General features: G+C 40.6%; 13 protein-coding genes and 1 pseudogene across 24 annotated transcripts; 10 read left to right on the forward strand and 4 right to left on the reverse strand.

Annotated features, from left to right (window-relative positions):
* Positions 1-1,798: 1,798 nt before the first annotated feature.
* On the forward strand, positions 1,799-18,244 carry LOC127372944 (proline-rich protein 12). The gene is made up of 15 exons (XM_051416871.1): positions 1,799-3,216; positions 5,121-5,278; positions 5,747-5,908; positions 6,182-10,914; positions 11,212-11,439; positions 11,600-12,293; positions 12,550-13,034; positions 13,337-13,453; positions 13,648-13,781; positions 14,075-14,550; positions 14,721-14,840; positions 15,290-15,387; positions 15,950-16,081; positions 16,555-16,650; positions 16,853-18,244. Exons 1-15 carry the CDS (start codon positions 3,134-3,136, stop codon positions 16,985-16,987), a joined length of 7,851 nt encoding a protein of 2,616 aa, XP_051272831.1. The 5' UTR covers positions 1,799-3,133; the 3' UTR covers positions 16,988-18,244.
* An 825-nt stretch (positions 18,245-19,069) lies between these two features.
* On the forward strand, positions 19,070-25,636 carry irf3 (interferon regulatory factor 3). 2 transcript variants are annotated; one of them, XM_051418781.1, is made up of 11 exons: positions 19,070-19,288; positions 20,491-20,657; positions 20,755-20,926; positions 21,481-21,554; positions 21,657-21,711; positions 21,841-21,909; positions 22,018-22,263; positions 22,475-22,565; positions 23,401-23,693; positions 23,798-23,916; positions 24,404-25,636. In XM_051418781.1, exons 2-11 carry the CDS (start codon positions 20,493-20,495, stop codon positions 24,515-24,517), a joined length of 1,398 nt encoding a protein of 465 aa, XP_051274741.1. In that variant the 5' UTR covers positions 19,070-19,288; positions 20,491-20,492; the 3' UTR covers positions 24,518-25,636. The 2 variants fall into 2 exon arrangements, with proteins under 2 accessions (XP_051274741.1, XP_051274742.1); XM_051418782.1 differs by having other exon boundaries at positions 19,071-19,288; positions 21,844-21,909.
* si:dkey-94f20.4 (synembryn-A) lies at positions 25,278-35,919 on the reverse strand. Of its 5 annotated transcripts, none has more exons than XM_051418775.1 (14): positions 35,770-35,919; positions 31,560-31,650; positions 31,428-31,475; positions 30,260-30,277; positions 30,085-30,174; positions 29,387-29,994; positions 28,796-28,931; positions 28,382-28,570; positions 28,140-28,234; positions 27,178-27,328; positions 26,966-27,061; positions 26,689-26,833; positions 26,111-26,390; positions 25,278-25,894 (listed from the first exon to the last, which is right to left on the reverse strand). In XM_051418775.1, the coding sequence occupies exons 2-14, from the start codon at positions 31,647-31,649 to the stop codon at positions 25,753-25,755; spliced, it is 2,088 nt and encodes a 695-aa protein (XP_051274735.1). In that variant the 5' UTR covers position 31,650; positions 35,770-35,919; the 3' UTR covers positions 25,278-25,752. The 5 variants fall into 5 exon arrangements, with proteins under 5 accessions (XP_051274735.1, XP_051274736.1, XP_051274737.1 ...); XM_051418776.1 differs by having other exon boundaries at positions 31,560-31,653; positions 35,769-35,858; XM_051418777.1 differs by lacking the exon at positions 35,770-35,919 and adding an exon at positions 32,066-34,208.
* Positions 35,920-37,168: 1,249 nt separating this feature from the next.
* LOC127373893 (transient receptor potential cation channel subfamily M member 4) lies at positions 37,169-51,483 on the forward strand. Its single transcript, XM_051418774.1, has 28 exons — positions 37,169-37,434; positions 38,684-38,745; positions 38,858-39,035; positions 39,428-39,608; positions 41,109-41,278; positions 41,563-41,740; positions 42,238-42,302; positions 42,434-42,667; positions 44,857-44,959; positions 45,067-45,188; positions 45,403-45,690; positions 45,808-45,909; positions 46,013-46,141; positions 46,301-46,430; positions 46,703-46,848; positions 47,138-47,250; positions 47,343-47,459; positions 47,547-47,596; positions 47,718-47,956; positions 48,152-48,267; positions 48,661-48,793; positions 48,886-49,060; positions 49,275-49,440; positions 49,536-49,717; positions 49,994-50,126; positions 50,221-50,293; positions 50,628-50,721; positions 50,906-51,483. Exons 1-28 carry the CDS (start codon positions 37,372-37,374, stop codon positions 50,935-50,937), a joined length of 3,774 nt encoding a protein of 1,257 aa, XP_051274734.1. The 5' UTR covers positions 37,169-37,371; the 3' UTR covers positions 50,938-51,483.
* Positions 51,484-53,369: 1,886 nt separating this feature from the next.
* Positions 53,370-57,969, forward strand: LOC127373899 (cilia- and flagella-associated protein 251). Its single transcript, XM_051418786.1, has 6 exons — positions 53,370-54,661; positions 56,292-56,410; positions 56,587-56,649; positions 56,765-56,819; positions 56,917-56,953; positions 57,090-57,969. The coding sequence occupies exons 1-6, from the start codon at positions 53,731-53,733 to the stop codon at positions 57,109-57,111; spliced, it is 1,227 nt and encodes a 408-aa protein (XP_051274746.1). The 5' UTR covers positions 53,370-53,730; the 3' UTR covers positions 57,112-57,969.
* A 181-nt stretch (positions 57,970-58,150) lies between these two features.
* LOC127373897 (uncharacterized) lies at positions 58,151-69,942 on the forward strand. The gene is given in 18 exon segments (XM_051418783.1): positions 58,151-59,555; positions 60,696-60,718; positions 61,006-61,060; positions 62,328-62,360; positions 62,464-62,640; positions 62,830-62,981; positions 63,088-63,177; positions 63,407-63,640; positions 65,024-65,129; positions 65,215-65,244; positions 65,345-65,518; positions 65,850-65,998; positions 66,110-66,199; positions 67,146-67,187; positions 67,275-67,344; positions 67,443-67,606; positions 69,143-69,283; positions 69,285-69,942. Coding segments are annotated over 18 exon segments (1,839 nt in total). The 5' UTR covers positions 58,151-59,470; the 3' UTR covers positions 69,309-69,942.
* Positions 69,943-73,671: 3,729 nt separating this feature from the next.
* LOC127373900 (carbonic anhydrase 4) lies at positions 73,672-77,015 on the forward strand. 2 transcript variants are annotated; one of them, XM_051418788.1, is made up of 9 exons: positions 73,672-73,818; positions 74,132-74,204; positions 74,350-74,376; positions 74,476-74,646; positions 74,925-75,073; positions 75,179-75,274; positions 75,505-75,583; positions 75,672-75,835; positions 75,924-77,015. In XM_051418788.1, the coding sequence occupies exons 2-9, from the start codon at positions 74,132-74,134 to the stop codon at positions 76,104-76,106; spliced, it is 942 nt and encodes a 313-aa protein (XP_051274748.1). In that variant the 5' UTR covers positions 73,672-73,818; the 3' UTR covers positions 76,107-77,015. The 2 variants fall into 2 exon arrangements, with proteins under 2 accessions (XP_051274748.1, XP_051274749.1); XM_051418789.1 differs by lacking the exon at positions 73,672-73,818 and adding an exon at positions 73,847-73,940.
* Positions 77,016-78,876: 1,861 nt separating this feature from the next.
* On the forward strand, positions 78,877-80,939 carry LOC127373837 (carbonic anhydrase 4-like). Its single transcript, XM_051418679.1, has 8 exons — positions 78,877-78,949; positions 79,090-79,116; positions 79,216-79,386; positions 79,663-79,811; positions 79,905-80,000; positions 80,233-80,311; positions 80,404-80,637; positions 80,797-80,939. Exons 1-8 carry the CDS (start codon positions 78,877-78,879, stop codon positions 80,937-80,939), a joined length of 972 nt encoding a protein of 323 aa, XP_051274639.1.
* Positions 80,940-82,745: 1,806 nt separating this feature from the next.
* Positions 82,746-91,233, reverse strand: mmp25b (matrix metallopeptidase 25b). Of its 2 annotated transcripts, XM_051418785.1 has the most exons (12): positions 91,106-91,154; positions 90,882-90,973; positions 90,136-90,253; positions 89,623-89,755; positions 89,338-89,479; positions 88,320-88,624; positions 87,942-88,121; positions 86,671-86,755; positions 86,303-86,385; positions 85,943-86,095; positions 85,399-85,692; positions 82,746-84,248 (listed from the first exon to the last, which is right to left on the reverse strand). In XM_051418785.1, exons 3-12 carry the CDS (start codon positions 90,181-90,183, stop codon positions 83,989-83,991), a joined length of 1,683 nt encoding a protein of 560 aa, XP_051274745.1. In that variant the 5' UTR covers positions 90,184-90,253; positions 90,882-90,973; positions 91,106-91,154; the 3' UTR covers positions 82,746-83,988. The 2 variants fall into 2 exon arrangements, with proteins under 2 accessions (XP_051274745.1, XP_051274744.1); XM_051418784.1 differs by lacking the exon at positions 90,136-90,253 and having other exon boundaries at positions 91,106-91,233.
* Positions 91,234-95,002: 3,769 nt separating this feature from the next.
* pax10 (paired box 10) lies at positions 95,003-106,559 on the reverse strand. Of its 2 annotated transcripts, XM_051418791.1 has the most exons (9): positions 106,466-106,559; positions 102,802-102,912; positions 101,801-102,025; positions 101,419-101,613; positions 99,616-99,698; positions 99,368-99,524; positions 98,885-98,958; positions 97,262-97,394; positions 95,003-97,151 (listed from the first exon to the last, which is right to left on the reverse strand). In XM_051418791.1, exons 3-9 carry the CDS (start codon positions 101,904-101,906, stop codon positions 97,051-97,053), a joined length of 849 nt encoding a protein of 282 aa, XP_051274751.1. In that variant the 5' UTR covers positions 101,907-102,025; positions 102,802-102,912; positions 106,466-106,559; the 3' UTR covers positions 95,003-97,050. The 2 variants fall into 2 exon arrangements, with proteins under 2 accessions (XP_051274751.1, XP_051274750.1); XM_051418790.1 differs by lacking the exon at positions 106,466-106,559 and having other exon boundaries at positions 102,802-103,006.
* A 1,393-nt stretch (positions 106,560-107,952) lies between these two features.
* Positions 107,953-112,000, forward strand: zgc:92313 (uncharacterized protein LOC436869 homolog). Its single transcript, XM_051417815.1, has 6 exons — positions 107,953-108,277; positions 108,465-108,577; positions 108,762-108,838; positions 109,590-109,861; positions 111,082-111,242; positions 111,448-112,000. Exons 1-6 carry the CDS (start codon positions 108,232-108,234, stop codon positions 111,709-111,711), a joined length of 933 nt encoding a protein of 310 aa, XP_051273775.1. The 5' UTR covers positions 107,953-108,231; the 3' UTR covers positions 111,712-112,000.
* A 365-nt stretch (positions 112,001-112,365) lies between these two features.
* mapk7 (mitogen-activated protein kinase 7) lies at positions 112,366-121,474 on the reverse strand. 4 transcript variants are annotated; one of them, XM_051417813.1, is made up of 7 exons: positions 121,353-121,474; positions 119,557-119,837; positions 119,244-119,409; positions 117,188-118,716; positions 115,985-117,099; positions 115,585-115,715; positions 112,366-112,704 (listed from the first exon to the last, which is right to left on the reverse strand). In XM_051417813.1, the coding sequence occupies exons 2-7, from the start codon at positions 119,831-119,833 to the stop codon at positions 112,557-112,559; spliced, it is 3,366 nt and encodes a 1,121-aa protein (XP_051273773.1). In that variant the 5' UTR covers positions 119,834-119,837; positions 121,353-121,474; the 3' UTR covers positions 112,366-112,556. The 4 variants fall into 4 exon arrangements, with proteins under 4 accessions (XP_051273773.1, XP_051273771.1, XP_051273774.1 ...); XM_051417811.1 differs by having other exon boundaries at positions 121,240-121,466; XM_051417814.1 differs by having other exon boundaries at positions 121,211-121,466.
* A 959-nt stretch (positions 121,475-122,433) lies between these two features.
* vkorc1 (vitamin K epoxide reductase complex, subunit 1) lies at positions 122,434-124,016 on the forward strand. Its single transcript, XM_051418345.1, has 3 exons — positions 122,434-122,745; positions 123,124-123,233; positions 123,578-124,016. The coding sequence occupies exons 1-3, from the start codon at positions 122,576-122,578 to the stop codon at positions 123,787-123,789; spliced, it is 492 nt and encodes a 163-aa protein (XP_051274305.1). The 5' UTR covers positions 122,434-122,575; the 3' UTR covers positions 123,790-124,016.
* An 8,254-nt stretch (positions 124,017-132,270) lies between these two features.
* Positions 132,271-138,283, forward strand: LOC127373838 (transmembrane protease serine 9-like; annotated as a pseudogene).
* The last annotated feature ends 877 nt before the right edge of the window (positions 138,284-139,160 follow it).

Consider the following 139,160-nt stretch of genomic DNA (forward strand, 5'->3'; position numbering starts at 1 on the left):
TTATTACAACTTAAAGTATATGTTTATTTGTATAAATACCTTTTTCAGCATCTAAGTCATTCCTGTCAGAACTCACCATTTGTCAACGTCATCTTTGATAACCTGGCACGGTGCTGGCACAGCTTCATTAGAGTCTGGCATTCTCACAGAAGACAGCTGGGGTTTGTGGCGGTGTGCTGCTGCACGAGCTGCAATCAAGTACGGTTACAGATTAGTTACAGAGCTGGAAGGAAGGAGGGAGGGAGGGAGGGGGCATGACACTGACTCAGTACGATAAACTCCAAAGAATCTGATGCAAATGACTCATATGTAAGAGATTAATCTAAGTTTGATTTGAAATTCTTACATTCATTTATAGTCTTACTATTTATTTGACCTACATTTGTCTCTCATATTCTCTCCCATTCATGTACATCAACCTATATAATCTAGGTATTCTTAAATTCTTTCATTCCTGTCCTTTGTTTTACAGTCTTTCTAATGAATATGCAGATGGATTACCATCTGAGTCAATCATTACGCATTACAAAGGCCACATAATGCATCTAAAACAGTCACTACAGGGGAGGGCCTTTTTCCTGCAAAGAGATTTGGGAGAGTGACTTTTGTTTCACACTGTTGGCTTAAGAGCTTGAGCTGAGAACAGTAGCATTTGTTTAACCAATAAAATGTTGCGTTAGCATTGTACACGCCATTATAAATAGCAACTAATAGTTTGAAAATAATCCAGAATTTTTTATCTTTTTAAGGATGAACGTTTTACATCACACATCTGCTACATTTGAACGTTCAATTGTAGAACTTTCTAGGCATATGCAAGAGATTTTCTCCTTTAAACATAATAATTTTGGCATATAGTGGGAGAAAATCATCCATTGATGATGTTTTCTATATCTGTAGCACAAACGTTAATCCTAGTTTTAGTCTTACTTTGTATTAATGGGTCCTGAAAGTGTAAGAATAATTCATTTACAAGACTTTTTATAAAAATATATAATGACTAGGTAAATGTTACATAAAGTTGACCTATATGGTTTGGATGGTTTTTAAATGTATATATTCATGTAAGGTTTGCCTGAATCAAAGAAAGATGATATACCACTGCATCACTTCATTCTCTACAATTACAGCTCATTCACAATGACACAGAGCAAACTGACCGACTGATCAAGAGATGCTAAAGTCACAAGTGTCACATAATTTTTGTCAGCATAATACAAGAGGTATTGACAAGATGTGTCCACTGTGCAGTTTGACAAAACATAGGAGGTTTGTATCCCAGTTTAAAGTGATAAAATGCTGTGGTCACTGCTGAGTGTTTACAGTATTTTAGTTACAGAATTTAACTTTGACACTAGAGGGCAACAAACACTCAGTGATACGCACAATGATGAATTTCTGCACAAATAAGCCTCTGGAGTGATTATTTTTCATCATGTGACATTATTACCTTCAAACAAAAGACATCACATTTACATTCAGCTGTATTATAGCTAGTTTAGATGCCATCAACACCTTTCTAACACCTTATCTTGGTTGATGTGTGCAATCTGAGATACTAACAGGTTAATATGAGGGTCAGGCCAATTACAGTGCCTCAGAAAACCCTGGTCCAATACCAAAGATATGAAAGAGCAGAGCATCGCTCCGTGTCACCTCCCAGTGATTCCTCCTCCTTTATAATCACCATAAAATCCAGTGTGCCATCTGCTGGCGAACAAATCAAGTGCATATGGGGTCTGGCACAGGTTCTTCAAATACTAAAATTAGCACACACACAAAAAAAGGGGCCTAAAACAGGTTTTGGTATCTTGGGATCTAAGAATGTTGGCTAATCTAAAGGGAGGAAATACCCCATATAGGCATGCCGATTATAGGCTATTATATTTAATTAATTAGGCATCTGATTGGTGGAAATGTCTCCCAAAGAGGCTGCACAATTAGGATGTGCATTTGCAAAGTGGCTGCTAGAGGCCTATCTGGTTATTACTGGAAATATTGTTGCACTCGAAATGCGTTTCAGCCAATGGCAGCGTTCAGTACAAACAGCTGACTATTTTTTTTTGTTTTGTTCGTGTAAAATGTTGCCTAAATTAATAATTAGTCCATCAATGAGATGAAAATCTGGAAGAGCATGCAGGACTGGCTGGCAGACTGTGGACCGGTGAATGGAGGTCACCGCAGACACTGAGCGAGTCTCTCAGCGGTGAGACAGAGTGGGGGAGAGGGAGGACGGACAGCGGCCAGCCGCCTTCAAAAATGGCGTCTCCGGAGGAAAATGAGTAAAAAATAATAAAACGCGGCCTGCTTTCTTTCTCGTTCGGTATATATATGTGTGTAGTAGTCTCGCTGTATTTTTTTCTGGTGTGCGGGAAAAAACTCGTCGTCGCTTTTACTCGAAACGGCTAGAGAAAGCAGAAATATAGGGAGCGAGCATTTGGGGAAATAAAAAGCAGCCCTGTTTTATTTTGATGCGTCGTTACTGACAGCTAGCATCTGCTGCTAGCTTGCACACAGCTCTGCTCCGAAGGGGGGTGGGAACGATTTGCATGCAAAGAAAAGAAAGAAAGAAAAGAAAGAGGAGGAAAAAAAAAGGTTTTTTTTTTTTTTTAAATTGGGGATTTTCTTTGGCTCGTCTGTGAGGAATGATTGGTACCAACGTGGCCCGTCGATGGCAATCTTTTTCTGGTGCTAGCATCGTAGCAAAGACTAGCTTAAAGAAAGGGGAGGAGAGACGGTGAAAAAGGACGCATTCAAATCAAATGTTTATCAGCAATTCGCCCATCGCCGGCGGAATCCGAGGCATCTTCATCATGACCGCGACTGATTTTGGACTAAATCTGCATTCGTGGAAATGATAAATGTGAAAGGCGTAGGAAAAGGAGAAAGACTGGCTTTTTTTGGAGGTGGTTGGATTATAACCCCGTAGACCCCCCTCTTTTTTCATCCAGCTTTCTCCTCCTCCCCTCCATTTCTCTTTCAATATGCTGTTTTCCACTCCTGAGGACTTGCTTATGAAACCGGGGAAAATAGCCTGAAACCGAGAACGGGAAAGACTGGATTTTTTTCCGTAATCTGCTCTGCGACGTTCTCGTTGCTTTCGTCCTCATCGCACACATTGTACACCACATAAATGGATAGAAATTACCCGGGAACAGGATTTGGCGATTTGGGCGCAGGAGCAGGATGGAGTTACGAGAGATCGGCAAAAGCAAGGTATGCATTGGATTCAGACAATGTGCATGCATCACTGGTACTTTGCAGGACACGATGTGGCCCATGTAAACAAATTGTCGCCATCGGGGTTCATATATAGTGCCATGCCTTGCCATTATGTGTAGTGCATTGTCATCCAAACAGTTGCATAGTAATAATATTATAAACAGGAATGGAGCAGTGTGCGTGTCGTGGGGGTGGGCGGGGTGGAGAAAGGGAAAAGGTTTGGGGATATGAATTGTGTGATTGACAGACGTGGGCTTTAGGTGGACCTGGCGGGTTGGAGGTGGGGGTATGTCTGGAGCATCCATAGGAATTATTGTTCCCTGTGTGCAGGCCTGGACACAGACCCTGATAGATAAATTCACTGGATTGATAGGAACTGCGAAGAGTGCAGACGCAGCAAAGCCCCTCACAGCAAAGCCCCCCTGACAGACATCAACAAGAAGAACTGATACATATTTAAACCGGGAAGATACATTTAATGCAACATTTTTATTTTTATTTTATTTTTATAAGCGTTACATTGTAAAGAAAATGTGAAATAAAAAATCACGAGGTGGAGGAGGTGCCATACTCACACAACTGAGATTTCTAATGCATTTTTGCCCAAGCGTGATCTAGATAATTGGTGGTGGGTTTTTTTTTTTTTTTTTTTTTTTTGATGGTTTATGTTAATTTTCATAATTAATTTGTGGACTATTCCTACTGCACCAATCTTGCAATTTACTGTTTGTCTAAGAATGAAAAAATAAATGAGGCCAGGGTGAATTTATAAGATGATGAAAATTGCCTGGACTGTGCAAGATAGCTCTGTTTATTAGCTTTACGTTAGCATGCAAGCTAGCGTCAAGTTGCATGGGAGTCAGTTGAGGCCTGTGCACACAAGCATCTTTGCCTGTTTTTTCAGCTGCACGTATTTTAAGATATTTTGACCAAGAGTTAGCTGCCTCACCCCACTCAGAAGACACCATGTTCCTACGGGAAGTGATATTTGGCTAAACAAACCTGGCTAGTTGCTAGTGTTTGCATGCAGCTTAGCATGCATTTGCGTCGACTTGCACCATCCAGCTGTTAGCTACATCCACATAATCAGTGGTAGCGGACAAATGAATCGTTTGTCTTTTGGTATAAATGAAGGAAGCCGTATTTTTCGCATGGCTTAAATCTGCACTTTGGTTATCAGTGGTTTATTTACACGTAAAACGACTGGCCTTGAAGTTTGGGCCTAGTCTCTGCATTTCTACCATAGCTGCTGTGCATCGCTGCTAGGCGGTGCTACCAACAGCAAGAAAGCTAGCATGTTATCTGGCCAGCCAGCCACGCATTTCATCTGTCTTTGGGAAAGCAAAGTTCTGCAAGTGGAAAATCTTTAGCGTTGAATAATGAGCTTATCCAGTTTGTCAATTTCTAAATGATATAGTAGTTGGGTCTTGTGGGGCCATTATAATAATTGCAAATTAACTACCACATTATTTTTGCATGCCACTTACATTTTTGGTTTGACAGATTTGCATCTACTGTAATACACTTTGTTGTAATGCCCAAGTTTGTAATTCTGTCATGGATCATTAGTTTAGATATTAATTGGAAAATCCCTCCCCTTAACTTCAAATACAAATCAGGCTCATCGGGGATTTTGGTTTTCACGTGTAGGCAACTGTTGAGAAGTTCCATATGGAGACCAAACTAATGAACAGCCTTGAGTTGACAACTAATGTGATTTTTAATTGAAGAACAATTTACTTGCATCTAGTATTTTGCATGTTTATTTTTATAATGACCTGAGCCTAGACAGTCTTTTCTCATGGGTCACATTTTGGGAACAGATTAGGTTTATGTAAATGTACTCTGAAATTAATGACACTTCACAATCCCCCCCCCCCACTCCCCTTCCTCCGTAGTCTTGTATATGGGAGTTCCAGATCATCCCACCCTGAGTCTGAGCTCCTTCACCGACAAGCCTACGCCACCCCACACCCTCTGCAGGGCTATGCCACCAATCACCACCCAGGGAGCTCTGGCCAAGGCGGGGCTTGGGGAGCAGCTGGACGGAGTTTGGGTGAGATAAATGTCATACCTTCCATGTCACTACCATAAGGGGCCCCGGCAATGAATTATTGTGTCTCTCCTTCCAGGCCCTGGTAGATTATTGTCATTGAAAAATGTGCACATTATAGCTGAATTGAGTTGAAGCCCTAGATGTTAAGATTTCATTAAAAGCCTGTAGTCACAGGCAGCCTTCATTTGTTTAGTTTACCAAAATCTTGAGGGTTATTTTGAGCAAAAGAGGTTGCATACTTATAGTTACACTCTACTACTGACGTCCTGATTAAGATTTGCATGCACGACAGCAGGCTTACCAAATAAACTTAATTTTCTTTTGAGAAGATTAAATTAAATCTTAAACCCTCTCTCTTATTTATTCTCATTATGTAGTAAGATTTCATCTGCATCTCTGCTAGTAGCTGTCAAAATTTGCATTCTTAATCAATTAATCAATTTTCATGGTTCTCTTTCCCTCCCAAAGGTCTGTCGGGGCTATTTGACACTGGCTTGCACCATGCCAGCCCCTCTGCCCCTGATGCCTCCGTGATGAATCTGATCTCAGCCCTGGAGTCCCGGGGTCCCCAGCCTCCACCCTCTGCCTCCTCCCTTCTCTCCCAGTTCCGCACACCATCCTGGCAGACAGGTGGGGCTGTGTTAGATCTTCCCTCATGTGTTGACATTCAAACAGGCCCAACAGTCAATATGACATTTAAAGAATGTTTGGCTGCATTATTATTCAGACAGTGTAGCTATTTTAGCATTTTCATATGAAATTTAAGTAGTTAACTTTACTTGTTAATAGTTTTACTCTTCAATACTTTTAAAATACTAATTTCTTGCTTTCATTATTTCATCATTTTAAATGACAGCTTGATTGATAATGAGTAATTTTGTAATGTCTTCCTTTTCCTAACAGCGATGCACACGCCTGCTCCTCCTGAACTATTCATCTCTGGAGCCCTTCCTGGCTCTGGCTCCTTCCCCTCCTCCTCAGCTCTCTCAGCCTATCAGCATCCAGCATCCTTCCCCAGCCGTTCTTTCCCTGCCGCCTCCCTTTCCCTCCAGGACACGCCCACATTCAGTCCTACATCCAATGGCCTACTCTCCCCACATGACCCCCTACTACACATCAAGGCCCCTTCCCAGTCTAGCCTGGGTTTTGATAGACTCCTGTCGTCGCAGGGTGCTGCTGCAGCTGCGTACAGGGGCAGCCAGGATCCCACGAGTGCCACATCAGCCCAGGCGTCCTCTGCCAGGCACCTGCAGTCACACCAGTTCAACCTGCTGTCAACACAGCTCCAGGACCAGTCGTCCCAGCTGTACAATGCATCAGTCTTTTCTTCAGCCCAGCCCCAACCTCAGTCCCAGTCCCAGTCCAATTCGGCTCAGGAAAGGGCCGTGCCCCGGCAGGACAGCGTTATTAAGCACTACCAGCGGCCCACGCCAGCTCAGTCACAGCTCTCATCTTCTGCTGCCCACTCCCTTCAGCACTACCTCAGCTGTGGAGGGGCGGGGTACCAGCAGATTGCCACCCACCACAGGCACGCTGGCCTTTCTTGCAGCCCACTGGGTGACCAGAGCCCCTCATCTGATCACAAGCCCGCCTCTCGCACTGAACAGTATCGGCCAATCATCCAGCCTCCCTATTCCTCTTCATCCTCCTCCTCATCGTCTTCCTCCGCTGGGAAAGGTACCAAAAGCAGCTCCAGCAGTGGATATTCTTCTGCCAGTTCAGCATCATCCTCAAGAACTCCTCACACACCCCCTTCTGCTTCCTCTACCTCCTCTTCCTCCTCCTCCTCTTCTGCCACCTCTGGGGCACATCCTTCCAACTCAATCCCCACTTCTAGCTCTAGCGCAGCCCCTTCGAGGCAACAGCCACCCCCTCAGCCAGCTCCTCCTCCTCCGGCCCCTCAGCAACAGCCCCCTGCCACCTCCACGTCAGCCCCCCAGTCTCTCCCCAAATCTTGCCTCTCAGGCTATGGTTCTCCTGTGCCCCCAGTGAAGACCCCCACCTCTGCTCTTACGGGCCAGACCCCACCCCAACAACAGACACAGTCATATTCCCCTAATCAGCCCCCTACTTCCCACCTGGCTCAGTCCTATGGAGGCTTCAGTTCACCACAAGCCCAAGACCTGAGCTCAGGTACAGGTGGGAAAGGCTATGGGAGTTTAGGAGGGCGAAGCCAGTCATACTCTACTGATATATATGGAGCTGACTCTGCTTATGGATCACTTCCATCCTCTCTGGGTGGAGCTGGAAGCCCATCCCTGGGCTATGGAGCCCCAGGTCACTCCCCCGCCCTTTTAAGGTCAAGTGGTTCATCAGGTAGTGGAGCATCTGGGGGAGGAAGCAGTAGCGGCACAGGAAGTGGGAACTCTGGGTCAGGTGGAGGAGCGGGAAATAGTATGACCAATGAGAGAGGTGGAGGTGGTAGTGGTGGAGGGTCTTACCATATTCCAGACTCTAGCCCCTCTCCATCCGGCAACTCGGGCATCATCCGTCCAGGGTTGCACTCCCCAGTGCCCACCTGCCCCACACAATCTCCAGGGGGTGCAGGCTCTAATAAATACATTTCTTCAGTTCTCTCCCCCACCTTCTTAGCCTCCCCACAGGGCTACCCTGATACCAGAGGCCCGAGCTCCCAACCTCAGTCCTATCATTCCACCTCCTCCAAAACAAAAGCAGACACTTCCATGCTAGGAGTGGGCTCTCAGAGATCCCAAGAGGAAGTAGATGATGATGATGAGTTCTTGATCCAGCACCTACTGCAAGCCCAAGCAAGTCCTGGTCCCCAGGCTGCTCATCACCATCCTCAGCAACAACCCCAACAGACATCCCAACAAACACAGCCTCAGCCCCAGTCAGTGCCCCCAACCACTGATTCAGGAAAAGGGCTGAGCTATGACATGGGTAAGACCTCTGAGGAGAGGTATCACCCTCAGAGTGTCATACGTACCCACAGTGCTACATCTACTGCTGGAGTAGGTAATGCAGGGTCTGGAGGGTCCATCTCAGGGCTGGAAAACCAGCTGGAGATGTCACTAAAGAAACAACAGCAACAACATCAGCAACAACACCATCATCAGCAGCAACAGCAGCAAAGGAATGAGAGGTCTGTTGGAAGCAGCAGGAGCAGTGGAGGGAGAGGCAGTGCTGAACAAGTGCACTCCCATCTCCATCACCATGACAACCTAGGCTCAGTAGTCCACTATGGGCGGGGTGATCCGTACACCCAGCACTCCCTTGCGCCCCAACACTCCTCACATAGTCAGCATGTGTCCTCACACACACAGATACCGTCCCACACCCAAATGGAGCTCCAAAAGAAGCCACAGGAGCGTACTGAAATCCCTTACCCTCGGAAAACACCCGAACTCCAGCAACAGCATTCCCAGTCTCAAGCTGCTGCTTCCCTCATGGACTCTCCCACTGATCAATCTCGTCAGCCACCACACCTGCTCCAGTCAGTTCTGTCCCACACTACCCGCAACAAACTGGAGCCTCATCAACCGCACCACAAGATGGACTCTCATCGGCAACACCAACAGCATCACAAAATGGACTCCCACCAACCACATCAGCAACACCCAAAAATGGACTCACACCCTCAGCATCAACAGCACCAGAAGATGGACTCCCATCAACACCAACAACACCACAAAATTGATTCTCATTCACAACATCAACAGCACCATAAAATGGACTCTCATCCCCAACAACAGCAGCACTCTATTAGCCAACAGCAAGCTGTAATGGAAAGTGCTGGTGGGGCACTTGGCTCAAGTAAACATCAGGCTCAGTCTCAGTCCCAAACCACCCAGCTCCAGCTTCAGCTCCAGTCCCAGGCTTTGGAGGTGGCAGCGGCTCACTACAACCACGGGCCCCCTTCCCATCAGCATGAGCAGAGCCAGGTTAAACAAAGCTCAGTGGTGTCTTCCTTGGACATGCTGGAGCGCTCCCTTTCTCAGACCTCCAGCACAGACGTAGCTGTTGCAGAGGACAGACGCGGTGGAGCAGGCAGCGGAGGAAGGAGCGGCGGTAGCAGCGAACGCCACAGACAGCAGGAGCAGCAGCAGAGGCAGCACCCGTCCCACCACCACTCACAGCAACACTCAGCCTCTGAACTCCACTCCTTCCTCTCTGAGCCAGATATTGGCTTATCCACCCCGTCTCACATGCACCACCTTTCACAGCACCACCCGCAGCAGCAGCAACAACAGCAGCACCCCAGCTCCCAGCACCAACAAACCCACTCTCATCACCCTCACACCCAACCCCACCCTCACCATATACCCCCACAATCTGGCTCAGGCCACTCCCAGTCTCAGTCTGACCCACAGCCACTGTCATCCCAGCTCACCCCTCAGCAGAGCCAGCTGGACCAACAGCGCTCAGAGCAGCACCAGTTTGACACAGTCAGCCCAGTGGAGAAAGCAGACCAGAATCAACAAAGTAACCGCTTTGTTCCCCTCACTTCCATCTGTTTCCCAGACTCCCTCCTTCAGGATGAGGACCGCTCCTTTTTTCCAGGAATGGAAGACATGTTTTGCGCAGAGGACTACAAGTCAAGCTGTGCTGGAGGTGCAGGACCAGGGCAGGAGGAGATGAATGAAAGCCACACTGGGCAAGAGGGAATGGATTCCATGAAAGCTGGACAGAGTGGAGGTGGAGCAGGGGGAAGTGGTGGAGCAAGCTATGACATGATGGGTCACCATGGTGGAGATCAGGGTTATGAACCATACTGTCATGGCCTGGAAGAACCCAGCAATAACACCATGACTCTGGATCTAGACTCTCTAAAAACCCATGAGCTCCCTTCCACTGTCAACACTGAACAGCTAGGATTGATACAGTCCCAGGCCCCAGCTATGGGTATGGGCTCCAATCCTGCTGGTCCAAACAACCCTGGAGCTAAGATGTCCTCCGGGCCTGGAGGAACTAGCGCAGGAGCTGGTTCAGGAGGCCTCCAGTCTCCCATTTTCTGCTCATCTCGTCCCAAGAAGCTTCTCAAGTCCAGCTCTTTTCATCTGTTAAAGGAACGTCGAGACCCCAACACACTGCCTAAGAAAAGTTATGCCCAAGAATATGAGTTTGAAGATGATGAGGATAAAGCTGACCAGCCAGCTGATATTCGGTTAAATAGCCGGAGGCTCCCAGACCTATTGCCAGACTTGGTGTCCAGCTGCAGGAAGGGAGGAGGAGGAGGAAGTGGGTCTCTCAGCCCTTTAATGGGCGATCTCGACTTCTACCACTCCTCTGGCTACTCCTCTATGGGTTCACACTCTCTTCTGCCTCAGGATGCACCCAAGAAGAGGGGCCGAAAGCCCACTAGACCCAAGAGAGAGGGTCCCCCTAGGCCAAGAGGCAGGCCTCGCATCCGACCAATGCCTGAGCCCTACACTCCACGAGGAATGATGGGGGAGATGGGTGGAACAACAGTCGGAGGGGGATTCACCGTGGAGGGCCGAGGTAGGGGTCGGGGTCGCGGAAGCAGAGGTAGAGGAGGAAGGAGGGAGGATATGTACATGGAAATGAGCGGGAAGGAGCAGGATCAGATGCACCACCATCACCTCCATCAGCAGCAGCCACAGCAGCTCCATCACCAACCCCAACAGCAACTACACGAGCCTATTCCACCTCTGAAGGTCAGTGGTCTAGAAATGGCTTGGAAATTCTTAGACAAATTGTCATTTAAGCACAGGTGTGTTGCTCATAAATGTAAAAACAAACCTGTGCATAGCTGCTACTAGCTATGTCTATATAATCTCTTTCATTTTCTCAGTCTCTGTTTCTTACTCCCTTTTTTCTTTTCAGACTAGTCACATTTAGGATTAGGCTCTGTTTTATGATGTCCCATCCTGTTTTCCAGATTTTTGTAATGTATATCTGTACATTGAGGCAAAGTTACTTTGAATCTTACTGTTTTCTTTCTTTTGTTTTAGATCAAGTTACCAATTGGTACCCTGTCGTCCTCCGATGCCTTGCTGAGGACGGACTCTTTGTCTGGCACGGAACCTGCTTTATCAGACGGCTCAGTTGGCTCCGCTCCCTCCCTTGGTTTAAGTCCTGGACCCCCCTGCAGCGCTGACAGCACCAGAAGTCAGGACAAGAATAAGCAGAAAAGCCAGATGATGAGTGAAGGAGTGGATGAAGAGGGGCTGGAGGACAGAGTAAGAGCTATTCTTGCTATGTAAACAAAGAATGCTAAAAAAAGTTTCATAAAGCTCTATCTTAACTGATTTAATTAAAATTAATTTTCTTAATAGTTGCAGAGTTCACTACTTCAGTGGTTGTATTTGAGTTAAAGTCTCTCTTTTGTATTACTTATAGGGCGATGAGAAGGACTCAGAGTCCAAGGCTGGCTTTGTTGCTTCGTTTTTGGACTTCCTCAAGACAGGGAAGAGACCTCCAGGCCTGGACATCTCCCCAGGAATGGAACCTGACAACGGTGAAAATTCACCCTGTAAATCAGGGGGTCTGCGTCCACTGTCTCCCGCACCTCCTCCTCCACCACCACCACCTCCATTCGGGGACAGTGAAGGGAACGGGGGTCTGGCACTGGGCAACTGCTCCAGCCCAAAGCGCTTGGAAGATGAGCTGAAGAGGAACCTGGAGACCTTGCCATCGTTCTCCTCTGATGAGGAGGACTCAGTCGGAAAGAACCAGGACCTCCAGAAGAGCATCTCCTCAGCCATTTCTGCTCTGTATGACACTCCTCAGCTGACCTCTAACATCCAGCCCCAGCTATCTCCTCCACCTCCACAGCATCAGCCTCAGCCTACCCAGTCCCCGCTTACTCCCACACTGCAGCCCCCCACGCTTAGCCCACAGCCTACCATGCATACCCCTCACGCCATGCCCCAGTCCAACGAGCCTGATATCCTCCAGCCGGAAGATGGAGACATGGATGAGAACAAAGAGGAGGAGAATGAGGAAGAGAGGAGCACAGGAGGGGATGGAGAGAGTGATATCACAGAGGATAGAGAACCACAGCTGGAAACCTTGGGTGCCCCTAATCTTGACAGTAAGGCTTGGAATGAGCTTTTTCTTCATCTCGTGTCCCATTTTCTTGCACATTGATTTTTCTGCAGCTCAGCTTAAGAAAATTAATACTTTTTCCCCCTCAGGCTGAGGTATTACTGTATTTTTAGTCTCGTAAAATGCCTCATTACTTATTTGTTATTAAGTATTTGATTAAATTCTTGTGGCTGTTTTGACATTGTGTTAAATTGATCTGTAAAACTGACCTTAACCTTAATCTTGCTCCTCTTTCCTTCCAGCGCCCCTCCCCGAGATTCCTCCAGCACCAGAAACTCCTGAACCACCCTCTGTCCCTCCATCTCCTGCCTCATCATCCTCTTCACCTTCTCACTCCCCCCTCCCTCCCCTCTCGCTGCCCTCACCTCTGCCTCCGCCAGAAGAACAACTGGAGAATTCCCAGCCTCCGAGCCCCGTTGCTCCCACTGCCCCCTCTTCGCCTCCTCCACCACCCGCTACTCTCCCTCAGCCGGCAACTCCCCCTCCAACCTCCCCTCCTCCCCCATCTTCATCTCAGAAGGAATCTCCCATGCCATCTCCAGAGTCCCCCGTCTCTCCCGAAGAGCCACCACCACCGAAGATCACGTCTTTGCACCTTGCCCAGAAGCAAGAAGATGCTGCCATTGCTGGAGAGAGTGAGGACGATGAGAGCGAGAGTGGAGGGGAGGGCATCTTCAGAGAAAGGGACGAGTTTGTGGTGCGGGTGGAAGACATTCGAACTCTCAAGGTATTTGTGAGCATGTGTTTTTTTTTTTGTGTGTGTGCTATTGACAGTTAAAGAATTTCGAAGTGCTTTGTGAGGCCAAAAATGAAAAGAAATTAAAAACAGAATAAATAATTTTAACTAATACATTTCACTGATATGTAGGTGCCAGTACAAACTAAAAATAGAGTGCTTTAATTTATTGTTAAAACTAAGGAAAAAATATTAGGGCCAATAAGTTGGTGCTCCTTTTTAAATGACTTGAAACTTCAGTAACTGCCAAATGACATTTTATACTTACCTGTGTGTCATGTGTTTGGGCACAGCTGGCTCTGCAGATGGGGCGTGAGCCTCCACCCATCTGGAGGGTGCAGAAAGCTCTGCTGCAGAAGTTCAGCCCAGAGATCAAAGATGGACAGAGACAGTTCTGCGCCACAAGCAACGTGAGTTCTCACCAAGCCCTCCGTAATCTAACCACACCTGCAGTCATGTTGGTTTGGTTTCTTTGCACAATCCCAGCTGCATCATAACATGTAATGAAACTACTGGTGTGTGTGTGTGTGTGTGGACCATATTGTCAAAGTAATAACTCTAAAAGTTGTATAATTAAATTTTTATTATAATGTTTCTGACTCAGTACCTTGGCTACTTCGGAGATGCCAAGAGGAGATACCAGCGAATATATGTCAAGTTTCTGGAGAATGTCAACAAGAAGGACTATGTCAGAGTCTGCTCTCGGAGACCTTGGCGCAGAGCCACACCTGCTCTCAGGTACCAGTATTTGCCATATCAAAAATCCCATTCAGATTAAAAGACTTGCTGGATTTGTGATTGGACCCCCTCTTAGAACCAAGCCTGGGGGAAGAGCTCCTGGCCCTATACTCATAGTGCCAGGCACATGGCCTTGGTTGATTGCACCTAGATATGTAAAGGCTATAAATACTTGAAACATCACCATTTTGGTATTTTCTAAAGACCATTTTTAATTGTAGGGTTTTAGCAGTATATATGAATTCTGTTCTCAGAAGTAGTTTAATCTAAAACTATTTCTTCATGTGTCACAGGCGCCAGTCCCTCCCAAAAATGGCTTCCCCCCCTGCCACCCAGGCACCACCGAGAGTTGTTGAGAAAGAGGAACGAGTGGCTCCACCAGTTCAGCGAGAACAGAGGGAGAAAACAAGGACCGCAACGGCGACAACAAAAGAACAACGGGAGAAGAAGGAGACTCCAGCTGCCGTGCTCAAAGCTAAGGAGAAAGAGAAAGAGAGGGATTCGGAAAAGGAGAGGGAGAAGGAGAAACGAGTACAGCTGCAGCAGGACAAAGTGGAGAAACGTGCTGCAGCAGCAGAACGAGGTAGAGCGAAGGAGGAGAAGAAGGCACTGGAGAGGAAGGAGAAGGAAAAGGCTGAGCGCCCACCCAAGTCCAAGCCAGCCAAAGTGAAGGCAGAGCCACCACCCAAGAAGAGGAAGAAGTGGCTGAAGGAAATACCTTCATCATCTGACTCAGACTCATCGGAGGAGGCAGCTAGTGAGAATGAAAGTGAGATGCCATTTTGATTCTTTGTGCTTGCATTTTGCCATCACAAGTCATTGTAATAGAATTTTGTTTGACATTTGAGGCTGTAATACAAATCAGGTGTTATTTATATGATGTGTTACAGTAGAAGGTTGGCATTGTGTAGTTTAAAACTCTGGTTCTCATCCACTCAGTGCCAGTGAAAGGTGGAGTGAACAACCGTGCTATGAGGGAGATGTTCAGGAGCTATGTGGAGATGCTGGTTAGCACAGCCCTGGACCCCGACATGATCCAAGCACTGGAGGACACAGATGGTAAGGACCACAAACAGCACACGCTTTCTGTTTATTTAAAAATCTACTGACGTATAGGGGGACAGAAATAGAGTGGAGAGCTCAGGTATTGTATGAGAGAACATCTCTAACCCAACCTGTCTGGTAGCATGTTTACTGCAGCTCGGATGTCAATATTCATGTGAATAAACATCGCCACTACTCCAAAGTAGCTGCTGCCAAGGTTCACCTGGACAAACTGCCCTTACGATAGGGGATTTGTTAGAGAATTCTTCCGTATATTAAGAGGAATCTTTTAATGGTTTTGAAATCCAAATAAACAAGGTGTGACAGGTTGAAGGGAAGCCCCAGGAATGCTGATAGATCAGGAGCCAGAAAGAGCCGCTTTGAATCTGCCCTTGGTATTAAAATGATTGGCAGCTACATGAATGATGACTAATGAAACTTCCTCTACCTTGATTGGCCACCAGATGAGCTTTACCTCCCACCGATGAGGAAGATTGACAGCATCCTCAGCGAACAGAAGAGGAGGTTGTTAAGGAGAGTCAGCATGAGCTCTCAGCACCAGGTAATCTGTCCTAATTGTACTGCTTCTCTCTCTCTCTCTCTCTCTCTCTCTCTCTCTCTCTCTCTCTCTCTCTCTCTCTCTCTCTCTCTCTCTCTCGTGCCCTTATGACTAAAAATACATCTTCCTTTTCAATTTGTATTTCACATTGTGGTGCTTCCTTAATGAAACTTGCTGGTATGCCAGTGGCACACTATAAGGGCAATACCAAAGTCTGTCAATAAGCTGTATCATTCATGTAATGGATTCTACTAATGAAACAGTAGATTCATTGATTAGTCAATAAACAAAAACTCATTTATAATGCTAAAATGTCCAACATTTACATGAGGATTAGTTGCTTTCTTAATTTCATGTTTAATTTTCATTGTAAATGCACATTGCCTTGGGTTCTGACAATATATATACTAAATATTTATTGGAGACAAGATTTATTGGTGATGAATATAATAACTGACGCAGTCTCAAGTTTTTTTTTCTACATTTCTGTCAAGATATTTACTTGTCTGTCTCTCTGTGTCAGCTTCTGACTTGTAACCTCCTTTTTCTGCCCCTTTCATGACAGGAGGTCCTGCATGCTTACCCACAGATCATTGTAGACCCCCTGGACTCAGGAGTGGTGAGGGTGCGGCTAAGCGGGGATGCTTATAACCGCAAGACCCTCAACAGAGTCAAAAAGACCCTGCCCAAACCACAGGTAAGTGTTTGTGTGTGAGAAAGTCTTTTGAAGGTCAGTAGGCTCTTAATATAATTACATGTATTTTACAAATCTGTGAGGGTTAAAAAAATTGCCCCCACTAAGGATTACCCTTTTTTGCATCATACCTTTTTCTCATTTTATTTGAGTCCTCAAACACCATTGGGACCTCTGTGTACCATTGTGGGAGAATTTTAGCCTATAAACCAGGTGATTCTTTCTGGCTGACACCGAAACCACTGCGTCAACAAAATTAACCATTACTGTAAAAACAGTGGGGGGGGGACAGATGGATCACTGAGGGAAGAGAGGGGTAAAACGGTACCAGCTTCCCCTCTTAACACCTGCTGCGAGTTTCCAAACCTGCTCAACTTTCTCTCTTTCTCACATGAAACTGCAATATTAATATTCATTTATATTTTTGATAAAACTGATTGAATCTTAATCTGATCATTATCTCTCTCTTTTTTAAGGACCTTAAACTGTCAGCCGATTCGTATCGGATCTACAGTCTCTACCACTCCCTGCATCACTATAAATACCACACTTTCTTACAGTGCAAGAAAGAGGTAAGCAAACACGTTTCTAGTATTGTAACATTAATAGTAACATTTTTTAATTACATTTTAAGCCATTTCCCTCAAATATACCGTATGAGATATAGGACAAATGTCATGCTAGACTACACAATGCCAGCTTGTATATGCTTTCTTTTCCCTGGTTTTGAGTCTCACCATCGCAATCGTGTGTGCTTCTGTCCCACTTTTCTAGACCAACACCATTGAGCAGGCAGCTGAGGACCCGGGCCAAGAGGAAGTGGTGCAGCAGTGCATGGCCAACCAGAGCTGGCTGGACACCCTCTTCAGTTCCTTCATCGAGCTGCTCACGCTCAGCACCAAAGCCTGAGGCAACTACATAAAGAGAGACAGAATGAATTAAAGCAAGAGGATTTTTAAAAAAGAAAATACAAAAAACGGAAAGAAATGGATCCTACTGTACAGCCCCCCGACCCTCTTCAAATCTCTGAGATCTGAGGATGAATTTTGAAGGCCCTTGACGAACACAAGGGGGTCTGTTCATGTGACCTCGGACACTGGCCTCTTGTTCTTTTTCTTGTTGTTGATCAATGACTAAAGAAATGTCTTACTTTTGTGAGAGAGGAAGAACCCCACCGGATCAGGGGTCACTGGTGGGTCAAGAGGGAATTGACTGTTGGTGAAAAGGGAGCGACGCAAGGCGGAAGGACAAAGAGGAGGAGCCGTAGCGCCAAGTCAACAGAGGAGTCACTGACATCTTGTTAACTGTGTGTCATAAAGACAATAGTTCAAAGAGAAACTATTACCACTTAGTTTTTACATAAATTATTTTTTTGAAGACTAACATCAGCTGTTGGCTTTTGAAAAGAGTGGAAGAGGGTGAGAATGCTTTTTAAAAACTGCGTGTAGAGTGTGCCGTGAGCAGCGTGAACATGGACTCGTCCACGGATAGAAACATGAAATGTGATAATAAAACACTCTCTCTCTCTCTCTCTCTCTCATCCTGTGCTATGTGAAGGGCAGCACCAGTCAGCTGTGTGATAATATATAAACACATTTTTATTATTTATATGAGGAGGTTTTTAACTTAAACTCTCACAAGCGCTGGGTTGCTGCCCTAACATTTTAAATACCTTTTTATTTCCCGCAGGTTCAGTGTACAATCGTAACCCACATATCCAAGCCGTCTTCCCCTCTATACAAAAGAACAGACACCGAGACAGAAGTATTTGGTGTACCACAGTGGGTGTAAAATAACAACAAAAAAAAGAAAAGAAAGGAAGACAAGAAAAAAAGAAGAGAATGGGAAAATCTATTTGAAACTTAACATTGTTGTGCTTCAGTTCAGTCATCAGTCATGCAGGTGCAAAGAAAAAGAAGTAAACTATCCATTTCCCATGTGGGAAGAAGGAGTATAAATAAGTAATATTTAAAGAGGAAATAGTCATTTCATTTTTATCATTTTGATGTTTGTGCATACTATGACTTATTTTGAAAACAATCTAATTTTCCATAAAAAAGGAAAAAAAGGCGTGTAAATATTGTACAGTTCTTGATGAAATTCTTTGTCCTTCTGTACATTAACTCTCCTGTATTTGAAAAACAAATAAAATCTGCAAAGAACAAATGGTGTTTCATTTCCCTACTGTGAGAGAGTGCGTGTGTGTGTGAGAGTGCGTTGCAGAAGGAAATATTGTTTTTATTCCACTACAATTATCTTTCAGCTTTATTAACTGGCTACTTTATACATTTTTTACAGACAAAGCATATGAAATACTTATTGAATATGATGTTTTGTTATAAATTAAACTATCCAGCAGTATATAAAAGTACAGCTGAAATCATTAATCAACTATTGATGAAACATTTCTACTTCTGTGAGGATTTTCTGATTCCTTTTAATTTAATGTTAATTTGTTTTTAATAATTGTGAGGTTTGGTTTGAAACCATTGTGAAGGTGTCACTGGGTGTAATTGTGACTGAATTTCTCACTATTTTCACACCAAACAATCAAATAATTGATAAATCAACAGATTAATAATTGCATTTCCATACTTTTAATATCTTCATATATGCCATCAACCTGCCAGGGAATACAGATGAAAATGAGCCTGCATGGCTAAATCTGGCACATTTGAACGATGGACTCAAATAAATTCTGATGTTAATTCATGTACACATTACCTCCCCTTAAATAAATAAACAAATAGATAAACGCATGAATGCTAATGACAGATTCTAATAGTACAACAGTCACTGGTACATTTTCTGCATTGATTACCTTTACTTTTAATAATCTAAATACATTTTTATTGAGTATTTTTTTACATGACAGTCCTCACAAGTGTGTGTGTGTGTGTGTGTGTGTGTGTGTGTGTGTGTGTCCCCTAGCGGGCCAGGCTGGCATGAAACCTTCGTGACGTCACATCTGGAAAACGAAACTGACGACTCGGAGTTTCCCGAGAAAACCTCCGCCGGCTACAGAGAGACCGGACTGTCGACGGTACTTAAGGAAGTTGCAGCTGGGATTGAATGACAGTTCCTCACATAGCTCCGGCTACCAGGCCGTTTACTCAGAGCCACTATCCTGCATCGTATGACTTTTGACCCTGAAATATCGACTTGCACTTGAACTCAACACTTAGCTGACTGAGACCCCGTCACTAACAGGTAGGTTTAATGAGACCTGGCACATTTTAAGTGAGTTTTTCTGAGCCTAACAGAGCTGTTGTGAAGCCTTCACCTGTCATATGAATATTATTCGAAGTACATCTGTAGTGGGGGGGGGGTGTTACTATATTTAGGCTACTCTTTATACAAGATATCCTATTTCAGACTTGAATTGTTGTACTTGAGTATTTCCACTTTATGTAACTTTGTGTCATATTTCACTCCCACAGTCTTTAAACGCAACAATTCAAGGAAACAATTGGACCAAACATTAAACTCCTAATACAGACATATTGCAAGGAGGAATTCCTCAAAATGAGTACTTTCTGAGTAATTTCCATGCTTGAATACTTGAATACTTTGCTGTAATACTTAAAAACCCTTTAAGTGAAGCACTGGGCTGTTTTGCCTTGTATTGGAGTATTTTTGGTATTGAGGACTGAAGCAGACCTGGCCTCATATTCGCCTGCTTCCTCTTTCAATTGCAATTCAGAAATTGCGAATGTAAGCTGCTCCCAGCTGCACCATAACACTGCACATTCTCACATACTCTATATTGCTTTTCTTTAATTGCTTTTTGTATAATTTAGTGGGAACAGATAGAGTAATCCCTCATTCTAATGAGTGCATGCATTAGGATCTTTTACAAATGTATATTTTCGACAGTTGAATGAGCAGTTAATTCAAACATGTAAAGCTCAAGCTGGGTTTTATTTTATCTGCCCCCTTTTTACTTATTTATTCATATTATTTCTGGTAGATGACAGTGCATTTGTATGAATCTGGCTGTAAAATGTCTAAATAGCGCCCTCTACAGGCTTTAAAGATGGACCTGAAAATTGTAATAATTAATATAAGCCTATAAATAAACATGAATAATGATGGTGATCATACATCCAGCCTGGCTCAGCTCAGTCCTCCAACCTTTTTCTTTTTCCCTGTTACATTCAGTGCAAAGATCAGCCTGCAGCTATTATCTTATTTTCATTATTGATTAATCTGTTGATCATTTTCTCAATTAATCAATTAGAAAATGGCGAAGAATGTTGATCGCTGTCTTCCCAGAGCTCATGGTGACGTCCTCCAATGTCTAGCTTACAGTTCAGTGAGAAAGGCTCAGAGCTGAAGTATGTGACAGCAAACCAATGCAGTGACCCCCCCCCGCTGACATTGACGGTGACATTTTGTTCTTGCTCTTGCAGGAATGTCTCATTCCAAACCACTGCTCATCCCGTGGCTGCGGTCCCACATTGACAGCGGCAGGTATCCTGGTGTCCAGTGGACAAACCCTGAGCGAACAGAGTTCTCCATCCCGTGGAAACACGCTTTAAGACAGGACTCCTCCGACACTGACATTCTCATCTTTAAGGTAATCGCCAGTCGTCATTAATGACATGGTATTTAAAATAATCAATGGCAGTATAGTATAAAGTAATCATATATATGTTCCTGTTTCCTCCCTGCAGGCCTGGGCAGAGGTGAGTGGCAATGGTCGGGCTCATGGTGACGCCTCAGTCTGGAAGAGGAACTTCCGCAGCGCCCTCCGAGCCAAAGGCTTCAAACTGCTCTCTGACAACAAGAATGACGCTGCTAACCCCCATAAAGTGTTTCGCTGGCCGGATGAGTCAGGATCAGCAGGTGAGGATACATTTGGTCCTTCACTGTAGCTGCTAGTTGTAGTTGTTTCAACTGGAATTAGATGTGTGTATGTGATGTGTATTCACTGGCACGTGGCATTACAAGTGCACAAAATAATACAGAACCGATTGTTCTCCTGCTTGCAAATCAACACACACATTCTCTCGCTAAGTTTTAATCATGCAGAATTATTCTGCTTGTGTATATTAACTAGAATCCCAGGAAGGGGAGGCACATCGGTTGGTTCTTCATATCACTACACTAAGATAATACAGTAAATGCACGACAGATGCTGCTCATTTATGTTCACATGTACAGTACATATCTAATCACCTCCTTACCTCCACATTAGTATCTGTCTTGCATACATTTATGTCCGCATTTCTGTTCCTGTGGTTGAGATTTATCAAGGCAGCGTGCAAATGCAGAGCATGCAAGTCAATACCATTTGTAATGGGGATTATAAGATTAAAGGGGTGTTTCGGAGGAGAATAAATGATTAAAAGATAGTAAGCAGCAGATATTAACAGAGCGCCTTGCCTTCACTCTCAAAGCTAACTCTTCTGCTGGATCCCAGGACCAAGATGACCTGGATTTGTTTGAGGAAATTGGCCTTCCTACACAAGAAGTAAGACTTGTAGGAACACAGGAAGTCAAATGCTATGGAGATTCTGAATAATTAACATATTTGCATATGAACTCATTCAGATGTGCGTCTGTGATATTTTAGACCCAGGGTGTCCCATGCTTTGACCTCTATCTTCCAGAAGAAACTGTGTTTTCAGGTAAGGGAGCCTCTCTCTATCTATTTATTATATCTTGGCATTAGGTTTGTATCAAAGGAATGATTGATAAAAATCGAGGAATGTGGAGTCACTTTGCTGAATATTTCTGAACTGATCAATATTTGCCAGCAGAATCCGCTGCCAACCAGGATATTCTCCAGGAGTGCCTCAAGGGACTGAACATTGGCCCTGAAACAGGTAGACTGGTCATCATTTCATCCTCACTGCTGCAGTATAAGCAGAAAAACAAGTGTCCAAGGTACTTTCTTAGAAAATAGTTTTTCAGTTTCTCCAACTTTTCCACAGAGGGCACTGCAGGCTTTGAGCCTCCTCCCGAGCAACAACAGCTCGAAAACCCAGTTGTGATTGGTGGAGTAACGTTGCCAGGGCAACAGCAGTATCCAGTAACGTTTAAGAGTGCAGTCAGTGAAGCTGGGTTGCCTGAGCAACCGGCACATCCAATGGAGGGAGCTGTGGGAGGGGCCTGTGATGGGCAGTTTGCAGAGCAGTTCCTAGATACCATGAACAAGACCAGAGATGGAGATAATTTCAGTAAGTTGATGGATGTTACTGTACAAAATGAAATGGAAAAATAAAAACGTCATCCCTCATAAAATGTCATAACAAGGCCATTAAAACAGTGTGGGCCTTCAATGTGAATAATACCAGAAATATGAATAAGGTGTTTAAAAGGGAAATACAGTTAGGAGTGGAGCTTTTAAACACCTTTTCTCATACACTTCTCCTCTCTCTGAATCCTTAGAGACTCAATTCAGGATATCCGTGTACTACAGAGGGGTGAAGGTGTTGGAGCAGCTGGTCGAGAATGAAGCTGGAGTCCGTTTAGTTTACAGGTAACATCAAATAAACCTTTCATCAAAAGAAATGACCAATGCTCAATATCTCCAGTTTAGCTCCAATTTGACATGAATAATGAACATAATGAAAGGAACAGTTTGATATTTGGGGGACTATGCTATAGATGAGAGCAGCCCATCCAGGTCGTTATATAGACCGACCTCATTATGTACAAAGAGAGAAAGAAAGAAAGAAAAGCGGGTTAATGAGTGTACAGATTGTCAAACCAAACAGGTATTTTATGGTAGGGACATATTTTTTCACAATAAAAAAACCCTTTTCTGATTCGCTTCAATCTACAGGCACAATCTGCACACATTAACATCATCAACCTGTGATGAAGTGTTTGCTATAGACGTACACATGTGCATATTGACTGTCTGGGTCCCACAGTTTACCATTTTTATCCTCTCTGCAGAGAGTGAAAGACTCACTCATCTGCAGTTAATATGAAGCTGGAGCCAGGAGCCGATTAGTTTAGCTTAGCATAAGGCGGGCTCTGTCCAGAGGTAACAAAATCCACCTTCCAGCACCTCCAAAGCTCACTAATTACATTTGACATCTGGTTTGTTTTAAGGAACAAAATGTTTAAAAAAAGATCAGGCTAATTGTTTCCCCATTTCCAGTCTTTGTGCTAAGCTAAGCTAACTGTGTCCTGGCTGTAGCTTCAGATTCACTGTACATATGAAATAGACATCAATCTTCTCATCTTTCGGAAAAATGTCGAATTTGATTAAAATGTTCATTTTTAATAAACTATTCCTTTCTCAGGGCTCTGCCAGGCATATTACCCTACTACTGAACTTAATATCTATGTTGTCTTCACATCAGCCCTGAACTCGTGGGGACAGCTTTGGTGGATCACGAGTCAGGCCTCTCCCTGGTCTCTCTGCCAAGTCCTGGAGCCATGCTGGATCAAACTCAAGCTAATCTGACCCAACGCATCCTGGACAAGCTGGGCAATGGTTTGGACTTGGGGCTGTCAGGTCACGTGGTCTACGGCCAGCGACGCGGCGAAATCAAAGCATTTTGGAGCGTGTCCAAGTTTGACAGGAGCAGACAACCCCAAGAGATCTCTAAACTGCATCCTCAACCGCTGTACATGTTCAAGGACTTTGTGAGAGGTGGGTGAAAGGAGTAATTATGCACTTTTTGTTAGCATAAGTGGGAATACATGTGCCGTATCTTGTTAGCTTGATACAGTGACTGATTGTCCTTTCCCCTGTAGGAATAATGGACTTCATTAATGGTGGAGATTGCCCTCCCTGCTCCCTGTTCTTCTGCCTCGGGGAGAAGTGGCCTGACCCAGACAACAGGCCTTGGGAGAAGAAACTCATCACAGTGGAGGTGAGAGAACCTTTGAATTATTGAAACACACAGTGTTGCGCTCTCAAACACCTTAAAGGAGTATTTCAGTTTGGCAGAAGTGTTTTTTTCTTTTGGCTGCACATACCTCTATAAAATTTCATGAGTGATCAAACCCCCGAAATTGGCCACTCAAGGGAGCTGTAGTCAGCAGCGCTTTTCAGGAGGCAATTTTGTCTCAGTATTGATTCATAGCAACTGAGGGAACAAAGGCTGAATATACCGGTGCTGACAGCTGATCCCTCTGGCGTGAGAGGTTTCACTGCCCTCGAGCCTCCACAGAGGAGTGCATGCTGAGAAATGAAAAGCTCATACAAAACTTTAAAGAAAACCAACTTGACATGTCTCGTTGCTCCAGGTTTTTAGATTTCGTGGCTTCTGTCAAGCTCAAATATGCCATCTCGCTCTTGTCACTGCTGTCATTGCATCTGACTTCTGCTTCCTGTTTTATTTTTTGTTCCTGTCTCAGGTGGTCCTGACTTCAATGGAGTTACTGAAGAAAATGGCTGTTGCAGGCGGCGCCTCCTCTCTGCAGTCTGTGGAGTTGCAGATGTCGCTCGAAGAGATGATGGAGTTGTACTGACACGTTTTGGTGTGCCTGAAGAAAGTCACTGTTTACCCTTTTTTTTTCATAATCCTTAACCTTGAACAAAAGCATCTCAGAAAATTTTTTTTTTACATGTTTTATGAACATTTTATATCTACACCAAATAATATAGATCAGGTAATAATAATGGTACTAATAATTCCTCTGGTGGTGGATTTGCTGGTTCTACACAAAAAAATGTTTAAGATGCAGTTTTTACCATGGTTAGAGATAAATATATGCTTATTAACTAATTTATACTTTGATATTTTTTTTACATAAAATAATGTGATTTGATAAGATCTTTCTTATATCAGTGGTGTTGTTGGTGCTAGTGTTTCTAAAATAGAAAATAAATATAAATAAAATAATACATATACATATAATGCAAACAAAAGAGCTCTGTCACACAGCATTAGAGGTAAACTGTAACTCTTATTTCCTCTTCATTCTGCTCTTGCAAACCATGTGTTTGTAATGAAATAAGTCCACTCCTGTTTTCTGCTATAAAGCAAAACAGGTGATTTCCCTCAAAACTGACATGATGGTATGTAATGTAAATACTGTAGTAAAGTTAGTAAAGCCTGTTCAGTCAGATTTAACAGTGCAGATGTGATCCGAGAATCTGGAATCAGTTTAAATGTTCTCTTGTATCTTGTATCACAAGACAGTTTTAGCACAATATGCAGAATACACACCTGAGCACAATGGGAGACAGTTATGTACCACAACACACCAGAGACTGTACAGAAAAAAGTGAATATGTGCACATGTTTATTTCATCTTGTTCTGTTTAAGGTTCATGGTTAACCAACAAGAACGTGTATCAGATTCTGCCAACTCTGAATTTACTCTGAAGCAACGCTATATGATTAAACTACACATTAAAATACACATAATATCAGTACAAACAATAAGAGTTCAAGACTTTATTAAAATATTGGAGGATATTATCATGTTATTACCTCATTTTATCAACTGATTTTATTCAGTTCCTTCTCAGGATCTACCATCAATTCACAATTTCATTCTTAACTCAAATCAGTGTGACCTTGTTGCTTCTCTACATTATCAATGAATCCAAGAGGAAGAAATTAAAAAAAAGCTTTTTATGTCCTTTCTTGAGTTCATTCATTGACAACTACATCACTTTGGTTTGATGTCGTTAGACTTTAGAAATGTGATATTTACAAAAGAAAATCAATTAGTTGATTGAGTGGATTTTATATGTTTCAGTTCTTCTCTGCTTCCTCTGCGTCTCCGTCATTGTCTGACCCAGACTCCCTCTCCTCAGTGAGGGAATTTTCCCTCATTCCTGACATTGGGACCAGCTTCCCCTCTGAATCCACTCCCATCGGCTGGATAATGTTATCTCTGTAAAACAAATGAGGGGTAAAAAAAACCTGTACAATTTCTGGATGAGTTTTAACATTGATTTTATTGTTCTTATTTAATCTTTGTCTGCACTGGACACTGAGGAGGGTTTTTTATCTTTTCAAAGTGAAGTGAAGATTTATAAAAAATAAACTTCTAAGTGATCTCTGCATAAAAATGTTGATAAGAGATGTGTGTCTTTGTCATTTCACTGACCTGGACAGCTTGTTGAAGAGCATGATCAACCTCTTAGCCTCCTCCTCCTTCTCCTCCTCTGTCATGCCCTCCATGGGGTCCGGCTGTTCTGCCTCCACCCGCCCAGTGACCGGGTTGATGCGATCTTTAACCTGCCGGTACTCGTCGGTGTCTGAATCAGAGTCGCTAGAGTACTGGCCGTCCGAGCTGGAGGCCTTGGCCCCCTGACCACCCAGCAAACCTCTGGTGGCCAGCAGGCCCGCCGCATTGCCGTAGCCTGTGTACTTCACAAAACGACCCACTGGAACAGAGAGAATTATATACACAAAAATGAATGTTGAGAAAACTATTTATTGTTTGATGTTTATTATTAACATGTGTAAGCTATGTACAGGAAATGAGACAAGAACGTTAGAAAAATACATTTTTCAGTCACTGATTTCTTATACATGTTGTACAGACAGGCATTGCTAAAACAAAATAGGATGGGCTGAATTTCCAAGAAATGTGTATAAAATCATAAATAAAAATGCATTGTATTTGACTGAGAATTGTAATGTAAAGAATCCCTGTTAATCCAGAGAGTGATAACGTTTTACCATTTTCTTTGCAGAGGACAAAGATTAGGTCAGCGGCGCAGTGTTTGACGTCTGTATCCAGATGAGTCATGAGACGGATCAGACGACTCTTCACTGTGGAGCCTTCCTCTGGCCTGTGTGATACATCTCTCAGAGGAGGCAGGATCTAATGATGGGGATAAACTATAATGTCAGTTGCGTTTAACATTTGAGAAAAAACTAGTTTCAACTATAATCCATATACCGTGAGAAGCAAATGTGACATGGGCTTTCTTTAAAATGTTTTTTGGGGTATTACGTGTTTCCTGATGTAATGGCGTGTTTCTCTGTGGGCCCTGCAGCTCTCTGTCAGCAGATTGAGGATTGGTGTCAGCCTCTCTTTGATCTTATCACCCTGAGAAATAAACCAACAAGCAAGACTCACTCAGATTATTTCAGTATTAGTTACAGTAGTTTTAGTTTAGCCACTAAGCACTCAGTGTCCTCTCTGCATATTGCTTTCTCCCTCACCGACTCTAGGCGTCTCTCCATGAACTGCACCAGTGCGTGGACACAGTCCATGTTGACTCCCTGGCACTGCTGCGAGCCTGGCTGCAGAGGCACCATCAGCAGCACATCGAGACACTGGAGAGGCAGCGCTGACAACAGGTTGATTGTGTGACTGTTTGAGTGAAAGAAGATTACACACACAGAGAGTAGATAAAAGAGAGAATGGTGGATTATTATTTACACACACTCACACACACACACACACACACACACACACACACACACACACAGACAGAAAAAAAACAATGTAGTAAAAATACAAACATATTACTAATAAAGCTGTTATCAGAATTACTGAATTCTTTACACAGTATTATGGAATGAGACACAAATGTAATATTGGCCCATTTCTTTATCATGCTTGATACAGAAATCAAATGAAATTGAAAGAAATTTTGGTAAATTTTAAGTATGCAAGAAGAGGATATGTGCTATCAAATCTAGAAGTACTAGTACAGAATAATGTGTATACATTAATGAGTATTATTTTAAATTATATCAAAAACAATGCTTCTTTATAAAAATGACATTTAGGAGGTTTTATTGAACAAACCCAACCAAAAGAGTTGAGGGTATTAATGTAGATTCTAAGACTGGTCATGTAAATTATAAGATCTAAAGCTCTCTTTTCCATTCACAGACTAACAACTAGTTCACTGACAAAATACTAATATTATATATAAAATACATTCATTAAAACTAATTTGTCAGAAAATCTATAACACTAAAGATTACATTTCCCTCTTTACCTTGGTTCTACCTTTACTGCACATGCTGTAAACACACAATTATAAACCATAGTATCCACATCATTTTGACAACATTGTATTTTGCCATTTATGCCATTTAAACTGAAAATTAAAATGTAACTGAGAGATGCTTGATGATGATTTTCTTTCTATCCAACTTTGGCTCATGCTCACCCCTGCAGTTCATCTGTGTCATCCGAAAGCATACACTTCCTCATCAGGCAGACACGCAGGAGCGCCACCAGGTGTCGGTAGAGAGCTGCATCATCCTGAGGGAAGATAAACACAGTGCAGCTCATTTCTCTATGGTAATGTGTGAAGTACAGTTGAGAGAGGATAGAGGTTAGGGAAAGATTTGATTGTTATTTTTTGTAGAGGCCGACATTGTACCTGAAGGCTGACTCAGAGTCACTGACCTCACTTGGCTCCTGCCTGTGGGTGCTGTAGGTGATGTTGAAGAGGATTTTGAGAATCTCTATGACACACTGAGAGGCTTCCAGTGAGATGGGTGGTGCTGCTGGGTCCAGCACACACTCATACTGGTCCTTCCACTTAACATCCAGGCAGCCCTCCAGAGCTGCAGTGAGGATGGACACACCTCCCTCCTGGAGGAGCGCCATAATGTGTGTGAGAGCAGGAAGGAAGCCAGTTTAACAAAAATCTTGGGTCTGTTTGTATCAATATTAGAATAAACTGAAGGTGACACGATAAACAAAAGGAGATGTAGCTCCGGGGATTGTTACATCAGAATGATCTACCATTTATTGCACCTACCATAATACATACTACACTAGATATTTAATACTTTGGAGTAAGTGAGGTTGTGTTACCTGTTGAAGCTGTGTCCTGAGCTCTGGCCGTAGTGCAGTAATGAGGAACAAGAGGCGTAGTTCATAGAACTGAACACTGGAGGGACACGGGCAACTAATACTGGAGGAGAGACGCTCTATGAGACCACATATGAGCCTGACGGAAACAAAAACAGGAGGTTAGCTGTCTGAAAATAATGTTGATTTGTTCAAAAGCCAAACTATGACAAGTCACTGAAATTAGCCATACATCATTTTCTCTCAGTCTGTTAACAGGTTTGAACTTGTTAGTAGTGAAATAGTTTGGGAACACTAGGGCATGCCTCTGCTTTTTCTCATAAAGCTGGTGCAACATTTTGACTTTGACATTTTGACTTTCAGAGAACTGATGCCAAAGATTATTTTACAACAAATGAATAACATGAATTAATTTAAAAATAATTTGCTTCACTGGAAATATCCTAAAGTGATTTACTATAGGACTTTAACCATTATATTCAAGAAAAAGCTAACTGGACCCAGAAATGCAGGTTACAAAGCCAGCAGCTGTGTGTGAGTATTCTGGATTGTTGTGTGGGCATGTTTTTGTCTGTGTCCTGTGTGGAAGCCCACCTGAGACCACTGAACCTCTCCTGTGCCCAGGTGCTGTTGTACACCACATTACATAACACCTTCATGGCCTCTTTTCTCTGCGACTCCTCCCCTGACTCCCCCTCCTCCTCCACTTCCTCCCCTTCCATTTTGCTCTCTCTGCGGTCCTTCCTCCCTCGCTCCAGCACTTTGTGATGGATGCTGCTTCTGTGCATTTCATTGATGCTGGTCCTGTGGCTCCCGAGACAGCTGATGCTGTCCAGATCTCCGCTGTTGGCGTTGCTGATGTCACTCTTGGCGTCGTCATCAAAGGCGGAGCACTCTTCGTATTGCTCGTTGGCTTCAACATAGCCTTCGCCCTCATTGCTGCGAGACTGCAACACTTTGGCCTCAGCGAGAGAAACGATGATGTTATCGTAGAAATCAGAGTCAGGGTCGCTGGCTTCGTCGCTTGCATCACATGTCGTCAGCCCAGCGAGTTTGGCCACAGTCAGGAGAGCGCTGTCGGTCACCAAGGGGCCCAGGACCTTTTTGTCTCTAGAGAGGATTCTCAGGGTGCGTAGAGACACCCTCAACAGACGAGATTTAACTCCTGTTCTTATGAACCTCAAAAGGACAACAGCTAAATTCTGAGGACAGAAAATGAAAAATAGACATTTAAGTTACCACCAAAGAACAACTGATAATACCTCTGAGAAAGCAGAAAGTGAGTCAGTTACTTGTCTGAGGATGAGGCCTCGATCCTCCTGGTCGTACTCGTCACAGTCGGAGTCAGAATCAGTGTAGTCCCTCACTTTATTCTTCTTGAACTGGTACAGCAGGGCAAAGAATAAATAAGGTCAAATGTTTCATAATTTATAGCAATACCATTATTTCTAAACTGTAGCACTGTACCTCTTCTAGTTTTCTTTGCTTTAAGAGGTGAATAGTCCAATTTCGGTGAGCAATGCAGCAGAAGAAAGAAAAAATAGCATCAGTATATATTCTGGTCACCACTATGAATCAGGGTTGTTGTAAGTTCATAGCAAAGAGTTTCTTCTGAAGAGCTGTTCTAAAAGCTTCTAGGTTAAACTAAGAAAAGGGGTGGGTTTGACATTGTGTTTCTAAATTAATTTACTAACTATGTCTCCAGTGATGGGTTGACAGGTGAGCAGTGTCGGTGAGTAAAAAGTATCAATACATAGGAGCATGAAATTTGAACTAGATCCTCCATGGGGTTAATCTGGAAAAGGATTAAAATGTAAAGAAATGAAAATAAGATTATTAATTAAAATAATGAGTCACTAATTAAATTAAAATCTAATTAAATTAAATATCTAGTTTAATTAAAGATCAAATGTATTTATTATTAAATGAAAATGTTAAAAATTACATTTAAATAAGAATTTAATTTAAAGAAAATGTAAATGCTTTTTAATAAAATTAAATAAAATTATTACGTTTAAATAGAAAAATATTTAAAATCTAAATGAAATGAATTCAATATAATTACATTTATTTAAATTAAATTAATACAAATAAATTCAATTAATTTCAATTAAATTCAGTTAATTTTAATTAAATTAGATGAACAGAACACTTATTAACATTTTTTTATGGAGGCATTATTTGTCTGATTGTGATATGTTCTGCTTCTCTCAGACCTACATTAGTATTAAAATGCTTTATGAATTACTTTTAGATCAAGAGCTTATAGGAGCCCTAAACTTTGGACTAACACACCCTGCATTTCTGTATTAATTCAGCCAGTTAGGAGCTACTTTTGGCCTTAGGATGTTCGTGAAGGCCCCTGAACTGCTGTTCAAGGGCTGCAAATGACAGAGCTGAAAGTGTTGAATAGATTAACATGCAGTATGTTTGTTATTCAATCACTCTGCCTGGGTTCAATCTGTCTAAGCATGCAAGGAGAGAGGATCAGGGACAACTGATACAGCAGAATTACTAATCACAGATAGACTGTGGGGTAGAGGTGGGGAGGGGTGGATGAGACAGAGGAGTGTGTGTGTGGGGGGGGGGGATTTTAAAGGTTTAAGGAACACAGGTATGACATAAACCAACTTACTTTCCTTCGGTCCCTCTCCTCAGCATCAAAGAAGAAGCACTGAGCAAACTGTAGGAGAGAGACGACGACAAAATGATGCTCTGCAAATGTCATAAGCAGCACTGTATCATCCACACACACGAATGTGTTTACCTCTTTGTTGAACTCCTGTAGCTGTGTCTGAACACCGTTCTCATTCCCCTGCTTGATGCACTGGATAATCGTCTCTAGGTCCACCTCCATGCTTCTTGTGCACACACACAGGGAGACAAATAATCATTCAGTCCATAACAAAATTAAAGTTACACAACAATAATGATGACGATGGGACATAGGTTAAGCATTATTAAATACAAATGAATTAAATCACATCATGTACAGTATATGTTTGGTCTGTTATTCATACAGAATGCAAAAATAAATCAATGTGAGACATTAAAGGGCAGAAATTATATACTTTCTGTAAAATACTCATCCTACAATCTTACCTTCATGACAACCGCATCAGTTTGATCACCACTAAATACTTCCTGACTGATGAAGGCTGAATCTGAATCTTTTACATTACACTTACACCACATTAAAATGCATTATACACACACATAAAAGACTGCAGGAAGATTACAAGAGTTTAATTCCATATGTTCATCTAAACTTACCTTCTGCAATTCACTTAATCAGCCAGGTGATATACCGCAGGTGTGCCAAAATCACCTTAAATCTGCCAAACCAAAGTACTGTCACAACTAAAACTTTACTCGCTTCCCAGTGTTTCTCTGTCCACGTATCCACAGTATACTATTCTGACTTTGAATTTGCTCAGTTCACTTGCTTTCCAGTTAGTCACTCACATGCGCTCAGGATATCCCTGTATCGCTCTGTCTCGCTGTCTCTCTCTTTAATCCAAGAGAGAGGCAGGAGCCATGGAGTGGTTATGGTTATAATCCACTAATGGACTCTAAGCTTATATCACGCAGTGTTGACCCTCTAACCTACAGGTTTTCCAGTCTTGTGCTGCTGCTCCTCTCTCTCTCTCTCTCTCTCTCTCTCTCTCTGTCTCTATTTTAGTGCTTTAACACTTTTTCCCTCAAATCTCTTAATAGCTTGAGGAATCACTGACATAACCATTTATTTTTTTTAATCACGCGTCTTGCTGTTGCATAAGCACACTGGGGCTATTGATGGGACTGCATCTGCAGAGTCACCTAAAGATAACATGAAATTTTTTAGCTTATGGCTTACAGCTTAAGATGTATTTTTATTGATCAAAATCCTTCCATCATGTAAATGACGAGGTACAGTGAATTACATATTGTGCATACAGTATTATAATTGCTGTTTGTGTCTAGTCCCACAAGATGGAGCTATTTTCATGGTTGAGTCAATCCCACCAGTAAGTCCAAAGAGGATGTTTACCTCTTGCATAATATGTGTGCATTATAAAATGTTGAATTAAATCAAACAATCTGCAGTAAGGCAAAAGCAAACATACTGCTTAAATTAAGATTTCATTCTGGTAAATAAACCATAGCTAACCTACTTTCAGCTGTCATACACAATATACTGTAGATAAAGTTTACACACTTGTTGCAAAGTGTCGCGAGTGCCCTAAAAGGCGTAATCTGTGAGAAGATGATGTGTGAGAGAATGACAGGGTTTCCTGGCAGGATGCTAACTCTTGTGCCCAGTGGGTAGAGGAAACAGGGCTCGGAGGCTGAAGTGGCCGGCAGGTGGCTGCAAGTTTACAACAACAGGATGCACACTACATCAGCGATAGCGGGAGAAAAGTCAGAGGAGTCCTGACAAAGTGCTCTCATGGAAGTAAGCGCACATATTCCTCCAAGATGAATTAAGACTCTTGAGATGTAGGAAATCAACATGTCAGAGGTACAAGAGACTAATGACCCTCAGTAACCTTTATAACAGTGGCAAAAAAAACAACCATTGTTACATACACAATCCAGGACTATTTGCTCCAGTCATCCTCACACAGACTGACATCATGATTAGGTGTCGTAACGGCTGGGACACGCGATATGACATGCAGCCTAAACCCAACTGACCTCTGTTCGACTTTAAGTGTCAATCCACTTTAATGGGAGTATGATCTGACGATTTTGTTTTTATGATGTATATTTTTTTCCATAAGATGAGTCCCTGGGATGGTATGGCTATTTTATGTTATGGTGAATATGTATAAAGTCAGTAAATATAAGTATGAAGTCAGTTAATGAATTACAAATGTACTCACATACATATACACACACACATATATATTCCTTTTTTAATATTGTGTGAATTTATTGCGTTTTTATACTATGCCTATGTACATGAGTTGTCAGTAATCAACACTGAAACAACATTTCAACCAACATTTGTTATTTTCTATCTTTTTCTATCTATCCGTCTTGGATATTTACAAAATAAGACACAAAACACAATATTTTGTATCACTGATTAAATGAAAAACACATTACACATATTCTACATATGGATTTAAAATTATAAATTTAATTGCAGGGAACATTAAAATAAACAAAGTCCTGATACACTCCTGAGACTCGAGAGGAGAGTATTGGGACTTGTTTCACACGTCAACATTAGTGTAAGACTGCCACTAATGATTGTTGTAGTCATCAATTAATCTGCCGATCATTTTCAAAAGCAACAAATGTACGCGCTCCAGAAGCTGGAATGATGATTTGTCTTTTAAAAAATTTTTGCTTCAAATTTACTTAAACAACTAATCCAACAGTTGGTGACTAATTTTATTGATGAAAGCTGATAGCCTAATCCATTAATTGACTCATTATTATAGCCGTTATTAGTGACAAAGTATGTGGATATTTGGATTTGCTGATGTGCTGAAATCCATACACAAGTTACTGGTTTCACATGTGAATCATATGTGAAATCATAAGATATATAACTGCTAGGGCTCTGCTGTGCACGCGCGGCAGTGATGACTCAGTGAACTTCTCTGACAACGGTGCACAGATGGTAGTAACAGGAAAGGGACACAATAGACTCGTGGGGAAGTTGTGATTCACAGAGAAGGAGAAGGGCTGGAAGAAACAGACTGCGCAGGTTGTAAACAATTAAACGCGACCCTGGCTCCCCGTGGATTTACTGTATTATAAAAAGATTAAGAATTATGGGATAATTTCCTAATTTAGAGAGATGTAATTTGGCCATGTGCCAAACCTGAAAAGTTCAGTATTTATAATTTCTTTCTAAGCTATAATTTTATCAGATTATCTCGAAAACCTGATTTATTATCTTTGTGGACAGGTGTAAGATTAAGAAGTTGTTTTTGAAACACTGTATGCGAGGGGCCTGCGGGGGTGGATGTGAGTGAAGGACATTTCAGGAATAAACATGGTGACGGCAAAAGTGACTCAAGGGAAAAAGGCACAGGAAAAATGGGCAGTAAAGAAAAGCCTGAAGGAGAATTGGGGTTATTTTGGGCGCTGCTGGCTTCCTGCAGGTGATGGAGATGAAAGAGTGATTTCTGGAACAATTGCTCAGCAGCAAGTGGAGCGAGGGAGGAGAGGGATGGAGGAGGATGTGGATGGGGGGAGGGTTGGTGGAGCAAAGGCCGAACATAAAAATCAATGTAAACATCAACAAGGTACAAGGTCACCTCAAGTATAAGTACAATGTTGTGTTTGCTCAGAGGCTGTTCTTAAAAGGTTATTTATGCTTACATCACATCTCCTGTAAATAGAGGATAAAACTGCCACCGTAACTGATTAATTACAAGCGTGGGAGTTGGACTGCATGTATGACTACGTTACAGACACACCCCCTCACCCGGCCATCACACTATAAAGGACCAGGAGTGGAAAGGGATGACAGACTTGGACATCCAACAATCAGCAAGAGACCACGAATGGTTTACTCAAAAAGCCACAGCAGGGTTTTGAATTATCTTGGTGGTAAGTTTCTTCCCGGAAACAGGTCTCTAATCCATAATCTTTACTGATTCTCTTCTGTGGCAATGTTATTGTGGCTAATATTGAATTGTACAGATGATGTATTAGTAATAGGTCTGGTCAGGATACGTATTTATATATGTATGTTTTCCTCATCATCACTCATGATTTTTCTGCCACAGGACATAGCGGTATGGAGATAGCTGTTCTGCTGCTGCTTACTCTGCCTCTGACTGCTGCCACGCCACTCAGACCAACTCACAGGTTAGTGAAAAACATCAGTAAATAAACAGATACTGATAGAAGAGAAATGCAGGCAGCAACCATAATGCATTTCTGCCTCAATAGTAATATTGGAATTTAGACGTAATGAAGGAAAAACTGGACTACATATTGGTTTATCTATATATTACAAATGCTTATATTACCTTTTTCTGATGGATCCACAGGTCGGACGCAGACACTCTCCACACAGAAGACGTTGTCCAGGCTACGGGGTTGAAAAGGTCAGAGGACACACAGGAGCAGCATGCTCAAACACTGAAGATCATCCCATTTCATTCAGAAGACAAACATCCAGACCTCGACGCACTGAAACGCAGGTACAAAAGAGCTTATACATTCACAACATAGTGTGGGTGGCTATTAATAGGAAACTACAGAAGTGCTATGAGTACAAGGAATGGTTCAAAACACTTATATTGTATCATATTTATATCCTAAGAAACTGTCTATAGCAGGCTACTAATGCAGGATTAATACTGTAGTGTCTATTTCAGTTTGAGCAATTATGGCAATTAAAACCTAAATTGTAAGATTATCATCTATTTGAAAACTGGAGATGATTTAGTAAATGTATGTGATGTTTTAAAAAGCCTGAACTTGATTCTCTCTCTCTCTCTCTCCTCCTCTTCATCACTTTACAGCATGGCAGCGAAGTTGCGTCCACGGCGCGAATGCCACCTTGGGACATGCCAGGTTCACAACCTGGCCAGCCGTTTATACAACTTCAGCAAGAAAAAGGGAAAAGAGGAGTCAAAAAATGCCGACGACCCGCAGGGATACGGCAGATAGGGCCACGAGAAATGAAAAGCTATGGACTAACAAGGCCGACAGCCTCCATCTATTTACAACCAAATATCTCTGTATGTTCTGACTGACTGGTACTTATGATGGATTTATGCTTAATCATGTTACTTTTTTAAAATATAAATTAATCTATATTTAAATACATTGTACAATAAATATTTAATATAAAGAAATGTGTGGAGTTTTGCATACTTTGATTAACCTGCTAGGGTCTTGAAAACAGTCTCCTACAGGTTGAACGCTACTTACATACATGGATCACTAGCTTCAGAGCCTTTTAAGGTTTTAGGGGCCCTGAAACATTTTTCTCACTAGAAACTCTCCTATAATGACTACATATTAAGTACAGTATATTCCCTTCCTATTTTAATTTCACCTGAATGACCACATACTCTGAATGTGATGCTGAAAATGTTTCTGCATGCAAATAATTCTGGCTTTCATTGGCTTTGATGGTGTGAAGTATGTGCCCCACTCGCCCTGTACGAAATCCAAACATATTTTTAGACAACCATGAGACCAGCAAACTGCTCAACGCATAACGCGGGTATATCTTCAGTTGTCTGTCTGCTACAGTGGTGTCAAAATGTGTGTCATCAGTGGCCAAGAGCATTTTCTTTCCAATCTCAACAACATGTAATATCACTCACCCAGAGAGAGGGAGGGAGGAGGAAGGGTCAGGTGTGAAATGTCTGTGGTTTTGACTGGCCCCTCCTATGTTTTCAGTTTGGAGGACTGTATTTGCCAATTGTCTGCCTCTTGTAAAGAAAACCACACCCACACCTGTGTGTCTGCACTGCATCCCAGTTTCCTGAGCATTGGCATTTACATACTCAAAGCAACCCAGTAAATTAGCCTACTGACTAGAAAATGGTCAGAAAGAAATCCTGAAGTCCCCCCCACCCCCCATCTCTCACTGAGCCAAACAGAGAGGAAAAGACATGAGAGACACAGGAGGAGAAGGAGGCGAAGGAGACAAAGACGGTAAATCTGAGAAGGACCAGGTGGGTAGGCTCTCCAACTCTTTCTGCTCCTGTACTGGTGTTTGGGCAAAGACTAAAGAAGTGACAAGAGTAACAAAAGGAGGAGTGTACAAAGTCACAGTGACGGACGATAAATCAAATGGTACACACATGACTTATACTCACAGTCTTTGTTGGTTAACCAAAGGCACTGTAGCCCCAGCGTTACCTTATTAACGACAGCAAGTTTCTGCTCATGTCATGTTGACACTGTGTTTACTTGTCAAACCGGCGGTAACGTTAGTTGAGCTAGCTCGGCTGCGGAAAATGACACATTCAACAGTGTTTACAACTTACAACTAGTAACGACAAAGGAGCCGGTTAACGTGACCGAGTGTGGAAAACGTTTTCTTTACATTACGTTTAGTTACTTAGCTTAATGACTGTAAAAACAAAGGCGAGAGCACGCCCATTATTGTATGTAGCTTCTGCTCGGCGGTTAGCTTACGTTATACTGAAAGCTAACGATAGCACACTACATTTAAGTAGCACTACACAGCTGTTAGGCTTCAAATGAGATAAAAGATGTCACAAACGCAGCACGCCGTTAAATACCGTGATACGAACAGCCAAAGGATGAATAAAATAAGATGAAAAAAAAAAATTGTCTCTGTCCTCACAGCACAGGTGTAGCTAATAAAACTAACATTAATAATGGCTGCGTTCCGTTTAGGTGTGCCAGCCCTGTGGCTCACTGACTGGGGCTTCCTAGCACAGCTAAATTGAACATGGTGCATGGTCAAAATGTCCTGTGAGGCAGATATATTCCCATTATTGCATAGCTCTTGATGTGACAGTGCATTAAAAAATTGATTTCTTCAAATAAATAAACTCTTTTAAGTGTACAGTCCGGTTTCTAGTTGTAAAGAGACTAGTGGGGCCCCTTAGTTTGACAAGTAGGTTTGGAGTTGTACTGCAGAATGCAGTGAATATATCTTCACACAGTAGAAGCCTCACCGCTCACACACGTTCCCTTTTCTTACACATACACACTTATAAACTGGAGCTGAAACTGCAGCACCACGTCAGAAGTCACAGTCAGGTGTTTAGGCACGGCACATCTCACCAGGTACTTCTCTGAGCCAAAGTCAACATTTCTCATTTGAATGGTTTACTACACCTTGCGGCCACATGATTTCCAGATGTAGAAAAGTAGGGTCTGAATTACACTTTTTAAAATACAGCTTGCATACAAATTCAGTTCATCAACCTGTTGTGATGATGTTTACAGAGCTGGATCCCCAAAATCATCAAGAAAAGAGTGTGCACCACCTTTGTGGAAGATTCCTTCAGGTACGGTGAACTCACACATTCCTCTGAGGCTACTTATGTCTCCCTGTTTACTGTGTGATGCAACAAACGATGATGTGTTTTTAACATGTAATTATCCTCTGACCTCTCGCAGTAATGGCGCGCTGTGCCAGTGTGGGGGTGCAAGAGATGCCCATGCCTCTGTGGCTCTCGGTGACTACTTCAGCACAGCGATTGTCAACCACTGGGACAGCGCCCAGCACTCCTCTGAATACCCGACCGACGCCTTCGGAGAGTTGCAGTTTGCAGGAGCCAGCAAGAGGCATAGCTATGTAGGTGGACTTTCTGATGGCCTGATACATATTCTCTTTATTTCTATAGAGTTTATGATAAAATATGTGTTTTAAAGACCAGTGCCTTTTAAAGTGAGCCACATAATGATTAAAATACACCAAGAACAGTAGTAGTCAATACTTCTGCTTTTCCTAACCTTTAACCTACACCCAGGCACAGTGAACTGACACTAACGTCCCATATCTTTCCTGAGAATCCTTTGCTTTGTCATAACTAATCTGAAACACTTGCATAATTTAACACATTTTGATTATAAAATTCTTTGATTACACAATTCTTAATTTTTTTTAAGTCATAGGTTTTGAACTATATTCCTTTTGTAATCGATCAAATCCATTCAAGTCCATTTTGTCTCTCATGGGGATCTCAGTTCCTGCGTCTGTCATGGGACACGCCCCCGTCTATGGTCTACACACTGATGACAGCCCACTGGGGTCTTCCCGCACCCAACCTGGTGGTTTCTGTAGTGGGCGGAGAAGGCAGGACAAAGGTGAAGACTTGGGTACGGGAGGTCCTCCGGCAGGGACTGGTGAAAGCCTCACAAAGCACAGGTAAACATACCATGAAACTGTAACTTCAAACACTGCTGTAAAGGTGGGTCATAGGTTACACGCCAGTTAAACGTATTGTGAAACTCATATACACAGTTTACAGTATTACTGATACTGATTGGCTCAACTGCTTCAACTTATGAAACAGTTTGTCTATGTTCAGCATATGATGTCATGATTCCCCATGGCATATGACATTTAATATACTTTGACTGGTGTTTCAGGGTGAAACCATTCAGGCTTAAAAAGTCTTAAACAGTACATTTTATTTACTCAAAAAAGACGGTTCATTCATTAATTCTTTCATCCATTTTCTGCCACTTACCCAGGACCTGGTTGCGTGAATATAATTGATCATATCATTAGGAATTATTGTTATATACTGCCAGGACATCAGATAATAAATATGATATAATAATAAGTCATTCTAGTATTGTCCCTACTGCTTTACCAACATATATTGTGAAACAGGCATCAAATTGCCTTCTATGTGGTATTAAAAGGGTCTTAATAAGTAATAATCAACGACTTGGTGAACCCTGCAGAAGCCCTGAGTTTAGCGACAGATGCTTTGGTCTGTTTGAAGCTATGTTAATTGCCTTATATTGATTTACTCACTGTCCTCATTCTTTCTCACTCTTTTACAGCTGATACATTTTACTAACTGGTATTTTAGCTTTGTATACCTTTTGTAGCAAAGCATTGACTAACATCAGATTACATTACTTCCTCAAAATGATTATATTATTTGTGTGTGTATATATACACAAACTATTGTATGTTTAGAGCTCAGAATTGTCATTCAACAGAATCAACTTTTTCATGACTGACATACTTATACATACTAATTCTGTGTATTTTTGTTTGTGTTTGTGCAGATTTTTCACATGAAGTCAAGTCATTTTGTGGTAACTTAAGTAACTTAATACTGTGAAATAATGATTCAACACTTTCTTGGAAGACAGAGACTACTCATGTTGGTTTGAGTTGGGAAAAATCTAGCTGTTACCAAATGTACTACCATTACGCTATATTTTTCCCTTGGGTTTGACCCTAATTTGGTACTACAATGGCCATTTCCTCCTGACTACTGTGCCAAGTGCAGGTGGCACACAGTGATACTGCTCTCCCGTCATCTGAGGTCACTTTAACTTGCTGTTCTCTCGAAGGCCCCTGATTAAAGCAAAGATAAGACCTGTAAAAACATTTGGGCGTACACATGGACATACAAGGGGGAACACATAGACGCAGGTTGCTTGGCCTTAGTGCAACTAGGTGGGGAAGGTAAAGAATACAGCACAGTGCTGTAAGAACAGCTGGCAAAAAACAAAACATAATATGTAAATGATAAAAAACACAAGTAAGCTTATTTACATCTGATCAAATCCAGGAGTTTGGTGGAATATGTTTTAGTGTTTTACTTAATATTACAGAAGTAAAACAAACAGACAAGCGGTTATTCTTTTTTTCTCACATTCCTTGTTTCTTTGTTCCACCCAGGAGCGTGGATCTTGACGGCTGGCATGCGTGAAGGCGTTGGCAGATGTGTCGGAGAGGCGGTCAGGGATCATGCCACTGCAGCCTCTTCGATCTCCCTCAGCAAGGTGGTGGCGCTGGGCATCGCTCCCTGGGGCCTGGTGCACAACCGACAGCAGCTGGTCAACCCTCAGGTTGTACAGACACTCACATACTGTATTTACTAATTTATTTACCCCTTAAAAAATATCTTTATTTTTCTTTGTGTCTCTTTTTTTATAGTTAAGTTTTTAGTTGTCTTTTTTTATTGGGAAAAATTAAGGGTCTCGGTTTAAAGGGGTCAATTCTGTTCTGTATTATAGCACCACCTTTACATTCAGCTAGTTCAGCTGTAGGTGTTAAAAAGTAAGGAAAATATATATATATATTTCGTTGAGGAAACTCTGCTATATCATATCCCTGGATTCTTCTCTTGCAGGGCAGCTTTCCTGCGAAGTACTACGTCCAGAACACGTCCCGAGACTCCTGCTGCCTGGACAACAATTACCAGGCCTTCCTGCTGGTGGACGATGGGAGCGTGGGGCGCAGGGGAGGAGAGAAGGGTTTCAGGGCCAAACTGGAAGACTACATCTCCCACCAGCGCACAGGCATCTGGGGTGAGAGATGAGATGAAATATTATATTTTGCATTGAATCTGAATAGAATAACTTAAAGAAACCGATTCTCCTGTATATATTCCAAGAATGTATTTATTTAAACTGATTGTAAAGAAGATGGAAATGGCACAGTCCTCTTTCAACCATGAACATGCTCTTTCACGTTCATCCCTGATTTCAAGCTATTTGGCCCTCTTGTGGCTAACCTTTACTATTGCATGTGATGATAAGTTGATCCTCTGGTATCTACTGGATAAAAGCCATTGCATGCCACGGCAAGAATTTGGGACACCATTCTTCAACATGTAAAATCAAGCAGGGATTTGTCCAAAATGTAACAGGGTGCTCATTCTGTGTCTGTGCTCTCTCCAAGCTCTTGTGTTATGAGAGAAATATGCAGTTATATTGTTGATCATAATTTTTGCATTAAAGTGAATTCAGTATGAACAAATAATGTACCAATGCACTGTAGGTTAAAAGTGTTTGTATATTTGCAGGCAGTGGCAGCATTGACATCCCTGTCCTGTGTATGCTGGTATCAGGCAAGGCGAGCATGCTGGAGGTACAGTCACTGCTTTTTTATGTTGGTTGATTGTCAAAAAGAAATGGTTAGTTTTAAGATTAAAATTTTATTTTATGTCCCTATATTCTGTAATAAAATGTCTCTCTTTCTCTTTTCCTAATTTCTATCAGAGAGTGGATCTCTCTCTGAAAAACTCCATGCCCTGGCTGGTGCTGGCCGGCTCAGGAGGCCTGGCGGACTTCTTGAGCGACGTCTTGGACAATCTGTCCACGGCACAAGTTGTCCAGTCTTCCAGTGAGGGAGATGGCGAGGCCAGTCCCAGTGTGGATCTGAAAGACAGAGTGGCAGAACGGGTTAAGAAGCACTTCCCTTCTGAAGCAGAGTCAGAAAAACTAGTTGAACGGGTAAGCGGCAGAGACTGAGTGGTTGTGTGATTGTTGTGACAGGAAGAACAGGAAGAAGCTGAACATTCAGCAGCTACTGGTTATTAATAATCTCACCTGTTTTCAAATGTTCTTGATGGCCCTTTGACCTCTCTTTTAATGCCATCAGGTCAAGATTCAAATTTTGCTCACAGAGTAAAAATGTCTTAATATAAAGGATTTCCAATAAATTTGCTGCACATACAGTCCTGCTCACCATTATTGGCACCCGTGAAGTTTAAGTACATAATGTGGAATATCTTCTGAAAAAAATTAATCAAGTGAAACATTTCTGTTCTATAGAGAACTTGTGTTTGATACAAAAGAGCAAATGATAAACAACAATTTAAAACAATAAACAATGGGAGGAAAAAATAGAAAAACTTAAAGCTTGCTGTGTCACTGGTATTGGCACCCTTTGCTGTAGATCAGTATGGAAACACATTGTGACTCACCTGTGGTAAATCACAAATGAAAATCACCTGTGATAAATTGTCTGTGCCCATGTGACATGAATTAGTCAATGAATGATGACTTCCGAGTTTTAAAAAGCCATCTGTTATCCCCTGTTCGTTTGTCACAATGGTGAAGACAAAGGAGCCGCACACTAAACCAAACAGGGCTTCATGGGCGAAGGCCAAGGAAGACACCATTGCTGAAGAAAAGACATAAAAAGGAACGACTAATCTTTGCCAAAGAGTACCTGGACAAACCACAATCCTTCTGGGAAAATGTTCTGTGGACAGATGAAACAAAAATAGAGCTTTTTGGCAATGCACACCAACAGTTTGTTTACAGACGGTGCAATGAAGCCTACAAGGAAAAGAACACCCTACCAACAGTTAAGCATGGTGGAGGAACCATAATGCTGTGGGGCTGCTTTGGTGCATCTGGTACTGGAGGCCTTGACCGTATCACAGGAATCATGAAATCAGAGAATTATCAAAAGATTTTAGAGCGAAATGTCCTACCCAGTGTAAGAAAACTTGGTTTGAGTCGAAGATCACGGGTCCTCCAGCAAGACAAAGACCCAAAGCACACATCCAAAAGCACGCAGGAATGGTTGAAAAGGAAAAATGGACTGTTTTAAAATGGCCAGCAATGAGTCCTGATCTCAATCCGATTGAAAATCTTTGGTATGAGCTGAAATCTGCCATTAGGGAAAAGAAACCTGCAAACGTTCAAGAGCTTGAACAATTTGCAAAGAAAGAGTGGGAGACAATACCAGCTGAGAAGTGCAAGAAGCTTATAGATGGCTACAAGAAACGTTTGGAGGCTGTCGTCACTGTCAACGGGTGTGCAACCAAATATTAAAGAGCGGTGCCATTATTGCTGCACATGCTGTGTTTTCTGTTTCTTCTTTGAAATTACAATATGTAAGTTGAAAAAACAATTTACTCTGTTAAATTACTTTGGACCTCCAATTAAAAGATCCTGATATAAATTTGGTACATTTCTATTTATTTCTGAAGATATTGTAGAGGTTATGCAAAAAGGAAGGGGTGCCAATAATGGTGAGCAGGACTGTATAGTTAAACTCCCAAGTGTTTTGACTTTTATGATTTCTAACATAATCATTTTAGATTCAGATTCCTTAAACTGCCAGCTGTTATTCATGGCCTAATGTGGTTATTTTTATAACACAAAAACATGAAAAACTATTGGCTTTTGACTATTGTATGTAGCCAATAAAGATACATTTAAAAACAAAACAAAAAAAAAACCTTGATTGTCCCTTATACCGACCCTCCAGATCTCTTGAGCACAGCAACACCAATTGCAGCTTTAGAAAAGTATGACGTAACATCGTCAACCCCACAAGCATATTGACTCATTTATAAGTGCCCTAATGTTTAAGTCAATCAGTAACGTAATCAGTGCCCAGAATTCAGTCTGTTCTGTTGATGAACAAGGGATCAATTGCATACACACTCTTTATCTTATTCTTTTTTATTTACTGATCAGTTGTTACTGTTGATGCTTAACTTTAAATGCCCTGATAGAATCTTTAAATGTCAGATATCCTGATCACTCAGCATGCTGATATCAAAGATTGGACAATACCCTTTGTTGCCAAATCTTCACTATCTGTCTGCTTTTTAGTCTGTTTCTCAGTAGCATTCAAAATTGCTCTCTTTCTTGTCTTCTTTCTCCTTGTTCCGGGTCTACAGGCTCTGAGCATCTACCAGAACAGAGACTTTATCACAATCTATCACGGAGAGCATGAGGCCCCCAATGACTTTGATACAGTCCTGCTCAAAGCGTTGGTTGGAGGTACACACAACTCATTCATATTCTGAAAATTGCAAACATTTTAGGTGGCAATACATGTGTTTATATGTTTATGTTGATGTTCTGTGGTGTGATTTTGTGTCTTTCAGCTAGCAAGCAGCGTGTGTCAGTCGATCAGAGCCCTTACAATGAAGAGCTGAAGCTGGCTGTCACATGGAACAGGGTTGACATTGCCAAGAGTGAACTCTTCAATGGAGACATCCACTGGAGGGTGAGGGGGTGAAATACAAATCACATTAGATGTTACGCTCAGAGAAAAACTTCCAATCTAAAGTAGATGCATTATTGTACCACTTTGGCATAATTAAACACTTTAGCCCTGCCTTGCAATGGCATTTGTGGTATCAAATAAGTAATATCTTGCTAAAATGAAGTATTGTATTGAAATCTGTCTAATAAAAGATCACCTTCATCCAATCAAAAAGTATGAAGACCTGGAAGACCCCATGACAGATGCCCTGATCAACGACAAGCCCCAGTTTGTGCGTCTTTTTACCGAGAATGGCCTCAACATCCTGGACTACCTGACTTACCGCAGGCTGGAAAGCCTCTACCGCTCTGTGGCTGATGGGACGGTGCTTTTCCAGCTACTCCAGCGCCGTCTAGTGGAGCGTCTCGGAACTGCAGCCACTGTGCCCACACCAAATCCACAGGACAAAGTGGCATCAGAGAACGTGCTGAGTGGCCCAGGGTCGGAGATCAGCCTTTTTGAGGTGGGTTTTCTGATGAGAAAAACATCCATGTTTCTGGTCTGAGTACAGTTGAAAACAAAGTGAAAGTTTACACACATTTGTTTGTTTCTTACTCTACCCCCTCCCTTTTTTCCTCAGGTTGCAGGAGTCCTGGAACTGTTAATGGGTGATGTCTGCCAGCCATTTTACTATGATGCTTTGGGCTTAGAACAGATCTCATCAAAGAGGAGAGCTCTTAGGGTATTCTTAACTTTTCTGTCAGTGCTAAATAATTATTGGTTCTACAAGAGCGTATGAGTGTGAATGTAATACCCCCTCCCCTTCTTATTTTCATCCATTCCAGCATGTCAGTAAGCTGCTGCGTGGAGACTGTGTGTATCGAGAGAAGCGCTGCCTCTACCCCTGGGCTTCACTCTTCATCTGGGCTGTCCTCCAGAATCGCAGCGACATGGCCACTTTCTTCTGGGAGATGGTAAAACTGTAAAAATGTTCTGCTGCAGTTCAAATGTTCTAAAATAAGGACATGACAATCCTATAAACTCTTGCTGAAATCAGCCCCAGAACTGTGTTTGCAGTAGACCACCAGCTTCAGTGCAAAATACTGAAGGACTTCCCCTATTGTCTCTCCTAGGCAGGGGAGTCGGTGCTGAGTGCCCTGAGTGGCTGCAAGATGCTGAGGGAGCTGTCAAAGCTGGAGGGCGAGACTGAGACCAAACTGTCCATGAAAGAGCTGGCTCAGAGGTTTGAGAACCTGGCACATGGTGAATACATCATCCACTCATGTTCAATTAAACTATAACTGATGACAATGATGATCAACAGTAAATTGCTCACCCTAATTGTTCCGCTCCCTCTTATTTGGCCTCTCCTTATGAGTAAATTATGTATCACAAGAGTGATTTAGCTTTTAGCCTTTTATGAAATCTTTTATGAACAGGCAGGTATTTCAGGAGTTTAAATTCTTTGTCAAATGAAGCGTTGCATGCACGCGTCATGTATGATGATTCATTCACGTGTCTATTCTTCTTCTCAGACGTGTTCAGCTCTTGCTATCGGAGCAATGAGAGTCGCTCTTTCACCCTGCTGATTAGGAAATCTCCAGTTTGGGGTGGCACCACCTGCCTCCAGATGGGCACGGGCGCTGACGCACGACTTTTCTTCAGCCATGATGGAGTACAGGTGTGTCACTGTTTCCACACCTGTGTGACTGACGAAAAGACAACAATGGAACCCAAGTCACTGACTTCCTTCTGACCGTTCTGTTCATCCATAGGCCTTTTTTAATTGTGTTTTATGTTACAGCTCGAGCTAAAGCTTACTTCCGCTGTTATCTTTTCATCTTAATTTACATTGTTACCATAATTGCAAATAACAGCACATAATTAAGTAATAATGATACAATACTACAGATACAACACAACCCACATCCAGCTGGTACAAACAAACACATTTTCTCTTCTTTCTCCAGTCTCTGTTGTCCCAGATATGGTGGGGTGACATGGAGAGGAACACGGAGGTGTGGAAGCTCCTGCTCACCTTCTTCTGCCCAGTCCTCTGCTACACCAACCTCATCTCCTTCAGGTAAAATGCACATTAGTATTATTTCTTTGTTATTAGCATTCAGGAGATTGATATTTCAAAGCTGATACTTTACAACATACTCCACCTCACAGGAAACAAGACGACTATCACCAAGAGCAGGAGGGAAAACCAAACGAGGACTGGCCGGGCAGGGACAGCGACAGCCTTTATGGCACCACCATCTTCTCTTTCTCGGACATTAAGCACATGTAAAACTCTTTAACTCTTTAGCGGTTTAGCATAGAATCAATGTTCTTGTGTGTTGATTCATTAATAATGTGTCATTGTTGTTCCAGTGATGCTGATGAACAAGGATCGCACAGTCCCAGGACGGCAACCATTAAAGGTAAGTCCTCTTTAAATGTAGCACCCCTGGAAAAAGTGTTGATATTGCACAAATGACTCATTTTTAGCAGCTGTTATGACTGTAACCAGCTCTTAATTCATGTCCAACGACTTCCTTACAGGCATACCCCACTCTCGCAGACCGCCAAAGCGTCCATTCATAGTGTCAAGATGGCGTCAGTTCTGGTTTGCCCCTGTCACCTCGTTTTTGGGCAACGTCCTCATGTTCTTCCTCTTCCTCCTGCTTTTTGCCTACGTGCTGTTGGTGGACTTTAAGCCCCCGCCGCCCTCTGGTCCGGCCATCACGGAATATGTGCTGTACTTCTGGGTATTCACCATTGTGTGTGAGGAGATCCGGGAGGTGAGCATGGAGAGACATTTTACTATCTTGCAAAAGTGGATGCAAAATTGAATAATTAATATCAAGTTATTTACAGTCTTTGCAATCAATCACCACCTAAAGAGCTATTCAGCATTTGGCTATATCTGATGTTGTTTTTTATTGCTGTGTATCATTTATGGGTCTGTTAAGTTGGTTGATGTTTTCTTCTCCAAGACATTCTTTTTGGGGACGATGACTTTGCGTCAGAGGATCAGAGTGTACATTCAGGATGTGTGGAACAAGTGTGACCTCATTGCAGTCACGCTGTTCATCATAGGAGTAATCTGCAGGTACAGACAACAATTGCACACAGCGGCAGTCTGCGCTATATATTACTGCTTGGTTATGCAAAATGTCTGAAATCCCATTTTGATCTCAATGGCTCAGGACCCCTTAAAACAGCAGTGTAATGCAACCTGTGTCACAAGGTCACACTCACAGGATGCACAGTTAAAACTTATTGAGTTTCTAGTAGTTTGAATATATTATTTAAGTATCAGAGAATTCAATAGTGGACACGAATCAGACAAAAACATGATGAAAATTATTATGTTAGTGTCCCATAAATCATAAATCTCTGTCCTGAGTCCTGACCATTCAGTCTTCCTTAGTGCAGTTATTCTACAATTTGACCACTGGGTGGTGCTGTTACATCTGTTTATTTGTTTCACTCTGTCTTTTAGGATGTTCAAGTGGTCGCATGGATTTGGGCGAGAGGTCCTGTGTGTGGACTACATGGTCTTCACCCTCCGTCTCATTCACATTTTTGCCATTCACAAACAGCTGGGACCAAAAATCATCATTGTTGGCAAGATGGTGAGAAACTTTCCCATAAGTTGACATTATACCCATGTTACTTAGCAGGATGTTTGGATTATAATGACTGAAGACAACTTTTTCCTGTTCAGATGAAGGATATCTTCTTCTTCCTCTTCTTCCTTGGGGTGTGGCTCATGGCATACGGAGTAGCCAATCAGGCTTTGCTTTACTCTTACGACCCTAGCCTAGATCGCATCTTTCGCCGGGTTTTCTACAGACCGTACTTACACATCTTTGGACAGATCCCTGTGGAAGAGATGGATGGTAAAAGTGCATCATGCATATTAGAAAAATAATTGCAGATCCAAAGCAGTGTTAGAATAATGTATCTTTTGCAACCTGTAGTTAATTTCATTGTAGCTTCACTGTAAAATTCACCACAGTATTTAGAATTCCCTCTTATTATAACCTGATAGCAGATTTATATAATATCAAAAGACAAGGCATATTTTAATCTTTCCTTTTTTGTGTGTCCCAGTGGGGAAGACGTGGGACATGGCTTGTACAGAAAACGTAACATTGATTGAGAACGGCGAGGAGCCGTGCAGAGTTCTGTATAGTAACTGGCTGGTGGTAATTCTGCTGGTTGTTTATCTACTGGTCACAAACATCCTGCTCATCAACCTGCTTATCGCCATGTTTAGGTAAAAAACAAGGACAGTAACGTCTATCAGTCCATCTTATCAGTAGTCTTGCTTTGCAGACGTGCTGACACTCTGCTCTCTTTGCGTCCACCCAGCAATACTTTCTCTGAAGTGCAGGCTAACAGCGACATCTACTGGAAGTTCCAGCGCTACAACCTGATCGTACAGTACCACTCCCGTCCTTCCCTGGCGCCTCCTTTCATCATCCTCTCTCACATCAATCTCTTTATCAAGAGGAACATCCGCAAGGTGCCCTCTATCAAGATTCACCACTTTGGTCAGTATTTGAACAGGATTCTAATCAGTGTAATAAAGTCACTGCCTAATGCACATCAAATGCAGAGTGGGATGTTTAAAACAAAAAACGCTGCACATTTAAAATGCCTCCAGCGTCTTCTCAATGCATTTCCACTGATGGCAGCAAATAACAGCTGAATCAGATCCGATCATCGTTTACTTCCTCATTGGCTTCATCTCAGCCATGGTTGTTTCTGCTTGGTTCAGTAACACCGCAGCCGAGTTGAATGATAATGATAAATACCATTTCTATCAGTGTTGCAGTTAACAGGGAAAGCGGCTAACAGGCTAATGACGTGGGAGACCATTCAGAAGGAGGACTTCTTGACTGCCCAGAACAAAATCCAGAAAAGCAGTGACTCAGAAAGGCTCAAACGGATGTCTGTCAAGTGAGCACGCCTTCCTACACCCACACTGTAGGAGTGAAATTATTTATTTTTTGGTTCAATCATACTGAGGTGAATGTCTCCATTTTCTTTTTAGAGTGGATGGTGTGGTTAAACATCTGACTGAAAGCAGGGACTTTGATCACAGGCTGAGGACTCTGGAGAATGAGGTAAAATGAAAGCGCTCTTTTCAAAACGTTTAACTGAGCATTTCTCTGTTTATCATTCTGTACCATTGTGATGCATACATGCATTGCTGTAAAAGAGCATTTATGTTTATGTGCATTTATGGTATCTTATCCTGTTAGCTTAGCTTAGCATAACGAAAGGGAGAGGCAGAATGGTCTGGGGTTATGTGCCGTGCTATTTCTTTTACAATGAACAATTAACAGGGAATGTCAACATATAGCCCTGGCCTACTGCATTGTTTCCAAAATGACGCATCCCTCCGTCAGATGTCTTGTTACTGTGTGTCAATGTGGTTCTTTTGATCCTCTGTCTCAGATGGAGTATTGCTCAAACGCTCTTAGCTGGATTGTGGATACTTTGGCCCAAAGCAGCACATTCAAACCTCCTCGGCCTCCACCTACGTTAAGAGGTACTTTTTAATATAGAAGATACTATCTTCACAGAAACAAGAAAAACAGTATGCATGTTAGAATGTCACATGAATGTCACATGAATGTTGTTTTCACTTAGCTTGATTGCTTTTTGAGATAGTTTGCCTCGAGTCACATACCTCACTTACCCCCTTACCCTATTTTATGTACTCTTCTACACAGACGTCGTCCCCTGTTCTTCCAGTTCTACCTGATTCAGCCTCGGTGATGCCTTCACTTGCTCAGGGTCTGTAAAAGACAAGAATGAAGCGCTTTTACACTGGCTGTCACCAACTGACCAGTCTTACTCTTTGCCAGCGATGTTTATCACTGAACTCTTGTTTACCAAATAGTTCCAGTTGTTCTGAACTTAAAAAAGTTAAAGAATAGGAATCACTACTTGTTACAGTATCCAGAACATACAAAGCTGATATTTTAAGTGTGCAATCAATTTTATTCAAATGCCAAAATCAAGTGCATGTATTTATGATGTGGCATGATATATATTTTATTTGCTATTATGTCTTTATTGCTGTATGTTTACTGCTGGAATTCTGTTGAAAGGTCTTTATATTTGTTTTTACTGTTATGTTAAAACTATAATGTGTTTTACAGGGATCACATTAAGTGCACATTGTAATACTTTTGTGTTCAGTTACTTTATGGAGTTATGGTTGCTTTTAATAATCTCAAATGTTATGTCATGTATTTGTGTTGCTACATTATTTTATTTTGTTCAATAAATTGTATTTACAGTATAATGTGTTAATTTACTGTAACTGTTAAAGGAATAATGCTAGTTTGACATTTTAATCAGAGTGAGAATGATAGCACTGTAAAGAGTCACTTCGTTTACAGCCAACTTAGCTGCTTCCCTCTGGTTCCAGTCTTTATGCTAAGCTAAGCTAACTGGCTGCTTGTGGTAGCCTCATACTTAACGGGTAGATATGAGAGTGGGAGTCTTCTTATCTGACTTTCGGCAAGAAAGCAAAAAAGTGTATTTCCCAAACTTTTTAGCTATTCATTTGACGATGAATAATCTTTTGCAGCCTGTTAAACACTGCAGGCAAGACAGAAATGATGAATGGAGCTCAAGTGTGGAGAGTCCCTAGAGACAAAAAGACCTTTAAGGGTAAAGCAGGGTGTGGAGACATTAGTGGATGAAATATTTGTGAATGGAGCCAAAGTACAATATGCTTGGTACAAAGGAAGTAAAACTGAACTAGATATGGCATTAAATTATGTAAACGTAACATGAGAATCACTGAAGGAATGTGTGATTAAAACATAGGAGCAAGGTAGTTGGATATGTAGAGAGAACGGTGTATGGATAGTGTGAAAGGTGCACCATGGTGCAGAGTTTCAGTGTGCTCGAGCTCTATTGAAGGTCACATAGTGGAGCAGGGCTATTGAAGGAGCCTTTACTGTAAATAGCCGGCTGGGCCACCTGTCAATCGCAGCAGCGGCTCACACTGAGAGAGGCGGTGTCATCACTTTCTGCCTTGCTGCCCCCTCGCTGCATGACGGCTGCATGTGCAAATATGTACCCATGTAAGTGAGCATGTGTGTCTCACTCCTCATGTCTCAGTATCTGAGGAATATGGATTTAAATGCTCTTCATTTCACACAACCTGCTCTGCTGCTGAAAATGAATCCTCCTGTCTGTCTCATTGGGCTTTGTGATTAAAACTTTGCAATAAAAACCTTCTGTACCATTTCTGTGGAATGTCAGTTCCCTAGGACACATTGCACACGTGCAGACAGCCATCATCTCTATTTCCTTCTATTTACATCCATTCCATATATCATTCTGACATGTTCTCCTCTGCTTTAGGATTGGCCAGCAAATATGACTTTCACTGTTGAGATGGCGTCTGAGAGGTGTTGGTTTAACCCTGTGGTAATTTAATTTACTTTGCCTTGTACTGCAAGCTGTTTCGTAATATTTTCTTTATCTTTATCTCCACTGAGGCCTTTATTCAAATGGTTCTGCTTTCACTTGTGCAGTTGTGCATTCCTGAGTGTATCCAGGTCTAATAGACGCTTCAGTTGAAAGCCAACTAGTCCATTAGTGCACTTGACTACACTTACAATAACTTTACTAAGGTGAGAAGAAAGTTGCCAGTCAGTTATTGCTGTGCATGAATACCATCTGTTTTGTTAAATGTGTCTCATTTAGAATTTCCTGACTGTAGCAATAAATTAGGGTGTCCTGGTAGCTTACCGCAGCAGCCTGGGTTCAATTCCAACCCGTGGCACTTTGATGTCATCCCCCTTCTCTCTACAGCTGCACCTACAAATAAACACAATTAAAGAACATACAAAAAATATTAAATAAATGAAACAAAACAATAATAAAGTAATAAATAACAGACATGAACAGTTAAACACATAAAGGTGCGAACATATATGTGTATATCTGTATCCATATATTAACATACATTAAGTGTCGCTTTCCTCAAATAGTTTAGCACTATGACAAAATTTATATCTGAGTAAAATCACATCAACTTCAATTGGAATTATTTGATGTAAGTAATTGGACTTCTCCCTCCCTCTCATTTCCATATGTTCTTTGACCTCTCTTTTCCCCACCCTCCTGCAGTCCAAAAAGCCCCATGCACACACCCACCTCCCTAATACTCTGGGTTAAGGGCATCAGGAGCATTCTTCCCGGACATGTGCCTCTGTCACTCACGCAGCCACACAACTACCCAGTTGTGTTTCCACTGTGTCCTCTGTGTTCCAGCACAAGGCTGGCACACTGCTCTGACAGTCCTGTGAACTCGGGCCTCCGCTCCCCGTCTCTCTGTAGCTTGGAGCAAAGATCTGAACAATATCCGTGAATCACCTGCAGCTCCATTACGTTTTCTGTGGATTTAATGTTTTATTAGTGTTTCAATACCAATCGATTGTTTTTGGTGAGGTGGAAGAAACAGAATCGAGACATTTATTCAGCGTGGATTTGTAGTTCTAGAAGAGGTCTTTAACTGTGTACGTCTTCCAAAATGGCACCTGTAAAAGGCTGGGTAGTGGGGCTCCTGCTGGTTCTCCTGTGCCCATCCCAGGTCCCGCTCTCTGGTGTCGTGAGTGCCCAGGAACTGGGTGAGGAAGGCCTCCATGCCAGAATTGTTGAGGAGGTTGTGGCCGACGAGGGTGAAGCCGCTGAGGTTGATGATGGAGCAGGTGAAGAAGAGGAACAGGTAGCAGAGGAGGAAGATGGTGAAGACGAGGAAGAGTCAGATGATGATTCAGAGGCTGATGAACAGGAGGCAGAGGAGGAAGAAGGGGAGGCTGAGGCAGAGGAGGAAGAAGATGCTGAGGAAGAGGAAGAGGAGACTGCCGAGGAGGAAGAAGATGCTGAGGAGGAGGAAGAGGAGACTGATGATGAGGAAGAGGAAGTGGATGAGGACAAAGCTGCGGAGGAAGAGGAGGCTGCTGAGGAAGATGAGGTTGAGGAGGAAGAGGCAGCAGAGGAGGATGAAGCTGTGGAGGAGCAAGAGGAAGAGGAGGAGGAGGCAGCAGAAGAAGAAGAAGAGGAAGAGGCTGCTGAGGAGGAGGAGGAGGAGGAGGAGGAGGAAGAGGAAGAGGAGGTAGAGGATGAAGAGGAGGAGGCCGCAGATGAGGAAGAGAAGGAGGAAGAGGAAGAAGCTGCAGATGAGGAAGAGGAGGACGATGCTGAAGAAGAGGAGGCTGATGAGGCAGCAGCAGAGGAAGATGACGAGGAGGCTGATGAGGAGGAGGAGGAGGAGGAGGCTGCAGCTGAAAATGAGGAAGAAGAGGAAGAAACAGAGGAGGAAGAGGATGCAACTGAAGGAGAGGAGTTAGCTGAGGAAGAGGAGGCTGATGAGACTGATGATGCTGAGGACGAGGAAGAGGAGGAAATCGCTGAGGATGACTCCGAGGGAGGGAACGCAACTGAAGCAGAGGAAGATGATGGTATACTCACTTTTCAATATATTGGTTGTTTTTTTATATATATTCTTAATATGTTTATTATTTATCCACTCACTAAACTATGCAGTGATTCAGTATCATATTTATATTTAGTAAGAATGACAAACTGAGTGTTCCCTGACTCTACAGTTGCCTCCTGACTTTGTTTGGCCGACTGCAGATACTGCAGGAACACTGTCACACATATCAGTCCTGAAATAGACCGGCTTATCTGTGTGGTAGCTAAACCGTTCGTGCCTTTTGTTGAACCAATGTGGCTATTTTGAGACCCCAAAACAGGTAATGTGCTGCTAAAGTAAGTGAGTTCAGAAAAAAACAAAAAACCCTGAGATAGAAGCAATATTTCACACAGAATGTAAATCCAAAATAAAAGACGTTTAAAATGAAAAGTTAAAATAATTACTGAGTAGCCAAAGCCAGAATACCTTTAAAATCTGATTACAGCCGACACACCAAAGTCAGACTAATAGATTGTTGATCACTGACTTTCTTTACAATGAGAACATCTTTTTTTTGTCTCAACTGGTGTTCATGCTGAGTTCTTATGCAACAACTTATTATTATTATTATTATTATTATTATTATTATTATTATTATTATTATTATTATTATTATTCAGCTGTGTTGGAGATTGTTCGCTCAGTTGGATCTTAGCTCTTACAGCTGAATCATAAAATATTATTGTGTACGAATATTAGCATTTAACATTAATAACAGGTCCACAACCTGACACTAATAGTATTGATTTCATACTCTCTGATGTAGGAACAGTTAACATGAAGTAGAAGCTATAGCCAAACCAATACCAGGGCTTTGAGGCTGATACTGATCCCAAACCCAATAGTATATTATTTGAACACAAACTGCAATCTTGATACAGATTCCTGAGATATGTTTTTAAGAATTGTTCATACATATATACCAAGTAAGTCATTTAACAGTGTAACAGTCTGTAGCCACACTGGATGCTCTGTGAGCTGCTGTTCTTGCTTACAATGATAATAATAGCAAGCTGATATAATATTGTTTGTGTTAATTGTGTTCAGCCCGTAAGCATGCGAACATTTGCCAATTAGCACTAAATGCAAAGTGCAGTTGAGGCTGATGGCAATGTTATTTGCAGGAATTAAGTCATAAGCCAAAGTGTTGGTAGTATTGGTAAATCTGAACTGATGATGGTGTATTTTAATCAAAGTAATTACAATTCATCCTCTTTTTGGACCAAGTTTTAAAAATTCGGAAATTCACAGTGGTGTTCGAAAAAAGGTCAGGGGAACGCCACCGTCATTAGGATTCACCATGGGGATCATGAATGTCTGTTGAATGATCTCATAGTTGCTGAGATATTTCAGTCTGGACCAAAGTGGAGGTTCATTGCCATCTCTAGAGCTACGCGGCTAGCATGGCTAAAATAGAGTTGTCAGTGCTCTCTAGTGGACAAAAAATGACGCGGTGACATGTTTTTATAAATTACCACATTTTTCTCGTTACTTACTGGCTGATATGCACACCGATATACGACGTATCTGCAATAAGCTAACATCGGCCATGCTGATATATCGATTTCGCCCTAGAGGTCTAATTTGTCGCTGACTGTGTCGACTTTATATAGATGAGCCTGAGGGTGATGACGCAGCAGAAAACGAAGAGGACTCAAGTGAAGAGGAGCCCGCTGCTGATGTGCTGCAGTTCCACCCCGGCTCTTTGTGCAGTGTTTGCTCCATCTGTGAGGTAAAATGATGATTTAAATCTTTCCAGTAATGAATAAGTTTTCATAGTGGTTTACTTTAATGCCTTTTAAGAGTAATAACCTACTTTGACAGCTTTCCATCTTAAGTTGAAACCGCCCTGATAATAGATCAGAGACTAATCATAACTGTACATGGTGTGTCCCCTCCATCTTTCAGCATTGCTCTAATAACTGTGACAATTGCCCCTGTGAAGAGGGAGATCACTGTGACCACTGCGAAGTAAGCACCCCCACTGTCTAAAATGCTGTAAATTATACAATGTGTATTACATAAAGGAGGCATTTCTAGTGGGACACGAACCTCCTTATTTTAACCTTTTTTTTTTGTCTTCCAGGGATGCTCATCCTGCTACATTTGCCCCTTACTGTGTGACACAATCTGCACACCAGGTAAATACTGGTAGCAATTATTCATACTGTGCATGTACTATTGTTTGTTTGTTTGTTTATTTTGTCAACTCTACTTAACTTTTGTATGTTTTTTTAGGTGGCCTTGTTGATGAGCTCACTGGGTCCCTCTTTCAGTAAGATTTCTAATTTCCCACAACACATTGATGTTTAATTGTGCAGTATGATGCTACTGCGTCATTATTTAATATATTGGGAAATGCTATGTAGCTCAGTGTTGACTTTACTCATGCCCTGGCTTTTGTTTTACAGGAGTGTTGCTTCTCTACTTTGAGCAACCCTTTAATGCCACCATGTATTTGCATGAGGTACCACGCTCAGGATTGGAGCTGTCTGGCTTTTCATACCTTTCCAGCAACATGAGGACTACCAGAAGGGCTTGTCGTGAACCTGACAGCTGACAGGATAAAAAAACATATTAAGGTTTTAAACGTTTGGATAACTTTTTTTAGCTTGCCTCGTCAAGAGAGCTGGAAAAAAAATCTTTTCCTTTATTTAATGAACTGCCTACTGTACATTTTCAATGCAAAATGGATAATGACACATCGCTAAGGATAGTTTTTTTTGTTGGAGCATTATTGTAACACAGTTTTAGTTGAGCAGTGTTTATAGGTCGACCTTAGTGGCAGGAATCTGTATGAGTGCACTAGAAAAATGAAAATTACATCTATTGCCACTTATGTAATTTGCAAATGTATGATAATTGATTTTTTACAGTAAAATTTCACACGTGTTAATACAAAAAATTTATACAACATTGATTCTCATCTGGTAATACATTGTAAAAATGACTTGTTTAATATATGACAAGCACAGCTTATATCTGTCACAAATGTGCTTCCAATTAGCTATTTTTTCATACTTCTATTTCACATTGTTAACTGACTTCGAAAGTATTGTTATATTTATGTTTGTGCATATAATCATGACCACTCATTAAAATTGCAGTTGATCAAAAAATATCAATAACTTGGGTCAATAGGCCGATAAAATTCTCCATTGTAACCACAACTTTGCAACAGTTTAACCCACCCCACCCAACTGTGTGTATAGTTAGGTATCTACCTTTAGGTTATATGGGATATGCAAATCTGAAATGATTCATAATAATAAACTGAGTTTAAACAGACAAGTTGTTAGGTGCGATTCTTTAGCAAACAAGGAGAGCTCTAAGCTAACAGGCTCACCTGGGTGACGTTGCCGGTTGCCATGCCCTTAAAAGGGGTTTAGCAACTTAAAGAAAGAAAGAAAAAACAAAAGCAGAAGATGCAGAGATATTCTGACTTTTAGTCCCTAGTATGATTTATATAAAAAAAAAATCAAAAACACTGGATCATAAACTTCCCACAATCCTACTTGATATTTTTTGTTAGATTCTCTTTGCAGACATCATTCCAATTCCAGGCCTTTCAGTTTCTATCGCAGGCTTTCTGTTAAAGATTTGTTGTCTTCAAGCCCAGGCTGAAAAAAAAAAAACAAGATGTGCAAGAAGCTGGTGACATCTGTTTGTTATCTCAAACATTCAAAAGCTCCTCCTGGGGCCATGGAAGATATTGTATGACTGTTTTCAAGCTGAGCAGTACTCAGTGTGACAAGTGAACTGAACCTAATATGTAAAATTGGTTTGAGTGTAATCAGAAGAAGCGGAACAATTGCCGTATGTTTTTCTTTAACAAATCACTTCTATTCACTCTTTCACCTACTTATTTTTAAATTGTATCTGCTATAATCTGATCTGATAGGCTGTACCACGGTCCTACTCAATATACTCTTTTTATTTCCTGGCAGTCATAATCTTATAGGTGGACATTGTCCTAATCAATTAACTGAATTTCTTAAGAGAATTATGCCAACCACAAGTTGTTGCAAAATAATCAAGTCAATTATCACAGACAGATTACTAAAAGTGCAGCTGCTGCTTGGATGAAGCAAGGTGTTTCAGGTGAACTCTTGCCAACCCACTGAAAGTTGTTCCTGCTGAAAGGTTTTTAGGTGAGGTCCTGGTCTGAGTCATGGGGAGAAAGTTATTATTTGTCACTGAGACTTGGCAGTAAAAGGTGGAAGAATCTTGTGAGTGTATTGTTGCATCAACAAACATAGAGCCAGGGCTTTGTACCTTTGAAGTATTGCCCTTTTGATATCGAAGTATTGACACAGTCTACTTAATTTTACTGCAGCAACCAGGCTTATCCATTTATCTACAGGCTATTAGATGAAATGCCTCTTTTATACACACACATAGAATTTATGAATCCGTTTTCTCTTGTCAGACATATATCCTTGTTATTGTTTTGGAAAAAAAAGACCCACTGTTTGTTGAAAATGTGGACAGTGTGTGTCGATTTTATTTTTGTTTGTATAAACACAGACAGGGCTTGGTGTAATGAGGCATGGTAAAGTGTGTGAGGATGAGGTGAAGGGCAGGAAACCTGTTGTGTTGGTTCATTTAAGCATTAAGGACTGATGTATATATAAACACAGGGGCAATTACAATAAACATTACCAGGTATTAGGACATTTGACTCTCTGTCAGGAAATAGTCATTGATACCACTCTCATGTCTGTCTGCTAAACATGGGGGGAGAGAGAGAGAGAGAGAGAGAGAGAGAGAGAGAGAGAGAGAGAGAGCGAAGATGACATGCAGCAAAGGGGGTCGCGTTGGAATTGAACCCGGGCCGCTGAGATTCAGCCTACATGACTTTGCACGCGCTCTAGCAGGTGAGCTAGCATGCGCCCCATGTGTGTTCCTTTTATGTGGAAGAGTAACAGATTCCCTGGGCTGTTTTGTCTAAACTGTAAAACAAGATGCAAAATGTGCAAAACCACATATTGGATGTCTCACCCAGGACAGATTTCACAGGTTGAGCAGCGAATATTTAATCAGATGTGCAATGATACAAGTGGCACTGACAGTGTCACATTACTGTGATTTATAGTTAACATTCTTGCTTGTAGCTTGAAGCCTGACCAGTCAATCAACAATCCAGTGTGTAAAGAATTAAAGTCTCATTTAGCTTCTCAAATATAAGTTTATAGAATCACCTGTCAATTAAAGGCTTAGTTTACCTGTGTTTTGTGTTATTAAAAAAGGATATCAAATTTCAGTGTCAAGTCATTTCCTTTATCGGGATTGTGCTTTTGTGTGTGTATATGTTAAGTCTGTTGTTGCTGAAGACAACACTAAAGGAAGTGTCAAATATCAGTGTAGTTGTAAGCAGATTAAAGTGTTTAAGTTAGTTAAGCACCCAGAAATGGAGGCTGGTTTGTAAGATAATGAACGACAATATAGTAAAATACAATGATATAACATGTGTTTATAAAGGTTTGCATTAATGGATACTTAAAAATTTACAATTAGTGTTTAATGAACCCTTTATTAAATCTTTATATGCTGCTTGTACAAATAGAGGAGATTAAAATAAACTGTTACATATATCAAACTCATGCTTTAGCTTATAAGGGTTAAGGTTTAATTCGGGTTAACTCTTTCACTCCCTATGTCGTGCCAGCATTGTGTATGTAAACATGGGTGCTGTGTCATGGTGCAGGATACATTGAGCTGTGTATGCCCCCTAGATTGTGCAAGATCATTTGCTTTCCCTAAACACCTGTATTTTGATTGCAGTGTCCTGAAGAAAGAGGCCTGTAGTCAAGTTAAATATCTCCCCCATACGGACTAAGTGATGTGTACACAATTGGCCCCCTCCCATTGCATGTCCCTCCTTCTCTATATCACTGACTTGAAACATACTGGGATACTATGCCACCATCTCCTCACTGATGGACTTATTTTGAAATGCACACACTTTTTCAATGAGACCCTTCATTCTAACATACTATGTTTTTTTAAAACCTTAGGGACTCGAAGCCTGGAAAGTAAGGTAGGATGATTTGACAAACTTTGACACATGAACTGTCAAATAGCAAGTTTTAATTCTTTGACATCTTGATTACTGTACTTTGAGCATGGATGTCAATCACTCTTACATTATATAAGATGAGGTCATACGAGGGCTTCATCATTAAGTATACCAGGTAGACATCACTGAGGCTGTTATATAACCTCTCTGAAAACTTGGCTACTGCCGAAATGAGAATGACATAATGAAACAAAAATCCAATTCAAGATCTTGTGATTGATAACAGTTTTTTTTTTGTGTTCCTGAAGATGCATCTCTTCTCCTTTCTGCTGTGCATCAGTTTGGGAGCTTTGGTAAAAGGTGGTGAGTAAAATGCATACATTTCTATTTCTGCTTCTTGTTGCATAATATCTATAATTTGTGTTTGCATTGTAGAGCAGAATACGCTACCTCTCACAATGTTGTTTCCATTTTTGAGAGTAAGATTCTGTTTATTTAGGATGTGAATTGCTGATTTTCTCATATTTAAGCCCCAAAAATGCATCCAATATACAAAACTAAAGAGGTTGAGGAATAGAGCATCGACAAAAGCTATCCATACCATATGATAGAGACAGTGGTGGAAGAAATACTCAGATACTTTGCTTAAAAGTAGTAATACAACAATGTCAAAGAGTCATGAGATAAAACTGAGAGGTATTGACATGATTACTGGACTAGATTTTTATTTATTTGTGGAAATATTTGATTATTTGATTTCTTTGGACCTTAAACTGTAAAATCAAATGAAGAGTTTAGAGGGAAATCTCTTTTGGTGGCAATTACTCAAACAGGGGGCCCCAGCCAGACACAGCTTTTTTAACCTTTAGCAATGCATTGTTTTTTTTAATAATCTCTTCATATGTTTTTTTTTTTAATTAAATTTTTTATTTTTTACAATAAATCTTAATTGATAGAAGTTAGTATACATGTACTTGTAACTGTAGTGAAGTAAAAGGTACATTTCTCTCTGAAATATTGTGGATATAAATTCACTAACAAAAACCACGCCAATGGCTGTATGGAATAAGGAAGGTTTATCACACATTATGAACAAATGTGGAATACTGTGGGAGGGAAAGGTTCGAGGGATGGAGGGGATGAAAGGCTGAAGGGATGAAGGGGTTAGGGTTGAGGGATGAGTGGAAGGGGTCGAGGGTTGAGGGATGTGGGGTATGGGAAGGACGAGTAAGGGCTGATAGGAAGGAAGGAAGGAAGGAAGGAAAACGGTTTGGGTAGGTGGATGGATGGATGGTTGGATGGAGGAGTTCGGCGAGACGGTCAGAGGGAACAGAGTGGGTGTTGAGACGCTGAGTGGGAGCTAAGGTGTGCTTAAATATGTTTTGAGCGGAAATGAGATGAGTTCAGGGCGTGGTCTTTGTTACCAAACCTAGTTATAAAACTTCATGTAGCATAAAATGGATAAAGTGAAGAAAATTTGACATAAGAACGGTACTTATGTGAATGTGTCAGGTCTCAGTTACAATGTTCCTCAGGCAGGGTCGTATTTCATCACATAATGCTAATAAGGCCACATTTGATGCTGTTTGTATCATTTGGCTCCTGTATGTTGGCCATATTTCTGTTTCAGAAACTGGAAGTGACTGGTGCTATACTGGCTGCGGTAAGTAAGGACAGATGTCTGACTTATTGAATTATTTGGATCAAACAATCATTAGTCTATGTTAGTTTGTTGTGACATTAAGAGAACCTCTTAACTTTCATAGACACCACACCGGAAAAATGGGTACACCTTCCTGAGTCTTCCTGTGGATCTGACAGGCAGTCTCCCATTGACATAGTCACCAATCTAGTAGAGACTAACCATTCCCTGGGTAACTTTGCCTTTACCAACTTCGACAATTATTACATCAACAAGTCCATCATAAACACTGGACATACAGGTACACAAACTGAGACTTCCATGTGATCTTTTTTGTCCCTGCCTTTGAATTGTACAACAGTTTCTATATTTGTGAAAGAAGTGTAGAAAGGGCACAAAGCCTTTCGTATGATGATCAGAATGTGTTTTAACTTCTATATACTCCAAACTATAACCACATAAAACGCTTCTCCATCTCTCCCATGCACAGTGAAAATCAATTTGATGGAAGGGGAAGTTGAAGTGACAGGAGGTGGACTCAGTGGAACATATTCTACAATTCAGTTTCACTTTCACTGGAGCAGCACAGAACATGATCAAGGTTCGGAGCACATGATTGATGGGCACAGATATGCGATGGAGGTACAGTATTGTTCACTGGCATTCACTATAAACAACATGCCTCTTTTACATATGTGTGTCTTATTTGACCTTACTTTGTCTGATGGGTTCATGTTATCTGTTGTAGATGCACATAGTCAGTCTGAAGAAAGGTCTTACTGCGGAGCAGGCTGTGCAGGACTCGGAAGGCATTGCTGTTCTTGGGTTTTTTATAAATGTATGTCCTACACTTGACATTTTTATTCCAAGGAAAACTCTTATAGTGCTAACTTTTCCATAAACATCATACATTGAAAACATCACTAAAATTGTAAAATAAATTTTTTTGCAGAATTTCATCCTGCTCATTGGGAGTAAGATAATTGTGGAAATAAATCTAGGAGAGTTTGTTTTGTACATTATCAAACTAATATTGCAAGTGTAATTACAATATCTTCTTTCTAAAGGCAACAGAAGATAATGAGAATATGTCAGGACCATGGAGCAATCTTACATCTTACCTGACAAACACCACAGGTGCCGCGGTTGATATAAGTCATCACTTCTCTATCAAAGACCTGATTGGAAATGTAAACCTCACAAAGTTCTACCGGTATATGGGCTCCCTGACCACCCCCAACTGCAGTGAAGCAGTTATGTGGACAGTCTTTCAAGAGCCAATCAACGTCAGCAAAAATCTGGTGGGTTGAGCAGCACGGAAACCTCTATTTTGCAGGATAAGAGGAGGAAAGGCCGTGTTTAGTGGTAAAATCCCAACAACCCACTGTACACAACCAGCTAGGCAACAGACTGCAGACAGACACAGTTGTCGACTAGCTGGTGAACATAGAGGAGCATTTCACAGCTGAAGTGCTTGATATACGTTGGTAAAGACCAGTAATAGAGCTAGAAAAGACTGAATATCAGACTTACACTCACAAGGTGGCCAGAAACTTCAAATGAATGATAAAGTTGCTACCTGCCATCGCCAGCGGTAAGCAGGTTAACCCATCTGAGCTGTGTGAAGAAACACTGGACTTGAAGCTTCGTATTTCTGTGTGGCAATTTGCTTAGTCATTCTGTACAACTGAACCAGTAAAAATTGTGATGACCTGTGGCGAGTGGAATCACAAACTGTTACACAAGCAGTCACTGATGCATGCAGGCAAGCGTCACCAGAGAACAAGTTCCAGGACATACTGTAGCATGCTGGTATCTGGTATGGTGATCATGTTTGATAATCACTGTTATTTTCTGTTGACTCAACAAGAGAAAATATTGGGCATGCATGTGACTGTATGGGGAGGGGGTAAAAAGCCGTTTATCACTCCTATGAATGACATATCTTACCTCTCCATCTGATCTACCTGACAGCCATACTAACAGTAAGGAGAAACCTGTTCTTGTGTTCTTGTGTCAGGTGGCTCAGCAGGTGCATGACTCTTTGACCTCGGCCGCAGTTATATTAACTACCTACACTTAAAACAGTTAGATTATTGTATTTGAGAACATGCTGACAGCAGCAAATATGCAAAAGTAAGAGTTCAGAAATTGCTGCGGACACCTTTACGACCAAGTCTCAGGAAATAAATGCAATTTATATCCTTCATAAAAGTAGCATTTAAGGCAGCACCATTTCATTGCATTATAACTTTTAAGGTGTGCGTTTAATTCAGACATGTCGATTTCTGTGTAACTTGATATATATGTATCCACATTTCAAGCACCTTTGCACCTCTTATTTTGAAAGACAATACAGAAGTGTGTTACTTGCATATTTTGAAGATGGCAGGTATCGACCTCAAGAATGAAGAGATACCTTGAAACCGCCCAGTTTAAAGCAGCTCGCTTCTCATAATGATTAGGATAAGTGCTTTGTGCTGACACTATGGGCCCTCTGCCAGAAATAAGGAAAGTTTGTGGTTGCTTAACCTGTAAAGATAAAGTAAGGGGGCGTTCACTAAAGGGCCTCTCAACTCATCCTCTGTGTCTGCTGCTAAGAAATTGTACTACAAAATGTGTGTTTGCCAGTTATGTCACTGCAGTGGATCTGTTGGAGGAAACGTGTTTTGCTTTGTTCTTAGATTAAAAAGTTTCCCATGGAGACAAAACTCACCAACAATTATCGGCCTACACAACATCTTAATGAACGTCGAGTGTTTGCCTCCCCTGCTACTACTATACCTCTGAGTGAGTTGAAAAGTCACCACATATAGGATCCTTAATATTTATGACTCTGAGTTGACACATTAAATATGACTGCTCTATTCGTTAGGTCCTCAGTGGTGCTATGATGAGCACTGTGGTACGTATCATATATAAATCACTGACAGTGATTGGACAGTTTAATGCTTTTACAATGGGATTTGGACTCTTAAACATTTGTTTTCTTCTCCAAACCTCAGATTACCAGCCGTCTAATTGGCACGTTCTGCCTTACTCCCACTGCGACGGCGAAAGACAGTCACCCATCAACATTGAGACAAACACTGTGATCGACAAAGATCTTGGTGACTTCAGTTTTACAGGGTTTGAAAACAAAAAAGCCATTGCGAAGATCACTAACACAGGCCACACAGGTTTGAAAGTTTCTTTCAGATTATAGGGTGTTTTTGGTGGATATTTATTGAGTCTAAAAGGACTCAAAGATGGACTTTATTAAGCTTCTGTTAAATCTGTGTATGCTACAATTACTATTATTGATGATTTTCATTAGAATTGATGCTTCCAAAACAAAACTAATGCTTAACTGTATTATTTTTGGGTTATGATTAGAATTGAGTTGTCAAAAATAATAAGCAACAATTTTAATCGTTTCAGTTGTTTTTCCAAGCTTTTATATTTGGTTTGCCCATAATTAAAATAGGAGACATTTACACTGTGCCTTGTGTTCTCGCTCAACTCAACCAGTGAAGTGTATACTGAAGGACGATGTGGTGGAGGTCTCAGAGGGAGATTTGGAATACGTCTACTCCACCCTACAGTTCCACTTCCATTGGGGCTCACAGGACTCCAGTGGCTCAGAGCACACAGTGGATTCACACAGATACCCAATGGAGGTAGTTATAAGCATTAAACTACTGCATTGTTGCTATGAAGGCATTGTTTTCCAATAGATTTTGCTTTTGCCAGTGTGTATACTACATGTCAATATTTGTGTCTTTGTCCAGATGCACATAGTGAACAAGAGGAAGGGTTTAACATTGGATGAGGCAGTGAAGATTCCTAATGGTCTGGCAGTGCTGGGATTCTTTATTGAGGTAACATTTAGTGTGTTTGATGCGTTCGTGTAGTAAGCCAATAGTTGTTATTTAGATCCATACTATATAGTATTTATAAACAGGGTGGAGTGTTTAGTGTGTTCACCCTGGAAAAGTGACAAAATAAAGTATACTCAATACAAACAAATACAAAAACAAATACAAGTTCATGCATATTCGGTCTAAAAAACTGACATTATTTATTTTTTAGTGTGCAATGCACAAAGGAAATGGTGGAAAGCAGCTGAAAACTATTTTAACAACTAATTGGGGATGGTGGTGGTGGTGAAGGGGTCCAGGTAGTGTTATTAAGTTAACATTACCTGACTTCTCATCTATTTATTTCCCACCTTTTTACGACAATCAGCTGAGGACTACACCTGTGTGTCCTCAGCTGATTGGTGTCTGCCCAAGACATAAATGACAGTGTCTGTGCTGTAATCTGGTCATGAGATAATATAAATATAAAAGCACCAAAGCAGGCCAGACTGACGCTACCGGTTTGCATTTGGCAACAGGAGACATACCGCAACATACTGGCATTTTATCTAATAAGAAACAAGATTAAATCTATACACGCGGCCATTAATCACTGAGCTTTTGACGCGTGCACCTGCATTATACAATGCCATTCTTTCACTCGTCTGATGGTTAGTATGAGTCATGCCTGATTTACAGTTTGCTAACACATATAACAATGCTCAATCATTTTGTCAAAGGTTTTGTCATAAATGTCAAATACAAATGTATCAAACCTCTATTTAATGGTGTATAATCATGCAAGTCCAAATGCAAACCTTGTGTATATTTGTACAAACTGTAGAACTGACTACTCATAACGGATTATTTTGCAATTGGTTGAGAGTTTTCAGTGCATATTAGCAGAGGGAACTGTGCTCTCTTTTCTCTCCTGACTATAAACAGCTTTTCTCAATGTCTTTTCCAGGCTACAGATACGACCAAAAGCAGCACCGATTCAGAACAACAGGCAAGTAGTGTAGCTTTTTCAAACCAGCAGATTGTGCTACTGTATAGTCAAACGTTCCTTAATCATTCTCCACGTTTGTCTCTGTAGACAAATCCCGCACCTAGTATGGATGCCTGGAATAAACTGACTCACTACCTGGAAAATATTACAAGCGTTGGTGAGTGCATGCTTGTTTTGTAGGATATAAGATCAAAAATAATGAATGTGGATGCACAAATGTGCCAATACATCTTGTGCATTTTTACCTCCACGTAGGCGCAGAAGTTGAATTTACAGAAGAGATCTCCATTGATGACTTGCTTGGCAATGTGAACCGAAAAGAATACTACCGCTACAATGGCTCCTTAACCACGCCTTCATGTAACGAAGCAGTGGTCTGGACAGTCTTTAAAGAGTCTATCAAGGTGGACAACAAGCTGGTACGTGCTATTCCCCATCTTGGTGTTAAAGGTACTATATTAAACCAGTGGTGTGCCACATTGGCTTTGAATCAATTGTATTGCATAATGCAGTTGCTCGATGCAACACTATTCAAAGATAATTCTTAACTACAGTGGTTCAGATTGGTAGTACAAAGAGATTATCCTCTGGAGAAGTCATTGTAAGAGAACTGTTTGTTAGACTCCATTACAGGACAATCAAAACTGACAGCAATGATCTTCATCAGTGATGTAGATTATACTGGAACACAGTGTTTGTTTGGCATCTCTGTATGCACATGTGGATGCACATCACTGATGTAAGGATTTTAAATAAAATGACTAAGCTTAAGACACTGACAGCTGTAGTTTTAGGGTAACCACATCAATGGAACAGGAGGACAACATGTCCCTCATTTTAGAGAAAAGGAAGTAATTAATTAACATATCTATCTAGAGTATGAGGCTACTGGTGTTCTTTTTCTTTTTGTCAACAAATCCCATTTTTAAAGACCAAGACAAACAATTAATGAATCCATCTCTCAATGCTTTTCTGACACAGCCAGGTTTCCAGCTAATTTTAACCAGATTTACAGAAAGACAACAGAAGAAAATGGGAATTAATAAAAAGTTGAGTGCATTGAAAAACATTTGGTGGTGCTAATTCTCCAGTCTGGTCCCATTAAAACATTGCAAAAGAAGAAGAAGGCTGCAACCACTCTTTGACTACAGAGACAATACTTGTTAGAAGGATCATTCATTATTGGTTTAGGTCTTTTTATCATTGGATTTGTTGACAGAAATACAGAATAGACTTTCAAGCCATCATATTTAATGTGTTTACAAAAGTCAATGACTGCAGATGTCTTCGTGTTTGACGTCAGTGCCAGATACTTGGTATCTACCCTGATGATGCTATCCTTGATCTGTGCTATTTTCACCATTGTCTTCAGTCCGCTCTGTAGAATGTCAAACACAAGTTTAGTCAGAGGTTAACAGACGGGGAAAACCTTCAACTGCTAGGTAGTCTCGATTTATGTTTAGCATTCGAGGGTATGTATAAAAAAGGATATGAGTGTGATACTGTTCACCAATATGGGCGAGAAACCCATACAAAAAATCATAACTTTAACGCCAGTCATCCCTTCATTTCAAAGTCAATGGGCTCGAGTTCAGAGTTAAAACAATAAAACGTATCAGTATGTTTGTACCTTTTGAGGTACCGGGTGATTTTTCTGATTAGTTTGCCCTGCTTTGATTCAAATTGCAGTAATCTGAGATCAGTTGCAGTTGGCTATGACAGTTATCAGTGTAATGCACAAAGAGATAAACATGCAGCCTAGTACCTTTTTTAAACAATGCAGTTTACAAACAATCCTCATCATTGTAGTTATACTGCCTGAGCAGTTTATCTAGTACAGGGACATAATTTATCAAAGAAGTGTCCTTTTATAACAGAAGAACATCAAGTCAAAATAATGGATTACACTTCAGTCTGTCATAAATGATGCCTAACACCATCTTCAACACCACCAGATAATGATGTTCCCGACTGTGACAGAACATACCAACGTGTTTCGGCCTGCACAGCATCTTAGTGGCAGGAAAATCATCAGATCAGCATCCAGTGCCCCTGCTCCCATCATACTGTTTCTTCTGCTGGCATGTATCTGTGCCTTTCTCTTATAATTTGCATTCATGAGAAGGTTAGTTAATTGGAACTATTGTGAAAAATAAAGTGTATTGCACCAATCATCTGTCTTCAACTGTTCAGATTAGCATCTCAATAAGTGTTTCATTTTTATTTACAGAAATCTTCAGTAATGCAATCAAATAATCTCATAATCAAGATATTGTCTATATAGGCTGACCAGGGAAGTTTTATTTTGAAAAATCTGTTTATAAACTCCAGGTGTTACCAGGCCCGCTGCAGCATGTTTTGAACTGGTGAGTGAGTTACCACAGTTATAATGTTGTTTTGACTACTCATTCAAACTCCGACTTCAGTAGTAAAAAATATTAAACTTGCACAATAACTAAATATAAATATCTCTGGATTTGTAGCAAAGTTACTACTTGATCCAATAGTACCTGTTTGCTTTGCTTTATCAAAAGATGTACAAAGATGTGTAGAAATCAAATCAATTACATCTCAGGTGATTCAAGGCTTACGTCTGCTGTGTTAAACCACTAATTACAGTTGTTGACCAGATGAGCTAGAAGAAATGATGAATTACTGCAGTGTGTTCAAGTGAGTGTTCTTGTGCTATAGTTATCAGTGAGGAATGTATTGTTTTGTAACCACTGAAAACAAAAAATAAATAATTGAACCGATACTCTTTGAAGGTGAAATGCTTCCTTGAATTGTGTCACGTTTTCTGCCATCCAGCTGGTGACTAGAAGATTTTAGTGTCCGCCTTTTTATGTGTAATATTTATCAGTTTATCAATATATTCGTAATAGGTACTTTATCAATTAAGTTGCCACCGCTGCTTGCACTCATCCCTAAATCAGTCCACTACAATGACACAAGTCATAGAAGACATCTTTGTAGGAACGCTTTACAGCCATAATGGCCATAATTTATTAAAAATACCCAAAAGAGTATAGATTGAATTATTAGAGATTACAGTTGGCTTTAAGGTTCACTTTGATTTGAACTGTAAACAAACTTTTGTTTTGTGATCTTGGAAATTAATGACTAATTTGGCCTTCATTTCCTTCCTGAAAACATCTATATCATACATCAAACATATCATTTGTTTCCAGATTCCTGTCCATACCTGTCTCTCGGGTTTTAACATTTTTGTCATTACTTACAGGAATAAGGACACAGCACAGGAGAAGAACAAAAACGGGTTGAAACCAAACACTATGTAGAGGTCTGTTTGGCCAATTATAGTGTCTTTTGTTATAACTATGATAATAGGCTTTTGTAACTTAACCTGACGTAACCTCTCTAGTCTCACCACTGCTTGACATTTTGCTCCCTGCTCACCTGTATGTCTCCCCTGTGTTGGCTCAACGCCCTCCAGTTTGAGAACTCACTGAGCTACACTGTGAATGAGTCCCAATTTCATACAGGTGAATCGGGTGATCACACTGGAAACATGAAAAAAAAGGTCCGTATCCACACCAAAAACCATCTGAGTGTTCCGTTGATGTACTGTCCCACAATGCAATGCACAAATGAATTTTGGACGGTTCCAGGAACACTACCCAGAAAGGTACAAACATTCAACCTTTTGAAAAACATGTTGCTTTGTTGTTTAATTCGCAGAATTCCAAAGTCGCAGTTTCATAGACAGGCGTTGGAGCATGTCTCGCACTGGTGTTTCATTTCCTTTTATTATAAAATGTTAAAAGTATTGATTTCTTGTAAACTAAGTAATACTTAATAAAAACTTGTAGGTCACTGTGGGTATCAGGTTAGAATGCATGGAAAAAGGCCAGAAAACTCAACAGAATTGCGTTTATGAACATAAAGGAAGAACAATACACACATGGGCTGTTGAATCCGAACTGCTGCCTTGCCTGAAGGAGAGAGAGAAGGTGAGGGTGGTCTTTAAATGAGGAGTGATAATCAGGTAAATGAGCGGGGAAAACGGGTGAAAATAATCAGTGATGAGGAATGGAGAGGAGAGGAAAAGGGAAAAAGAAAGAAAATATAAACCTTTTACTGCAGTATGATTGAATGCAGGATTGTCTCCAAGAAAAAAGGGAACACCACATAAGGGAACTAAGCCCTGGATCACAAGGGACAAAGACACTCCTGAATTGGGACAGGGTAGCAGAGAGGAGCTAAGGATTGAAGATTAAGATCCAGGAGGTCACCTAGAACACCTACAGGACAAAGATGGAGGTCAGACTGCAAACGAATAACACCAGGGAGGTGTGCAGAGGCATGAGAAGCATCACAGGCTACAATCAACCAAATGACCAGGAGGCAGGAGGTAGCACTACTGATAAGCAACATGAGAACCCCCCAGGGGATTGTACTTTGTTGTCCATCAGTGACTCTGCCATTGCGGGGGGTATCTGCAGGCAAGAGAGGACGAGGAATGCAGTACAAAGGCCTTTTGGATGTTTTTGTTGGGTGGTGCAAACTGAACCACCTGCAGCTGAACATTAGCGAGAGGATGGAGCTGATTGGGGACTTGCGCAGGACGAAGCCTCCTCTGACCCCTGTATCCATACAAGGGGAGGATGTCGAGGTGAAGAAGAAGAAGGCCCAGAGTCGGCTCTACTCGCTGCAGAGGCTCAAAGTCTGCACCTGGCACCCAGGTAACACCCCAAAGAGTGTAATACACACACTGGTCCAACATGCCAACATGCCAAGTTGTGTATGGCCTCGCCTAGGTGTGGCAGTGTTATGTTTTTAACACATGCTCATTCCGGTCAAGTTAGCAATATGCAACATTTGGTTACAATAATAATAATAATAATAATAATAATAAATTATAAAGCTTGGTGAGTTCACCGTTTAGTAAGGTTAAGGCGACAGAACAAACAGAACAATTCAATGTTGACTTTTGTTTTCACACAGGAGTCTAATAGCAGTCTCCTAGGTGAAAGTCCTGTGTTTGTTTGAGCCTCATAATCTACATTCACAGACTGCAGTTTGTTGGCATATTGTATTTGAATCACTTATAGGCCTTATTTTAACTATAATTAGACTTACTTCTAATGTTGTATTTTCTTGCCACAACACTTTCATCTATATTTCCACTCAGCATTGCTATGTTTTGGACTTAAGGTGTCCTATGTGTTTATAAGTACTACTAGCAGCAACTCCAGTAAAATATTATAATTCCTGAAAATTAAGCTGATAACACCTACTACAACTACCATACTACTGTGTAAATTGTATTTCATTCGGTCATGTTTGTGGTTCTAGACTCACAAAACCTGTTAACATGTTTTTTGCTACTCAAAGAAGAACAGTGAAGTGGGACCCTTGAAGGCAGAGTTGTCACAATGAGCCTTTACAAAATCACATGTGGGTTGGGCTGATACATTGCCTCAGACGATGTAGGAAACATGGAATGACACTTTGCCATGTGATTATGCAGGCTAGTGAAACTCGTTTTTTTTCACCTGAATGACATCAAGGATTCTCTATCTGGACTAGATCTACCTGTCTCTGCCTGCCAAGCAGTCCACTTATCCATCCATCTTTTAGTCTCCGTATAATGTAATCATTTCAAATAACTACACTGCATGTCACATGCTTTGTACACCCTGCCATCCACCACAGTGTACTTCCTAGGAAATATGAAAAAAAAAAAAGAAAAGCATTTGAACAAATGACAGATTCTGTTTTTTGGCAAGTCTTTGTGTGAAAATGTTTCTGTTTGGTTTATAATAATAATAATAATAATAATAATTACATATTTAAATGAAATTTGCAAAAGTATTTTCTATTCTATGCTTCATGGTTTGATTGAAAACGCCTGAATGTTGTAAATAGAAATGATACTTCCTGGAACTATACACCCAGACGAATAGCCAGGAATTAAAGTTCTACTTTAATACTAACCTCAGAGAAAAACCCAAGTTCTGTTGCTTCCTGCAGCTCTACGGAGCTTTATAGTGAACTTCACCTCATTGTTTAGCTGTTAGACCACAACTTTAATGTTTTGGTCCAGGCTCAGAACCCTCTTAGTGTCATTTATGGCTGTTTTCAGTGCAAACGCTATACAAGCCGAACGTTCAGCTCAGCACCAAATTGCTGACAGACACAGTTAACCACTAGAGAGAGAGATTTGAGGATATGAACTAGTTTCTGGGTTCCTGGAAAAATCCTTGTGGATGAAACAAAGATCCAAACATCACCTGGGTTTGGAAATGCCATTTACTCCTGTTTTATAAACAGTAGCCTACGTTGTTTTGATGCTTAATAAATAAATACGTGTGTTTTTAACATTTTAAAATTCATACAAAATTTGAGTTTATCTTATTTTTTAAACTGGCTGCAATTTAATTTTACTGTGTAATTTATTTGCATAAACCTACACTTGCTACACTTATGCTTCCTGTTATTACTCATTCATCCAAAGCCCCAGAACATTTTGCAGGAAACTAATGGCCAAGTCAGATGTCACATAGAGGCAGTGTCAGACAGCTGGGGGTTGCCTGAGCGAATAAAAAGGGGAGGAGGATGAGGCTCTTTAGCCATTAGCGGACACTGAGGAGGTACAGGTGCGTCAAAGGTAAGACTGCTGCTCAGGTCAACTGGATTCAGCTGCAGCAAAAACTCTGCTTCGTGCTTTCTAGCGCAATTGAGGGTCTCTTCTATTTAATTTTGTTGACAGCATTTTGAAACTTTCCACTGGTTTGTGATTATTTTCTTTAATTGTTTGAATATTTGATGCGTAACTGGTAAATTGGCTTGTGCCAATTTGAAAACCACGAAAAGTAAAATTAAATTAAACAAGTTGACTTAATTCTCTCACTCATATGTGCATTTTCTTTAATGTGGGTGGTCATTTGTTTTGGAGAAAAACAAAAGTCTTGTTGTTTTAGATGAACTGGCTTGTAGCTGCGCTTGCTGTGTGCGTCCTAGTGCCCAGCGCAAACTGTGCTTCAGACTCAGTCGGTATGTATTCCAACTCTTTTTTTTTTTTTTTTTTTCTTCTAATCTTATGGGATATCCAGTGTCTCACTGGATAAAAAGTGTGGCTCTTTTGTAGACTGTTTTTCCATGAATAAGTGAGTAACTAAATTGTCTTTTCTTCCTCCAGCCTGGTGTTATCATCAGCCAAGCTGCAGTGAGTAATCTCCTTTTTAATCTCTAAATGGCCACAATATCATCCTAACATCTCAAACTGCTCCTCTCCGGCCACTAAAAGTCTTGTTCCTATTTACAGATGACACTACCTGGCCAACCATCGCTGCTAAGTATTGCAATGGCACCCGACAGTCTCCCATTAACATCGTCTCAGCATCTGCGGAACCTAACGCCAACCTGACTGAATTCACCTTTCAGAACTACGGCGACACCTCCATCTTGAAAAAGATCCTAAACACTGGCAAGACAGGTGAGTAATGGGTGTGGACACAAACGTTCTCGTGTGAAGGAAGGGTTAGGGTTATGTGGTTTTAAAGGCACTAATACTTCAAGCTACACACACACACAAATATACTGAAATTCTAGTGTCATGATCTTTCATCCTACAACTGATCACAGCATCTTTTATTTGAATTTCACTTGAATTTCCCTCGGGATAAATAAAGTATCTATCTAGCATCTGGCCATGGAATCCTGTTTTTCCTGTTCAGTTTTGATTTAATTGTATTAATTGTCTTGTTTTTCCAGTCAAAGTCAGCTTGGGCAGTGGCGTTAGCATTTCAGGGGGAGATCTGTCTGAGGCATATGACAGCCTGCAGTTCCACTTGCACTGGGGTAAAGGCTCCTCCATCCCCGGCTCCGAGCACACTGTGGATGGAAAGCGCTATCCCATGGAGGTACTGTACAGTCTTTGTTTTCATGTTGAGCTATATGTTAGAGATTTGTTAACACGGATTATATTATATACAAGTATTTAATTAGTTCTCTTTTCTTATTCCCAGTTACACATTGTAAACAGCAAGTCAACCTTTAATGGGAACACAACTCTAGCTGTTAAAGACTCTACAGGACTTGCTGCTCTTGGTTTCTTTATTGAGGTGAGAGGGGTTTTTGTAATGCCAATATACTGATTGAAGTTGCTCTAAGTATCAGACTTATTTCAAAGTATTCTTCAAAAGTCAAATGCTACTTTTTTTTCAACACTGCATTATTTATGATCTCTTTAAGTTGGTGCTCCACTCTTTATTTATTCATGCCAAAGCCCCATGAAGTATTTTTCCCCCTCCACTGATATGGAAACAAACACTGAAGTGTGTGCACATTTCAGGAAATGTCAGGCAATGAAACTCAGCAACCTGCAAGCTGGAACACTTTGACCTCCTACCTGGCCAACATCACAAACAGTGGTAAGGAGATGCTTTTGTTTTTTTTGTTGAAACCGTGATCTAATGTTGCGAAAGGAAGTGCCCTCACAGTTCACATTTCTACCCTTAGGTGACTCTGTTTCAATTGCACCTGGAATTTCATTGGATGACCTCCTGGTCGGGGTGGATCGTACCAAATATTACCGCTATCTTGGTTCCTTGACCACCCCCAATTGCAATGAGGCTGTGGTTTGGACTGTGTTCAAGGATTCGATCAAAGTCAGCAAAGATTTGGTGAGATTTAATTTTTCCTACTGTGTAATAAGTAAAATGCTCTCAACAGTGCTTCACCAAACTAACTGGCTCAATATCCTGCCTCCAGATTGACCTCTTCAGCACAACAGTACACGTCTCCAACACCTCGTCACCTTTGATGACCAATGTCTTCAGAAACGTCCAGCCAGCACAACCAGTCACAACACAGGCTGCCAGCAGTAGCGCTACCTCCAAAACCTGTTACTCTCTGGGGTTGATGGCACTGAGCCTGGCTCTGGGGAGGAGTTAGGGCCAATGAAGAATGGGGGGGGAGAATTATTGTGGTGGTTTGGCAACTTATGGTGCTGCTGGTAAACCTGTTAGTATACACCTATCTCACTATTTATCCTCTTTCAATGTGATTTGTCTGACTTAAACCTCCAAATTGTTAGGGCGCAGTTTTGCTTGGATTTGACTAACGCCGCAAGAACTTTTGTTGTGTTCCAGTCTAGCTCTCTATATATTTGTCATAATGAATTGTTCACAAACATTAAATGTGATAATGGCTATAGTTGTCCATATTGCTTCCAGGAGTATGAAAAGCTATAAAGAATTTATCAATCTGATTTTAATCTGTTGCTCACTATATTTATGTTAAACATTGTGCACAAGAATGAACATGTTTTGCAGAATGACTGGTTCAGGCACAGCTAATGACTGCGCTTGAGCTGTCAAAGCTACATTTAGGAGCCTGAGGCAGGAATGCACTTGCACTAAGTTTACTGGATAGATGACATAATGGTAACTTTGGGAACTCTGCAATGTAATCTGAGCGTGACAGTATTTAGTTAATGTTGGCAAGTATCTGTATCAAGTTAAAACTACCAAAACATCAATAGTTGTTGACAGACTGATTTTTAATCAGACTTTTGTATTTTTATATTCCCTTTATTTTGATATTTGCAAATGCCATGTATCGCCACATTGCCCAGCTGAACACTCACTAAACTGTGCTGCTTCTTTCACTTGGTGTAATAAGAGATTGATGCTGTGTCGTTTGATCCATGAACACCATCATTTATCAGAATGCTGAACATTATAGATTTTTTTTTTTCCCCCCATTTAGGCCTGTGTTGCACTTCCTGCACATGTAACAAAACTGACTTCTTGATCTTGTGATAGATATATTTCTAAATTAAAAGGATTTGCTGTCAATTGATTTTCTTGAGTCATCCTTCTTTGATAATGAGGGATAAACATGCTTCAAAAATATGTTAAACAAAAGATTGTAGGTTTTCTTAAGCATTGTGTAACGGCATTAAATCTAATCCCTAATGTTGCACTTTGACTGAACATGAGCCAGACACTTGACACTTAATACCCTGCTGTACTTGTCAAAGAGGGTGTATTTTATCACAAAGTTACTTTGCTTCCTTATAAATGATGCCTTTGAGAGTGCAATTGTTCCTCATTGTGCTTTTCAGCATATTTGATGACCTTTTCCTTTTGTAGCTTACCTAAATTTACCCCACTTAAGGAACAGAATAAATACTCCTGTGCAAACTCCCTTGATCAACTTCAATGTGCTGTGAACAAAAGATTCTCTGGTTAACTAAAGGTGTATTAATGAAACATTCCCAGTTCGAATGAAAATATAAAGGCCCTGTAAGTAAGCATGCACAATCTTTCATGCAGAGTATAAGGCAGGGTGTTTAACATACGCTTTTCATGACACTAGTATGTAATTTGATTAGTACTACTAGCAGCAACTCCAGTAAAATATTATAGTTCCTGGAAATTAAGCTGATAACACCTACTACAACTACCATACTACTGTGTAAATTGTATTTCATTCAGTCATGTTTGTGGTTCTAGACTCAGAACCTGTTAACATGTTTTTTGCTACTCAAAGAAGAACAGTGAAGTGGGACCCTTGATTGATCCCTGAATGTTGTAAATAGAAATAATACTTCCTGGAACTATACACCCACATGAATAGTCAGGAACGCAACCAGGAATTAAAGTTCTACTTTAATACTAACCTCAAAGAAAAACCCAAGTTCTGTTGCTTCCTGCAGCTCGACGGAGCTTTATAGTGAACTTCACCTCATTGTTTAGCTGTTAGACCACAACTTTAATGTTTTGGTCCAGGCTCACAACCCTCTTAGTGTCATTTATGGCTGTTTTCAGTGCAAACGCTATACAAGCCGAACGTTCAGCTCAGCACCAAATTGCTGACAGACACAGTTAACCACTAGAGAGAGAGATTTGAGGATATGAACTAGTTTCTGGGTTCCTGGAAAAATCCTTGTGGATGAAACAAAGATCCAAACATCACCTGGGTTTGGAAATGCCATTTACTCCTGTTTTATAAACAGTAGCCTACGTTGTTTTGATGCTTAATAAATAAATACGTGTGTTTTTAACATTTTAAAGATTTTAAAATTCATACAAAATTTGAGTTTATCTTATTTTTTAAACTGGCTGCAATTTAATTTTACTGTGTAATTTATTTGCATAAACCTACACTTGCAATACTGCTGTCAGATTTATGCTTCCTGTTATTACTCATTCATCCATACCTATGCATGTTTAAACAAATAAATAAACAAAAAAACAAATACCTCCTCTGCTTATTAGCCCCAGAACATTTTTCAGGAAGCTAATGGCCAAGTCAGATGTCACATAGAGGCAGTGTTAGACAGCTGGGGGTTGCCTGAGCGAATAATAAGGGGAGGAGGATGAGGCCCTTTAGCCATTAGCGGACACTGAGGAGGTACAGGTGTGTCAAAGGTAAGACTGCTGCTCAGGTCAACTGGATTCAGCTGCGGCAAAAACTCTGCTTCGTGCTTTCTAGCGCAATTGAGGGTCTCTTCTATTTAATTTTGTTGACAGCATTTTGAAACTTTCCACTGGTTTGTGATTATTTTCTTTAATTGTTTGAATATTTGATGCGTAACTGGTAAATTGGCTAAAATTAAATTAAACAAGTTGACTTAATTCTCTCACTCATATGTGCATTTTCTTTAATGTGGGTGGTCATTTGTTTTGGAGAAAAACAAAAGTCTTTGTTGTTTTAGATGAACTGGCTTGTAGCTGCGCTTGCTGTGTGCGTCCTAGTGCCCAGCGCAAACTGTGCCTCAGACTCAGTCGGTATGTATTGTATATGTGTTTTTTTTTTTTTCTTCTAATCTTATGGGATATCCAGTGTCTCACTGGATAAAAAGTGTGGCTCTTTGTAGACTGTTTTTCCATGAATAAGTGAGTAACTAAATTGTCTTTTCTTCCTCCAGCCTGGTGTTATCATAAGCCAAGCTGCAGTGAGTAATCTCCTTTTTAATCTCTAAATGGCCACAATATCATCCTAACATCTCAAACTGCTCCTCTCCAGCCACTAAAAGTCTTGTTCCTATTTACAGATGACACTACCTGGCCAACCATCGCTGCTAAGTATTGCAGTGGCACCCGACAGTCTCCCATTAACATCGTCTCAGCATCTGCGGAACTTAACGCCAACCTGACTGAATTCACCTTTCAGAACTACGGCGACACCTCCATCTTGAAAAAGATCCTAAACACTGGCAAGACAGGTGAGTAATGGGTGTGGACACAAACGTTCGTGTGAAGGAAGGGTTAGGGTTATGTGGTTTTAAAGGCACTAATACTTCAAGCTACACACACACACAAATATACTGAAATTCTAGTGTCATGATCTTTCATCCTACAACTGATCACAGCATCTTTTATTTGAATTTCACTTGAATTTCCCTCGGGATAAATAAAGTATCTATCTAGCATCTGGCCATGGAATCCTGTTTTTCCTGTTCAGTTTTGATTTAATTGTATTAATTGTCTTGTTTTTCCAGTCAAAGTCAGCTTGGGCAGTGGCGTTAGTATTTCAGGAGGAGATCTGTCTGAGGCATATGACAGCCTGCAGTTCCACTTGCACTGGGGTAATGGCTCCTCCATCCCCGGCTCCGAGCACACTGTGGATGGAAAGCGCTATCCCATGGAGGTACTGTACAGTCTCTGTTTTCATGTTGAGCTATATGTTAGAGATTTGTTAACACAGATTATATTATAATTATAACGTTTCTTATTCCCCCAGTTACACATTGTAAACAGCAAGTCAACCTTTAATGGGAACACAACTCTAGCTGTTAAAGACTCTACAGGACTTGCTGCTCTTGGTTTCTTTATTGAGGTGAGAGGGGTTTTTGTAATGCCAATATACTGATTGAAGTTGCTCTAAGTATCAGACTTATTTCAAAGTATTCTTCAAAAGTCAAATGCTACTTTTTTTCAACACTGCATTATTTACAATGTTCTCTTTAAGTTGGTGCTCCACTCTTTATTTATTCCTGCCAAAGCCCCATGAAGTATTTTTCCCCCTCCACTGATATCGAAACAAACACTGAAGTGTGTGCACATTTCAGGAAATGTCAGGCAATGAAACTCAGCAACCTGCAAGCTGGAACACTTTGACCTCCTACCTGGCCAACATCAGAAACCGTGGTAAGGATATGATTTTGTTTGTTTTTTTTGTTGAAACCGTGATCTAATGTTGTGAAAGGAAGTGCTCTCACAGTTCACATTTCTACCCTTAGGTGACTCTGTTTCAATTGCACCTGGAATTTCATTGGATGACCTCCTGGTCGGGGTTGATCGTAGCCAATATTACCGCTATCTTGGTTCCTTGACCACCCCCAATTGCAATGAGGCTGTGGTTTGGACTGTGTTCAAGGATTCGATCAAAGTCAGCAAAGATTTGGTGCGGCCGGGGCACCCCGAGAGGCACCCCGCATGGGTTTTGGGTCTGATAAATGCACGCATCCCCGGAGGTCAGCGCTCGTTGGCATGTATTAGCTCTAGAATTGCCACAGTTATCCAAGTAACGTTAGAGCGATCAAAGGAACCATAACTGATTTAATGAGCCATTCGCAGTTTCACTGTACCGGCCGTGTGTACTTAGACTTGCATGGCTTAATCTTTGAGACAAGCATATGCTACTGGCAGGATCAACCAGGTAGCCCTGTGCGGACAGCGGGGATCGGCTCGGGGACGCCCGACCGAAAACCCGTGCGCCGAGGGACGTGCTGTGGCCACCGCCGGCCGGGAGGTCGGCGGGGCGAAGCTTTTGTGAGCGTAAACGCGGGGAGTGGCGAGAGACGGTCCTTGTGGGGACATCTCTCCTTCTTACTCCCAACTCATTGAGTGTTGGCAGGGTTTGAGAAACATAGTTTTACATTGGCGCGATTATTTCTGATATATTGAGCAAATTCGACTGGTCGCGTGACTGTTTTCCCAAGATGGCGCCCGCCTGTATCTAAACTATCTTTTTAATAAACTGTCTGTACACTTACAAAGTTCTCAATGCTTCGGTTTACAAGTAGGGGCCCTCATTATGCCACCGTGTAAGTGTGGTGCTATTTTGAGTCTTGTTTGTGGTATAGGAAGAGAGTTATAAGCTAATTAGCGGTTTGTGCTAAAACCGGTCACGTGCGATGAGAATGAAAACATATCCCAGAGACCGGACCAACTCGGTACACATGTGTTATTAACCCCAGGTTCATTTTGCGCCGGAATTGTCCTTTAAATCGGCAAAAACGCTGTGAACACGCGAATGATGCAAATCCAAAAACACATAAAAACAAATGCAACAGAAAAACACAGCCACAGAAAAATGCAGCAATCACAGAAACAAAGCAGAAGCAAAAACCTACAAACCCACAAAACAAATGCCAAAGAAAAATGCTGCAAATACCAAAAACACACAAAACCCCAAAACAACTCCAAGATAGAAACGCTGCAAATTCACTCAACAAAAAGGAGGTGCTCCAGGCCACTAGGGGGACTGACCTGAGGGATGGACCAGTCCTGTGGGACTAGACCCGAAAGACATGAAGAAGAAGAAAGTTGGCTAAGTTTTGGAGAGGAGAGTAAAAAAGGTACGTTTTCCTTTGTCTTTTTTAAACACAATATAATAATAATAATAATAATATAATAATTATATTATATTTTTATAATATTAAATAGTATTAAATATAATATCAAAAGATTAATGGCAAGTGTTTAAAAAAGACAAAGGAAAATGTACCTTCTTTACTCTCCTCTCCAAAACTTTAAACTTTCTTCTTCTTCATGTCTTTCGGGTCTGGTCCCACAGGACTGGTCCATCCCTCAGGTCAGTCCCCCTAGTGGCCTGGCGCACTTCCGTTTTGTCAAGCGAATTTGCAGCGTTTCTAGCTTGGAGTTGTTTTGGGGTTTTGTGTGTTTTCTGTTGCATTTGTTTTTATGTGTTTTTGGATTTGCATCATTCGCGTGTTTGCAGCGTTTTGCCATTGTCGGCTACCGTACTTCTCAGCATATTTGACCTTTGCCTTTTATGGCTTACCTAAATTTACCCCACTTAAGGAACAGAATAAATACTCCTGTACAAATGTCCTTGATCAACTTCAATGTACTGTGAACAAAAGATTCTCTGGTTAACTAAAGGCGTATTAATGAAACATTCCCAGTTCAAAAGAAAATATAAAGGCCCTGTAAGTAAGCATGCACAATCTTTCACGCAGAGGTCCTGCATGTGCGTGACTTTGCTTTCAAACGTGATGTTCTTACTGTAAAACTGTTAGAAAATAAAAATTTAAAAAAAATAAAAAAGCTAACCCGACTTAGAGTAACGCTCCTGATTAAATGGCCATGTATGTTATGTTCCAGACGGAGAGGTCTTCCTAATAAAGATATCAATCGTTACCCTCAGATGACACATTCTGTCACTGGAGAATGATGAGCATGTAGACTATTCTATTAAGATTTAAATATAATGCGAGTCCTGCATATGAAACATGAGATAAGGAAGAACACAGCATCAGCCCGAGGGTGATCAAGAGATAATTTTCTAAACTTTAAAAAAAAATAAGAAAAAAAGTGCAAAAAAAACATTAAGAACTTTTCATTGAGAAGAATTTTAATATTTTCTATTAAACACTTAAAATTGTCCTATTTGTTGATTCCTTGCACACAGACCTGCAGCTACAGTACAACATACTTTTATAGTTGCCATATAACTTTAAAGCATTAAAATGAACATTACATTTAAATCAAAATCCCTAAACCTTACTAACTTAAATGATTTACTTAATTACACCTTAAGAGCTCCACCTCAAAAGCATTACAGTGACAGATATAAGCAACATTTAATGATCAAATAAGAAAATGTTTTTTTTCTTTTATTACAGTAAAAGAAATAAAATAAAAAAAGCTTGAATGTGTATGTCACAATGTCTACTTCTGTCCCTTTTGTACAGTTGTTTTTCCTGTTTTTTCAGTCATTAACCCCTCCTGTCATTTCAGATATGTGCTGTTCTCCAACCTGCCCTGCAGTTGCACCCAGTACAGCTGTTCCCCATTCCCCTGCATATACATCCGCACTCTTTTCATCCTTTTTGTTCCTTATCACAGCCTGTTTCTGGTTTGAACTCGTACCTGAGTGCCTAAGTCTAATATTTTAACTGCTCCTGCTTGTGAGTCCACATTTCTGTGTGCAGAACTGTAATAATAATAGCGGCCGGGTCAACAAAAGTTAGATTTTTCTTCTCGATCATTCTCATATTTACAACATCAAACACCAAAATATACAAATAACACAACAAACCACAGGTCCTTCTTCACAAAGCATATTTCTGTTTGTACTGTGTATATATTTATATGCACGTGCACAAATCTGCTCAGAATTTTAAAAAAAATTAGCTCTGATAAAGAAATTGACTATTGCACTTAATTATGTTTGTGTTGCCTGTTTACTGTCCTAACATAAGGTGGTTGTGTAAGGCCTCATTACAGGGAGTACCCTACGTGCTGGATTTCTGTGTTCCGCGTAATCTAATACTCACTATAGAAAAAGGAGGTGTGAAATTCTATAGCGGGAAGGAGGGAGGACACGAAATTTACTATTTTCACTGGTCAGCAGTGTGTAAATAAAATAAGTAATTACAGTAACATAGGGTTTATGTTAAAGTATAAGGCAGGGTGTTTAACATCCGCTTTTCATGACACTAGTATGTAATTTGAAACCAGCTAATGGATTGTAATGTACTCTAAGTGTATGATGATGTAAAGAGCTTTATTACCCCCCAGTGAAATAAGAGAACTAGTACAAAAAAAGCCTGAAGCCACACAAATCAGTCAGGTGTCTATTTTCTAATAAACTTATCAATTACCAATATAACAGAGATCAGGAGGAGCCAGCTGCTTCTTAGGCCTGAAGATGATCCCTTTATGTCACAGCTGCACTCCTTTGGGTGTCGAGGATTGGCTGGAGCAGCGGGGGTTGTAGGCGGAGCTGGACATCTGAGCCAGTCTACAGCAATGGACTTAGGGGTGACGACATCTTGGTTGAGTCCTCCTCTCTTCAGCACCCAGTAATGGTTGTCCTTGAAGAAGTAGCTATCTCCTAAAGAGCAGCAGCAGCAGTTCTTTCATCACATAATGAATAATACATGAGCCTATTAACTAGAGACACACAAGCAGCGGTAGACCGTAACGTACTTGAATATTTCTATTTTATGCTATAGTCACTTCTTACGTCAGGAAACCACTTGTAAAAACATGGTAAAAAACCTTCACAGCGTCCCTTTAAGGGCCTGTCCTCACAAATACGTTTTTCTCCAATCTGGATAAATACTCTATCGTATCGGCCTCGCGTCCAGACGGATACGGCGTTTTCGGGGTGTGAAAACTGTATTTTTTGGAAACGGGTCCCAGAGTGGGAAAATCCGAAAACGCCAGATTGCCCGGAGTCGTCTGGACGGTGAAAACGATTAGCCCCGCCTCTCTAGCCTTTAACCTCAGCCGTCGCCGCTAGACGCGTCATAACAACAACAACAATGGCGGACTACTACTACTTGTTTGTAAACAGCGCATGCTCCATAGCCTCTCTTCCGGTTTAGCGTCACAGCGCCACATACAGGCCTGGCATATGTACTACAGCGTTTTGGGTCGTTTCAGTGAATCCGTGTGGACGCAGATATTTCTGAAAACGACTCCATGTTTACGGAGATTTTTTTCAAAACGACATCGTATTTGGTGAGGCCGTGTTTTTGTGAGGACAGGCCCTGTGTTTGCCTTTCAACTGAGTGACACTTAAGGAAGTTAAGGTAACTTAGGAATTTAGTCCCGTTTTGTGTCTCAACAATAGAATACAAGACAATAGGTCTTTGTTTCTTGGCCAATGGCCAACCATTAAGTTTCGGCCCTGCAGGGGAAAAAGTCTGGGCACCTCTTCTTTAAGTAAAGGACATGAAATGATTTCTTCCACCACTGCACATAAAGCAACAAAATATTCTAAATTAAACTTTAGAGATTATATTTATAATGTCTGGTTTTCATATTTGACTGTATTGTATGCTGTCATTCAAGTCAAATAGTTGATTCATAGTGTCTATTTTTACTTTTTCTTTCCCTTTGCTTTGATAACACAACACACCTTGTAGCAGCTTGTGCATTCATTGTCTAAAATAACCTTCTCTATGCTCTATTGCTTATTTATCTTACACTGGTATCAGAAACCCATCCCATATTTATGCCTCTTAACACAATGTTACCTTCTCCCCAGGTGATGACGTCATCCATGTGGGAGGGCACTCCTCCCCAGAGGCTGTTGCTCCGTGGGTAGTCCGGCGCTTGCAGCCAGGTCACCTCTCCGCTCCCATGGCTCTCGTCAAACCTCCAAAACTCCCCGTTGCTGAACAGGTATGTCTTGCCGTTGTGGGCCCAGATGAAGGCTGCATCCACACTCTCCACCAGTGCCCCGCTCTTTGTCCTCATGCCCCATTCAGAGAGGGGTCGAGGGTAACCGGCCATGGCCACTGTGTCCTTGAAGACCCAGTACTGAGATCCTGGACAAGCGTAGGGAAAGTGTGAGAGAGAATTTGTTTGAGTAAATTAAAGTCAAAAAGAAGTTTGTGATGCTTACAAATTCCTGCTACAGAGATCTTTAGATTAATAGTCGTTCTACGGTAACCACGCTAACATCCTGTCTTACAAGCACCTTAAAAATAGCATCAAACAGACATGAGAAGAATGTTCACACTCCAATCATCAAAAATAGACCAAAGCCACATGTAACCACAGGATTTTGTTTCTCACCAATGAAGAAGATGATTTTGCTGTCACTCTTCCTCTCATACACTGCGTCGACCTTGTTTGTTCCTGGCGGCAGGCCAATCCAGAAGTTTTTGATCTGAGCCGGATTGAGGGACACTAAAGACCCGTCTTGCTTAGTTCTCCAAAAGTGTGCACCTTTCCGAGAAAAGAGAATGAACATGACACCATCACGTGTCTCTCAGATCATAAAGACTAATAATATCACTAAAATACCGGCCTATTCTGAATATGCTTTTGTCACAAGAACAATGTCGACAATAGACAATAGATTTGGGGTATTTTGAAGTAGATTTTAATCTTGGGAAATGTCTCCTTTGTGTATCCCTGATAGTTTCTTCTCACCTTTAAAAAAGAAGACCTCTCCCCTGATATTTGCCACTGCGTCAAAGCCTCCCTGACAGCGCTCGCTGAATGAGGGGTCAGAACTGGGACAGAAAAAGTCAAAAGTCAAAATTCATATATTTTATAGAATACAGTCTGATGAAAATTCACTAGAGGGTGCAAGAAGACCAAACACTGTCACAGCAAGGATCAATAAGAAAGCTTTTATCTGTGTCCACTAGTCTTAAATTACTCTTTTCCATTTATTAGATTGATTAGACTGAGTGCATACAACACAGGATATTCATAGTTTGTAAATGCTAATTATAAGTGCTTATTGTCTGGATGGATGTAGAGTAGTTTTCATTCTTTCCTCTCGCTCTACTTACGGCTGTGTTGGTCTTGGAGGAGGTGGACTGGGCAGGCGCGGGATTTCAGGATCAACACCACCTGGCGGCCCTTCATCCTTCACACCTACAACAGCATGGTTACAGCGGACAATGTTGAGGAGGCATTGACGGCATTATGATGACAGCACTAGAGAAATTGTGCAAGCAACCCACATTGTTCTCAGTAGTCAGGGGAGTTTGACACACAGGATGCAAACACTCTTCTTTAGGACACAGAAGGAAACTGTTGAAATCCCCTGTGCATGAATACACCTTTACACACATTGGTACTCATAAATCATTTTTTCGGAGGGTGGTTTTTGGCCCATTGATTGGGTATTTATGGCCTTTTATATTCCATGTTCAATGCTTAAGCTATAACATAATGCACTTGCAATTTGAAAAAATGTAATTAAATAACATGATTTTCTTAAATTTTCACTTAATACAATCACCACATAAACAATCAGTAACAGCTCAACATTGACTTCTAGTTCAGGGCCACTTCTCCCTTTTAGGAGGAAATCACAATGTCATAACCAACCACCAACGGACATGTTCACATGGACAGTAAGCATTTTATACCTTAATAAATTAAGTAATAGGAAACTTCAGGACATGATGAAAGGCCAAAAGAGAACTCAGGGATAGTTTTACTATGCTAGTGGTGTGGGATTGTTGGTCTGTTTGATGGTTTGTGGGTCCACCACTATGGTCTAGACTGAAATCTCAGCCACTATTGGATTGGACTGCTAAATTTTGTACAAACATTCATGGATTGGTGATCCGATGACTCTTCCACTAGCGCCATCATCAGGTTAAAAATATATTCATCTTATTTCTTGTGCAAAACTGGCATTCCCATCAGCCTCAGTTGTACTTTGTGTTTAGTTCGCTCTGATTACTAAACATCAGCATGTTAACATTGTCACCCTGAGCATATTAATTAATAAAACTGTCCAGCTGTCTCTTAGCTAATCTAATCTCATGTCAGCATGATGATGTCAGTTCAATTGTCACTGACAAAGTACAGCTTCACAGAGCTGCTAGCATGACTATAGACTATTTCTGTCAGTACATCCACTAGCCAACATTAAACCATAAAATAAAGCAGATGGAGGACTACAACACATTGTACAACTGTGTAAACTATACATTAAGTTTCATTTTTTAACTTAGTTGAAAACACACAAACAGACATGAGAACACCAAACATCAACACATACTGTAATGAATATCCCGTACAGAATGTAATTAGTGCTACTGGTTACCATAAAGCTGCTGGATGGCCTGCTTGTCGTCCAGGGCCAGCATGAAGTTTTGAATGTCTCCCACAGGGCCCTGGTAGTATGGCCTCATGATGGACGGATCAGAGGAGGAATGGGACAGGCCCAGTGCGTGGCCAAACTCGTGCACTGCAACTGTGAACAAATCTGTTGTGCTGCTGGAACCTGAGGAAGTGTGAAGAAAAAGTGTTCCTGGATCACATAAACAGTCATAAATAAATTAAGAGTTTATTGTCACTGAATAAGCATTTATTGAATTCATCATTTTTTTATTACTATAGATCACTTTGTCAGTAGACAGACACATCTTGAGAACAGGTCTTTATACATCCCTCCATCATGATGATTTCAATCAGTTATTACCTCCATAGCTCCAGATCTCATCATCATCAAAGTGTGTGTCACCCGCCATATCATTCCTGCCGGGGAAGAAGGCATGGGCCAGGGTGCCACCCTGCCCGTCAAAAGGGTACCCGTCGTCGTGAAACATGCTGGTAAAAGACACTCTGATGTCCCCCCCAGCTGCCGCCACCCTGCTGTCACTCGGCAGCCAACGGAAATTCAAGGGGGCTGCGTCGCTCCAGGCTTTTAAGGCGTGAGTCAGGATGTTGTCCACCAAACTGTTAGGCAGGCCGGGTGAGAGGGAGGGCGATGGGTAGCTGTGGACACTGCAGACAAGAATGGATTTTGTATTATAACAAAGTTAAGTTTTAATTATCCTTTAAATCTGTTCACTGTCTGTGAGATTTTTGTTGTTGTTTTACTCTTTGTCACCCTTTTTGTGTTTTGCTAAATTCCAAATGCCATGTGTCATTTTAATACATATCACATGTTTCTAAATTTCATTAAAGAGTTAATATGGGATATTTTGGTTTTTGAGAACTTTGCTATTTATCCCATTTAAACCGAGGTTGAAGGATCCAATGAAAAGACCGAAACCATCAATAAAACAATCCTACTAACAAAAAAACCCAAACACATTTAGAGTATTGAGAGATGGACTGGAACTTTTTAATCAGAAGAAAAAAACAGAATAACAACAGTCTTATTTTATTTCACTCTTTTAAATCTTGTCTTTTTATATTGTTCTTCATTCTTTTCTTTTTGCCTTTTCCATCTTATGTAAAGCACTTACAATTGCCTTCTTGTTGAAAGGTGCAAAACAAAGAAGAAATGTATCTTTCTAATTTGTCCAAATTATTATATTTGTTAAGAAAGATTGCCATTTTTTAATCTGATCTTCATATTGTATGCAGAGATACAAAAATGAAGAGAAGCTATTGATAAGGTTGCGTGACAAAAGCCTGACATGTTATAAAAAGAGCTATGATTCATACAGAGAAGACAAAAAAACCACAGTGTCACATGACAGGAAACACACCTCCATGTGAGGTCTGTCTTATGCCACTTGAGGCCTGACAGGGCATATCTTTTCCTCCTCCTCCTCCTCAGCATGTCTTCACTTCCAACAATATCAGGGAGGGAGCATCGTGGTGTGGACATGAGTTTGAGGGTTTCACTGTCTAGAAGAGAAGTCACATAGAGAAATGATGAAACCGAAGAGCAGATTACAGGAAGTTTGAGACATGTGACCACCCCTGGACATGTGAAATCTAATATACACATAATATATTGTCCAGATAGCTCTAACTTGAGAGGTTTTTACCGAGCACCCCAGTTTCGTGGACCCCGCCGTATCTCTGCATGACACGGATGGCTTTTTCAATCCCCTCTTTGGTCTGCAGTTTACTTGCTCGCGGGTCAGGCGGAGGAAGATAGCCATACCTGCTCAACCAATCCTGGACAGAACACAAGGAAACCAAAGGAAATTTGATAGTCTGTGCACCATAACCAAGATTACGGGCATAAATTGATGTCAAGGAGGATATTTGATGCACTGCTCTACTTGTTACTGTATATGAGACCCAGTAGATTCCTCACAATGCAGTGTCTCAGCCTTTTTTCATCATTAATATTATATGATCATGTTTTCAGTGAGTGAGTTGCTTGACAGGGTAAAAGCAGCTTACAACTGATAATTTGCAAACTCAGAATAACTGAACAGAGAATGGACTTAATACGACGTTAAATCTAGTGGTATGTTTTCTGCTTCTATCTCCTTTACCAAAATCTGTTTCTTAACGTGATATTGAAACCTGCCCTCCCTCCTCCACCATACCTGTAGTTGCGGTTGCATAGGCGGCAGAAAGAAAAGGTGTTGGCTCATTCAACAGTTTCTCTGTGGGTTTTTATAAAAATTGCATCCACCTTTCATCATCTACTCAGGCCTTATATTTCTATTGCAACAAAAACAGATGATAGCTGTATTATTTCACTGTTTGACCCAAGCAGCATCATGCAGACTAAACATGAGAACTTGTACGGTAACAGAAGTGAAACTTGACGTTTCAGATTTTTTTTTTTTTTTACAACAATGACGTTCATACATGTGAAATTGTGAAAAATAAGAAGTATTTAGTCATTTTTTAGGGAAGTGTGAATGAACTATGATGCTCAGAGATTTTCAAGTTTCATGATTTTAAATATTTTACAATCAGTAAAAAATGTACTCAGAATATTGTTATTGTCTTAAATTCAGAGTTCATACTTGGAACACTGCAAATAAAAGAATAAAAAATAAAGACCACTTAGGATTAACATTTGTTTTACCAAAAACAATTTTCAAAAATAATTCAATAAAAATGGTTAAATGCACAAAACAAAATATGAATTTGATTTCTTTTGTTTTTTATAAACCTCGTGAATCGTGTGAGGCTGGATTAAAAATGCTTAATGTCACAAAAGTCCAAATATAACAAAGTGATCTTTTTTGACAATTGTGAACAGTCAGAAATTACCAAATTAAAATCAGAGCAGCCACAAATAACCCAAATTAAAGAGTTTTTCCCTTTCTTTAGTACTCACCACCGCTCTGCTGTACTGGTCAGTCGGTGCGGGTGCGCTTCCCGTTAAGGTCAATACCATCAACAGCAGAAGACCCAACTCCATTCCGGTCACTGCAAAAAACCCGCTGCATTATTACCGGTATACTTATCATTTGGAGGCAACAGAGACATTTCTCGCTTCCTGTTGTTGTAGTAGCTTTCTTTCAAACCATCCGAAGCCAAGAGAAGAGAATCAAAGCTCACCGTCGTTCTTCCTCTGTAGTCTCTCTTGGGACTAGGCTTGGCTGATCGATCAGTAAACTCTCTGCCCTGCCTCACTGATAGTAAAGCGAGCCGTTGCTTGTAGGTTTCCTTTATGCGCTTCCTTTATGAGAAGAAGCGGGTGTATGGTGCGCGCTGCTACAGGTGCAGGTGAGATAGTGACGATACATTATAAGACAGTCATAGCAATATTTAATCTCTTTATTTATATTAAAACTTACTTTGGTTGACTTGTTTTATATGCTTTCCTTTATAAAGGGTTTGTAACTAATGGTTCACTTAATAATTGCTTATTAATGCTTTATAGATCAGTTATAAGCCCTTAACAAGAACAAATTCCTAATCAGTCATCTGTTATTAGAAATGTTAAAGGTCCAGTGTGTAGGATTAAGTGGCATCTAGTGGTGTAGAAACCAGTGTTTGGTTTGTCCATTATAGGCTACTGTAGAAACATGGCGGTTCAAAATGGTGAACTCCACTGGGCCGGGTGTCTGCATTTTTAAATATTAATAAATTGTCAATAAATAAATGCAAGACTCATTCCCCTGAGATGCACCACAGAGTGGCAGGAAGTCATTCCTGTCTGTGGCCATTAAACTCTTCAACTCCTCCATCAGATTGTCAAAACTCTGAGTCAATAGTCATTAAACTGGTGCAGTTGAGGTGCAGTAAGTCGATGAAGGTGCAATACCCTAATACGTGTAGTCCACTTGATTATTATGTCATTCTTTGCAATTATCTATAACATCTGCAACACCACAATCTTAAAACTCATAATTTATTTAATTTCTGTCAGCAATACTGCGGAATATGTTTACACTTATGTTTAGATTTAGATTCAAGTCACATGATTTGGACTTACAAATTTGATGACTTTAGACTCTTGACTTGATAAAAAAAGACTTGCAACTCAACTTGGACCCTAATGACTTGGACTTCAGCCCTTTGACTTGAAAATACTTCATACCTTCCCTCAAGCCCAAAGATGAACAAGTATGTTATTTTAAAAAATGTACCTCAAATCAATTCATTTCCTAAAACAAATAGTTCAAAGCTGCTAGTTCAGGCAGGTCAACTCGAGCTGCGCTGATTACACACATGACATGCCTCATTCCATAATCCCTTACCAAGCGCACCTTTCCAGTCTGGCGGTCTATTTAAACTGCACAATTTCCGAGCTCTCCCTCTGCTCTGTCATGCCGCTGCTGCCCTGCATCCGTATTGCTGCTGCTGTGCTGTAAGCCCCACCACCATCCCAGCATCCATCTGTAGGCTCCCCAATTTCTCTATGTAAACATAGCTGTGGGGATTGATGAGGTCGGAGCCTAGATGCAGATCCACTTTGTTTGAACCAATCCAGCATTGTCCAGTCAATTCGCAGGAGAGAACCACAAAGAACTAAAATGATCTTATTGAGAGACAAAAATTCTAATTTGTTTTGTTTGTTCTGTTGTTAAAATTGCCTTACATTTGGTAAAGAGTGCATTATGACTTGTTTAGGACTTGAAACTTGATTTGGGACTTTAGTGCAAAGACATGAGACTTTCTTGTGACTTGCAAAACAATGACTTGGTCTCCCCTTTGCACAATACAAAAATTTGCAAGAAATCAAAGTACTAAAGAGCAACTGACTCACAGTGAACCCGAGGCTTTTGGTGCCCCTGCAGGCCTGGCCAACTGATCACTTTTCCCAGTTTGTAATCCAGCCTTGTGGCCAGGCATTTATATCGCATGAAATTTTGGATATATTGGGCTACATATCAGCTAATTAGTACCAAATAAATGTATGCAAGATGTCCTGCTTTATCAAAAAAACATATTTATGTTTTAGTAGAACCATAGACTATATATAAAACCACATTATTTCGGTTTAACGTGAACATTGGACACAACAGCCGTTTCTATGGCTTCTCAATATCTGCTGTTTCATTTACAACTTAAGGTTCCACGTTGTCTGCCTCCTGGAAATTGAAAATAAAAAGTCAATCTCATTGTCAATTACATAATCATTATAGCACTATTATACATTGAAGTACAAAGAAGTTTGGCAGTGATTGTGCATTTTCAAACATGGTTTCTAATAACATTTTTAATATAACACATAAATTGAAAATGAAATTAAAATTTTATCAGATAAATTCATTTTAATATTGACACCCCTGGTTTTCTATATTAATCATCAGTGAATCTGCACCAATATCAGTCGAACTTTAAAAAAGAAATGATGCCTGTGATGTAGTTATCATTTTCAACAAGAACAATTTTTCCAGTGTTATTTGTCAAAGTACTTCACATACATTTGAGGGAAACTGATGACACTGCATTAAGCTGGAGTGCACCAGCATCTCACATCTCATCTCCCATTATGTTCATGGGTCATTCTCTCTGCAAAGCATCACTGGTGTTATCTTTCCCTCTCCCTCCCCCTCTTCCTCCTCTCCCATCTTTAATTTCTGTCATCCTCCAGGGAACCAAGTGAGTCATGCCATTAGCACAGAATGCTGCCATGCTAATGGTTGGTCAGTTTCCGTCATGTCCACTTCATGTCGCTGCACCAGTGGAAAACATGAAAGTCCTTTCGCTGCTCAGCATTTTGTATTGGTGATTATTACAGACGCTCCATTTATGCTGCTGCTCTTTTTAAGTCTTGTGGATTTTTATTTAAGTGTCTGACATTTTATTCTAAACTTTACACCAGTGGTTTTTAAACTGGGGTCCTTGAGTGGGTTGTAGAGGGTCCTCAGCAAAAGGAGGAATAGAATATTTTATTTTGGGAAGTTGGAAGGGAACAAGTGAAGAAATAAGGTTTGCCATTTTTATTGATTATTATTTAGAGTGATCCAAGTTTAATCATTGACTATGAAGACTTTATAATCTTGAAACATAAAAAATTGAGCATAGCGTTAGTTCAGGCAGGGCACGAAGTCAGGCTTAGCTTTCAGTTACAGCTATATCATACGATCACAGCTAGTCATAAACATACATCAGCTGATTCCTAGCTGCCTGCCTATCTCTGCTGCTGCTCTACAAGCCTTTTGCACCCACCTCCACCCCAGCTCCTCCTTTTTATGTTGTTTCTAATTAATCAATGTCATTTTCTGATTGCCATTGATGCTGCTCTGTTCTGTACCCTGGGGGGTCTCTGCTGCCGCTCTCCTTGTCTTAAACTTTTCCATGTAGGCACATGGAAGGGCAGGGAGGTGTGCTCTCCCTGCCTTAAGGTTTTCCATGTAGGCACGCGGAAGGACAAGGAGGTCCCAGAAGCCAAATGTAAATTCTGCTTGGGATATAAAATATTTTGACGAAAGTGGTCCTGACTGAAATAAAAAAATACCCAGAGGGCATTCCTTAAGAAAAAATCCTCTCAAATTGGATGTCTGTGGTCTAATAATAATAATCTGGGTCCTTGACATGAAAAAGTTTGGTTCTGGTTTACTCCACGTAGACTTTCTAGAATGGACTCCTGATTATGGCTCATAAGTATGAAGTTTGGTTGGTTGATATTTGTCCAAAAGAGACCTAGGCCTACATGCCAGTAGGTTGTAAACACTGCTGATAAGAGCGGTGAGTCAAATCAAATCAGTAGTTTAAGGCCAGAAAACCAAAACAATGAGCTAAAAGACGCTAAAATGCTCCTTAGAACCAAGCAGAACTACAGCAACTTCTTTTACATAAAGGTAGTCATGTGATCCAGTTTTATCATGAAATATTGATTATAGTAGCTTTTAGTGAGTCAAATCTTTTTCTCTCATCACATTACATGTGTTGATTAATATTACCACTGCCCCAGTCGTCATGACAGTGACGATGATTAGCTTTTAAGAAGAAATGTAATTAATACAAATCATTATTTTTCACATATTGAATTTACCCCAAACATTTACTTAAAAAATATATTTTATTTTGGTAACGGTGATGATTTTGTAAGAATCACATTTGTCAAACATCAAGCCATAGTGCATAAATATCAACCTGTTTTTTTTTTTTTATCTTGAACGACAAAGACGGTATGGGAAATGTAATATAACATGAGAAATAAAGACCTTTGAATTTATATTCATTACACACAGTTTTTATTTTCATTAAAGGGATCCAAGGCCTTCACAAAAGGGTTGACTCTTGGTAGCTATACAGTACTAACACAACACACAACAACAACAGAAACAACACAGAGGACTTATGTGAACGAGTGAAAAGACAAATAAATAAGAGTTGAAAGACATTTCATATGAGTTTAAACTGAGATGCATCAACAAAACCAATAGTCAGAGGGAAGTGAGCAGAGGTTAAAACCCTGCAAAGTACAGTAACGGTTTTGTACAATATTCGATTCATTTCAGTAGCTGATTGTCTATAGCGGCTTATTTTGGTCATGCACAGTTTATAATGTCATTTCTATTGTATGGACAGTGTTGCAATAATTTCACAGTTTTTTCCATTTTTATCTCCTCTACCTCCAGCTTTGATTGTCAGTCTCGCAAGCGTTTGCATTGATGGTTTGAAGACGGCCTCATTTTTGTTTGCTGTGTAATGATGCTTGATTGTCACTAGCTGATGGCGATGGTTCATTAGTGGAAAAAAACCCTGCCAATCCAAGTATGTATCACTGCTAGATCGGATAAAAAATGAAGTATTCATATATATACATATATGTCTAAAATACAAAGAAAATGGCTTTACTGTAGTTTTTGGCAAAAATCTGTGATACCAGTAAATATGTAATATGTTCATGTTTAGCCTTTTATCAGACAATATCTGATGCCAATATTGATATGGTGTATCCCTAATAATTTATTTTAACAAATGAATTTGTGCTTTGAGGATGATTCGAGTCCACAACGTGCTACATTCTTCCCTCCAATAATATCTGACAATATTCCACAGTTATCTTCATCATACACAGATGTCTGTACAAAAATATGCAATATCAGTCTTAGTGTAATGTTGCTGGCAGGGTAGGTAGGATTTACTTTTTTTATGGTACGTTTTTAAGTTTTAGTAAAAGTGATTGCCATAAGCAAGTCTAAAATCTTCACAGTAGCCTCACACAGCTTAGGGAACAAGCTTGCTTTCACAATATCATTGAGCTGCTCAAGTAACAAGAAACTATGGTTACACTTCACAATACAGACATCTGCTGGCATTTACTTAGTACCACTGAATCACTTACAGCATTTCTGTGTGGTTGAGTTATAATTATAACCCTTACATTTGCTCAGCATGTACGAGCAAATTTTTTTTTCTTTTTTTCTTTTTTCTTTTTTTTAAGTATGTATAACAAAATCATCTAAGCTCAAGTTCACCTACTGGCTTTTCAGAGCTTTCAATCACATCTCACAGGGCATTTAGAGGCTTAGGCAGACAGGTTCAGTCTGCCAGTTTTTTATCCAGTGCTCTGTGTAATAAAGAGCACATTTTTTGTTATTATTGTTGTGTTTTGTTGGTGGACTGTGAAACTTTCTGTCCAAGTAAGAGTCAAAATGTTAAACATGATTAAATATGCTAACATTTATAAAAACTTGTTGCATCTCCGTAGACAGTATAACCTAAACCCTGACTTGATCCTAATCCTATTTAATCCTAAACACACCTCAAACTGATCTTATTTATAATCCTGACCTTAACTCTATGATTAACACACTATCCAAAAAAAAAAAAAAACACCTGCACCTGCAACCTGATAGTACTAAGCAAATACCAGTATGGCCAGAGTACTGTCAAGTGCAACCAAGCTGCTCTTGGTTGAATTTGTAAACATTTAATGCATTTCGGGGTCTGCAACTCATTGAGGCCCCTCTATAGCTCAGTCCTGTGCTTCCTTAAAACCTGTGTGTCCCCCATATTGTTTTCTTGACACATTTTTGTTACATGCCCCTTTTTTTCCCCTTCTTCTTTTGTGTTGCCGGTTGGCAGCGATTGTCTGTGGTTCACTGTAATCTGGCCCAGTACTGACCCAGGTTATGACTCATACCCTGCTGCTCAGTTCCTGGAACCTGGACCGGCACTGAAACGCCAGGTGATATGAGCCCTGAGTGAAAGAGAGGGAGAAGAGAGAAAGTTAGAGAGTTTCATTTACCTTGCATTTTAGAGAGCAGTCAGAGATAACAGACAAAGGGACTAAGTACTGAGTACGCTCACCAGTGTTGGAGTTGGCCGAAGGCGGAGTCTGCAGATGAGGGGAGGAGTACGCCGATGAGTCAAAGCTGCGTGGGGTAGAGGGGGATGGAGGTAACATGCAGGAGTAGGAGGAGGCCGACTGGGGAGGAATAGACTGAGAGTGGACATAAGAGTTGAGGAATGAGGGAGATTAAAGATTTGGATTAGATTTAAATTGAAACAAAGAAAAAAATAGTATATTATCAAAGAAAACATATTTTAAAGTTGCACATAGCAATTGTATGAAGTAGTGACAGCATTCAGTTTAACCACATGGGGGTGCTAGAGTACTGTTGTATTGTGGAGTGAAGCGCAGCAGCAGCATTCTTCTCTGTGTTACATATGCAAAATTATTTTATTATTATGTTTTGCTTCTTCCATTGTGGGAGACTACCAACCACTATTTTTTAATTGAATAATTGACCATACCAGATTGACACATAACAAAATAATAATAATTATTTATAAATATAATAACTTGTTTTATTTCTGCCCCTTTAAATCTTTGAACCTTATGTGGAAGCTAATGGGCATCCAAACAAAGCAAACAGATTACTTAAAGACACAAGAGACAAACTGAAAAGTCTGCTCATTGTGACCTATGCTGAAAAATAATTAAATGCATAGACGTTACATTATATTTTCTATATAAGTCACATAGTGCAGGCTTTTCTGTTCATCTAATGCATTCGAACATAAAATTTTATAGAAGAAGAAGAGATTGGGCATGTACAGTATCTCAACATTCATGTAAAACAAGAAACAAAAAAAACAAAAAATTGTGTTTTCATGCTGCTATTGAGGCTGGGATAATATTTGGTACAATCAAAGCAATGTGGATGATAATCGCTCTGTGTTTGTCCCTAAGAAAGGCTCACAAGCTTTCATATATGTATCCTAATTCAGGAGCTTTGTAACTGCTGTTTCTGTCAAAAATGTCTTGTTGTGCAAAATAAACCATCTAGTTTTAAAATTGATTTCAATACTGTTGATCCCCAAACAATGGCAAGGCCTCCAAATATCTTTTGACCCCACTTTTAGTTGTTGTATGTTCTGCTTGATAATCTTTGATGTGATAAAGCGTAAGAGGTCACAAGAACAAATGTGCATCTCCTGTGTCTTGAACTGGGTGCTCTGAAGCTACACAAACAGTCTTGGAGAAGCAGTCTTGAGGCTATTATTCTGTACAAGTGTCACAATTAAACCTAATTAGTTTTGACGTTTTGTCACTTTTTTGCCTCTTCAACCAAGTCAATATAAGACATTAAACACTATATAATATCTCCAAATTAGTTTTTTTCTGGCTTTCTTCCTTCTTATTATTATCATATTATTGTAGTTGTTATTATTAATAAATAATGACAGTAAATTATTTGTTATCATAATTGTTAGGCATTTGACCTGGGCAACAGCAAAATTAAGAGCTTTGATAAGAAGCAGAATAAATTATGTTATTATTATTCATTTATGTATTCATTTTCCATATCCTATGTCTTATACCGGTGACGTAAAGTTCAAGAGGACAAGTTCTGCTCTGAGACGATGACCTGCTTTGGTAAAGTTTGGAAGGTGCTGATGAATGATGAATGATGATGAATGTCCAACCTGGACTCCAGATGAGAAAACTGACAGGGAGCTGTAGCTGGGCAGGGACGACTCAGCCTGACTCAACATGGACCCTGGAGAGAGACACACAGAGCGAGATGATAAGCACGCACACGCACACGCACACACACACACACACACACACACACACACACACACACACACACACACACACACACACACACATCCACACACGTGATGGGAAGATCTCGCTGTGGAAATGTTGTAATATAGATGCGGTCTAATGGAAAAACTCTAATGGTTTTCCTGCCTGCTAAATGTCAAGCAAGGGAGCTCTGAGGGAGGTTTATAATTATAAACTTGTAAAATATTTCTGTCACCAAATATATAAATCATATAGCAAATGCAAACTCTTGCTTTAGGTATCGCTGATGTGCTGTATGAATGAGCCAATTAACATAGATATTGTAATTATTACTAGAATCAAACATCCATCTTGCAGCAAGGTGACCTGCTGTTTACCTGAACTGCTGCCGTGCTGCTGATGATAGACAGACGTGTTGAAGGAAGTGGTCAGAGGGGCTTGGCTCTGTGAACAGGAAGTTACGCCCCCTGACCTCCTTTGATTGCGCAGCTTCTCCTCCCTCCTCCACTTGGCTCTTCGGTTTGAGAACCACACCTGTCAATCAAAGAGTTCTCTTCATCATGAGACTGCTGCATTCTGTTAGAGGTTGAGCATCAGGGTTATACACATTGAGAGAGCTCCTTACCTGTATCCTGGCCTCTGGTAAATCAATCTTGTTTGCCAATCTCTCCCTTGCAAAGACATCTGGGTAATGTGTCCTCTCAAACTCTGTAGAAGAAATTAACTAATGTCAAATACACAGTCTGAGTCATAATCGAGGATGACGGGAAGACTGGAGAGCAGCTCGTCTGATAACCCTTGCTGCGCAGTGGTAACATATTTTGCATTTGCATGTCTTTTAATGTGAAAAGAAAAATCAAGATTGAAGCAGATTTATATGAAAATGAATCTTAATCACTCGCTAATTATCGGGTTACTCTGACAGATACTAACCTAAATATCAGGTAATTATTGCTCATGATCAGCACCACCAATTATCTCGCCATGGGACATACAGATCCAGGAAGCTGAGATGTATCCTTACAACCATATTTGAAATATTTATCTGTTGTACTTTGTATAAATTATTTATCATTATGGAACACGCAGAAAGTTCAAATGAAAGGACTCAAGTTGAGACGCTGCCTAAGCACTTAGGCTGACTAAAACTAAAGTGAAGACTAAAAATGCTTTAGGTTTTCATTTTGTCATCATTTATTCTCTTAAGTCTCACTCATCAGCATAAACATTTTATTAAAATGATCAGTATCTGGTACACTGACTTACAGCATACAGCAGACACGGAGGCTTGAGCTAAGTTCATTCTTTTAAACAACAGCTGAGACTTTCTGTATCAGAGTATCATTCCTCATTGTGGCAGTTAATTTATAGTTGACAAACTGCTGACATTTTTGTCGTTGACAAGTCAAAACGAGAATATGCCTCACCCTCTAACTGACAGTCTGAGTCATCCTAATGAACTCTGAAGTTTCAGGTCTAGTAATGGAGACGTCCTTATAGATTTAACTGTCTGCACTTATGATATTAGTTTAGCATGTCAATAAAGTCAAGAGACAGACTTGGTTACATATGAAAGACAGCAGGATGAGTGATTATGTTTATTTTGTTTAATATAAATAGCTGAGAATATAATATCAACAGATTACCAGCACTGTGAATAAGTAAAGACTAAAGTTCACACTGGTGACACATGGTTAACAAATCCATATTGCACAAAGATAATGCTGGCTCTATGAATTAAGTCTGTCTCACAAATTGTTATAATTGGCTTGGTTATAATTGGCGTCTGTGTCAACACATGATTGTTATTGTGCCTTGGCCGTGCACTGAGGTCAGCGTACCTCATTAATGTCATTTGCACAGAGTGACCACACTGATACATTTCCACTCGGCTGCACAGTGGACATTGCGTCCTTATTTAGCTCAAGGGCCTGCTGCAGCCATATCCAGTCAAGGGTGGCTTTCTGATCCCTCTCAGCGGATATCAGGGCTACGAGGGCCAGATCTCACTGTGTAAAACAGCCACAGTAATGATGCATTATCAAAACGCTGCTGTACACGCTGCCAGAGGCTTTTTGGAGGAGATCAGGAATATTTGTGGACCTAAGATTCTGGATCTTTTGCATCTGGAAGTTATCATCGGTGGCAATCCATGTCTCTTTCTAGTGTTTAATGTACCTTAGATCAGTAATCAGGCACTTTACCCGATAAACAGCCTGATTTTTTGCGTGTGAATCTCCTAGTATTTACCAAAAGTCTGTAAAAAAAAAAGGTGCAAAGACTATAATCCAATAACAAAGGTGTTGGCAGGGGAAAAAAGCAGCAGGATAAGCTGCGTCATGACATGCTTTGGTCTGGCTCGTGCCCATCGAGGGCAGCGATTGGCTGAAAAGCAAAGAGAGCGCTGTGCGTGCTTGCATGGCCTGACCTTTCTCCAGAGCCTCGATCTGCTCCTGTGTGAAGCTGGTCCTGTTCCTCTGCAGCTTCCTCTTGAGCTGCAGCCTCAGCTGAGACTCCTCGCCCTCGTCCCTCTCCACGGGGACTCCTCCCCCTCTGCCCGTTCCCCCTCCCCCTGCCTCTCCCCCCATGCTGCCCTCGGTGTCCAGCAGACAGCCCTCAGACACTGGCAGAGAGGAAGGTGACAAAAGAGATGTGGGAGTGTCAAGAGAATTCGTACCACGGAGCGTCACAGCTTAGAATAACGGCGAGATTCATGCTTTGAACTGACAGGAAGTTGGTGAGACAGCCACAAGTGCCAAATTTAACTGATCATCTGTGAGCATTGACGTGTGTTGAGAATTTCCCCTCACCTGTGCTGTGTTGTGTCTGAACGCTGGTGGGGTCATGGTACCAGTTGTTAGGCCCACTCCAGTTTGAGCCGCTCTGCAGGTTCAGCATGGTTAACTTCTCATACATAATACGAGTGTCCAAACCACCATGAAGAGAGATAAAGGAGTCCTGTCCTGTGCGTGTCCGCCCTGTTTACTGTCACCTTTGGCTGCTCTCTCCCTACTTCGATCTTCCAGTCCTTCCTACTGGAGGGTGGAAGAGGAGGAGAAGAAGAAGGAGGGGTTCATATCGCATGAGTTCACACATGGTTGGCATTGTGGTGAATTAGCCTCATGATGACAGACAGAAATGGAGTTAGTTACATGCCCGCTGTCGTAACGTGTGTGTGTTATACATTGGTATGCTAGTATACCATGGGGAGGTAAGGTACATTAGAACCCACTTTGAAAGCCATGACATTTATTATGCTACTTGCTTTTAACTCTATCTTTGCTGGCGAGCCCAAGCATCCATGCGCACACACGTATGCATGAAAAGACATTTATATGTAGCCACGACCTGGCATCGCACACACACAGAAGGTTTATGAGCAAGATCAGAGATGAAACAATTGAATCAAGCCGTTGTTCAACTTCCAGGATAAGACATGAAGTGCTCAAGTATGTCGATAAATGATCTGCATAAATAAATATAGGTCTAATAAAAGCTTTTCTCTGCTTATCGTACATTTGCCTTTTTTGGAAATTTCCTCTTTGGAGAGTCAGAAAGGAATGCAAAGGTATGTCAATACTGACCCAAATCTCACAAACTACTGCAGCAGCATGATGTCAAAGGTCAAACTTCATTCATTTGGAGGAGGCAGCCCCAGAACGACAACTTATTAATCCGATTTTATGTTAAATTCAAAAAAAAAAATCAACTTGTCGTCGACCCCAAAGCCTCGACCAAAGTCGGTATTTAAGAAGCGATCTCATGACGTTCACACGAAAGCACTGCAAAGACTAGATTTGTGCAAACTTACCAAGTGTCCAGGTGAAATGGTGCTGGGGTCCTGTGTGTTACTTTCCTCCTCTGTGGACCTTTATTCCCCTGTTCCCCCCACGTCCCTTGTTCTCCAGCTTTGTTGACAACACTGTGTGTGTGTAAAGGAGAGAGTAGGAGAGAGATGGAGAGAGTTAGACAGGGTGAGAGAGAGTGAAAGAGGGAGAGGGGGGGGCTCTGGAGAGAAATGCGTCTGCGGGCACTCTTGTCCTCCAAGCGATAGAGAGAGAGAGAGAGAGAGAGAGAGAGAGAGAGAGAGAGAGAGAGAGAGAGGGAGCCACCGAGGGGTGACAAAGTGAGTCAACATCAGTGTCAAGTTTGAACTTAATGCCAGCGAGAGGAGGAGGGGAGGCCGAGAGAGAAGAGCATAAAGCACAGATAATGGAGCGATAGTGGAATTCAATTTTAACCATAAATTGCACATAAGTATTAGAGTATAATTGGAAGTCTAAGGCATGTTTCACACAAACACATGTACAACCAGACAACTGACATTATTAGAATAAACTCAAAATTCACACTAGTAAGGACTCATTTTTATTGATCCTCGTTTGGATACTTAAAGAGATGTTTTAAAACTTGAATAAAGCTTTGACATGTCTATGTTCATCTGCTATTGTATTGTTTTGTATTGCTGTTGTAAAATACTGCATTCAGCTAAAAGATATTATTAGGTAAGGATAAACGATTATTGGGAATTATCATGATTATTATGAAACGAATATCAGGCTTAATATTGTTATTCATTTTTATTATCCGTTTAAACCACTGAAGTAATAAATAGTTTTACATCACAGTAAAACAGATTTATGTAATTATAAAAAGTGATATATGGCTTAATAATATATTATTTTATTGATTTGATCAGTTTGAGCGACTTTTAGGTTAGGTTTAAAACTAATTCATATTATTGATTTCCTGATCTATCTGAAACAAAGATTTGATAAAGCTAAAATTCTTGTTACAAAAGATAATGTTACAGTCTGTATTATTAATCATTAAAACGTATTTATAGCCAGGTATCTGATAGGTAAAGATGAGTAATATTCAGCTACTCAATAACTTGTTTGAAGGAATTATTTATTTTACATGTTAGTTAATGTGAAGAGAGAAAATACTATTAAACCCTACTGAATTTCCAGATATTTGTTTGACAAAGATAAGTAATAATAAATACTTCTATTAGATTTTAAACTAATTTAGTGACATCAAAAAGATTTTCATAATATAACATGAAATAAGCAAAGGTTTCCACTCTGTAAGCTAAAGATGCGGTTTAAAAAAAAACATGTATGAGCTTGGGCTACAACTAACTGTTTAATTTAATTAATTTTTTTTAATCATTTTTGTGATTAATTGATTAATTGTTTGGTCTATAAGAAAATACAGAAAAATGCATTTTTCTTCAAAGTCAGTCCAAACCCCAAATATAGCACACTGAATTAACAATAATGTAAGAAAACGCAGCACATCATCAGATTTCTTTGGTATTTTTGATTATTGAAAATTATTATTATACACTATTTTGATAATTAACTTAATTATCAAAATAGTGGCAGATTAAGGTTCTGTTGACTAATCGATGACTAATTGTTTCCGCTCTACATTAATCTTTAGCTTCTTCTCTTAATCAGATGTTTGATATTATGCTAATGCGTGAGTGATAGGCCCACTGTAAAGATGCGGAAGGAGGGCAGATAAAATAACATCTGTTTGTTTTTTAACTCAGGGCTATAAAAATGAGAAAAGAGTTTGAGTAACAGCTTCTCCAACAGCACCTATGTATTGTTCCCTGACTACAGAGGTATTGTTCTCCTGCTTTAACACACTGGCCTTAAAGCTATGGGACAACAAACAAAGGCATTGTCTGGCCTCAGACAGGTTAAAGGAGCACCATAGAGAAACCCTTAACAACAGACACACAAGGTCTGATGTGAGGCGTAAGTAATGACGCAGGTATGACGGTATGTATGGTAGAGTCAAAGAGCGAGAGCCGAGTAGAACCGGGGTTTAAATATATCTCTTTGCAGCGGAAGGGAGAGAAGAAGAGATGGAAGATGGAAGCAGGGAGGCAGAGGAGAGAGATAGAGAGAGTGAAGAGGAAGTATGTGACTTTGGGGTGGGTGTAGGGGCTTGGGGATGGGAGGGTGCCAGCTTGTTTTATTTCCGGTTGACAAGACTTTGCGCTCCCTTTCTCTCTGTCGCTCCCTCTCTTTTTCATACTATGCTATTCTTTCTCCTCGCTGCCCCCATTGCTCTGTCTCTCTCCCCCCTCTTTCTCTGTTACTTTCCTCCGAGATGTGCCTTGGAGAAAGGAAAGGATTTGACAAGTTCAAAGGTAAAAAGGAGTAAGAACAGTGGTGGAGGAAGCATTCAGATCCTTTAGTTAAGTAAAAGTACCGATATGACACAATAAAAATATCAAAGTCATACATTCAACATTTTACTCAAGTAAAATCAGAAACGTATAAGAGTATCAAAATTAGCACTCATTATGCTGAATAATTATATTATTGCATTATTATTAACACGAGAGGTGGGACTTAGGCCTATTTAAACTAGTTAACTCCAATGTTGACTACTTTTATCTATCACAGTGCTTCCTATTCACACATTCCCCTTGTGTTTTGTGTGAAATCATAATCTGCACCATAACAAGTTACTATATCTGTCCAAAAGAATAAAAAATTACCTCTGAAATTTAGTGAAGCAGAAGTATAAAGTAGAAAAAATGGAAATACTCATGTACAAATACCTACAAATTGTACTTCCATAGAGAACTTGTGAGCTGAACACATAAATGAGGGCAAAGAAAGTAAGTGAGGGGAAGTTGAGTAACAAAAGCGTTTGATTAATTTAAAACTAAACCTAAAAACATGGTCTCACACACCCTTCCCATCCCTCCCAAGCTTTCTAGCTGGTTATGCTTTTGTTTTCCCTTTATTCAGAAATCATGGTTGCATCTTATTGTGTTCCAGTTGTTGGAATGTGGCTTAACCTATGTGATCCCTATGTGCTGAGTGCAATAATGTGTGTGTGTGTGTGTGTGTGTGTGTGTGTGTGTGTGTGTGTGTGTGTGTGTGTGTGAGAGAGAGAGAGAGAGAGAGAGAGAGAGAGAGAGAGAGAGAGAGAGAGAGAGAGAGAGAGAGAGAGACGGCCGCGTGCTTCACTGCAAAGATTCATGTAGCTCCAGGACATGCATTTTTTTTAGTGCATCTTGTTAGTTCATTCCTGTCACCTCTCTCTCTCTCTCCCCCCCTTCTCTCTCTCGCTCGCCATCCCTTGCTTTTTCAGCGCTGAAGGGGGGATGGGGAAGGGGTGGTGGACAGGGCTGGGAGGGGAGGGAAGGGGGGGAGGCGGCGGCGGTGGAGGCAGTCACCATGGTTACAATGCCACGACAAATATTCATCAAGTCGTTAAAATAAAAACAAACGGGAGTGCATTATAATTGCTCTTACTGACTGGATCCTATAATGCGTTCATATATTATGAGTGAGGGGAGCAGAGTGGAAGTGGGCTCGCACACAAAAAGACACCGTTAGTGATTAAAAAAGTGATTATCGGCTGACCTGCAGGCAAACACATATGTGACACACACACACACACATTTCAACTCTATGTGTATAACTTTATTGTTCCATTACCTGTTTATGGAATTCCCTATGAATACTTTTGTGAGTCTCTCCTCTCTTTTCTCTTTGTCTCTCCATCTCTCGCTCTTCCTCTACTGTTGTGTAGCCCCAGGCGATACTGTGATGTGTCCTCCCTCTGTCCCTCCCTCCCTCTCCCTCTCTCTCTGTCCCTGTCACCTTCAATTGCTCTGTGAAACTAGACACACTGCCTGGGGCAGGGAGGCAGGGAGGGAGGGAGGGATAGAGGAAGGGAGGGATGAGAGGAAAAAGAGAGAAGGAAAAAGAGAGACAGCTTTATAGACAGACAGAAGGAATAAACATTTGGTGTCACGTAAAAAAAAAAAAAATAGGATAACCGTAGCCCAGATGTGTGGGACGTTCTAAAAAACAATCAAATGAGTTTTGTTGATGTTCATAATCCAGACAAAAACATAAAACGCTCAAATAATTTAGCAGCAGAAACAGATAATGAATGACATACACACATCTACCCAATTTGGGACAGTGTTTGACCTTTGACCTAGGTGTTTTAATGCTCATACTCCATGTCTTTCTTGTTCCTCAAACATAAACCTGTTAGACTGGTTTGTAATTTCCACCTGGCGCAAGGGACATGGCATATTCCTTGTGCATAAAACAAGTGTATCCTAACAGTGGAGAATGGAGTTAATTGTTTTAGGCCAATTGTAGTAGGTATAATATCAAGAAAACTGATCAGGAGAATAATAACTTTTAAGAAGAACATAGAATACACTACCTAACTACATGGTTTTACGATTTAATACTGTTGACATTGGTGGTTGCTTTTTAACCATAAATTGCTCATAAATGCTGAGTGCAACTGCCCGTCAAGTGTAGTTTTTTCACACAAAATCCAGAAACCAGACAATTCAAAGAATTCAGTTCACATTTGAAGAGGTTCATTTAATTTGATCCTCATTTAAATACCTAAAACAGATTATGATGTTTAAAACTTTGTCCATGTGTATCTGCAAATGTGTAGGACAAATAAGAATATGTTATTGTAATTTTGGAAGTAAAGAGAAATGATATTATAACAAAAAACAAAAACAGTAAAACATACACAGCCTAACTAATAAGAATATGCGACTCAAATAAAACATCCCACATAGAATATAATATGTTATTCTACACAAACGCTCCAATGCAACATAAAAACAGTTATAAGAAATATAATATAAATATAAAAAACACATGGGCTAACTACCTGTTATCACTTACTAATGTCTGGGCCTGATACTTGTAAACATTTTGTATAGGAAAACGCAAAAACGTTTGCAAAGCCTTCCTGTAAAACTCTGTCCATGATGGCGCTTTAAACGGAAATGGGCGAAAATGACCATTTTGATGAGGAAAAAAAACCCAAAAACATAGAATAGAGGCGTAGAATAGAATCTGATTTGTCCGCGGTTAAATTCCTCTAATCTAATTGGCTCAGATGGGTTAGGAGGGCGGGACAAGAGTTTTGATTGGTTGTAACTGAGCACAGGTAGCTGGCTGTTTGTAGTCGAAGCGTTTTTCTTGGAATTCACCTGAAGCCTTTTTTGGTCAAACCTGGAGCCGTCCAAGGATTTTCTCGACGGTAAAACACTTGGAGAGGTGATTTTATCAGAGGACATGTAACTTTTTTTGTTTTTTTTAGCTAGATGTAACGGTGTGGAACAGAAACACTCTTTTTTTTATTAATTTGCGCCAAAGTTGGTTTCAAAGATAGTCGCTTTATCCCACTTCAGTAGTAGTTAAACTTATCTCGCAAAATGTCGCCGAAATGTCTATTTCCTGCAGTTTTTTGGTGCGTAACAGGTGAGTATCGACCGTAATATCTCCAGCCCCCCATCTTTTCCCTGCTCCCATGTCTGTTCTTTGTCCACCTGTAGAACATAACATGTACTCGTATCTAATTCAATAAAACTAAATTATTGCGTCGTACTTTAAAAAAAATCCACAGTCAGTAAACCATAAATGTAATTTTAATGTTTTACACATTTAGGTATTTTAGCTTCCTACGCCCAAGAATGTGGCCGACCACCGCTACAGGAGAACAGGATTGTGGGAGGGATGGACGCCATAGATGGAGCTTGGCCCTGGCAGGTAGATATACAGGTAGGTCCCTCTGAAGCATCCTCTGATATTGCCCTTAATCGTCTTTAGTATCCGTTCTGCCTGTGGGTAGTTATATGTGTGGTTTAGTCTAGGTCTTGTTTATCAAAGCTGACCTGCTGACAGGGTGAAGGGTTTGCCTGTGATGCTGAGGTGACTCACTCTTTTTCCTCCCCTGGGCTTCCAGAAAGACGCTGTTCACATCTGTGGAGGCTCCATCATCACAGAGAACTGGGTCCTATCAGCCGCGCATTGTTTCCCCAAGTAAGGGACTGTTTGTTATTTATCAGAGGAGAGGGGGTGGCTGAGGTCTGATTTATTTATTAATTTATTTATTTATTTATATTTTTAGGACTACAATTTTAGAGAGCATCACTGAGTGACTGGGGTAAAATGAATACCCATATTTTATTATATTAAATATACTAAACCTAACCCATTGCTTCCTATTTTCTCCAACACTATCAAAGGTAGGTAGTGTTGGAGAAAATAGGAAGCAATGGCTGACCTTTCAACCACTAGACATGCGTTTAATAGCAAGCCATGACCTGTTCCCTCGTCAGAAAAAAGGCCCAACTTACTGTGTCCTCTCCTATAGTACTGCTGATGTTACCAATGACAAACCCAGCTCTATACTGAAAATAAAATATTAACTAGTCCACCCCAATGCCAAACAACACTGAAGAGTAATTTGCATCAGTTATTAGCATGTGAGCTCACAGGTGAGCCAAACCATGGATGGCTCACCATGGACCTTTAAGAACTTTCACATTTATTTTTGCCTACAGGTAATAAGTTATTACAGAGAAGAACTCTGAGAAAAAGCTCCGGCATTCTTTAGGTTTTACTGGATGACTATGCAGGACATTTTGTTTTGTCTTACAAAACAAATTCCTCTAAAATGTGGTAAACAAAGTCTAGGAGCTCCTTTTTGTTACCTTTTGTCACCAGAAATAAAAGGTTTCACATTTCCCGACTAGCAAGTTTGATTCTGTGTCCCTCCATCTCCTTTCAGTCCGTCCGACGTGGGCTCTTACACGATCTACGCTGGCCGGTACCAGCTGAATGGCATCAACATGCAGCAGTCAGCGCATCGTGTGAATCAGGTGGTGGTTCCATACGGTTACGTCGAACCTCACAGTGGGAAAGATTTGGCATTGGTGCAGCTATCCACCCCAGTAACCTGGTCAGATTATGTCAGTCCCGTCTGCTTGCCCACCTCTGGCACACTGTTCCCGGGTGGCATGCTGTGCTATGTCACCGGCTGGGGGAACATCCGGGATGACGGTGAGGTTTCTCCACATCCATGTTAGCATGTGCACCGATAAGTTTTATTCAGTAGTTAAATGAGTTAGTCTCCCAAAAGTTATTTTGCTTTTCTTGGACTCAAGACCCTAGACTCTAATTCTGGATAATGTGAATGATCATTTCTATTTATGTAATAGGATATAAAGAAAATGATGATCTTTGTTGCTTTCAACCACAATGATTACAGATGCCAAGTAGGTCCATGTGTCAATAGGTAGTAATACATTTTTAATGACTTACTCTCTCTCTGTAGGTATCATTTACAGTTTTTCTTTACTAGAACGAGAACCAGATGGGTTATAGAAGCCAGTCCTTTACAGGGGATTAATATCTAGAAATCATTATGACTGGATAATAATTAAATATTTTCTTCACTGCCTTTCAGAGGAATTGCATTGTGATAAGATCAGAATGTAAATGTTGTTGTCAAATTAATTATTACAATCATGTTTTTGTTTTTACACGTCAACAATTTTGTCTGATGTAATGAAACGCACTTAATTGCACTAAACGTGAGTTTGTAATTTTATTCTAGCATACATTAGCCAAAGTGGTCGGTGGTATTTTTTAAGATTGTGGCGAAGTCACAGTATATCACAGTTTTGCTTTGATTTTGCTTGACTGGGCCTTCATATAGGTTTATAGTACTCTACTGTCAGCAGTACATACAATATAAAAGCATTTTAATGTCATCATGTATATACTGAAGGCTTTGATTACTGTTTTCTTGGCCCCACAAAATGATGATACAATGATGAAGGATTTAGAATTATTAAAAACCGGTACACCAGTTCATCAAGTATATCACCCAGCACTAATTTTCCATATAGTAATGCATATCTATATTCTAATTATTATTATGTTAATTTCCATATTCCAGCCGTCAAAACATTTCTTCCACAAAGATCAAAGCATGGTGGATATTTCTAATTGTGACTGGGAATTTATTCCATTCCTTGACTTTAGTATATCAACAGGTCCATCATAGAACTTATTTACAATAGATTTACACTTAAAATAATTCAGTTCAGTACAAATGTATTTAGCCCTGCAAGGATCATTGTCTGCAGCAGCTCACCCCCCAGACCAACAGATACACAATAAAAAGAAGAAAGGAAAAATGGTTAATCACTAGAAATAAAATGGTCTCACTCAGTCCTTTTGTTCTTCATCCCTCTGTGTCGTCTTATTCCCATCAGTCCCTCTGGCAGGAGTTGGGACTCTGCAGGAAGTGCAGGTGCCAATCATCTCCCTGAGTTCATGTCAGGAGATGTACCGGACAGACCCAGACAATCAGGTGGACATCCTGGATGACATGATCTGCGCTGGATACCAGCAGGGCGGCAAGGACTCCTGCCAGGTACTTTTAGATCAGCTGTTTGCACTGCCATGTTAACATTCACAATACACGCTTGCCTACACAAGCAAACTAAGAACCTGCATTAAAAATAACTGTGATCACTACTTTTCTGCAGTCAACCACTAAGACCTTCCTTTTGTGCACTTTGATACCTCCCAGTGGTGAAAGTTGAATAAGTCAGTGTGGGTTTGTGTCGTGTTTTCAGGGAGATTCTGGAGGGCCCCTCGTCTGCAAGATGGTAAATGGGACCTGGGTGCAGGCTGGGGTGGTGAGTTTTGGAGTGGGCTGTGCTCAGCCAAACCAGCCAGGTGTGTATGCCAAAATGACCAGCTACTCAAGCTTCATCAGCAGCAACATACCAGAGATCCAGCTGTACGGCCGAGCTAATCAGAACTGGTGCGGGAGGACTGCCGTGTTGGTCAGCTGTCTGTCCGCTCTACTGATCCTGCTTCAGAGATTAGACTCTTGATTTCTGGGAATTTAATGCAAACCAGGCCAAATGAAGGAGCTTAACAGTGATGTCTCATTAAATCAAAAGTTGTCCTAAATAGTAAAACGAGAAAACTGTACCTGACATGCACATGAAGCCATAATGAACATGAAATGTAATATAATCTTAGTTTTTAGAACTATAACTCTGTATTATGATCTTTGATTCAAAGCAGTTTTGATAGGTTTTTGTATATTAAATCAAAATTATGATCTAAATTAATTATGTGTTCTGTATTTGAAATAAATTGTTAATTTGATTCTTAAAATCAGGTCAATGCTCAGTTCAACTTCTGAGAGCGTAGTTTGGTATGTTGTATATGGACCACAACTTCTGTTTGGTTCTTTCAAAGCTTCCTTAAATCTTTCTACTTCTAATACAGCCACTTAGAACTGTAAATACAAAAACAATTGCCTTTTAGATAACACGTTGTTTGGAACAAATGTTACCTCATTTTTAGTTCACACAGAACTGCAAATTCTTTCATCTTTAATTGTTATTTCAAGTGTTTATTCTTAAATATGTTAAGGTCTTTTTTAAATAGCCTTCCTCACAGAAAACACACACTTAATCTCCGCTTAAATTGAACACATCCATTTTATTGTAGTTCATTAAATATCCAGAGGCAGAGACTGGTGATGACAGTTTTCTTTATTATAAAGAAGACGCAACATGTCATAATGGTAAAAAAGACTGCTCAGTAATGCCTATTAAAAAAAGCTAGCTTTTAAATTAATTTTAAGTATTCACTCAAGGTTTTCATGCTAGATAACAACTTTTACACAAATCAAAGTCTTGTCTTTTGAAATTGCAGGAAGGGTAAGTCAGGCATCAGGGGGAATGGTATCAGAGAGGATCATGGGAGAGCCGAGCTGCAACTCCTGCTGCAGTGATTCCAGATCAGCTGGAGTCATCCGGTGAACCTCGCTCCAATCAGATAAGAGGGAGGCCGAGAGGGGGGCAGAGTCATAACTGATGGAAGAGAAAGGGGGGAAAAAAAGAATTTAAGAGTGGCTCTTTTTTGATCATACAAAAAATACTTTGTTCTGGAACAGAAAAGAGTGCAGACATTGAAAGTCATTGGTCCCAGAAAAGATATGTACATGTAAGTCTGCAGCGCACTTTGCAGTATTTAAAATCCCCCTTGTTTCTTGTTACTTCACTTGGATGTTTGACCTTTAATATGCACACTGTTGTGCAGAGGCTGCAGAAAAGGAAAAAAACCTCTCTGAGCTAACCTTAAATCTGAGTTTAAGATGTGTACATATGCGGAAATTAGTTTGGCAGCCAATCACGGTCCAGTGTGCAGCATACCCAAGTGTGATGTAGAAAGTTTCTGCCAGTTGTGCCAGTTGTTAAACTTTTAATTTACATATTCATAGATTCTGCAGTGTTTTTTGTGGAAGAATCTGACACAAATCATAATTTCATTCTATTTGGGATGATGTACTTTTTGTCATAGGACTTGTTGACTCATCTCGAAACATAGCATTTATGGTTGACCATAAAGTTTGATTTTGGTCTCATCGTTCCAGAGGTTTTGAGGCTTGTCTAGGTGTTGTGTGGCGTATTTTAAGTGGGCTGTTTTGTGGTGTTGATGCAGTAAAAACTTTTTTCTGGCAATTCAAACTACTCCAACTACCTTTTCATTGTTTTGCTTTCCCCATGCCTCAGTATCCAGCACAGTCAGTGCATCCCTGGATGAAATGTGCAGGGATCTCTCAAGAGCCAAGAATCTCATTAGCTATTTATACACAGACACTGATTGAGATCAAACAAGTCACAGGTGTGGAAACTTACCCATAATAGCAATAGCCATTGCTAACTGTGTGTATATTATCAAGCCAAACACTCCAGGCCATGTAAACCTTTGATTGGGTGATTTCAGTTTATTATGATTTAAAAAGAGAACACATAATTATGTTATTATTATTATTATTATTATTATTATGTGAACTGGCTTCATCTGTCCATTATCCTTAAATATGTTTTTTGCATGAGTTTTTTTTTTTTGCAATGAGTTTTAAATATTGCTAATATTTCACAAATTCTGCCAGGGGTATTTACATTTATGAACACTAGTGTATCACCATAGGAGACACATTTTTAAGAGTCACTTTTATGCCTTAAAACAGCTTTAATGGGACCGCACACAAAAGCCACTTCAGTTTCGTCCAGCAGTTTTTCAGTTCTTGGTCAAAGCTCATAACTTTGAACTTTTCTGCTTTGACATTTACAGCGTAGCTCATTATAAGGAAGCAATTGTTAACTTAGAGGTGGACGATATATATCATTTGAGATAATATCGTCATTGTTGTTTTGACAATGTGCAAATTTCCATTATTGAGTATTTAAATTACTTCGCCAAAAATATTGAAACGCACGCGGAAACTCCTCACATTCACGGTGCAGCAACACTCTCTAAAGAATGGCAGGATTCAGTCACACGACTAGTGGGCCTACGTGATCAAATGACGTGTTCACGTGACCTCTCGCTAGCATCCTCCTTGCAACAGTTTAATAGCGCGTTGTGATGGTAGAGAGAAAATGCAAGCATCTCCAGTCCCTGAAGCTACCAGTACTTCAGATGATTTAGTGCCGAGACGTGGGTCTACCTCTCTGGCATGGAAATGGTTTAGTTTCAAAAATACTTTTTTAGCGCAGCGCCCAGATCGCTTCAAGTTGAAATCTGTTCAACTTTTAACACCGCTGGGCACTCGGAAAATGAGTTTTTGATTGTCTCAGCGCTAAAAACGCGTTTGGTGGACACAAGCCCTAACTCAGACAATTCCAATCACATTTTAAAGGATATCGACTGATTATCATTAGCGCCAAAATCCCCAAAAATAACAAGATAAGATTATTTTTTGCCCATATCACCCACCCCTACCAAAACTAAACCATCAAAGTGCACACATAAAGTAGGCTGGGAGACTCTTTATTGAATGACAGTGAGGTCTGGTGTTTGCACTTCGTGGGTCGACCTGCGTCATCCAATTTGGCTCTGAAATCCTGATCCTGACCTGGTTTTAATATCTGACACTAGCTTCCATATAAAAGGGTGAACTTTGATTTGTTTAACTATAGCACTATTTTAGGACACCTAAAATATATATCTGTTTTATATTACCCTGCCATTGCTGAGATTGTTAAACCAAATAGAGTTGAAACAATTAAGTATATGATTAGAAAATTAATCTGCAACTATTCTGACAAATGATACATGGTCATTTTTCCAGCAAAAATACTCTAATTTCTCTGGTTCCAGCTTGTCAAATGTGAGTATGAGATTTTGTTGGATGTCATATGATAATAAATTTAATCTGGTTTTGGGAAACAATGATTGGCATTTTTCACTTTTTTCTGAAGTGTAATAAAGCATGTAAATGTGCCTTGCAATAGTAACAAAGCAGGAATTTGGTACTTAAAAGACTGGAAGTTTGGAAGAACCTGAACTTGGACTGCTGCTGCCCCATATTAGGTAGAGCCGAACTTTAGAGCTGTAGATTTTGTCCATTACTTCTTGCATTACAATTACTTTAAGAAAGGATTACCATGCTGCAATTATGTACAAGAGGAATAAAAAATTAATAAATTAAATATGTGAATCTATCCGTTGAGTTCCCTTGTTGTGCTGCATCCATCATGATGAATCTGACATCACAAATATAATGACAGTAGTGTGAAGTACGCACAATTATACAAGGTCAAATAAAATTCTCAGAGCCATGTAAGCCTAAACAACAACTACCTGATGATTTACACACTATGAATGTGTAAAATGGATGCTGATACTGGTTTTGGTTGTGAAAGCTGTGTTGGAAACAAATCTAACATTGTATTAAACCTCACCTGTCCCGGTCACAATGTTGCAGGTCTGTGAGAGACTGGTTCAGAAGGTCATCCAGGTCAAAGCCCACGCCATACCCAGCCCCACTGCCTTTAGGGGTGACTGAGAACACGGGAGGTAAAACGTCCTCTACCTGACAGGAGAAAAGGGAAACATTGAGTCAACTGAACTTTGTATTCTTAAGATCAGTTCAAGGCAAACAGATTATTGTGACATTTAAGATTGGTATATGTACAAGCTATATGTACAAAAAAATAATGTTTCTGTATAGCTCCTATAATGGAAGCAACATTAGTGTTATGTCAGTAGATACAGCTTCTCTTAGGTAAAATGCTACCTGCAAAAAGCAATAAAATCTTTTACAAGGAAGACACAACGCAGCAGAAGAAACCTGAGACACACCTGGGACTTTGAGAGCTGCAGTGTCACTGTATGGATGTCAGGGGCAATGGAGGGCCCTTGCTGTCCAGTATCTGTGAATCCTAAGCTGGGATGAGGCTGTGAGGGGACCCCTAAAGCTCCACAGAGAGGGTTTGTGGTCTGTGGTCCGGATTTCTCCCCTACAGAGGGACACAGCTTTTCCATCGAACCAGCGCTTGCAGTTGAAGGGTTAGGGTGGGAGTTGAGGTTATTTTGACCTCCGATATCCACGTTCCCATTTGTGTCTCTGGTGGTTAGTGTTGGAGCTTTATTCAAAAAACTCTCAAGAGGAAGCAGCTGCACCTGAGGCTGAGGATCAGGCTGGGTTTGAGGTTGGAGCTGGGGCTGAAGAAAGCTCGAAGGTGGAGGTTGCAGTTTCCTGTTTGGTTGTGGTTGTTGCTGTGGCCTCGTCTCTAATTGCTGCCCGCTCCAGTTGCCCAAACAGTTGAAACCACTTTGCCCATTGCTCTCGCTGTGAGGTTTGAGCGTGTTGTTCTTAACAAAGCCACCAGCGACAGTCATTATATCTATCCCTCCACTTACAGCAACAACTATATCCGCTGGAGGCTTCCTCTGGCTCATTGAGAAAAGTAACGGAGGTTGCTGGGTGCTGGGAGGCTGGAAAATGCCCTGCTGGTTAGGTTTAACTTGAGAGATTAACTGTTCGTGAGACTGAATCTTACTCGCCTCCTTCTCTGTTTTATTGTTCAGTGCTCCTTGAGCGTTCTCACCAATGGCTACGCCCCGGTGTGGGTTCACATTGCAGTCTTTATTATTTGCTCCATCGTTTTTAGGAGTCTGAGTTTTCTCATTGCGTCTGTCCATCATCTTTGTCCAACGCTGCAAAAGGCTTTTGTCGTTGTCACTCAGCAGAACCCCACCCAGCAAGTCCCCCTGCTTTCCCTCTCTTCTCTCCTTTTCCTTCATTTTCCTCTCCTTCTCTCTTGCCCGTTCCTGCCGCTTCCTTCGTTTCTCCTCTCTTTCTCGTTGACGCTCCTGTGCTGTGACAGGCCGACGTGACTCTGGAACAGAAGACAGCGAGGATGGTACACCTCCTCCTGCACCAGTGTCAATGCCCAGAGCGGAAGTCACTCCATCTGCAATGAAGATATCAAATTCAGATATCGGTGGTCTAAAGAAAGACATGTCAGTGATATATGTAGATATGGAAAACAATAAACTCACCACCCCTAGCTTTATTTCTGAGAGCTGATTTCAACAAAGCTGCTTTAAGTGCAGCTTTAGTATCCTCTGAAATAGCGCCTTCTTTTCTGGTTCCTTCTGCTGCACCTGGAGGAGGCCTGGCATTCTTGGACAGGGACTGTGAAAGGGACTGAGACAGCGACTGGGCCTGTGCCACAGAGAGAGAAAGGGAAGGCACAGTGGTGGGTAGGGGTGTCATGGTCTGTGCTGGCGTTGCAGGAATGGAGGTGGGAGCCTGGGTCATGGACTGACTCTCGGTGGACTGAGTCAGAGGAGTCTGACTGCTGGTTAGCTGCTCTTGTATCTCACTGTCTCTCATAGTTTCTGATTGAGTGTCCTGACTAGACACTGGTGTCGTTAAATCTATAGTCTCCGGCTGACCACTGTCCGAGTTGGCACTGGGCATGTCCACATCAACTGGTCCGCTTTCGCTTTTAGAGAGCAGAGACAAATTATGGGTCACATGAGGCGGGACAACTTCTAAAAGGGATGCGGGCTTATTAAAGGTTTGCATCTGACTCGTAAATGTGTGGTTCACTTCTGCTGGTGTGTTGTCTTGTTGCTGCTGAGATTTCACTTGTGCTGCTTGTGGGTGTTGTGCCATTGGAACCAGTGTTGACTTACTCAGGTTAACAGTTGAGGACTGAGCATTACACTGGTGACTGCTTTGTGCTGCAGCTCTACCATTTGCCCTCTCCAAGGGCCTGAACTGTAGTCTTTGACGGCAAGTCTGTTTATTTTGATGAAAGTCCTGGATCTCCATCAGAATCGCCTCTTTAATTTGTTCCTTGTTCATCGGAAGCTTGTCAAATTCAAAGTCAAAAGCTGGCACGCAAATTGGCTCATCGTCTGCGTCGTGGTACTTGGCCAGGTAAGGATGCTCCAGCGCTTGCGTCACACTGATTCTCTCACGAGGGTCAAAGCGCAACATGGCCGCCAGCAGGTCCACAGCCTCTGGTTCAGCTTGTGGGTAAAGTTTGGCCAAAGGCACAGCAGACCGTGACGGAAGACTCTGAACATAAGAGCGTACTCGGTCAGCTCTAATAGCACCAATCAACCCCTCGGGAGGCGTGCCTAACACAGACAAAATGAGCTGGAGCTGGTGGACGTAGTGCTTCCCAGGAAAAAGCTGCTTACGGCCCAACATCTCGGCAAAGATGCAGCCAACAGACCACAAGTCAATGGCCAAACTATAGTGATTCAGAGACAGCAGGAGTTCAGGAGCACGGTACCATCGAGTCGCCACATATTCAGTCATGAAGGAATGAGATTCCTCAGGGTGTGAACTTAGACCCCTCGCCATGCCGAAGTCACCAATTTTTAACTCACAGTTCTCGTTCACCAGCAGGTTGGAGGGTTTGAGGTCACGGTGGATGACGTTGGCAGAGTGCACGTACTTAAGGCCACGGAGGAGCTGGTACAGAAAGTAGCGGGTGTGCTCTGACGTGAGCGTCTGGGCGGAGTGTATGATCTGGTGCAAGTCACTCTCCATGAGGTCCAGCACCACATACCTGCACACATGGGGAGTGGGAAAGTGACATGTTTGTGTGACATCTATTGAGCCATAAAGTATATCTTCATAAATATCAACAACTTAACGATTATGTCTTCCAGATACAAAAACAATTACCACCGATATATAAACTAATATTTTAGGGATCTGTTTTAGTCGCCTCTGTAATTGTAAATGTTTTCAATTTCCAAAATGCATAGTTTTTCCAAATCAACATTTTCAGTAGGTTCTTATTATTGATAAATACAACTGAATGCTTGTGATGGGTGAAAAACACAACTAGTCAAATATGTCAAATATATATATGAAAATTGTTACCCAGTGACAACATGTGACTCAATGGAATGTTTAGATGTGTGTAAATTAGTTGACTAAAGTTAGAAATGCAACTGTTCTGAAATTATTTGTAATTTATTTATTTTATCAATAAACTTACAGAGTTCTATACACCTTTCTTGTCAGAGGAGTAACCTTGTGAATTTGTTATTTTTCACCAAAGTTGCAATGAAAATAAAAAGTACATACACAGACTTGAAGGCAGAGTGAGGAAGGTTAGGCTGCAGGATGTCTTTGATGGCGATGATGTTGTCATGTTTGAAGTGCTTGAGAATCTTCAGCTCTCGCAAGGTGCGTTTGGCGTTTGTCACCACCTCAAATGCATTGGAGATCTTCTTTATCGCCACCTGTTGGCCTGTGAAATGTACATAAGCCCCAATGAAAAAAAAAAAGTTAAACTGAGTTTAAATGACAATGTTAACTGACAATTAATTTCCATATTTATTTGTTAAGCATTGGAGTACACACAGAATGAGTTATGTGTTATTATTTCATCAAATACCATTGTCCCGTCTCCTGGCAGATGAAACAACGCCATAGGCCCCTGTGCCTATAGTTTCTATAACATCATACTCCTCTCCGACGTCGAACTTCACATCCAGAGAGTGCGCTTTTAGCAAAGCCAAGTTTTTTGCTATTGTGCTGGTGTCTGCGGTGCCTTCTGTTGCCTCAACGCCACGCTGGTTCTGGTTTTCTCTGCTTTTGTCAGTGGCCATTCTTTCAGGGGACATGGCCACAGGTTGACCATTTTTACCTTCTCCACCCTCCTTAGTTGACATTTTTCTGTAAAGAATAAAAAAAAAAACAAAGTTAGAAGTATTCAGTGACATAATCTTAAAGGTCCACAATGCCAAGGTAAAGTACTGCTTGTTTTCTACAACTGGAGTCATAGCAGCATGTAGAGTATATCAGCACACTATTGACACATTTGGCCCAATGGTGGGTTTGGCCTTTTTTGTGGATTAATACAATTTCGACTGGTTGATATTGTTAAAATCATTATCACAATATTACTACGAATATTTTCCCTTATTGATCACAACTTGGCAAATCAAACTGAAGTTCAAAGCAATGACACCATTATGTATTATATCAGACAAAACTCTTTGTATGTGTAAGACAAAAACTTTTTGTTACTAATTACTAACTCATTTTAATCACAACTTAAGAATCTGAAAGAATGCTGAAAAGCTGATAAACATAAATATAGTTGCCCAGTTCTAAATTCTATAAAAGTAGAGCTGAAATGTAAAATTAATCGGCAACTATTTTGATAACAAATAATTCTTTGAGTCACTTTTCAATCAAAAAATGGCAAACAATCACTTGTTCCAACTGAATATCTTACTGAATATCTTAAGGCATCTTAAACGGGTAATATAAGTCTGTTTCTTTTGGCTCTGTTTGCTAATATCTGACACAAAAAGATTGATCAATTATTCAAAGAAATGATAGGTAGATTCATTAATAGTGAAAATAATCATTAGTAGCAGCAATAAATAAAAGTATTGTGGTCTTAATAACTGTATCTGCATTTGTGCTAACATGCTTACAAAACATAGCGGTGGGAAAAATGTGTTTGTCCCCTGCACTTATTAATCTTTGGTTGCACAGTGACACAATCAGGTAAAAAAAACAAAAGCCAAAAGACCAGAGCGAAGATCACAACATGTAATATGTCTTTTTCTTTAGAAGTTACATAAGTTTAAACTCCACAGAAGAGCGCCCTCTTACTGCCAGAGCCCCGGGGCCCCCAGGAGCCCCACTTGACAAAAGGTCAGTCATTTAGGTACAGCACTTTTAAGATAATGATTTGACAACTAATGTTGACAAAACACAGATATTCTATGTTTGCATCAACTGATTGTAAAGATTAAATTAACCTGACCATACAAAAACAAGGCGTGACCAACACGCTGCCCAGCAACTTCACACACACACACACACACACACACACACACTCGGCCTGTCAGTCAAATGACCCTAACCTGTAGCTCTCAGTCACAAGACGTCTCTAGATTACAGCTGGAGTTTGCTTACAGATAGATTATCAGAGAACAAATACATGTGGAGCTGTGTTGGATGGCACGCTAGCTGTGGTACTACAGAGTGGTTCAAATAAACTAATAACATGATAAAGACGCAGCCTTACCCACTTTTTGACGCAGGGGCGTATGCTAGTTACCTGGAGCTCAGGCTTTCTAGGGACGTAAACCGATAAACCATGTCTTTCTCGGTTTATATAAACACGCAGGACGACACAGAGAGGCGTTTCTAAGTAACGGAACCGACCATCACCTTGTGAGCCAACCACAACATCAGTAATTGTAGTTTTTAATCCCGTAGTAGCGCGGGTATCGCTTGTTTTTGTCTGCCGCTTCCTCGTACAGTTCCGTGTTGGGTTTGAGTGCCATGTAGCGGGACCAATGAGACGAGGTGACTTCTGAGAGACCGTCCAATAGGAGCAGAGAGCGTGGGGGGGAGGCGGGACATCGGGGTAGACAGTTAGGTCTCTGTTTTTTTTTTTGTGGTGACGCCGTTTTCCAGAATTGGATTAGTATAGGAGGGGCCACATTGGGACACAATTACCCCCCCTTCTAAAAACTAGTAGAATAATATTTGATTTACTTTATTTACTATGATAGAATATCTATCTAATAACTATTATATCATTACTATAATCATAGCACTGGAGCATTGATAACTATAGAAAATTAAAGGGAGTAAAAGCATTTTGTCAGTGTGTTTGGAAGAGTGGGTAAATAAATACACTAATGGAAAGTACATTTACTCAAGTACTGTACTGAGTACAATTTTAAGATACTTGTACTTAAATGTAATGATACACTTTAATCCAAAGTCCAAAACGTGTGACTATCTTATCTATCATGTGATGTAGCCTACACATTAATACATCAATAATTATAATCCAATCATTTAATGTATATTATTTTGAAATAGGCCATTCTGCATAATGAGTAGGCTTCTTTAAGTAGACTATATTTTGATGTTAGTACCTTTTTTCATTTTTACTTAGGTAAGATTTTGAGTGTACTTTTACGTGTAACAGAGTATTTCTACACTGTGGTGTTACCACTTAAGTATAAGACCTGAATGCTTGTTCTACCACTGATTACATATTATGCATAACGTGTTCAGACTGTACAATAATTATGTATAGTGCACATATACTGTAAAAAGCTGCAGTGGCATGGACAGTGTGGGCAGTTTTTAACATCCCCCCCTGAAGCCCAAACAGACTGAAGTCCACAGTAATTACACAATAAACACCCCTCTGGCTGCTCCAACTTCTGGAACCAGCTGTCCAATGAAAGGCAGTGACCAAAATCCAGCAGACCAATCAAAAGTGAGCATCTGATCTCTTACACGTCGCCTGCAGTCGGTGTGGACTGCAAGGTTTTAAAGGAAATAGAAGCGGACTGATACTGGTCTTTTTTTGCCCACTGGAGTCATATAAAACCACCTTAAAAAGTGTCCGTTTAAAATCTCCTCAAATAGCCATGGCATTGCCGCAATGGGAGAGAAAGGCGCGCATATTTCTGTGCGTTTTCGGTTTGTTTTTGTCTGTTTATGCGCTTCACGTCGAGCTGTCCCGAGAGAACAACCCTGATTACAGAGCGATGTGCGACCTGGGGGAGTCTGTGAGCTGCTCCAAAGTGTTTACCTCCAGGTATGTTTTTATACCTCGGGTTTGTTTTATCAGCTCATACCTGATTTGCTGTGCAGAGTTATAAGACTTAATTTGCAGCATTAAATCATTTCAGGTTGTATCATTGTTTACTTGTAAAATCTGAATAGTTCATGGCAGACCCGACCCCTCTTCACTGCCACGTGTTAAAGTCCTGCACATAGTTCACATCAGCTACTTTTTTAATAATGGATGGACAGGGGATGTTCCTCTTTTGATATGTCAAATTGCTTTCCATTAAATAATATGCATGCCTGATTATTTTTATAGGAGCTATTTTAACGATATTCAGGCATGTCTTTTCATTTTCTTTTCAATATGTTCTCTAACTGTTTTCTCTTTCTTTATTTTTTTTGGCAGATGGGGACGTGGTTTTGGCTTGGTCCAGTTTTTTGCTCCCAAAGATAGCCCTCTGAACCAGCCCAACAGCGTGCTTGGCATCATATTTTACACTCTGCAGATGGGCCTTGGTTAGTCTGGCATCTTATTCTGTAAATTACAGAGAAGTGCTCAGTGTTTTTAGGCAAAATAGATACTGTTTGCATTCCAGGATTTCAGGTTTATTTGATAGACACATATACAGAGAAAACTGCTTTACAATTTTCCAGTGCATTCTTTTACAGCATTTATAGCTATAAACCCTAGAAGAGCCTTTAAAATAACAATACAACAGCATGTTCATGAACCATGGCTGGTTCATATTCATATTTATTTAGCTGAAACCGTAATGATATATACAACACTTTCCCTTTTATTGCTTATGTAATGTGTTTTATTGATGAACTTAACTCTTCTGTGTTTGTGTTCATTGCAGGACTGTCTCTGTCCAAAAAAGCTGCAATGTTTTTGGTCTTCTCCTCCTGGGTGTCTGTGGCCGGTTCACTCTACCTCGCATTTATTCTCGCCTTTGTTCTGGGGGATTTTTGCATGGTCTGTGTGTCAACATACATTATCAACTTTGTGTTGCTCTTCACCAACCTGACACGGAGGAGAGCAATTGAAGGAATGAAGCAAAAGACTGGATAGAAAGTGTCTGAAATTCAACACCTTCATTTTTGTTGTCTGCTGAGCTGAAGTCGCTGCTGGATCTGAAAAGTAACTTCTCTCCCACAGTACTTTTGCATTGTTTACACCTGTTAAGACTTTTCAGAGAAACAGGACTAAGAAATGAATCTCAGAAGATCTATAAGATGATTTATAAGTGCATATATGAGTGTGCATTTGTGACTCTGATTACACACCTTTGAATACTTCCTCTTGTCTCATGTGATTTAGACACAGCTTGTCAAGCCAACGAAAACCCTAAAAGTGAATGTAGCCTACACTGATCTACAGCAAATTGCTGGGTGGTAAAGCAACACAGAGCAAGTACTCAGTCTAACCAATAGATGGAGCTAAATGCCCAGGGTTATCATGTATTGCATGATTGCATGGTGAATGTGGACAAAGGTTAATTGTAGTGCAACGTTTCAAGAGCACAGTTTTTGCCTTGTATGACTGCAAATAGCAAAGAATTGATTATTTATTCACCATTACCATTATTGTCCTTTAAGCCGTACTAAAACATAAAGGAATAGTGAGGCACTCTGATACAAGATAAGTTAGACTTTATTGATCCCACACTGGGGAACATGTACTTGCTACAGCAGCTTCAGATAAAACACAAAAGATAAGAAATAACACAATAAATACAAATAGAATATAAAAAATACAAGATATAATAGGAACACATGAATAAGAGGTACACTATATACACAGATTTTTATATAAAAATGATATTAAAAATATTTAAATAAATAATAAATATAACATGATTTATAGAAAGATCTGATTGATATGGGACATTGCACAAGTCACAGCAGCAGATAGTGGCACAGTGTAGAAATAAATATATTTGCACAGGACAAAAAAAAGTGTAATTTAAAGGGGCTATAGGCTATACATATAGGACTATGAATGTACAGTACAAGTATAATCTTAACAAGACTATGGTTATGATTTAAGGTGGACCTAAATGCAGACACAGACTCAGGAGTAAGATGAATAAAAAGGGATTTATTGTGAGGGTAGTGGGGTATGGATGTGGAATGAGTGGGGAGGTAGCTGACAGTAACACAGGCCAAGAGGGTGGAGACGAATGGCTTACTGGATGTGGCTGGTGGATATCTGGTCAAAAGCTGGCAGACAGGTGAGGTGTGATCCTGAAGCATAAAAGAGAGAGACGGTTAGGCAGGAATATAACACAAGAAACTAAACACTAAGACACGAGTGAATTTACCCCCACTTTAAAATGAAAATCACAATCAGTTTTAGCCAGCTGTTCATTCATTATTAGACAAACACATGCCAGAGGACACTCAATCAAGCCGGTACACAGAAAATTTGCTCAGTTTAACAAAACTTCAACTTCTACCACCTAAAACTCTATAAGTATTTAATTAAAGTTCAATCTAGTGAAATCATATGCACTTTTGAATCATGTTGCATTAAATAAATATTTTTGACATGTAAAATGTAACTCTTTACTTGCAAAATATTCTTCTGGGACTTATTTACATTGCAGATAAACACTACAGATGAAGTTAGAAGGTAGATGGGTAAAGCACCTAGAAGAATAAGCCATATGTAATTATGCAATTGTATTTAGATGATAAGGATAATATAAATAAAGGGTTGTTTTTTTTAGATGGCACAACACAAATGAGGTGGTCATGTCTAGCTCTGACAACTATATATATACTTTATACTTGCAGTGAATTAACAGCTGTATGTGTTTTACAAAACACCCCTTAAGACCGCCTATGGATGAGGTAACTTACAACTGTAAAAGAAACGCTTCATCAGCTTTTGTTCATTATCACCAGTTGACTTGCAGTGTGGACAGATGGGAGTTTAAAGGAACAAAGACTTTGTCACAACAGAAACAAACACATTTACTTCCTCATAAGGTAGTTTTCCACAAAATCAAGTTGATTTTTAATAACCAATGACTCAGATGTCATGTGTAATCCCTCAGGTCACCATGACATAGCTGTTTAAAATCATAAGAGACAATGGATGACTGAAGAAATATCATTTTTGATTGTCGCATGTTTCGCTTTTCCTCAGACAGTGGTCTGGTGTAAAAACATTATTTCCCAAGACTTGAAATAAAATAGCTAGACAATATACTGAGCTGCCTTCATTTAAAATGTGGATGCACAAATCTCTTTTAAGATGAATTTAATCCTCTGTTTTTAGATTAGATTAGATTCAACTTTATTGTCATTGCACAAAGTACAAGTACTAAGACAACAAAATGCAGTTGAGCATCTAACCAGAAGTGCAAAAAGCAGTAAAGTGCAGAGTAATGCGCATTTGTACAGGGATAACATAACATTATAGATATATATATATATATATATATATATGAATAGCAGGATATATACAGTATGAACAGCATTAATAGAATCAACAGAGTGAAGTGAATAGACTAAAATATATACACGATCTGTTGTAAGAGGGTATGTGTTGTTTTTTGGGGGGACACCACTGTTGGACAAAGAGCGCAACTTTAAATCGCGATGGCCTTTAGATTTCACTGACCAAATTTGACGTTGATCCGATCAATTCTTTAGGAGGAGTTTGGGTGGAAAGAGGAGGTAAGGAGAGGTGGGTAAAGTGAGAAATGGGGTAAGGAGAAAGATGGTGAAGGAGAGAATGTATAAGGAGGTAAGGAGGGTGAAAGGGGAGGGGGATAGGGAAAGATAGGGGAGAAAGGAGGAAGAGGGATGGAAAGAGGGGGGTAAGGAGCAGGTAAGGACAGGTAAGGAGAGAGAGAGAGGGTTTAAGCATTAGGTACAGTCCTGTAGTGTTTATTTGCATATATGGAGACGCATTCTAACACCAGCTGTAAACTGACAAACTTAAAGCCGTCCACTTGTGGTCGGATCATCCAAGACGCTGTTGATACCAGCTGTAATCAGGCTCTGAGTCTGACATTTTGTTGCTCCATCCATCCTCCCTCACACTTCTTTGTTCCTGCCAGTCATAATTTCAAAAAATCACACAACCTTCCATGGGAGGAGTGGAGTATAAAATAAGTCTGTACACGGATGATGTATTGATCACAATAAAGGATCCTAGTTCAGGCCTGCCTTTATTAATGAAAATGCTGGAAACATATGGGGAGTACTCAGGATATGTCCTAAACATACATAAAACACAGGTTATGACATTTAATAACACACCTACAGAAGAATTCAACACAATGTATAGTTTTAATTGGAACTCATCTTATATTAAATACCTGGGAGTAAGTTTACCTAAAGACATGTCACATTTATTCAATATTAATTATAACGGTATTAGCAAAAAATTATATGATGACCTTGATGGGTGGAGCCTGCAGCCCCTTGACTTTGTTAGCAGAATTAGATCAATAAAAATGAATATCCTCCCTAGGTTATTGTATCTCTTTTTATCATTACCAGTAGAAATCCCTCTGAAACTATTTAGAGAATGGAATAAACATATTTCACGATTCATTTGGAATAAACAGAGACCAAGGGTTACATTTTCTACCCTTCAGCTTCCGGAGGGAGTGGCAACAAGGCTCTCCCTCTTGGGTTCTTTAAGTCTTGGACTCCTAAGCAGAGACGCACACACACTGGTGAGTGGGAACTGAAGATTCTTTAATAATAATCCGAACCAAAACCAGAACAGAAGCGGGCGGTGGAAGTCTTCTGCAGAATTGCCAAGCGAATCTTGACACAAGCAGACCGGGCTAATGAGGTGGAGGGAATTCGGTGTGCCTCTGCTGCCAACAGGAGGAGCCGCCACACCCCTGCCCCACAAGCTCTGCAAGAGAACAGAAAGGGAGGGGGAACAGAGAGGACAAAAGAAAAGCACAACAACAAAGACATACTAAGCCAAACCATAACACTCCCATCTTCAATGGGATTATTATTTGGCAGCCCAATTGAGATCTCTAGTATATTGGTGTAATTCTTGATGTGGCTAAATGGAAAACTGTGGAGTTATCTTTAACAGATGTACCAATACAATCACTCCTTGGCTGTGTGGGAATGGAGAAAAAAATATTACAGACAGAGAGCCAATGGGTGAACTGTTCACAAAAGGTATGGGGAGAGGTCGTTAAAAAATTTGAACTCCAAAAACAGATAAAACTGCTTAGATGGCCAGCATACGACTCTGGATTCACACCAGCATCACAAGATAATAGACATAAACAACTTTAACAACTTATGTCAAATATATGGGTTGGGCAGGCAAGACTTTTACAGGTACTTACAGTTTCAGGATTATTTTTGTAAAAAGCTGAAAGGTTGTAACCCAACAGAGTCACCAGCGGTTATTCATATATTTATGGATGCATACAACTCAGGGAGTATCAAAGGACTCATAAGAAAGTTATACCATGGTGTCACTTCATTGAATAAGGACACTACAGACTATGTGAAACATCGATGGGAAAAAGAGTTGGACATCGTGATAACACAGGACATGTGGCTGAATGCCTGGGAAACCCAGTCATCCTCGACCAACAAAAAAAACCTCATTAATTGTTTTATAACTCCCAAGCAGAAGTCCAAACAGACTGGTACACAATTGGCCTGCTGGAGAAAATGTGGAGAGGTCTTTGCTGATCAGGTCCATGTTTTTTGGTCTCGCCCCTCCATCAAGATTTTCTGGAGGGGAAGTGGCAAAAATTATTTCAAAGGTTCTGTGTTTCAATATCAATGTATCATTCACAACTCTCTATCTTGGAAACATACCGGATGGATTGAGTAAAACTGATATTTACCTTCTTAGGGTCTTGCTGGCTGCAGTAAAAAGGCCATCACAAAATGCTGGCTCCAGAAAAATGCCCCCACTATAGATACTTTTGTTAATATTGTAAAATAATTACATGTCCTACAGCAAATGACTTACTTAATCCGACTCCAAAAAGATCCGGGTGAAAAACAATGGCAGAAATGGCATGCCTATTTGGCCAATGTGTGAGACTTGTCTTTTGGATATATATAGATCACCCTTGGACCTCAAATTTGTGTAACTGTTTATTGTTTTGTATTTTTTTTTTTTTACCTTTCATCTCTGTACTAAAATATGAAAATTGTCTATAAATAAAGAGTTAAAAAAAAAAAAATTCACACAACCGTTGACAAAAAATTCAGCTTTTATTTCTCATGAGTCAGCTGAGTAAGTTCTTGTAAATGAGTGCAGTATAGCTGAAGCTCAGCCCGTTTATTCTGCAGACTGGTGTTTGACATGTCATCAACAGCTCTGCAACTACAATCAACCTAACACATGCATTTATACATGTATAAATATACAGTACAGGGTGACAGCAACTATCCTCACTGGTTGATATCACAACTACACTAAACACAGAAACCACACGTCAAAACATTTCCACATGTTAACCACTAAAACATGCACAGCTGTCTTTCAGCTCTGATCTTTGGCCACCAGTACTTTATTTTCCTCTTCCAGCTGTTGGACTGTGTCCTCCCAGCAGTGAACTTTGTGTTTCAGGATCTTGCTCTTGTCCTCGAGCTGTTTAAGTCTCTGGTCCCAGCTCTGGTTTTGCTGGTCCAGGTCCTCGAGCTGTCTATCATACAGAGCTCGGAACTCTCGCTGGCTTTGTGGCTTTCCAGACAGTTGGCTCTGCTCTTCGTGAGCTCCTTCTCGGTCTCACTGAGCCTCGTGGACAGACTCTCTCTCTTTTAAATCTTTAATTTTCCTCTCCTTCTCCAGTCTTTGGTTATTCCAAAATGCAGCGGCTCCCTTGCACTAATGTATTTATTGTATAGTCTTTTATATCGTGCTAATTATGTGTGCACTTTTACGGAGCTGCTCTTTAAATTTCATTGTACTGTGTATAATGACAATAAAGGCTTTCTATTCTATTCTATTCTTCTTTGTCTCTTTCTCTCCAGGGTCTTCTGGCCAGTTTTCACCCACTTGTTGTGGGAAACCAAACCTCTCCTGGTGTTGAGGCAGAGTTCCTGGAGGTTCTCCTTGTCCTGCTGCAAATGTTGTAAGGTGTCCTCTCTCTCACTCAAGTTCTCCTGCAGAGCTTTGTACCTGGTCTGCAAGGAGTTCTTGCTCTGCAGAAGTTCTTGATCTCTGTGGAGCAGCTGGTTCAGGGCCTCAGTCAGTCTCTGAGACAGACCCTCTTTCTCTTTTGTCAGGCTCTGGACCTCGTTGTCCCTCAATTGGAGCTTCTGCTCCACCTGGTCCAACTGGTCCTTCAGTTGCTGCTCCAGTTTCTGGTGGTCCTGCTCCAGTTTCTGGTGGTCCTGCTCCAGTCTGACAGCAGCATCCTCCTTCTCCCGCTGTAGGCTGTCCACCTGCTCTAAGCAGGATTTAAGCTCAATGTTAAGCTGGGAGATCTGCCGCTTGTAGGATTTGAGGGTTTCGCAGATGTTTTTGACCTCGGCTGCGAACTCCCTCTCCCAGAACTCCAGCAGACCCTCAAGTCTTTTTATTTGCCACTTCAAGTTGTGGATCTTGAAGCAGAACTTCTGCCTTTCGGTCACGAGGTTCTTCCTCTGCTCCGCCACACTCGTCAGCTTACTCTTCAGACGGCGGTTCCTCTCCTGTGCCTGATCCAGGTGGGCCTCCTGACGGTAGACGTCTTAGGTAGACCTTGAATTCTCTTCAACTTCATCAGCAAATGAATCCATTCTCTTATGATTTTTTCCGTGTTTTTGTCCAGGGTTATTTGCTGGATTTTGTCCAGGAGTATTTGTTGGATTTTGTTCAGGGTTGTTTGCTTGGTCATTTTGGGTCAGGTGTGATCTGGTGAAGGTTCTGCTGTATATAAAGGGGGTTGTTTTTGTCACTGAATTTTGTGCTGAGTTTCATGAGTTTTCAAGCATGTTAGGCCTCCAGAAATGCGATTCATTTGGTAGTAAAATAATAATAATAACCCAAACAGTTTCAATAATAATAACAAATATCGTAATCACACTATTCATTATAAAAGGTATAACAATAATCATGTGACAATATTTACCTACTTTTGATTATTTTAATTCCTTTGTGTCTGTTTTTTGAATAAAGTAACATATTCCACTTAAGTAGACAGTGCTCTACTTCTTCTTCTGCTCCCCAGTGACAGTAGGGGTTTTTCTTTCTTTCAGATGCAACCTTTTTGTACGAAATGATAAAGAACATTATGTCCTAATGTGACACTTAATGTGCATAAAGTTAAACAAAGTTTCATTGATGACAAGGGTAAAAAAGAATCCTGTGTTTTAAAGTGTTCTATGACTGCAATTGAAAAGGTCTTTCTCCTCACATGTCAAAATGCATATTTGTACATGATAGATGAGGTGTAAACATTGGCGCCATAACATGAACATACGTTGTATTGTTTTGTTGTTACATGACACATACCAACAACATGCCAGTGGAAATTATTCATTGTTTCCTCTCCTTTTTTGAGATTTGTTTCTTTTGTAACTGTACTGAAAGACAAGTATAGTCGTTAGTGATGGGTTGTGGTGTAAAGGTGCTTGTGGAAAGTTTATCTGTGAATTACGTATTTATCCACACTTCCTGCGCAACAAACCCCAGTCTGATGATTGCTATTTTTAATTATAATAACTGATGGCAGTGGTTTATGTTGTGAGTTGAGAATAGACTTCTTTGGAGTTCTCAGTAACCAAGATGAAAGCATGCTTTAATCATAAAATCAACTGACATCATAATACATAGATATATGCTTATCAAGTTGATTAACATTAGTAATGTGTGTATTTTTAAATAATGAGTCAAAAATGTCAGGAGTAGCCTGACTATTAAACACTGTCACATCCACAGGATAACAGCTAGTCTGCAAGATACCAGTGATGTAATCAGGAGGTGTTTTGTCTCTGAAATATTCTTTTATCCATACAAGGCGCTTGAACTCACAAACAATGACAGCAGACACATCTCTCTCAGTCACGTCTTGTAAAAATGTTCCACTGCTGGCTATTTCTCAACCCTGGGACAGGTTAGGTATTTGCACTCTTTCATATTGGGTTTGCAAAGACCTCATATGTGACTGGCTTGTCCACACCTTTGATGGGCACACAGAAGAAGGGTAGGTCAACCACGTGCAACACTGAGCTCTATTCAAACTGTGAAAGGGGCGGTTCTCTGCCATTAAAATCACAATGCATAATCAAGTTTTAATTCCAGATATCACATAAAAAAGAAAAAAAGAAAATTCTGATATTTCCTCTACATGCTGATTTAATCTAACTGCCTGTTTGTTTAGCCATCTATCCACACTTTTAATTCCTACTGTTAAAGGACATACAGTGGCCTCTAAGCTGGGTATGTAAGAAAAGACATTCCTGCAGTCTCTTCCACTAAAATGAAGACAAAAGAAACTGTTACTTATTGGACAGTATGTGGGGTGCCTCATGGGGGAGGCACACCTCATGGCAGGTGACATTCCCAACCAGGTATATAAAGAGTGACAAACAAGAACTGTGCAGTCACACAATGGCTTTGAAGAAGTGGATCTGCATATTGACTCTGGTCAGCTTTTTATTTGCGGGTAAGTTACATCAGATTGGACCAAAATCTTAGTTGAGCCACAGATGACAGCATTTAATTTAATATACTAGAAAATTAAGACAAACTCCACATTTTTTCTATGTGGCTGTTAATGGGACTTGTAAGGCTTTCTGATTTTGTTTTGATTGAATATGTTACATACATCTGTTCAATAACTGAAATTCTTAGATTCCCAGAAGAATCTTCATTGTTAATAATTTTGTGGCAGAGATTTATGTACATTAATTTTGGTACTTATGTGATATGTATTTGAACTCATTGCAAATGAAATATAATTTCTTCTCACAGGTGAACATGTCACTGTCAGAAAGCCAGTTTTACTTTTTATTTACCATCAATAGTTGATGAAAAATATACAGTAGTTATCTGAGACAATTTATTTTTTATGTTTCCTCAACGTTGACCTTGATCCTTTCTTCCGTCACACTGGTTGCAGGACTTTAATGTACCAAATAATTGTTTTATAATTATAAATGTCCTGTAGAATTATAAGACCATTAACTGGTATATTATATTATCCTTTTATAGCTTTTTAAATGTTACCTACTATAAAGTGTACATTTTATGAATCATAAAAAAATACATCAGTTAATGTGATTATAATTTAATGCACAATTTATAATAAAATACTCTTTATAAAAGGTTAAGTTGTAACTAATGGCTTTAATAATTATTAATGCATATGTATTTAATTCTGTAAATCTCCATTATAAGTAAATAATAAGTTATAACTTAACTAAAAGGTATTTGTACATTATTTATTAAACACAAATAAAGCCATGATCTCAACTGATAAAGCTGTTATTACAAAAACATATCAGGAAGTGGTGCCCAACAATGTAGGATTATTAAGATGAGATAAAGTTTCCAAAGAGACGCAGGAGCCAACTTTCTTTTCTGATTTGTGAAACAATGGGAATATAATCTATTTCTATTGTTTCGGAGTGTGTGCCTGGAAATAGCCACACTATCAGATTGATATCACTTAAACCCACTTGTGTTGTCTCTTTCCCAGAATCAGATGCTCAGCTTGATGGTGAGTTGAAAATATTTGATATCCGTTTTAATCTCGACATGTAATACTGCATGTACATTGCTGCATCATTAACTTTAAAAAGCAGAATTTTTAATTTTTATTTCATCAAAATAATTGTTTTAAAGTGTTATGACTGACTTTAACTCTGAAATCTAACTCTACCTCATTTCCAGTATGTGGCACTGTGCCACTCAGCACCAGGATAGTTGGAGGTGAAGATGCTCCAGCTGGAAGTTGGCCCTGGCAGGTCAGTCTGCAGATCTTTGGCAGCCATGTTTGTGGTGGTTCCCTCATCAACAGAGAGTGGGTGATGTCTGCTGCTCACTGCTTCTCCAGGTTGGTAACTGTGATATAATATAGGATGAGTTTTACTGTGTGTCAGTCTGTGGTTCGGCAATTCTTGTCCACCATCTTTTTCAAACGGATGCATTTTATAATTTTTCCTTCAGTACAAGTACGTCTGGATGGCAGGTTTCTCTCGGCCGTCAGAACCTGCAGGGCATAAACCCAAACGAAGTGTCCAGAACTGTTGCCAGAATCCTTCTGCATCCAAACTATGACAGTAATACCAACGACAACGACATCGCTCTGCTCAGACTCTCCTCACCAGTCAAATTCACAGACTACATCAGACCTGTGTGTCTGGCAGCCAGTGACAGTGTGTTCAACAACGGTACTGATAGCTGGGTCACTGGCTGGGGAGCAGTCAAGGAGGGAGGTGAGTCTGCTTGTTGCTGACAAACACAGTTCAGTGTTCATGTGATCTATGAACAGCAGGTGGATGTGTGAATTGTCTCTCTTCTTGTCGCTCCCTCAGTGTCATTACCATTCCCTGAAACTCTTCAAGAAGTTGAGGTTCCAGTTCTCGGAAACAGACAGTGTAACTGTCTCAATGGAGTCGGCACAGTCACAGACAACATGATCTGTGCTGGTGTTCTGGCAGGAGGCAAAGACTCGTGTCAGGTAGGCTGCTTCATTTGATTTGTATCTTCTCAGTCAATGTCGTCAGGATGTTTTTGAAATCCTCAGACGTCTTCCTCTCCATCTCCTCAGGGCGACTCTGGAGGTCCAATGGTGAACAAACAGGGCTCTGCCTGGGTCCAGTCTGGAGTAGTAAGTTTTGGTTTTGGCTGTGCTCGGCCCAATCTGCCGGGAGTCTACTCCAGAGTGTCCACTTACCAGTCCTGGATCAACTCCCACATCAGCTCTGATAAGCCAGGCTTTGTCCAGTTCACCTCCAGTGGGCTGGATGCTGACAGCAGCTACACCTGTCCTGGTCTGCCACCTCCTGTTATTATTGCTACTACTACTGATACTGCAGGACCAGATGTTACAACCACAGATTTACCATCCATGATTTCAAGTGCTGAATGTAAGTAACCTGACTACCAAAGTATTTTGAGTATATTGTTAGACTTGGCTGTAATTTATTCAATTGATAAACAATTAACACTTTTTTCAAGAATGTTGATACTTTCATGTCTTTTCTTCTGCTTGAAACTGATGTTCTTTCTCTGCTCATGTTGATTATTCAACTCATCAATTATTAATGCCTCTTTTAGTAAAATTTTAACATCTAAGCCTTTTGCACCACCAAGTGGAACCATGAAACATTGCTCTGCAGAAAAGTGAGACAATCCGGTTTAAAACTGGTGCAATCTTTGTGTGAGTGCTGAGGGGAAGAAGTATGCGTTGCTTGCACGGTGTCTTTTTCGATACTGCCATAACCAAAATCAGCATATTCAAAAGTTACATAGTGACCTAAACTAATTATTGAAATGTTTAATTAAAATGTGAGGTTTCTCTATAATTTAATAAGGAGAGCTTAGCAGTGCTTCTCCAGGATTCAAGTTATTTTAAAAAATGCTCTTATTCTCATGCTTGGTTAGAATGATACATTTCACATATACCTATTAACACACGTTTGTTTGCAGTGTGTGGCATCACTCCCCTGAACACCAAGATAGTTGGAGGTGAAGATGCTCCAGCTGGAAGTTGGCCCTGGCAGGTCAGTCTGCAGATCTTTGGCAGCCATGTTTGTGGTGGTTCCCTCATCAACAGAGAGTGGGTGATGTCTGCTGCTCACTGCTTCTCCAGGTTGGTAACTGTGATATAATATAGGATGAGTTTTACTGTGTGTCAGTCTGTGGTTCGGCAATTCTTGTCCACCATCTTTTTCAAACGGATGCATTTTATAATTTTTCCTTCAGTACAAGTACGTCTGGATGGCAGGTTTCTCTCGGCCGTCAGAACCTGCAGGGCATAAACCCAAACGAAGTGTCCAGAACTGTTGCCAGAATCCTTCTGCATCCAAACTATGACAGTAATACCAACGACAACGACATCGCTCTGCTCAGACTCTCCTCACCAGTCAAATTCACAGACTACATCAGACCTGTGTGTCTGGCAGCCAGTGACAGTGTGTTCAACAACGGTACTGATAGCTGGGTCACTGGCTGGGGAGCAGTCAAGGAGGGAGGTGAGTCTGCTTGTTGCTGACAAACACAGTTCAGTGTTCATGTGATCTATGAACAGCAGGTGGATGTGTGAATTGTCTCTCTTCTTGTCGCTCCCTCAGTGTCATTACCATTCCCTGAAACTCTTCAAGAAGTTGAGGTTCCAGTTCTCGGAAACAGACAGTGTAACTGTCTCAATGGAGTCGGCACAGTCACAGACAACATGATCTGTGCTGGTGTTCTGGCAGGAGGCAAAGACTCGTGTCAGGTAGGCTGCTTCATTTGATTTGTATCTTCTCAGTCAATGTCGTCAGGATGTTTTTGAAATCCTCAGACGTCTTCCTCTCCATCTCCTCAGGGCGACTCTGGAGGTCCAATGGTGAACAAACAGGGCTCTGCCTGGGTCCAGTCTGGAGTAGTAAGTTTTGGTTTTGGCTGTGCTCGGCCCAATCTGCCGGGAGTCTACTCCAGAGTGTCCACTTACCAGTCCTGGATCAACTCCCACATCAGCTCTGATAAGCCAGGCTTTGTCCAGTTCACCTCCAGTGGGCTGGATGCTGACAGCAGCTACACCTGTCCTGGTCTGCCACCTCCTGTTATTATTGCTACTACTACTGATACTGCAGGACCAGATGTTACAACCACAGATTTACCATCCATGATTTCAAGTGCTGAATGTAAGTAACCTGACTACCAAAGTATTTTGAGTATATTGTTAGACTTGGCTGTAATTTATTCAATTGATAAACAATTAACACTTTTTTCAAGAATGTTGATACTTTCATGTCTTTTCTTCTGCTTGAAACTGATGTTCTTTCTCTGCTCATGTTGATTATTCAACTCATCAATTATTAATGCCTCTTTTAGTAAAATTTTAACATCTAAGCCTTTTGCACCACCAAGTGGAACCATGAAACATTGCTCTGCAGAAAAGTGAGACAATCCGGTTTAAAACTGGTGCAATCTTTGTGTGAGTGCTGAGGGGAAGAAGTATGCGTTGCTTGCACGGTGTCTTTTTCGATACTGCCATAACCAAAATCAGCATATTCAAAAGTTACATAGTGACCTAAACTAATTATTGAAATGTTTAATTAAAATTTGAGGTTTCTCTATAATTTAATAAGGAGAGCTTAGCAGTGCTTCTCCAGGATTCAAGTTATTTTAAAAAATGCTCTTATTCTCATGCTTGGTTAGAATGATACATTTCACATATACTTATTAACACACGTTTGTTTGCAGTGTGTGGCATCACTCCCCTGAACACCAAGATAGTTGGAGGTGAAGATGCTCCAGCTGGAAGTTGGCCCTGGCAGGTCAGTCTGCAGATCTTTGGCAGCCATGTTTGTGGTGGTTCCCTCATCAACAGAGAGTGGGTGATGTCTGCTGCTCACTGCTTCTCCAGGTTGGTAACTGTGATATAATATAGGATGAGTTTTACTGTGTGTCAGTCTGTGGTTTGGCAATTCTTGTCCACCATCTTTTTCAAACGGATGCATTTTATAATTTTTCCTTCAGTACAAGTACGTCTGGATGGCAGGTTTCTCTCGGCCGTCAGAACCTGCAGGGCATAAACCCAAACGAAGTGTCCAGAACTGTTGCCAGAATCCTTCTGCATCCAAACTATGACAGTAATACCAACGACAACGACATCGCTCTGCTCAGACTCTCCTCACCAGTCAAATTCACAGACTACATCAGACCTGTGTGTCTGGCAGCCAGTGACAGTGTGTTCAACAACGGTACTGATAGCTGGGTCACTGGCTGGGGAGCAGTCAAGGAGGGAGGTGAGTCTGCTTGTTGCTGACAAACACAGTTCAGTGTTCATGTGATCTATGAACAGCAGGTGGATGTGTGAATTGTCTCTCTTTTTGTCGCTCCCTCAGTGTCATTACCATTCCCTGAAACTCTTCAAGAAGTTGAGGTTCCAGTTCTCGGAAACAGACAGTGTAACTGTCTCAATGGAGTCGGCACAGTCACAGACAACATGATCTGTGCTGGTGTTCTGGCAGGAGGCAAAGACTCGTGTCAGGTAGGCTGCTTCATTTGATTTGTATCTTCTCAGTCAATGTCGTCAGGATGTTTTTGAAATCCTCAGACGTCTTCCTCTCCATCTCCTCAGGGCGACTCTGGAGGTCCAATGGTGAACAAACAGGGCTCTGCCTGGGTCCAGTCTGGAGTAGTAAGTTTTGGTTTTGGCTGTGCTCGGCCCAATCTGCCGGGAGTCTACTCCAGAGTGTCCACTTACCAGTCCTGGATCAACTCCCACATCAGCTCTGATAAGCCAGGCTTTGTCCAGTTCACCTCCAGTGGGCTGGATGCTGACAGCAGCTACACCTGTCCTGGTCTGCCACCTCCTGTTATTATTGCTACTACTACTGATACTGCAGGACCAGATGTTACAACCACAGATTTACCATCCATGATTTCAAGTGCTGAATGTAAGTAACCTGACTACCAAAGTATTTTGAGTATATTGTTAGACTTGGCTGTAATTTATTCAATTGATAAACAATTAACACTTTTTTCAAGAATGTTGATACTTTCATGTCTTTTCTTCTGCTTGAAACTGATGTTCTTTCTCTGCTCATGTTGATTATTCAACTCATCAATTATTAATGCCTCTTTTAGTAAAATTTTAACATCTAAGCCTTTTGCACCACCAAGTGGAACCATGAAACATTGCTCTGCAGAAAAGTGAGACAATCCGGTTTAAAACTGGTGCAATCTTTGTGTGAGTGCTGAGGGGAAGAAGTATGCGTTGCTTGCACGGTGTCTTTTTCGATACTGCCATAACCAAAATCAGCATATTCAAAAGTTACATAGTGACCTAAACTAATTATTGAAATGTTTAATTAAAATTTGAGGTTTCTCTATAATTTAATAAGGAGAGCTTAGCAGTGCTTCTCCAGGATTCAAGTTATTTTAAAAAATGCTCTTATTCTCATGCTTGGTTAGAATGATACATTTCACATATACTTATTAACACACGTTTGTTTGCAGTGTGTGGCATCACTCCCCTGAACACCAAGATAGTTGGAGGTGAAGATGCTCCAGCTGGAAGTTGGCCCTGGCAGGTCAGTCTGCAGATCTTTGGCAGCCATGTTTGTGGTGGTTCCCTCATCAACAGAGAGTGGGTGATGTCTGCTGCTCACTGCTTCTCCAGGTTGGTAACTGTGATATAATATAGGATGAGTTTTACTGTGTGTCAGTCTGTGGTTTGGCAATTCTTGTCCACCATCTTTTTCAAACGGATGCATTTTATAATTTTTCCTTCAGTACAAGTACGTCTGGATGGCAGGTTTCTCTCGGCCGTCAGAACCTGC

The sequence above is a fragment of the Dicentrarchus labrax genome, unplaced genomic scaffold (assembly GCF_905237075.1).
Source record: "Dicentrarchus labrax unplaced genomic scaffold, dlabrax2021, whole genome shotgun sequence".
Taxonomy (NCBI): domain Eukaryota; kingdom Metazoa; phylum Chordata; class Actinopteri; family Moronidae; genus Dicentrarchus; species Dicentrarchus labrax.

What these genes read in the sequence shown, in the direction of transcription:
- mapk7 (XM_051417811.1), bottom strand. Translation starts at nt 121,280, where the DNA reads ATGGTTTATCGGTTTACGTCCCTAGAAAGCCTGAGCTCCAG. An exon ending in TGCCAGGAGACGGGACAATG is followed by an intron (nt 119,410 to 119,556) that starts GTATTTGATGAA and finishes TACATTTCACAG; the next exon opens with GCCAACAGGTGGCGATAAAG. An exon ending in TGCAGCTCTCAAAGTCCCAG is followed by an intron (nt 115,716 to 115,984) that starts GTGTGTCTCAGG and finishes TTCTCCTGTCAG; the next exon opens with GTAGAGGACGTTTTACCTCC.
- pax10 (XM_051418791.1), bottom strand. Translation starts at nt 101,906, where the DNA reads ATGTATGAGAAGTTAACCATGCTGAACCTGCAGAGCGGCTCAAACTGG. An exon ending in GATCGAGGCTCTGGAGAAAG is followed by an intron (nt 99,699 to 101,418) that starts GTCAGGCCATGC and finishes TTTCTTCTACAG; the next exon opens with AGTTTGAGAGGACACATTAC. An exon ending in TTCGGCCAACTCCAACACTG is followed by an intron (nt 97,152 to 97,261) that starts GTGAGCGTACTC and finishes TCTTTCACTCAG; the next exon opens with GGCTCATATCACCTGGCGTT.
- LOC127373899 (XM_051418786.1), top strand. Translation starts at nt 53,731, where the DNA reads ATGGCACCTGTAAAAGGCTGGGTAGTGGGGCTCCTGCTGGTTCTCCTG. An exon ending in TGAAGCAGAGGAAGATGATG is followed by an intron (nt 54,662 to 56,291) that starts GTATACTCACTT and finishes GACTTTATATAG; the next exon opens with ATGAGCCTGAGGGTGATGAC. An exon ending in GTGTTTGCTCCATCTGTGAG is followed by an intron (nt 56,411 to 56,586) that starts GTAAAATGATGA and finishes TCCATCTTTCAG; the next exon opens with CATTGCTCTAATAACTGTGA.
- LOC127373837 (XM_051418679.1), top strand. Translation starts at nt 78,877, where the DNA reads ATGAACTGGCTTGTAGCTGCGCTTGCTGTGTGCGTCCTAGTGCCCAGC. An exon ending in CTGTGCCTCAGACTCAGTCG is followed by an intron (nt 78,950 to 79,089) that starts GTATGTATTGTA and finishes TTCTTCCTCCAG; the next exon opens with CCTGGTGTTATCATAAGCCA. An exon ending in CCTAAACACTGGCAAGACAG is followed by an intron (nt 79,387 to 79,662) that starts GTGAGTAATGGG and finishes TTGTTTTTCCAG; the next exon opens with TCAAAGTCAGCTTGGGCAGT.
- si:dkey-94f20.4 (XM_051418775.1), bottom strand. Translation starts at nt 31,649, where the DNA reads ATGGAGGTGGACCTAGAGACGATTATCCAGTGCATCAAGCAGGGGAAT. An exon ending in ACAGGCAGGAGCCAAGTGAG is followed by an intron (nt 28,235 to 28,381) that starts GTCAGTGACTCT and finishes ATCTTCCCTCAG; the next exon opens with GATGATGCAGCTCTCTACCG. An exon ending in TGTCCTCTGCAAAGAAAATG is followed by an intron (nt 26,391 to 26,688) that starts GTAAAACGTTAT and finishes TCTCTGTTCCAG; the next exon opens with TGGGTCGTTTTGTGAAGTAC.
- LOC127373893 (XM_051418774.1), top strand. Translation starts at nt 37,372, where the DNA reads ATGAGAGACACAGGAGGAGAAGGAGGCGAAGGAGACAAAGACGGTAAA. An exon ending in CCACTTTCTTCTGGGAGATG is followed by an intron (nt 46,142 to 46,300) that starts GTAAAACTGTAA and finishes TGTCTCTCCTAG; the next exon opens with GCAGGGGAGTCGGTGCTGAG. An exon ending in TCATCATTGTTGGCAAGATG is followed by an intron (nt 48,794 to 48,885) that starts GTGAGAAACTTT and finishes TTTCCTGTTCAG; the next exon opens with ATGAAGGATATCTTCTTCTT.
- mmp25b (XM_051418784.1), bottom strand. Translation starts at nt 90,965, where the DNA reads ATGGAGTTGGGTCTTCTGCTGTTGATGGTATTGACCTTAACGGGAAGC. An exon ending in GGCCATCCAGCAGCTTTATG is followed by an intron (nt 86,756 to 87,941) that starts GTAACCAGTAGC and finishes ATGCTGTTGTAG; the next exon opens with GTGTGAAGGATGAAGGGCCG. An exon ending in AGAGGTCTTCTTTTTTAAAG is followed by an intron (nt 86,096 to 86,302) that starts GTGAGAAGAAAC and finishes TTTCTCGGAAAG; the next exon opens with GTGCACACTTTTGGAGAACT.
- irf3 (XM_051418781.1), top strand. Translation starts at nt 20,493, where the DNA reads ATGTCTCATTCCAAACCACTGCTCATCCCGTGGCTGCGGTCCCACATT. An exon ending in GAACATTGGCCCTGAAACAG is followed by an intron (nt 21,910 to 22,017) that starts GTAGACTGGTCA and finishes ACTTTTCCACAG; the next exon opens with AGGGCACTGCAGGCTTTGAG. An exon ending in AGAAACTCATCACAGTGGAG is followed by an intron (nt 23,917 to 24,403) that starts GTGAGAGAACCT and finishes TTCCTGTCTCAG; the next exon opens with GTGGTCCTGACTTCAATGGA.
- LOC127372944 (XM_051416871.1), top strand. Translation starts at nt 3,134, where the DNA reads ATGGATAGAAATTACCCGGGAACAGGATTTGGCGATTTGGGCGCAGGA. An exon ending in GGCAGCTAGTGAGAATGAAA is followed by an intron (nt 14,551 to 14,720) that starts GTGAGATGCCAT and finishes TCATCCACTCAG; the next exon opens with TGCCAGTGAAAGGTGGAGTG. An exon ending in GCATGAGCTCTCAGCACCAG is followed by an intron (nt 15,388 to 15,949) that starts GTAATCTGTCCT and finishes CTTTCATGACAG; the next exon opens with GAGGTCCTGCATGCTTACCC.
- zgc:92313 (XM_051417815.1), top strand. Translation starts at nt 108,232, where the DNA reads ATGTCGCCGAAATGTCTATTTCCTGCAGTTTTTTGGTGCGTAACAG. An exon ending in AGTTTTTTGGTGCGTAACAG is followed by an intron (nt 108,278 to 108,464) that starts GTGAGTATCGAC and finishes TTACACATTTAG; the next exon opens with GTATTTTAGCTTCCTACGCC. An exon ending in GCGGCAAGGACTCCTGCCAG is followed by an intron (nt 111,243 to 111,447) that starts GTACTTTTAGAT and finishes TCGTGTTTTCAG; the next exon opens with GGAGATTCTGGAGGGCCCCT.
- vkorc1 (XM_051418345.1), top strand. Translation starts at nt 122,576, where the DNA reads ATGGCATTGCCGCAATGGGAGAGAAAGGCGCGCATATTTCTGTGCGTT. An exon ending in TCCAAAGTGTTTACCTCCAG is followed by an intron (nt 122,746 to 123,123) that starts GTATGTTTTTAT and finishes TTTTTTTGGCAG; the next exon opens with ATGGGGACGTGGTTTTGGCT. An exon ending in CACTCTGCAGATGGGCCTTG is followed by an intron (nt 123,234 to 123,577) that starts GTTAGTCTGGCA and finishes TGTTCATTGCAG; the next exon opens with GACTGTCTCTGTCCAAAAAA.
- LOC127373900 (XM_051418788.1), top strand. Translation starts at nt 74,132, where the DNA reads ATGAACTGGCTTGTAGCTGCGCTTGCTGTGTGCGTCCTAGTGCCCAGC. An exon ending in CTGTGCTTCAGACTCAGTCG is followed by an intron (nt 74,205 to 74,349) that starts GTATGTATTCCA and finishes TTCTTCCTCCAG; the next exon opens with CCTGGTGTTATCATCAGCCA. An exon ending in TCAAAGTCAGCAAAGATTTG is followed by an intron (nt 75,836 to 75,923) that starts GTGAGATTTAAT and finishes TCCTGCCTCCAG; the next exon opens with ATTGACCTCTTCAGCACAAC.